This window comes from Paramormyrops kingsleyae, chromosome 21 (assembly GCF_048594095.1).
Source record: "Paramormyrops kingsleyae isolate MSU_618 chromosome 21, PKINGS_0.4, whole genome shotgun sequence".
NCBI lineage: Eukaryota > Metazoa > Chordata > Actinopteri > Osteoglossiformes > Mormyridae > Paramormyrops > Paramormyrops kingsleyae.
This window is the reverse complement of record NC_132817.1, coordinates 1925952-2070130: the sequence shown is the minus strand read 5'-3', so window position 1 is coordinate 2070130 and position 144179 is coordinate 1925952. Positions and strand designations below refer to the sequence as shown.

The 144179-nt window shown below is 51.1% G+C and overlaps 1 protein-coding gene across 5 annotated transcripts; it reads left to right on the top strand.

Moving 5' to 3' along the window:
* Positions 1-42727: 42727 nt before the first annotated feature.
* Positions 42728-136750, top strand: rnf220a (ring finger protein 220a). 5 transcript variants are annotated; one of them, XM_023815956.2, is made up of 16 exons: positions 42728-43131; positions 50557-51410; positions 114505-114634; positions 120030-120078; positions 122163-122258; positions 123852-123894; positions 124565-124669; positions 125387-125508; positions 126172-126304; positions 128062-128158; positions 128234-128320; positions 128402-128457; positions 128594-128690; positions 132736-132844; positions 133739-133813; positions 135016-136750. In XM_023815956.2, the coding sequence occupies exons 2-16, from the start codon at positions 50762-50764 to the stop codon at positions 135085-135087; spliced, it is 1920 nt and encodes a 639-aa protein (XP_023671724.1). In that variant the 5' UTR covers positions 42728-43131; positions 50557-50761; the 3' UTR covers positions 135088-136750. The 5 variants fall into 5 exon arrangements, with proteins under 5 accessions (XP_023671724.1, XP_023671721.2, XP_023671720.2 ...); XM_023815953.2 differs by lacking the exon at positions 42728-43131 and adding an exon at positions 44433-44568 and having other exon boundaries at positions 125387-125430; XM_023815952.2 differs by lacking the exon at positions 42728-43131 and adding an exon at positions 44433-44568.
* The last annotated feature ends 7429 nt before the right edge of the window (positions 136751-144179 follow it).

The following is a 144179-nucleotide window of genomic DNA, read 5'->3' as shown; positions in this document are numbered from 1 at the left end:
GTAACACCTCGACCCATCCTCCATTCAGCATTTCATGGTTTCTATTTGGTTGAATAATTTCTTTTTCCCACTCGGCCTTACAAATACAGCTAATGGTTGGTTATCAATTGGCTAATAGTTTGCTAACAGTTTGGTAACAGCAGCTAACAATTGGTTAACAGTTTTCTAACAGCTTCTAACACTCAGCTAATGATCGGCTCACAATTGGCTAACAGTCCCAGGGGGAAATGCAGTCCAGTCCCACCCTCCAGAAGCGACATTGACCTGCCACAGTCAAGTGTTACGTGGACATCCCCTTAGCTTGCTCCAGCTGCTTGGGACCTTAGCAATGAGGATTAAGCTGGATCTGGATCACCCTTAGGAAAACGTGCCAAATAGTGATACTGTGGTTCTCACTCCCTTACAGTTCAGGTAATGTGCCTCAGGCCTCCCTGAGCAACTGCTTCTTTTACACAAAGTGAAACCAGGGGTACCAAAGGAGACACAGTCCCAAAGGAAGTCCAGTTTTTGGCTCAGGTCACTAGATAGTGTCCATGTCTTGCAGCCATATAGTAAGACAGGAAGCACCAGGACTCTAATGATTTGGACCTTTATCCTCTTACACAGATATCAGGAGCATCACACACCCCTTCCCAGAAACCTCATGACCCCCCATGCTCTCCCAAACCATCTACTGCCATCATAGGAAGAGTCACCAGAGGCTTGATCAATTGATGCCACACTACAAAAATCGACAAAGGCTTCAAAGAATTCCTACCGAAATTCATATTTGTACTTGAGGAGTAATTCACAGCTAATCGTAAGATCAGCCCTAGGAACCGTGGACCCAGAGATGTCCAACATCTTAGCTTAACTTTAGGCCAATTTCTAATCTTCCTTTTATGAGTGAAATTTCAGATTACTGAATCCCTGCATAATAATTATTGCATAATAATTATATTTTTCAAAATTTTCAGTCAGGTCTTAGAGCTCGCCAAAGAGCAGAGATTGCATTATTAAAGTTAGACAATTCTATTGGATCTTGGTGCTACATTTCACACTGCTGATCATCAAATTTTACTACATTGCCTAGAAGCATTGGGGTTTTCTGGTTTAAAACATACATGATAGGCAGAAGTTTTTGGGACAAATTATGTAATTACAGATTATGCCCTGTTAGGATTTACTATGGCATATAGCGAGGCCGCATCCTTAGCCCATTGCTAACTCTATAGGAGAAGCAGGCATTGTGGAGCAATGTTTGATAGCTGTAAACAAAGGGATGTGCAAGAACGTCTTAAAATTTAATGAAGAAAAAAACAGCAGTAGTTGTTATGGGTCTCTGGGTACTAAGGGATAAAATGAAGCACAATGTGATATCACAGACAAAATCTGAGGTTTCAAATCTTGGTGTAATTCTTTACTGTGAACTAACTTATAAAAGCCACATTCAGTATTTTACAAATTTATCATCTTGAGGAACATAGCAAAGATCAGATCTTTTAATCACTTAATGATGCTGAAAAATATTGATACGTGCTTTTATTACTTGTTGCCTTGACTACTGGAAAGCCTTATTTACTTACAAATGACCATTAATAAATTACAAATAATTCAGAATGCTGCTCCCAGAATGAAAATCTAAGAAAATGGATTTTGCTTATTTGTTAACATTTCACTAAATTTATTTGATTAGTTTAATTCTTAGGTTCTCATTCCTTCTTTGACCAGTCAGTACCTTAGTTGTGTCTTTTATAGTTTCCCGGTCTTAGTTTCTTTCTTTAATCCCCTATGTGAAGCACGTTCAGAGGGATTTCATGTATAGAAGTGCTATGTAAATAAAGATTATGATCATTATCATTATTATAACAGTTGGCTAGCAGTCAGCTAGCAATCAGCTAATAGGAAGCTAATAGTCAGCTAAACTATCAGAGATGTTTCATTTTCCACAGGCTAATCAGAACAGGATGACTGACTGAAGGATCCAGTTCAGTTAAGGTCTTTTTTCTGTTTAAGTATCTTGGATGCTTTGGGCGTGTTACCATGTTGGGACATGCTGGCAGACAGTCCCTGCCTCCCCACCTCCATCACATAGCAGTTACGATTCTACCTCCTCCTTCATTTAGCCTTGCATGGGATTGGCTGGGTCCCTATTTATCCCATCATGCACTGGGGCTTCCTTTGGCTGTGGCTTACCGATAACTGCCCGCTGAGCTGGATGGCATATGTGTGACCACCATTGCCACAGCAGCCCCTAATGCTGGGCGACATGCTGGACCGGGCCGTCCTTGCCAGATCGCCGAGGTGGCGGCCGTGGGCTGCGGCGTGACACTGACTTAATGTGAGGAAGCAGCTCTTGCTCCTTCTGGTGCTCACTACCCCGCTAATGTTTTTAATTAGGAGGGAAAGGCCTCGCTCAGGGCCCCGTTTGCGCCTCTTAACACTCCTCAGAGGCTGAGAAAGAGCAGCGAGAGGTTCAGGCACCCTCTCAAAGCCCCAGCAGGCTCCCCTGAGCAGTGCGACATGCAGAGCCCTATCTCCTGCCATCAAATAGCCCTCGCTGTCAGCACACAACCTTGCTGGAGTCCTCCAGCCTTAGATGTTTGTTGCTGTAAGGGGGGAGATAAATAAGTCAGATATGTTGAGTAGAGAGCAGCGGATGGGCAGTGGGCTCGTCTCGCTGAAATATTCATGAGTGTTTGAGGAGAGAGCGAAGTTAATTTACCCCCTCCTGGTGTGCTGAGGGTAATTAAAAGAGATGATCAATAGTCTTCACCTCTGCCTGATAACAGTTCCCTCTTTCCAGAGGGGGGTCAGACATGGACCCAAATCTACCTTCAGCAAGTCTCCTTTTATTGTGACCTGAACAACATCAGCCTGACTGCTTTGTTCAACTAGAACGTCTTCTAGTGACATCACATGGCAACTACAGAGTTATTCAGTGCTGACTCAACATTCATCTTCCCAGGCTACTTATCTGTTTGTTTGTTGTTGTGCCATTCATAAATATCAAGTTCATTATGTCTGTGTTTCCCCAGTGCTGTAGTACTGATTACAGATACCACAATCATCTGCATGTTCCTCTACAGCTCCACTAACCTTCTGCACATAATCTAGAGCACCAGTCGTATACTGACCATCGAAGATCAGAACACCAGTTATCGAATGAGAAGGTCAAATCAAAGGACCAGCAGTCTACTGAGAAGGTCAAATCAGGCATCTCACAAATTACTGATCTTGCCCATGAAGAAAAGCAACATGCTGATCCCTCACCTTCAGTAAGCTTTAGTAGGATCTGCTGATTTGTGTTCCCAGACAACTGAAGAAGTGAGCTCTGATCCTACTATAAAACAGAGCTCCATCAATACTGGAGGGGAACCCATTGCTCAGGAATAGCTAACTAATTAGAGTTCGCTTTAAATTATTAATCTCCTTAACTCATATTGATTTGTCAGTTTCTGTGCTATGAGTTGAGCTGTAAAACTAAACACCCTGAAACACACTGTGCAGCTAATCCACACACATAAACAGGCACCCATAAAAGCCTGCACACACACAATCATTAACATGCACAGGAACACATTCAGTGACACAAAAACCCTGTGAGCAGGCAGCGTCTTCCCGCTTGTTCTGTGCTGTAAACTGGACGTCACGGGTCTGTTTGTGTGCGTCGCACTCAGATATGATGGAAGGCACGCAGAGTGCACTGGTGCATTGTGGGACTTGTGGCCTTCAATTCCAGCTGGAATTTGTAAGTAACAGGAAAAATAAGAGCGTGTAATGTGCCACTGACAGAATCGTGAGGCCACAACGTTTGTCAGCATTGCGGGAGCATCGTGTTTCGCTCGGGACGTGACTGCGGCACCAGGACTGATGATGTCCTAGATTGCTCTTCATCTTTTCGCCTGGAAATTGGATTCAGTGACTCTGTGATGGCCATGCTGAGGGACCTGCCCTGTATTGAACCGTCTGTGTCGCTGGTCACCGTCAGCAGACACTGACATGGGCCCGTCTGATCACAGCCACCCTCCTGCTTCCTCCCCTTCTTCCCATACTTTGTCCTTTTTCTTTCTGCCATTTCCCCAGTTTAACGCACTACTTATGACTTAAAAACAATACTTATTCTCAGAAATAAGGTACAGAATTGTAACAGTTACAAATGTAGTTTAACAGTCTGCAGCTGCCGTATACAAATAACCAAATACAGTGGTACCTCGGTTCTCGAACTCACTAGAACTCGAATTTCTTGAAAGTCGAATAAACCAGTTTGACCTAGAACTCGATCTGAATATCAGAAGTCGAACCGTGAACGCTGACCTAATATAAATTGTACGCGCCAGGAAATGTGTCATACTACAATGCAATTCTTACTTGAATGCCTTCTTCACAGACTGGACGATTAACCAAATAAAGCAGCGCAACATTACAGTAACTAACAATAAATAAACCACTAACTTATGTGTACTATTAGAGCATTTATGTCATTTATTTAAACTTTATTTTACCAGGTAAATTAACTGGAAAAGCAGTTCTCACTGCTTTACATGATATTCGGGAGAAATAGCAGATTACGCATCGGAACTGCCTGGGATACAAACGTCATGCGTGTAACTAAACTCTTCAGCCAATAAGGGCAAAGGTGTGTCGTCACGGAGGCAGTTCCAGTTTGTGCAGCCGGGTGAGAGGTCGCAATCCATCTAACCGTAATGCATTGCATCAGGATCAGAATGCGTTGCTTTAAGCCAGCGCTGTAAGCAAGTCGAACGCACCCAATGACCGGACTGGGGAAACAAACTGAAACACGGACTTAATACAGAGGACTAATGACAACAACCAGAAACAGCTGATCACATGGGGATCCCACACGAGGTTAATGAGCGGGCGTGGCACACGGAAAGAGCGGACAATCGGGGCAGGACACGGGTAATGTTGGGATAAGATCTTTATCGTTTTGGAAGCCATTAAGAAAAAAAATGCTCTTCTTATTTTATCCTGTTCATTTTTTGTTTAAATGCTAAAAAAAAAAAAAAAACGTATTTAGGTGTAATTTTGGGGGGCCGGGAACCAATTAATTGGTTTTCCATTATTTCTTATGGGAAAAATTTGATCAGAACTCGAACTTTTTAGGATTCGATCCGGAGTCCTGAACGGATTAAGTTCGAGAACCGAGGTACCACTGTATATGAATACAACCTGCAAAATAATAAGATGTCTCAGATTACTGCAGATATTTAATTTGCATTTTTTTTTAGGAAATGTATCTGAAATAGGAATTTGGTGTTAATACAAAGATGGATTTGATTAATAAATCTGTTTTTTTCAGTACAAGCACAAGATATTTTTTCCACAGTGTTGAAAGGCACCCCATGCCACTGAACATCTGACAAGGCCCAGGCTGGGGGGGCAGGGTTAAGGCCCAGGCTGGGGGGGTAGGGTTAAGGCCCAGGCTGGGGCTCAGTACAGTATGCCCGAATCCGCTATTTGTGTGGTGCAGCATAACTTTCCATATACCCAGTTCGGATTGTTTGGAAAACACTTTAAATTATAGTTCCACTCCATGTATGCATGCCATCCGTCTTATCCTGGGTTGACCAGTGGGGGGCGTGGTGATAAAGGTGACAAATTCCAGTGTGACTTGCAGCCCCAGAAGTCAGTTGAGAGTAGCATGTCAATGAGGGAAACATTTCCATTAAGGAACAGCAAGTGTGTGCGTGTGTGTGTGTGTGTGTGTTCAATACACATGGATTTCCACTAATAGTGAGCAGTACAGCTCTGTGGATGTTGGGCTGGTGGGTGTGGTACAGAATAAAAATGACCCGACCCAGGCCACTCAAGGAAAAATGACCTCACAACAAGTGTTGGAGTATTGAGCGGCTGGCAATGTTTACAGCGCAGGGGTCGGCGTAACGTTTAAACAAGCCGATCACGGGCTGGGGGCTTGGGCCTGATGAGTGGGCTCATTATGACCTCCTCTCTGGGTGTCTTTTACAGAGTTTGAGTTCCCAAACATCTCTATTTGCATCAGGATTCTTGAGACCCAGAAGGACGTCCCATAATGCATTGCCATCCTTTTGTCAAACTCTGTCACGTCAGGTGATCATTCAGTGTCATGTGATTGTGTCTGAGTAAAGTTGCTAGATTAACAACATTCAGTCACTGTCTCCATGTCACTGTCTCTGTGTCTGTACTACTGTCTCTGCATGTGGGAGTCTCTGTCTGTGTGTGTAGGAGTCACTGTGTTGAAGTTACTGTCTCTGCATGTAGGAGTCTCTGTCTGTGTGTGTAGGAGTCACTGTGTTGAAGTTACTGTCTCTGCATGTAGGAGTCTCTGTCTGTGTGTGTAGGAGTCACTGTGTTGAAGTTACTGTCTCTGCATGTAGGAGTCTCTGTCTGTGTGTGTAGGAGTCACTGTGTTGAAGTTACTCTCTGCATGTGTGCCACTGTCTCTGCGTGTGGGAGTCATGTCCCTGTCCCTGTATCACTGTCTCTGCGTGTAGAAGTCGCTATCTCTGTGTCTGTGCCACTGTTTCTGTGTCACTATCTGTGTGTAGGAGTCACTGCCTCTGTGTCAGTGTCTGTGTGTTGGAGTCACTGTCTCTGCATCTGTGTTACTGTCTCTGTGTGGGGGGTCTCTGCCTCTGTCACTGTCTGTGTGTAGGAGACACTGTCTTTGTGTCACTGTCTCTGTGTTGTAATCACTGTCTCTGCATCTGTGCCACTACCTCTGTGTGCGGGAGTCTCTGTGTCTGTGCCACTACCTCTGTGTGTTGGAATCACTGTCTCCGTGCGTTGAAGTCACTGCATCTATGTCACAGTCTCTATGTGTGAGAGTAGGTTTCTTTGTGGGTGGTCACCCTATAATTTTGTTTTTTTTACAGCCCCTTCTTCCAAAAAACACCACAGTAGAATTCCAGGACCCTGTTGGTGTTAGATCCTGGGATAACACAGTGAGCCTCCTGGGACAGCGAACTTCCTGGGACAGGATGGCCTCCTGGGATAGGATAGCGAGCCTCTTGGGACAGGATGGCCTCCTGGGATAGGACAGCGAGCTTCCTAGGACAGCGAACTTCCTGGGACAGGATGGCCTGATGGGATAGGACAGCGAGTGACAGATTACAGAAGGGCCATGTTCTGCTGCTGTGGTGGTGTCTCTCCCTGTTATGCCTGCATGAATAACAGGACACTGAGATGCAGTGATGACAAGCAGCTGGAGCCTGATGCTCTGCTCAGAAACACTGCTGCATGCTGTCATGCCCTGTTAGAGCCCCTCTCTGTGACACCACGGTCCCTCCCCTCCACCCCTACACATGGACAGTGATTGGCTGGCCATAACACCAAGATGCAGTTGGGTCAGTGCATGATTTGCTTTCTCATATCAGCACTATACCAGCTATTTTACCAAAACAAGGTGACCAGAGATGGCAGCTTTGTAGTGTATTAATGAACCTGCTCAATTATCAAATTTTATATCAAATTTCTTTGTGTAATTTCTGTGTAAGTTCTCAATACTATATATTTTAATATCCTGGAAGAAATCAACCATTGTTCATCATGAAGATCAAATCTTGTCTGGTGTACTTTATTTATGACAGTAAGTCTAAGGAGAGAACTAAAGGGACTCCCTGACACTTGGAATGCTGTGATGATGGGTCTATGGAGAGACATACGGGGACTCCCTGATACTGGAAATGCTGTGATGATGGGTCTATGGAGAGACATACGGGGGCTCCCTGATACTGGAAATGCTGTGATGATGGGTCTATGGAGAGACATACGGGGACTCCCTTATACTAGGCATGCTTTGATGATGGGTCTATGGAGAGACATACGGGGACTCCCTGATACTGGAAATGCCGTGATGATGGGTTTGTGGAGAGATAGACGGGGATTCCCTGATACTGGAAATGCCGTGATGATGGGTCTTTGGAGAGACTTGTGAGGTCTCCCTGATACTGGGAATGCTGTGATTACAGGTCCATGGAGAGATCTACAAGGACTCCCTGATGCCAGTAATGCTGTGATGAAGGCTCTATGGTGAGACCTACGGGGACTCCCTGATACTGGAAATGCCGTGATGATGGGTCTTTGGAGAGACATACGAGGACTCCTTGATACTGGAAATGCCGTGATGATGGGTTTGTGGAGAGATAGACGGGGATTCCCTGATACTGGGCATGCTGTGATGATGGGTCTATGGAGAGACTTGTGAGGTCTCCCTGATACTGGGAATACTGTGATTACAGGTCCATGGAGAGATCTACAGGGACTCCCTGATGCCAGTAATGCTGCGATGAAGGCTCTATGGTGAGACCTACGGGGACTCCCTGATACTGGGAATGCTGTGATTACAGGTCCATGGAGAGATCTACAAGGACTCCCTGATGACAGTAATGCTGTGATGAAGGCTCTATGGTGAGACCTACGGGGACTCCCTGATACTGGAAATGCCGTGATGATGGGTCTTTGGAGAGACATACGAGGACTCCTTGATACTGGAAATGCCGTGATGATGGGTTTGTGGAGAGATAGACGGGGATTCCCTGATACTGGGCATGCTGTGATGATGGGTCTATGGAGAGACTTGTGAGGTCTCCCTGATACTGGGAATGCTGTGATTACAGGTCCATGGAGAGATCAACAGGGACTCCCTGATGCCAGTAATGCTGTGATGAAGGCTCTATGGTGAGACCTACGGGGACTCCCTGATACTGGGAATGTTGTAATGGTGGGTCTATGGAGAGACATACGGGGACTCCCTGATACTGGGAATGTTGTGATGATAGGTCCATGGAGAGATCTACAGGGACTCCCTGATGCCAGTAATGCTGTGATGAAGGCTCTATGGTGAGACCTACGGGGACTCCCTGATACTGGGAATGTTGTGATGATAGGTCCATGGAGAAACCTATGGGGATTCCCTGAGATCAGAAATGCTGTGAAGGTGGGTCTGTGGAGAGACCTATGGGGATGTCCTGACATCAGGAATGCTGTGAAGGTGAGTCTATGGAGAGACCTACAGGGACTCCCTAATGCCAGGAATGCTGTGACCTATGGGGGCTCCTTGATATCAGGAATGCTGTGAAGGTATGTCTACAGAGTGACCTATGTGGGCTCCCTGGCATCCTGGAAATACCATGATGGTGCTCAGAACTATTTCACAGTTGATATTTTACAACCAAAACAGACACATTCCGTAAATAATGTGTGAAAAGGATATGAAGATTACTGGATTTCCTTTGAAGATGGCGGGAGCACACCATCAAGTGGCAGGGAGCCGTGTGTGTTATGCATCCTGCTTTGCTCTCCACGCACCACATGGTGATTTTATATTGTGTTGCAGTGAGAATTTGTGCCCCAAAATGACCACTCGGAATATGATCATAACGGTGATACATCTCCTTCTTTCCTGCATTGGCAGCATGACCACCAGGCATTCGTTCACTCAGAAATAATGTGATCGTCTGTCCACTTCAATTAAAGCCTGCAGCTGAAAGGTTCTCGAGTGTCATGTTTTGAATGCTGTGCACATCCCAGACAGGGGACACGAGTGGACATGTGTGTTACACGTCGGATAACACGTGTGACATGGGGCTCTGAGAGGAAGAGGCAGAGCAGAGGCATTGCTTAGCCTACTCACGCGATGAAGGTCAAGGAGAGCGACTTGCATATTCATGGCGGGGGTTGGCGATGGATCGATGGCTTTTAATTGTTTTTCCTGAGCTGGGGAAGGAAGTGCCGGTGGCCATCGATCTGTGGGACACTGGGGGGGTGGGGGGGTGGGGGTTGTCTCAAAGCAGCCCGGACCATCCATGTGACGCTCAGAAGCATCACGCCTGCCCGACCTCGACACACTCTCCCTGGGGGGACGAGGGGCATGCAGGTGCTGTATTTGACACGGGGGCACTGGCATGGAAACAGCTGTACCCTAACTGGAGAACGCAGTAGGAGACTGGATTTCACAGGGTCAGAAAATCGGACAGAAAAAGTGACTTGGACTGGATTCATCCGCGATCAGTGTCCCTGTGTCACCCACAACAGAATGAGAGGAAGATGAGGGATCAGCAGCTGGAACATCTGGTGCACCTGGAAACCCCATGCTGTGTCCTGGAATTTCCTGTGCCCAGTCTCCTGTGAGACGGCAATAAGAAATGTGCCTAACAGAGTGAAGGAAGCTGGGATGCCCCTTCTTCAGGTGGCGGGGATGATGCTGCTACTGTAAAAAGCTGAGTCACAGGGGCCTGCAGATTCTGTGAAAGACTTTCCGTTTCCATGTCACTGAGGTCAGCACCCACACTTCCTGCCTCCCAGCCACCTGCTCGGTCACAGGGCGAGGTACCGGCTTCCGGGACTCAGTCAGTGGCCCCATACCGGCAACAGACTGGATCCCGGTGGAGCCAAAGAGACACTTCCCAAATGATTCCCACTCGGATCCCGAAGTTAAACATCAGGAGAGAGGAGGCGTATGTGTCTTGTTCATTAACATAAACCAGCAACACTGATCCCAATATGCAGGCAAACATCTTTAAGGAATACAAGACATTTTTGGCCGGTCACGTCCGTACCACCTTCCATATCACTGTCTATACCCATCACATTTCTGCTTGCTGTAGGTATCCATAAAATTTGAGCTTTAAATTTGGTGGTTCCTCACCCCCTTTCAGAATGATCCACTGCTTCATCCATTACGTTACATCCTATAATACTCTGCTGCGTGGAACATTGCCCCTGGGCTAAAACAGATGTAAATCTTACAGCTCTGTAATCCAATCAATGGGCCAATGGCTTTTTCTGTCATGTTTAAGGTAGCAGATCTTCCCTGGATGCTCCTCCAGGTCCTTGTGGGCCCACATTTGATACTGCGTCCTCTCCTCTCTCGGCTCTGCACTCGTCCTTTGCCCGTTCTTCTGTCGCCCAAGCCCTCCTGCTAAAGGAGGGATAATCAGTGTTTACTCAAGCACGGCAGAGGAACATTTAAGTGGAGTGTGGAGAGGAGATTGCAGGAACTGCTGGAGAATAACACACGGTGCTGCCTTGCCGCTGTCAAATCACACCAGATTTTCGGTAATAGATTCTCCTTCAGACACTCAATTCCATTCTGAGGCGATCCTCCTTTATCCCAGCGCATCAAATATTTAAACACTCGTATTAGTGGTGGTGTCATCTGCTCAGCCGTGAGCTTAAGGCTCCAATCTCTTCTCCGCTCATTCCCCCCCGTTCTTCCTCCTAGGGCTGTTGTAATATCCACAATGTTATCTTCACAAGCCCTGCATTCTCTACGCTTATCATTCCATTTTCAATGCTTAAAACTGCATTCGTTTTTTTGTACTCTGCCTCTTTTTTTCTTTTCATTCTTTCTGTCACCGGCTGGGCCTTTCAATTTGAAGAGGCAGGGCTTAAAGATTGCAAAGGACAGGGAAAGCGGGGCAGAGGGAGGGAGGGATGGATGGAGGAACGAGAGGAAAGCACTTGACGGATGCCTTTCAGTGGGGTCAGTCTAGCTTGTCAAATCGGCGGCCGCAGGATGGATCGCTGTGTATCTCTAGTCGCTGTGAGATGTCCTGCATTTTCATATCCCTCAGCGAGGCAGCATCAGTGGACAGAGTGGCTCCACCTCATGGGCGGAGGTTGGCTGTGTGGCATGGGGGGGGGCCTGCATGGGCTCGTTACGACGTTAAGTTCTAGATGTTGCGCCGGAGCGCAGGAGGGGTGGATACACCAAATCCCCGAAAAGATATCCTGTTGGCCAGTGGTGGTGGGGGGGGTACAGCAGGTACCCCAAAGGTTAAAGGCTAATGGAGCAAATGGAACCTGCCACAGTTTACCTGTGATCCCCTGCATCACCTGCCCACGTCTCTGGGTCAAGTTTCGCTACTGAGCAGTTTTTACTGGAAGGAGTCCAAAACGACAAGAAGCAGAGAGATACAAGTAAACAGAGACAGTGAGGAGGGCAAAGGTGATGCAGGCTCAGTGTGCAGCTGGAAGCTGCCATCTTTGTAGCTTTGAGTCGGCCCTCTGGTCATATCAGGATAGGGACGTGCTGAAAACTGAACGGAATCCGTTTGAGAGGAACCCCAGCAACAAGAAATCCTGATGGCAGTGGTGTTTCGCTGGGGACAGACTGCATGGCCCTGTGCTCCCATACTGACAGAGCTGCAATGGGCCGGCACAGACCTGCCATCTTATTTGGCGACATGCCACGGTGGTGAGGCGGGCAGCGAGAGGGGCGGGGCGGGCGCAGTACGCTGGCTGCCACCGGCTGCATGTGTCAGACGCTGCGCTGACGCGGCCCTGGGGCTTACAGCCCGGGGGGACAGCTTGTTGTGCGAGCTGAGATCTGGGAGCCGGTGGCAGGCGGGGGCGGGGGGGGGGTCGCGCAGACGGCTTGTTTACAGTTGCGCGGGCGGTGGCTGACACTGCTGCCGATCCCCGTCGCCTTCTCTCCGGCCCGGATAATGAGCTCTCGCACTGCTCTTCCTCTTCCTCTCCCCATTGTTTCCCCCCTTCTCCAGTGAAAGTGGCTGTGGCTCCATCACCAACACGGATCCGCTCTCCGGCATCTGCTGGCCCCTTCTATCGCTGCTTCCTCTGCACACCAGTGTTCCGTCCTGTGATTGGCTGCCGGTGCCCCCCTTGCTTTTCAGTCCTGCTTCTTTATTCTGCCCCCCCTGCCCTCGTGCTGCATCAGAGTGAGTCCCATTAGTCTGGAGACTCGGCGGACTGTGACAGGCTCCAGCCACGCTGCTGCCATGCTGGGGGGGTGGGGGGGTGGGGGAGGCTTCCATTAAGGCTTCTAATATTGCGATGCCCGGCTCATACTGCCATTACGCTCCTTCGCGGGCGAGCGACACCGCACAGAGGAGGGAGTGCGTTCGGAGTCCGCCTGCGCTGTCAATCCCATCACAGACTCACCCGCAAACTGTGTGTTTGTGTGTGTGTGTGTGTGTGTGTGTGTGTGTGTAACAGGACACTTCATGTCAGTGAGCTTTCATGTTTGTGAGTGCAGATTGTGTATAGAGTATGTGTGTATGAGTGTGACAGGACAGAGTATGTGTGTAACAAGAGAGAGTATGTGTGTATGAGTGTGACAGGACAGAGTATGTGTGTAACAAGAGAGAGTATGTGTGTATGAGTGTGACAGGACAGAGTATGTGTGTAACAAGAGAGAGTATGTGTGTATGAGTGTAACAGGACAGAGTATGTGTGTAACAAGAGAGAGTATGTGTGTATGAGTAGAACAGGACAGAGTATGTGTGTAAAAGGAGAGACTGTGTATGAGTGTAACAGGACAGAGTATGAGTGTAACAGGACAGAGTATGTGTGCTTGAGTGTAACATGACACTGAATGTGTGTGTGAGTGTAATAGGAGAGTGTATGCATGTAAGGTTCTGATTGGACCATTTTCTCTCACAGGGTGTGATCATGTGATATACCCCCCCCCTCCCCCATGCACACACATCTCACAGGGAGTGTTTAAAGGTTTGTTGGAGGAAGATAAGATTCGGGGGGGAGTGCCAAGTGAATTTCATCAAAGATCAGTCAAGCTGCTTCTTACTGCTGGTGACAGGACCAAAGAAGCGCTTGTTTGGTGTGATCACAGACTACGAGCTCAACAGCTCTGCTACCGCCTGTGCATAGACGCAGCTTTAATTTGACACTGAAAAGCTTGTTAGGAGACATCACAACAGTCTATCTCAGGAGAGTCAATACTGTTCAAAGGTGGGGCATGAGAATTGTGTCAGGAAGCAGAACATGTCTTTATGGTCAAGAAGATGAATATTCAGCCAATAGTAACTTTTAGGCTGGACCGTAGCTTTGCTGCATCATGGTCAGACACGTCCACAGAGGAGGTGGACACCTCTGGTGGAGAGCTGGGCAAACACAGTTACAGCTCAGCTCTGTGAAGCAGGGTCTTGGGGACTGGGCTATAGTAAATATCTCTGGGCCTGGACAGAATACTGAGGAAGAGCAATGAGAATAATCATAGAAACAGCCAGAGCTGTACTGAAAGCTTTGAGAGGCAGTGTCAGAAGGTAAAATATCACATCCCACTGCAGCTTCAGAGCAGACAGATTGATAACAGCCAGACTCCGTAGACGAGAGAGGGGGCAAATGAGAGATGGCAATAAGCAGGACTGCACGCGGTGCGGAGGGACCAGCCGCTAACCGGCTAGCAGGAATCGCTCCCAGCACTGCGATGAACATTCCCTGGAGGCCGCCGTTCAGTCGCCCTGACGCCTTAAACAGAACATTTTCCAAATTAATTGAGAACATTTTTTCTGAGACAAAATGGGTCATGTTTCAAGTGAAGTGCCCTTGGAATGATGTTGGGGAAAAATGTCCCCAAAGAGGATTTCTGACAGCCTGGAGAAGGCCCACATCTCCGCATGCTCTGTTCACTGCGGTAACTAACCTACAGCATGGCCACCATGTGGCCTGCTTCCTGTCACCTAAATATAACCAGAAACAGAGAAAGTGCATGTTACACTCCACTGCAGGAAGGAAGACGGGTGTAGGGTAGGGTGAGGAGCAGGCCGACTGGGGGTGGAGTTGGAGAGACAGCAGAACAGGTGGAGAGATGGGGAAGTGCGAAGAGGCCCAACACAGAGAGAGATTGCAGATCCCACAGGCCTTAGTGCTCGCGGGGTGATTATCATCCCCTGAGATGGCCGTTTGGACTGAAATACGGCGCTCAGCACTAATAAGTGGATTTCAATTATATCTGTCATGGGCAAATAAAGTAATGATGTATTGTGGGATATTAAGCCTATGCTAATCATGTTGCCTTATTATTGTTTTGGGAGGGGGGTTATGAGAGAGGGAGAGGGCTTTCAAAGGCCTTATAGGGTATGGACACTTTTGCTTACAGTTTTGATTCTGAATTGGAATGTTAATGGGGAATTAAAGGTGCTAATTAGACAGGTCTGCTAAAACTACCCTATGATTGTCAGTTACAGCGCAGAGCTTTATTAGCAATTAGAGGTGGACAAACAATTCCACTCCCGTACATTCTATCTTTTCAGTTTCCTGGTAAACAGCAGATGTGCACAGCTGTTGTGAGTCAGTGCTGGATGTGTATCTGTACAGTCAGCACAAGGCCTGACAAGAGGTGATTCTGTCACTTTGACTTTAGGCTCCGTGCAAGAAGATGCTGTTTAGGAACAGGGGTACGCAACGGAAAAGTTTCTTTTACTGTAAATTTGTCAAATAGATGAGCACCAAGCACAGCATAACGGGTGTTTGATAACTTACAAAAACAGGCTGTCAAAGGGACCCCGGTAAATAATAGATAGTGGCTTTGCTGCTCTGCCTCTCTGTCAGCTGGTGCGTTTAAAAGCTGTCGCCCTTTTATCCGGCGCCTTATTGCCAGCTCCTTTGTTTATGATACTCAGAAGGATACTCACTGTGTACTGCGTATCCTATTTTTACTGTATAGTAAACGGATGGAAATGCTGTACTGTACAGTTTGTTCACCACAACTCCTACACCCTCTAACATCCCACACACAGTCTCACACACTCCTACACCTTCTAACATCCCACACACGTTCTCACACACTCCTACACCCTCTAACATCCCACACACGTTCTCACACACTCCTACACCTTCTAACATCACGCACACATTCTCACACACTCCTACACCCTCTAACATCCCGCACACATTCTCACACACTCCTACACCCTCTAACATCCCGCACACATTCTCACACACTCCTACACCCTCTAACATCCCGCACACATTCTCACACACTCCTACACCCTCTAACATCCCACAAACATTATAACACACTCCTACACCCTCTAACATCCCACAAACATTCTCACACACTCCTACACCCTCTAACATCCCACAAACATTCTCACACACTCCTACACCCTCTAACATCCCGCACACATTCTCACACACTCCTGCACCCTCTAACATCCCACAAACATTCTCACACACTCCTACACCCTCTAACATCCCACAAACATTATAACACACTCCTACACCCTCTAACATCCCACAAACATTCTCACACACTCCTGCACCCTCTAAACACCCCACACACATTCTCACACACTGCTACACCTTCTTATATTCCCTCACACACTCTACTAGCATGATAGAACACACAATAGCACAGTCCTGTAAGTCACACCACATTATTCTCTGTTCATAGATATGTGAATCACCCTGAGTCACCCTGGTCAAAGGTGGAGGAGCATCGCAAGTTAACTGTGGGGGAGTGAACAATGTGGGGGTGGGGGATGTATCCTCCTTGTACCCTTGTGCCAGTGGTGAGGCAGGTGGGGGGTGGCTAACCCCACTGCACGGCCTGGTGCTTCTCCAGCACCTACACCTACTCCAGCCGGCCCCCATTCATCACCTGTGCACAGAGCGGCGGCCATGCACATCCGCCTATCATTACAGCCCCCGCAATGCGATCCGTGCGGCTGACCCTGCCTCGGCGCTCCGGATTAACAATATCTCTTTCAACCTTCACACTGTGATAAATAGGCGTGAGGGGAACAAAGGCAGAGGTGGAGGGGGAGGGAGCGAGAGCCGGGACGCCTTTTTGGAACGACAGCTCGGGAAAGGAGCCGCGGCGGCTGTGCTGCGATTTCATCAGCTCCGCGCGTCCGTGGTATTTTTAACGAAAATAACGATGTGGCTTAGAGAAACATGCACTCACAAACACAAGCCTGATGTCGAGTGCAGCACAGAAACAGAAAGAACATATGAACATATTTCACAGTCTACAGGGCAGCAAAGCCAGAGGAGCAGTATCACACTGTACCAGAGCGTATGACAGCTCTCATCTTAATATTCACTGACCTGTGGGGGCTTCACAAAAAGTGACGAGATGGTTCAAATGGACACAGCAATTAACACATGTTGACAGCATAACAGACACTGGACGTATGATTTCAGAGCTGTCATTAAGGAATATCAGGCTGTCCTTAGCCATGCCATTATTTGAATGAGAAATAGCGATTCAAGCATGGTGATTAAGATTACAATGCAAGTCCAATGACAGCAAACAACCCCCAAAAACAGAGAGAAACACAGACACAACCTCAAATGATCATTTGCTAACAGAGAAGACAGACACAATGACCCCCGAAATATGCCGACACAGGCCATCTGTGTCCCCCACTCAGGGTGTTCCGTCTGCTGTCCGGGACCCTGAACAGGATAAGTGGTTAGAAGATGGATGGATTGACTGACTGACATACACAACAACCTGAAATGATCCACACAAAACCTGAAATGACTGTCTGTTAACGCCAAGAGAAAGACAGACAAAATGACCCCAAATGGAACTTAATAATGGGCTAAAACACAGACACAACATCCCTCTATTAACACAGAGTGAAACACAGACACAACAACTAAAAACCACAGACAATAACACAAACACAGCCACCTCAAATCACCCTCCACTTATTATAAGTGGGTGATGGGAGGTGTGGAAAGGATGGAGGGAGGCTGTGATGGAAGTGTGGAGAGAATGGAGGCTGGCTGTGATAGAGGTGTGGAGAGGATAGAGGGAGGCTGTGATAGAGGTGTGGAGAGGATGGAGGGAGGCTGTGATGGAGATGTGGAAAGGATGGAGGGAGGCTGTGATGGAAGTGTGGAGAGAATGGAGGGAGGCTGTGATAGAGGTGTGGAGAGGAAAGAGGGAGGCTGTGATAGAGGTGTGGAGAGGATGGAGGGAGGCTGTGATAGAGGTGTGGAGAGGATGGAGGGAGGCTGTGATAAAGATGTGGAGAAGATGGAGGGAGCTATGCCTCAATGGTGTCAGCAGCCGGCGCCTTGGGGCTGCCATACACGCTTCTTCCCGCTCTCTCCTCCTGTGTGATTTAAGAGTCACTCGCCCAGCTTTGACAGTAAGGCATTTCTATTGCAGCGATTATAACTCACTGCCTGTGATTATTCAGCTCCGATGGCCGCGGCCCCAACTGCATTTAGGCCAGGCGTAATATCCCTCATGCATACATTATCCGTCTTCCTTATTATCCAGATTCATTTCGGAATTAAATTCCAGCCTTCCAATATTGGCATGGAGAAGAAGCTGCTTTATAAGGTAGTCAAAGGTTAAAATACCAATCAAAATAACCCCGACAATGTAGCCAGACACTTTAATATTCGCAAAGCTGATAATTGTGAAAGGACATCATATTTTTTCTCCTTTCCGATGATTTTGCCAAAGGCAACATATACTTGGCCAGTGAAGAGAGCAACAGCAAGGGCAAATGGATGCCAGTGGGGCTGGATGGGTGCTAGCGAGTCCAGGTGGGAGTGGGCAGGTGAAGATGGGTGCCAGCAGGAGCCTTTGTGTGCAGGGGGGAATGCCAGTGAGTGCAGGTATGTGCAGGTGGGTGTCGGCGGGTAAGGATAAGTGCCAGTGAGTGCAGGTATGTGCAGGTAGGTGTGGGCAGGTGAGGCCAAATACCAGTGAGTGCAGGTATGTGCAGATGGGTGTGGGCAGGTGAGGATGAGTGCCAGTGAGTGCAGGTGGGTGTGGGCGGGTGAGGATGAGTGCCAGTGAGTGCAGGTATGTGCAGGTGGGTGTGGGCGGGTGAGGATAAGTGCCAGTGAGTGCAGGTATGTGCAGGTGGGTGTCGGCGGGTGAGGATGAGTGCCAGTGAGTGCAGGTATGTGCAGGTGGGTGTGGGCAGATGATGACCAGTGCCAGCGAGTGCAGGTGGGTGTCGGCGGGTGAAGACGAGTGCAGGTGGGTGTGGACGGGTGAGGACTAGTGAAGAAAGTGGGTATAGGAAGGTGCAAGAATGTTGATGCCTGGGATCTCACGGCTGAATGGGGCCATAAGTGTTAGGTGGAGGCTGGCACTGAAAACCTGGGGCCACCATTCCTTCCCCAGAGGTGCAGCTTTTTAGAGAAATGCTGAAACAAGAGGGATTCGAGCAACATCTCTGTGCTGAAGCTTCAGGCTACTTCCATAACTATCAAAGCTCCACAGCCGGACTGGGAAAGATGACCCCCCCCCCCCCCCCCCCCGCCTTAGTCCTCTTAAGACATCAGTCAGAAGCTAAAACAGTAACAGTTAAAAGTGTAAGAATCTCCTGTTCCTTTATTTATGCATGGGCATGTTCTCGGTTTAGCAAATATCCGATTCCTAACTCAGACTTCATGGTGGTACATACTGTCTGCAGAATCTTGCATAATCTATGTCCCAATTTAATTAAATGCAACTGGTAATTTTCACATTTCTTAAACATCTCATTGATCATTCAAATATGAATTACTCAAGCCATAATCCTTCCCAGTAGGATAATTTAATATTTTCTATTGCTTTTAAATTACACTTTCTTTTCAGATAGAAGCAGTGAAATAATCAAATTAAATGTTTTTCTTCTGCAAAGACACCAAATATTTGGAAGCACATGAATACATGCAGATGATGCCACAATGACCAGGGACAGACTGTAGGGGTGCTGAGGAAGGTGGGCTTTCACCAGTGCTGAAGGGTTTGACATTGCGAGCTGCAGCTCTGCCATGCGTTTAATTACAGCCTTGGTTAATTACTCACACCATTAGTTTATTGCTTTTATGTATTTGTTGGCTATTAGCTCTCAAGTCAAAGTAAAAATCCATGCAGAAGGTGCTTAATTACTGCAATCAGCCAGGGCCTTGATGGGACTGAGGGCTGATGGTAGGTGTGGGTAGATATGGCAGCCGGAACCTTCTGCAGCAACCGTGTGTCAGAGAGCTAAGATTGCCAGCGTCCCCGGACATCTCCCCCTGATGCTGAGGATTAGTGTGAGAAGGTGCTGACATGCCACATGGCCAGTCCTGACAAAGTCACTACCACTTAAAGGATAACTGTGCATAATAAAACTCTGGTGATGGTCATATGTCTGGAATGCTGTTATATCTCTATATATCTCTATATATACATTACTATTATAATCATAGCCATTAAATATACACTGCTTCTACACTTTAGGGTATGTATATTTGTGAGTGATATGGAGGACTGCTTCCTGCGCCTGCTTCCTGCGCCTGCACCCTGTGCCTACTTCCGGTGCTTGCACCCTGCGCCTGCTTCCTGCACCCTGCGCCTGCTTCCTGCACCCTGCGCATGCTTCCTGCACCCTGTGCCTGCTTCCTGCACCCTGTGCCTACTTCCTGTGCTTGCACCCTGCGCCTGCTTCCTGCACCCTGCGCCTGCTTCCTGCACCCTGCGCATGCTTCCCGCACCCTGTGCCTGCTTCCTGCACCCTGCGCATGCTTCCCGCACCCTGTGCCTGCTTCCTGTGGCTGCACCCCGCGCCTTCTTCCTGCGCCTGCACCCCGCGCCTGCTTCCTGCACCTGCTCCCTGTGACTGCCCCCCCCGACATTCTGACTGGTTGCAGAGGTGAGTTATCAGCCTTTCCTAATGGAGGCAGCAGCTCCAGCCCAGCCTACGACCCTCCTTATCAGCCAGTGCTGCTATCTACCAGAACACAAAGGCTACTTGCACCGAAAGCGGTAATAAAATGGCAGATTTGCGGGAAAACAAAGAGATCGCAATGCAAATCACACTGAGCTTCTACCGTGTGGCATGAAGACAGTAAGCATCTTCTTTAGTTGTGCTGTGCTTCTGAAATGAACCTGTTGCGGGATGTGAGCAGCCAGGATCGGTCTGTGTGCACCCAGGAACAGCGGACAAATAAAACAGGCTGACGGTTTTATCAAGTGACCAGAGGCCACTTTTTTTATGAGACAGCTTTTATTATCGGGGAGGTGGGCCAGCTTCAGGGGAGGTGTCTGCCAGCACTTCTCAGGACTCCCCTCACGTGGACCTGAAGCTGAGGCCTCCAGAGCTCACACACATTGTGCTCCACCTTGCTTCAGTGATGTAGCTTTCTCTGCCCATGTCTGGCCCACATGTTTGTGAAACACCTTCTGGATCTTTCTGGGGTGTTCTTCCAAGGCCGCAGACAGAACCAAAATGGTTTTCTGCGGCAGCAAATGATGTGCAGTTCAGTGAATTGCTAGTTCTAAACTTCTCACAGCCTGTGTTCCGGTAGATGTGTGTGTCTGTGAGCATCCTGTCAGAGGCTAGTGTTCCATGGTTCCCAGTCACCAGGGTATAGCATTCTGCGGTGCTGCATCACTTGGGTACAGTATTGCATGGGTCCCTATCACCTGGGTAGAGTATTCTATGGTGCCCCCTCACCAGGGTATAGCATTCTGCGGTGCTGCATCACTTGGGTACAGTATTGCATGGGTCCCTATCACCTGGGTAGAGTATTCTGTGGGTCCCCTTCACCTAACTTGAGTATTCTATGAGCCCCATCACTTGAGTAGAATATTCCATGGATCGCCATCACCTGAGTACAGCTTGTCATCTACTGCCATTAAAATACCTCCATAAAGAAGGATTCATAAAAAAAATGTTGAAATTCTTCTACTACAAAAAACTTTCTAAGCATACTAAGCAAGGATGTTTGCAGGCACCTGGTGCTGCTGCTTAATTCTCATTCTGTCTTCTCACTCAGCCCTAGTGTTTGCTCTCATTTGGATGCATCTTAGTGGACTTGCTATCATTAAAAGGGGATAGAAATGAATTGTACTGAAGATACCTTTTCATCAAACAGATCTTTATCTTACACTGTGGCTGCCACTAAACTGTGCTGTTTTGCAAACCGATGAAAACACCGTGTCCTCTGCTGCACCCTTAGCTCCACCCACCAGCATTGTGTAGAGGTGTAGTACAGTGGTTGGGTTCGAAGGCTGCTGTTTGATCTGCTATACCTTCAGCTTTTCCTGTCAGCATGGTGTGGATACATTCTGTCTCATATATTCCATTGCATGTCTGGAGTCTCTGCTTTGAGATTATTCAGACAGGCTTGCTTAATTTTTTTCATTCTGGTTCTTCATAAGATTTCTACATTTTAGGTCATATAGTAAGAAAATCATATAGTAAGAAATATGACTTAAATATGAGTTGAAGGCAAAATAAATTCTCAAAATACAATGCTTGAAGACTTTGCAGACCTTTACACCACAACACTCTAAATCCATACATGAACACTCTAAATATCTCTAATCTCAATGCAAACATAGAACGCCTATACTTTCTATACATTAACACAAAATACATGTACAATCCATACATAAAACACTTGCTTGAATACACGAAAAAGCTGAATACATGCACTGTCCACATACAAACATATTGAATACCTGCACTATCTACATGAACACACTAAATACCTCCACTGTCCACATATAAACACACCGAATACCTGAACTGCCCACATGCAAACATGCTGAATACCTGTACTAGCCTCATAAACACACTGAATACCTGCACCATGCATATCTAAACACAATGAATACCTGCACTGTTCACATAAACACGCTGAATACATGCACTGTGCACATACAAGCACACTGAATACGTGCACCAGCCACCTAAACAAAATGTATACCTGCACTGTTCACATACATTTTGGCTACCTGCACTGTCCACGTAAACACACTGAATACCTGTACTATCCAAACATAATCACTCTGGTATCTATCTCTGGAGTTAGATACTGTGGTGTACGTGATACATGATGCACTTATTTGTTCAACTCTGTGGCCTCCAGCTGTCAGACGCTTCTGAGAAAGTGCGGGTGGGGTTTGGGGGGGCTACACCAATCCCCATGAAAATGTAAGTGTGTTCCAGTTAATTGGCCGACCCCTGGGGTCAAGCGAGTGATTCTCCACTCCTGCATAAATATTGCATGAACCCATCAAAGTCGTATGGCCACCCTGTCACCCCCCCCCCCGGCTCAGTGTGTAGTAAGGGAACACGCTCACTCTCATGAACATGTACATGATATGCACATAAATACAAGGCCAAGAAAACTGAATCCTGAAAAAGTGATACAACTTAATAAGAAGAGGTTAGATCTTAATGATAATTGGAAGGCTTTGACTCAAGGAGATGCTCCTGTAGGTCTCCCCAATATCTATTTTTCATGACTTATCTGTATGTTGACATTACAGAAGAACATGCATACAAATACAGACAGGGAAAAGCAAACACAAATTACACTTGAATTATTTTGTTGACAGTCTAAATTTGTCATGCCATTAATATGTTTTTATTGTGTTTCACTGTGTTTCATGTCAATTTGTGACTCCTGAAGTCAGAAGATACTTGCCTACAGAAGCATCCTTTTCTTACCCCTTGAGAGTTTCATTGTTGATCATCAGTGATTTATTTCCAAATAAACTACAACAAAATGTACTGTCCATTCCAACACCTAGTTGTTTTTGTGGGATTCACAGTCTGTTAAGAAGAGTTATGTACCAATGAGATTTTATACCCCATATCCTGGAAACAAGACATTTTTCTTCACTGACATGTCAGAGACTTTTATAGAGGGTTTCAAACGTACATCCGTATCATAGTTTCAGCTTTACCATGGGCGTCTTTGACCAGAAAGGATGATGTTTTATTTTATTGACTGCTGGTTATTGTACCTGAATCAGCTAAGCAATTAGAGAGGGAGCCCTGTACCAGACACAACCACATTGACCAGAACTGGGGTGACCAGTAGTCTGTGTCACAATCAGAAATACACAAAGACATGCACACACACACACATGCACACACAGTGACCAGCAGCCTGTGCCAGGCCCACGCACAGTGACCAGCCATCTGTGCCAGACACATAGATACACACATATGCACAGTGTCCAACAGTCTGTGCCACGCATACAAACACACATGCACATAGTGACCAGTAGTCTGTGCTAGACATGCACACACAGTGACTAGCAGCCTGTGCCACAGACACACACATACAGTGACCAGCAGCCTGCGCCTGGCACACGCAAGTAACTAGCAACCTCTGCCATATACAAAGATACACACACACACACACACACACACACACAAGGTGACCAGCAGTCTCTGCCAGACACACACACACAGTGACCTGCAGTCTATGCCACACACAGATATAGACATACACAAACATACACAATGACTAGCAGCCTGTGCCAAACAACACATACAGTGACCAGCAGCCAGTGCCACATGCATGGATAGACACACACACACACACAGTCACCAGCAGCCTGTGCCAAGCACACGCACAATCACCAGCAGCCTGTGCCACACATGCAGATACACAAATGCGCAGTGACTAGTAGAACGTGCTGGACACACACATGCACAGTCTGTGCCACACACAGAGATACACACCCAGACACACATTCATAGTGACCAGTAGCCTGTGCCAGGCACACACACAGTGACCAGCAGCCTGTGCCACACACAGACACACACACATACACAGTGACCAGCAGCCTATGCTAGACACACACACAGTGAGTAGCAGCCTGTGCCAGACACAGACACACACACATACACAGTGAGTAGCAGCCTGTGCCAGACACACACATAATGACTAGCAGCCTGTGCCAGTCTAGACCAAGGTTTCTGGGCTGTACTCCAGTTATGTGCTGGTCAGAACACTGGGGAGACACGCTGGTGATCACTTCCTCCCATCCAGATACTTTAACATACCATCATCAGAACCCCCCACCCCTCACACACACCTCCAGCCAAGCCCAGCCAACCCCATTCTAATCAGGCCTGACAGATCATGGGGGGGTCAGGCTGTTTGCAGCCAGCACTGTTTTTGTTTCATAATTATTTTAAGAGTGTCACACCAGTGTCAACCCCCCTGGCTCGCTGGCGACAGGCTGCCTGGGGGGGGGGGGGTCTCGGGCTGTCACCACGCTTCAGCGTTAGCCACTTTGCTCAGCTGCTCCCCCTTTGTGCTGAATGATAGTGGGGGGCAAGCTTTACAAGGCTTTCTGAGCCCCCACCCGCCTGTAAACACAGGTGAGTCTCGATCGTCAGTCACACGTGCCTCGACCTGACAGCCTGAACAGTAAAGCAGCGAATAACAAGGACCCAAGCCTTATATTATTAAAATGTGAGTCCACATCTCAGTGGCCCTCGCCCACCTAAAAACAAAAGGGCATCAGTCAGTAGCCACCCGTCTTACATGACTACTCTTATCCATCCCAGGGGGCAGAATAGGGTACGCCCTGGACAGGACACTGGTCTATCACAGGGGACAGGGGAGGGGGCACCACAGATAGGACACCGGTCCATCACAGGGGACAGGGGAGGGGGCACCACAGATAGGACACCGGTCCATCACAGGGGACAGGGGAGGGGGCACCACAGATAGGACACCGGCCCATCACAGGGGACAGGGGAGGGGGCACCACAGATAGGACACTGGTCCATCACAGGGGACAGGGGAAGGGGCACCACAGATAGGACACCGGTCCATCAGAGGGGACAGGGGAGGGGGCACCACAGATAGGACACCGGCCCATCACAGGGGACAGGGGAGGGGGCACCACAGATAGGACACCGGCCCATCACAGGGGACAGGGGAGGGGGCACCACAGATAGGACACCGGCCCATCACAGGGGAGGGGACAAAGGCCACCCTGAACGGAAGGCTGGTCAATTAAAACAGGTGAGGAGAGGGGACACCCTGGACAAGATTCCTGTCAGTCTATCAAAGAGCACAGCACAGTGGACGCAGGTATGTTTTCTCTGGGTGTTGAAGCATCACAAGCTGAGCAGGACCGTTCAAGAATTTCTAGATGACAAGAGGATTGATGTCAGCGTGTTGTTTTTAGTCAATGTGATGTTTTATCTACAGAATTCTGACTCATCAGATGTGTAACACAGAATCTGCAGACAGAGGAACAGGAAGAGGTCATGTGACCAAATAGATTGATGCATATATACTCTCCTGCACCCCCAACCCCCTGGAGCTTCTTAATGCCCCCCAACATACACACACTCCCAAGGAGCACATGCTTTTGGAGTCAGTACCCTAAACAGCACATTAACACTATATAAAAATAAATACCATGTTGAAAATTGTACCATACGTGCTGGGACGCGTTGGGGTGGGGGGAGTTAGCCCTCAGTGGACCTCTGACAGGCCCCCCAGCCCCGTCTGCCGAGACGTGCTCCTGAACGGCAGCAGCATGGCTATGAGCAACCCGGCGGTGTGTAAGGTCACACATGCAACATGCTGCTCTGCTGATTATCTGTGTTTTCCTCACTTTGGGGGGGGGGGGGGAGCTTAACTGTGTTTCTCATGTTTACACCTGATGGGTGCCGTGAAACCCTCAGCACGCTCACTTAATGACAGCCGCGTGAAAAAGGCTAGGTTAAGCCAACGAGAGAACAGGGGCGTGGGGTCATGCGATAGGAAGATGTCGGCTGGGACGCCCTCCCCAGGACGTGGTCATCACCCTCGCATTTACATCCTTCTCCAGGGTCACATTTTTTCAGTTAAATTTCAAAGCAAAGTCTTGATATTTCAGTGCCTGAACATCAGCCATCCACATTCCCCACCTAAAACTTAATTGCCCCCTGAAACGGTTAATGTTTCACACTTGTCTGGAGCCGTTATGGATGCCCGAGTGTGGTGGGGGTGTGGGGCTACATGCTACTCCATGAAAGCTAAAGAGGAGCGCGACAGCTCCGAGCATTGCCACGGAGACAGCAGGGCGGTACAAGCACCAGAGCCTGTTGTCATTCTCAGCGGTGTCTGTGCCGGGGAGGGGGGGCAGGGAAGCAATCAATGATTTAGACAATAATGTGCCTCTCTGTATTCGGCGTCACACTCCTGCCTGTGCCACTCCGGAGAGTGTCACGCACTGTCACCACAGCTGGCTCCCCACCACCGTGCACACCACTGCTCCACCTTGCCGCTGCTGGATGGGGCCCCCGCAGGGTCGCCCCATGTCGGTACCTGCCCTCCTGCTCCACCTTGCGCTGCTGGATGGGGCCCCCGCAGGGTCGCCCCATGTCGGTACCTGCCCTCCCGCTCCACCTTGCCGCTGTTGGAGGAAGGCCCCCCCAAGGTCGCCCCATGTCGGTTCCTATGATCCTGGCGCTCCTGCTCCATCTTGCTCTGCTGCCTGCTCAGGGCTGAGGCATGCAAACCTGTGCAGGTTTGAGAGTGAGGTTGTCTTGGAGTACCTCCACCTGGCCTCCACCCAGCTGCTTCTTTCTACTCCACACTTGGGCCCCGAAATGTGGTTCCTGTCCCAGGACCACCCAGCACGCTCCTCTGGCAGGGCAGGTTTTACTGGGGTCGCCCCCGTAAACGCCGTTCCTCCTGGGTACAGTAGCAGGGCCTGTCTAGCCTGCCAGGGTGCCAATAAAACAGACTGTGATTCTCAGAAGCCATAAAGCACAGTGAGGGCATTATTGAGTCATGTTACACTGTAAATTACATGCAGCCACAGACGAGGGGGGGAGCTCACATTTGTTAAATATGACACGAGGAAGAAAGGAAGCAATGGACACATAACATCACCCACACTCCCCCGCTGGCTGCCCCATGACGAAGTCCCTCTCTGCATTTTCAGGGAAGTGGCCCACTGCTGGTGTCACAAGGCCACAGGGTCAGAGGTGAAAGGTCAGGCCTGCATTGCCAAACAGAGTAGGGCAGACATGTAAACAGCACACCAACTTCATATGTGCTTCTCAAATTATTTAGTAACAGAAAAAATAATTTTATCATTAGAGCAGACTTTTAGTTATGAATACATGAATAATGTCTATCTGCTTGTTAGGACCTAAGCGGGAAGTTAAGCTCTGACACTTCAGGTTTACTGCAGGTGTTTCATGCAGCTACTGTATCACACTGGGAGCAGAAATAGGTCACAGGTGAAAGGTCAAGCTGTGACACATGCTTGAAAGGGTGGCTGCATTCTTACGGATTTTGGGCATTTATAGACAGAACTCAGTCCAGCATCACCCTAACAAGCTTCATTCCTTCTGCCTACTTAGCCCAATGGTGTGTGCTGCATGATACCCACTCTCAAAGACATTAAAGTCAGCAATTAAACTCCAATTACATGTAATGACTATCTGGAACTTCATGCACTAATTAAGTTTTCTGTTTGTGCTGAAAATGAGTCAGCTTCCCATTGAAATCAGTTGATGTACCTGTTGGGCAAAAAATTAACATTTCAGAGAGTTAATATATTGCAGGGTGAGGGCAGTATTTACTTTTTTATTTTTTAATTTACCTACTGTAATTAGCAGGCGCGAATGTCAAAGTACTACAGGAATTCTTCCTGAAAGCTAATATTAAAATACTGAACTGTAGCTGAAGGACATTGTGAGACACAGATACTGAGTCAAACAGCTAACCGCTCGCTAAAACGCCTCATACGCAGATACAGAGTCAGACAGATAAACACTTGCTAAAATGTAGGCCTCATGCGCAGATACAGAGTCAGACAGACAAACACTCGCTAAAATGTAGGCCTCATGCGCAGATACGGAGTCAGACAGATAAACACTCGCTAAAATGTAGGCCTCATGCGCAGATACGGAGTCAGACAGATAAACACTCGCTAAAATGTAGGCCTCATGCGCAGATATGGAGTCAGACAGATAAACACTCGCTAAAATGTAGGCCTCATGCGCAGATACGGAGTCAGACAGATAAACACTTGCTAAAACGCAGGCCTCATACGCAGATACATAGTCAGACAGCTAAACATGCTGTAAAATGCAGGCCTCCTGCACTGATACAGAGTCATACAGCTAAACGCTCACTTGGCTGAGCCCCCACGCTCCTCACTATTGGTGTTCACCCCTTCGTTGCCCAGCCTAACAGTGTTTACAGTTTTGAAATGAAACGTGCTCCCGTCATAAATCCTGGGTGGGAAAGGCGCAGGCTCCCCTGGGCCACAGTGGGGCGATGTTTAGCCCACTGGGTAGACACCATTTTGATTGTAGAGCCTGACGTTCACGATGCCCCAGGCCGAGGAGTGAGCAACTGGCCTCCCTGTCCTCTGGTTGCTGGGCTATATTCTGTATCACTAGCGTGCTGTGTGGGCATCTCACACCCATCAGTTTTCACACCACAACACAGGGCACATCCTGTTTTCTTGTTTGAAATGCAGCAGTACGGTAACTGACACTTCCTGCTGTTTCTGACATAGACACTTCAATGGATAGATTCCTGATGACTGGTTGGTGGCCATATCCTGGACCAATGGCGTGTCTGAGTGCCCTCGCCTTTCCTGTCTGTCCTCCTCTGCTCCCCTGCAGTTTGCCGTGATGCCTGTAGGGGGCAGAATTCATTGTGCTGTCAGTAAGTCCATGATTTGAGCCAATGGGATGAAAAGAATGAGCTAGTGAGGAGCGAGCTATGTGCTTAGTAATCCTGCCCTCTCAGGCCTACCAGGAGACCAAGATAAGGCTGGCAAACAGCAATTCTAGTAACAAACAGGAAGTGAGGAACTCATTAGTTACAGACTTATTTTCCATATTGGTGAATCAGGCTGCACGTCCCGGGACACCCCGCATTCCTGCACCCGCCTGTAGGTGCCTGCAGTGCGGCCTCATGTGGGGGGGCGCCTCCCAGCTGGCAGAGCAGGTCCATGGCCTGCTTTCAGCAGCTGAAGCCCAAATCAGCATCATCACAGTTGATTCAGTTTCCCGGATGGGCATGAGGACATGCTGAGAGTGGAGTGGGCTGGGGGATCAGCGGGGGGGGGGGGGGGGGGGGGGGGATGGGGCAGGCGACCGGTGTCTCTCTGTCACATTACATATTAAAAACGAGAAATAAAAATCATTTAGCTGCATCGTTAAACAGATCACCACTCAAGGAGCTTCAGAAACATCTTTGGGGGAAAAGACGTCCATTTGCAAGGACAAACTCCGCTCCCAGACATCAATCTCACCGGATCAATTTTCCACAGAGGGCTTTTTGGAACCAGGAATAATGGTTATGGGAGGTTAATATAAAGGGATTCTTTCATCATTAATTATAATTTTTCTAAAACCCAACACCTGTTAAAGACTTACTAAAACGCTAATCAAAACTGATGGCGGTCCAATGTAAAATAATTCATTATGGCATTTCAAAGCATGTTATTCCCATATGTTGGAGATTTAAAGACAGATTATGTCTCATATGTGAGATATTAGTGAAAACAGTGCAGAGCGTAATCTGGATGCCAGTACAGGGAGGGATGCATTCTGTAGGAGAAATCCAGTTTTTCTGATGCCTTAATAGCCATTTAAAACTGCGGTTAATTTCTTTAAGTAAGTGAGACCGATGTTCATTGATATTTCCTGCAGAATTTCACTGTAAATCATTATTGCACATTTGTGCTTAAAACTTCTTATTACAAGTAGCAATATCCAGTGTAATGTGACATTGTGCTAATGTCGCTGTGAATTGTACGTGTCAATAATAATCAGCACAGCTGACATCTCTCAGAATGGACGTCCCAGGGGTGGGGGGGTTGGGGACAGTTGTGAGGGGCCTCTGCAGACTAGGGGTGTAAATCAGAGCTTTCCACGCGATACGATACAGTATCGATTCCTTAAGCCAACAGTTCGATTTTTTTTGATACCTCAGAAATTCCCACGATACGATGCGATACGATTCGATTCAGTTCGATACTGGGGATAGTAAACGAAATTACGAAATTTCACACAATCCTTTACATTTCAATGGATTAAAAAAGGCAAATATAATTAGCATTTTATCATATTTTATTGGGAACTGTAAACAAAATCTAGTGTAGTCAAGTATGTCCCATAAAACAAGCAAAATAAAGTGCAATAAGGTAAAAATAAAAACTTTGGATGTAGATTAACATGGTGAATAATTTTTATTTTGAATCGTCTTCTCCAGACAAATACAAAAGTGTAACAAAAAGCATGTCCATAACTGTCATGACCTGCTCGTATGACCCTCTCGTGTGCTAGAGGCTTCTTACTTGGTCCAGCTCCCCCATTCATTTTTATATCCTTTCTTAAGTTTAGTAGAAATAAATTGGAGGCTAACTAGGCGACTCGGTAGCTTGCAGCAGCTGGTGCGGTTGAACGCGTCATCCGTCCTCTATTTTAATGCTATACGATCTGCCCACACTACCTTTGCGATCGACCAGTAGATAGCGATCGACGTATTGGGCACCCCTGGTGTAGACCATGTATATGTCGGAGTGGATCATGAAAACAATACTGGAACAGGCCAGAAAATAAAAATACATGTATCGATATTTATGCGGTCACATCGATGCATCGGATCGTTTGCCGTTGAATCGATATATCGATACAAATCGATGTATTGTTACACCCCTACTGCAGACAGTCACACTCTTTTCCTGATGACACGGCAGATCACGCTTCATCTTTCTCACTAGAAATTCACGTCATTAAAAAAAATACCAGAGGAGCCATTAAAAACAGACATTAGAGATGTCAAATCTGACCACAGTGTATTAAAGCTGATCAGTGTTAAATATATGTGTGAAAATGCTGGCCTTTAATGCAGCAAAAGGATATGAAATCCTGGACTTTAAAAACAGAGAAAGGATGTGAAAATCATGGGCTTTAATACAATAAAATGATGAGAAAATGCTGGACTTAATGCAGCAAAAGGATGTGGAAATACTGGGCTTTACCAGAGAGAAAGGATGTGAAAATTCTGGACTTTAAAACAGAAAGGATGAGAAAATGCTGGACTTCAATACAGCAACTTGATGTGAAAATGTTGGGCTTTAAAACACAGAAACTATATGAAAATGCTGGGCATTAAAACAGAGAAAGGAGTAGTAAATGTTGGACTTTAATGCAGCAAAAGGATATGAAAATGCTGGGCTTTAAAACAGAAAGGATGTGAAAAAATGGGCTTTAAAATGGAGAAGGGATGTGAAAATGCTGGGCTTTAAAAACAGAGAAAAGATGTGAAAACGCTGGGCTTTAAACAGAAAGGATGTGAAAATTCTGGGCTTTAAAATAGAGAAAGGATGTGAAAATGCTGGACTTTAAAATGCCAGAAGAACACACAAGCCTGTGGTAGTGGGGGGGGGGGGGGATGGGCAGCCCACACGTGTCACTTTCTGGGAGCCATAAGGAGATGACAGCCACCATCGCGTCCGATTGGATCATCCTCATGCTCATAGCAGACTTGTGACTGTGTACTTGACCTGACTCTCTAGCTTGGAGGGGGATCATTTACTCTGAACAAGAAGGGACCCCCACCTGGTCAATCACACACACACATACATACACACACACACACACACACACACATACATGCTGCCTGTGAAAATCCCAGAATACGCAGGAAGAATAGAACCAAACCTGACCTATGTGCAGCTTGAGCATCAAACACTGGCTTATTGCAGTATTCCCAGTCCAGTTCTGCCAGTATTCAGTGCCTTCTGGTTTATCCAAGTACACCAAGCCCGAGTGCTTTTGCCAAGGTTCCCATGGCCATGTAGCGTCAAGCAGAAGCTCTTTGGTTGCCTCAAACAGACATTTAGCAGGAAAGTAACAGGAAAATAGATAGCAGAAATATCCGAAAATGGTGTGATCCAAGATCACTCCTCAGACAAGCGACAGTGATTTTGATTTAAACCTGGGGTCACTGTATAATTTATAGGTGGATGAATTTATGGCTGTGCTGAGAAGCACTGCAAGATCTGAATGGCCAAATAATTAGATTTTAGTGCAAAGCTTATGAATTATCTCCTGGTTCCTGAGGCCTGTTTGTTAGCCGCCTTGTGCTTCAGGTCATCGGTGGCATTTTCCTGCTTGCCTTTTAATTGTCGAGTTACATTTAGACAGATGAGCTTTGATGCCCAGTATGTGTCTGTGTGCATTTATGCGTGTGCATGTGTGCGTCTGTGTGTGCATGTGTATGTGTCTGTGTATGTGCATGTGTGTGCGTGTGCATCTGTGCATGTGTGTGTGTGTGTGTGTCTGTGCGTGTGCATGTGTGTGTGCGTCTGTGTCTGTGCGTGTGCATGTCTTTTATGTGTGCGTGTGTATGTGTTTGTATGTGCATCTGTGCGTGTGCATGTGTGCATCTGTGTGTGTGTTCCTCAAGAAGACCATGTTTACATCAGCTTAATCACAGGCAGTATGGTAGGAGACTTGCAGTCACATGACTCGCTCTGCTTACACAAAGCTTGGTGCCTTTGCCTTGGGTCACAAAGCAGCTGCTGTTTACCAAATGAAGATGCTGGTTTGTTACATCTGCTGGCTATGCAGACCTTCTTAACAAGGAGATCAGCCCTGGTGGACAGGCATCCAACCCAAAGGAATGCACACACATCCTGTGTATTACTGCAGTGTCCTTTGGACTGCTGCAGCACCTTGTACATAAAGCATCATTCAAACGGCACCCCCTGCCTGTCCTTTTACATAAAGCATCATTCAAACGGCCCCCCTGACCATCCTTTCACTTGCCTTGCAGTGTGATGCCATTCTGTCAGGTTAAATCCGCGATGATGTGAAAGGCCCGCAGTCTCTAGCTTTGAACCCGGGCCTGGGCAGGCAGTGTAGCTGTCTGGCTGTCTGTAGACAGGCGGGATGAGCTGTACACCGGGCTATGCTTACATGCTCTGACTGGAACACGCCGATCCGCGCGTGTGTTCATGGTAAAAGCAGGCGGACAGCTCAGGTCAGCCACCTATTTTTAGCTGGAGAAGATGCCTGTGTGTGTGGGCTTTGAAGGAGAGCTGAACACGACCACAGGCAGCTGGATCCCTAAGGCCCAAGGCCAAGCCCACTCTGTAAAGCACCATTTATCCTATACAGGTAGGGGCAGCCAGGAGAAGGGCCGTGAATGACCTTGAAGGACCATAAGGGACCGTGAAGGACTATGCGGGACTGTGAAGGACCCTGAGGGACCCTGATGGACTGTGCAGGACCCTGAGGGACCCTGATGGACTGTGAATGACTGTAAAGGTCTGTGAGGGACCACATGGGACTGCTATAAGGACCATGTGGTCAGGCATCAGCAAGGCTTAGCATGTTCCACACACACATTTCATTTTAAACCTGTCAAATTACCATGAATGACTTGCAAATAGTTGCAGACACGGTTGGTTTCAGCAGGATCCGCGCAGCCTGCTGGCATCGCCTAGCGCATTGTCCCTCACGCACTGCTTCTGCAGGATCTGCACGGTCTGCTCGCATCGCCTAGCGCATTGTCCCTCACGCTCTGCTTCTGCAGGATCTGCACGGTCTGCTCGCATCGCTTAGTGCAGTGTCCCTCACGCTCTGCTTCTGCCGGATCTGCACAGTCCGTTTGCATCGCCTAGAGCAGTGTCCCACATGCTCTGCTTCTGCAGGATCTGCACGGTCTGCTCGCATCGCTTAGTGCAGTGTCCCTCACGCACTGCTTCTGCAGGATCTGCATGGTCTGCTCGCATCGCTTAGTGCAGTGTCCCTCACGCTCTGCTTCTGCCGGATCTGCACAGTCCGTTTGCATCGCCTAGAGCAGTGTCCCACATGCTCTGCTTCTGCAGGATCTGCACGGTCTGCTCGCATCGCTTAGTGCAGTGTCCCTCACGCACTGCTTCTGCAGGATCTGCATGGTCTGCTCGCATCGCTTAGTGCAGTGTCCCTCACGCTCTGCTTCTGCCGGATCTGCACAGTCCGTTTGCATCGCCTAGAGCACTGTCCCACATGCTCTGCTTCTGCAGGATCTGCACAACCTGCTTGCATCGTCTACCGCTGTGTCCCTCACACTCTGCTTTTGCAGGATCTGCAAGGCCTGCTTGCATCACCTAGTGCAGTGTCCCTCACAGTCTCTTTTGGATAGCACTCACATCACCTGCATCTCAGCAGCCACCCCAAATGATCCCCAGCTACAGCATGACTGCTCTGCACGGCCAGGGCTGGGTTTCAGGTTCTCGCACCTTCTCAGACTCATGATGGAAAGGTTATGAAGATGTTACACATGCCACAAGATTCATGGCTGAACCTACTGACTGTAGAGGCCCCTGGGGGCTGTTTCACACCCCTCACAATGGGTTCCTGTCCAGACTCAAAATTGCAGAAAGGCATGTCAACCTGGACCCTGCTTCTGTGACATTCACAAGCTCGTCTGTGAATGACCTGATTCATGTAATTAATAGCTGATTGAATTTGTAATTGTCCTGGGCGACATCCTGACCTGAGCTAAGCTGAGCAGTGTGTTGTTTTGCCGTCTCATTGTGTTTATTTATAGATGTTTTCACCGTACATGTGAAGTCTTGTTAACCGAAACCACAGCAGTAACTGAGCTGCCAATTTAGCTGAGCTCACATAAATCTCCGACACGTTAGACACGGTGAGGGGTGCTCCGGCCTCTCACTGTGGGAGGGGGTTGGGGGGTCAGGTGGGCTTTTTCATTACATGTTAGCCCCCCCCCCACCCCACTCCCCCCCCCCCCACTGTCCTGGGAGCAGTTAAGAGCTAGAAGAGGCAGACCGTTTGATGTGGGCACCTGTGGAGGCGCCCGTGAATCCGCACTGTGCCTGTGCATGATGACTGCACTCACGTGGGCTTTATGTTGCCACGTATGTAATGAAACACCTTTGCCAGGCTTCCCGTGGCCAGCACGTCCCCAGCAGCCGCCTGCACAAGTACCCAGGTAGCGGCACCTAACCGGGGCACCTCACTAATGAGCGCTGCCCCCAATTCCTGCAGGAATACCATACATGTGGACCGGATTAACGGCGCTTTAAACGCCACGCCGACGAGCCAATGCCAGCACTGAGCTCACTGGGAATCCGTTTGCGAGTCTTTCTTGAGAACTGAGATTCCCACTTCCCTGTCGGGGGCGCTCTCCCCCAGGCTGCCATGGGCTCCAGGTCCTCGTCATAGATGTAATGATGTGTCCCGATACTGAAAGCTGGTGACAGAGTGACTGGGGCAGGCCGAGCGGCATCCACACTCACTCCGGCCAGCGGCCTCGCCAAGCGCCATCCGCTGTCCGCGGCTCCTTGCCGCCGTGTCGCAGAATGAATACTGATCACAGCCTCTTCCGCCTCTGCTGTCCCGCCTGGGCTTTTTTTTTGTCATTTTTCTCGCTGGTCCATCTCTCTGTTTTGCTTTCCAGACGCATATGCCTGCATTTTACAAACTCACTTTATACTTGTATGTAGCAAAAAGCTCATAGTGACACACCAGTAACTGACATGGGAATACCAGATCTATCACCTGTGATTATTGTGCAGAGTATCTCCTATCGATGAGCAGACCCCCCCCCCCACCCCCCACCCCGCACACAGCTTCCCTTCTCACTGGTGACTGTAATGACGTGTCCATTAATATTTCCCAAAGCTGCCTGCGGATGTGAAGGTGATTAAAAGTCAGACACCGTGTCATGGGCTGTCTTCTGGCATGTTCCGTCGCGCTGTTCTCGGTAGTACACTTCCAAAGATAAATGACGCCAGGGGGTGTCACTTTAAACACAGGCCTGCCGGTGTCATTCACGGCATTAAACAGGGCCTGTGAATATATTGTCTGTTACGCTGCTGTTGTGCACAGTCCCCTAGTGTGCGTTTAACTGTGTCAATATCTAAAACGCTGTGAAAAGTAATTATTCAGCTGCAGTGACATCAGTAAATTGCGTATTCACTGTCATATTAGCTGGGGTACTTGGCAGGAGAGTAAGGACATGAAGAGATGGATAAAACCTGGGTGGAGAGGTGGAAGAAACGCAGGTGCGGGAATGGATAAAAAGAGGGTGGAAAGATGGACAAAAGGCAGGTGGAGAGATGAAGAAAATGCGGGTGGAGAAATGAATAAAGGGGTAGAGATGGATATAATTCAGGTTGAAAGATAAAATGTAGGCAGAGAATTGGATAAAGAACAGGTGGGTGGGGAGATTGATAAAATGCAGGTGGGGCAATGGATAAAATGTGGACTAAGAGGTGGCTAGAAGGCAAGTGAACAGAAGGATAAGAGGTGGGTGGAGAGATGGATAAAAACCAGGTGGAGGGCTTTGACTCCTTGGTCAGGAATTCTCCTACAGTGTAAATGACATAATTGAGGCCAGCTTGGAGTCAGATCAATAAAGGCGTGGACGGAAAACAAAAAACATCAAAGAGGCAAAAACAAGCAGAGAGGGCAAATTTCAGTTCATCCTCAGATGGCCAGCTCTGACGCAGCGCCTCCAGTGGCCCGTGTTGGCATTGCAGGTCTGCACTAACTGTTCCGTGACAATAACACCATCCTTCACCTTTCACACCATATCTGATCAGCAAGTATTCTGCTGATTTATGTGAGTTTTGGCCCAGTGAGTAGATGAACAAACACATCTCTTCAGAGGAAAGTAAATGATTTTATCCTATTCTGCATCCGCGCAGCTTTCTTTTCCATACATTTTTATTGATTCTACAGTTGACACAAACTGTTGCCCAGAGTTCTGTGTAATGCAATGTTTTCACTGGCTTTGAAATGAAAAAGCTGAAATTTAATGTAGAATAATAAAAAGCAAGAGTAGAGCATCTCCAAATGGTGGGTAGAAACAGCACCGCAGGCTGTAGTAGCTTAGGTGGGGGTCATAGTGAGGTGCCACACCTGGTCGGGCCTAAGCCTGCATGTCCGGGAGGGACAGATGTGTGCAGGAAGCCTGCCTGTCTCCTCGCCTCACACACAGACCCTAGGAGACCTTGTGTCTCTCCCCAGCTCTGCCTGAACAGTGTTTGTGTGAACTGATCCTAGACTTTGTCCTGGACTCTGAATGAACAATGGATGCAGCGTGTCAATGCTGAGGGTGGGGGCCCGGATGGACTGTGGATGTGATGTGTTGGTGCTAAGGCTGTGTCTTTCGATGTATCTTGGCCTGTCAGTGCTGGGGGGGGGGGGGACCGTGGACGTGGCGTCTCAGGGCTGGGGGGGGGGCATTTGGATGGACTGTGTATAATGTCCAAATGCCCCCCCCCCGCATTGTCACATTAGCTACTGTGGAAATCCGGATATATTTGCACTTGCCATTGTTGTTATTATTTACACCAATCAGCATAATTTAATTCTGCAACCTCTGACCTGATGCACAGAGTGACCTTTCCCTGTTGTGGGGCCCCATTGATGTCCCTGTCATGTCAGAGTACTTCTGTACAGAGTAATTAGCAACTGGTCCGGTTATCTTCGTGTGATTCGATCAGGTGGTCAATTACAGGACATCACAACAACAGAGGGGGTACCTAGGCAACAGTGCCATGGACTGTCCCTCCTGCGCACGGCAGGCAGACACAAAGCCGACCGTATCCACGGTGACATGGTCTCAGCATCTTATCAACAGTAAAAAAGGGCTGCAGGCAGCTCTAATGGCAGGTGACCCTTCCTTATTAGCTATACGTGCGCTTTCCTCTGTGCTCTCCTCGCTCTTTGGGTATCACATCAATCTGGGGAATCACGTCTGACCGTAACCTACATAAAGCTGTGTGCCGTTCGTTCAAAACCCCCAGCTTCCATCCTGGAGTCTTTATAGGCATGACGATAGTGTGAAGTGGTGCTGGGAGGATGATTAGCCGAGATTAGCAGCACAGGCAATAACGGGAGCAGCGTCAGAAACACGAGCTGAGTGTCCCTCTTTTGTTTAACACCGGAAAAGGCTTCACCTCTGCGTTTCCAGGCGTGAGATTGTAATGAGCTCGAGCCGTCGATTCGGCCTCCCAAACATGCTCATTTTCCTATTTATGGTGAAAATTGTATTTAATGTTTTTGTGTGTAACATGGACACTGTTAAATATGCCCTAACTGGTATTAATTGGCTGGGAACATATGTTTCTTTGTTCTTTAACAGGCTGGCAGTGTGGATGAAGGCTTCAGAGTGTGGTCATCATCTGTGCAATGGAAATTGCACGTCACATTAGATTATTGCTGAGGAGCCTTCAGACTAGCTGGGGGGAGAGAGAAATTACATTAATGAAAAATTGGAAGTTTTACAAAGAACTTTAATAAAAATAAATGATTTGATCCATATATCTGAATCATTCAATGTGTGCTACATGGCAGGAAATTTGCTTAGCAAAACAAATGTTTTTCTTCTGCTTAAAATACCACTAGTAGCTTTCACACAATTTTACTGGAAAATAACAGCAACATTTTTCTTGCAGGTTAGCTAAAGCAGAGGGTGTTGTCATATAAGTGTATAATGAGTCACATGCCAAAGATGATCATCTTAGGGTAGTCAGGGAACATTTCAGTCCCTGTGAGGTGGAAGAAATGTTGACTATCCTGTGATGTGCGAGAAATATTTACTTCATGTGATGTGCAAGCAATGCTTAACTTCCTATGATGTGTAATTAATTCTTAACTTCCTGGGATGTGAGAGTGGGGGACATGGTGATGCAGTGGTTAGTGCTGTTACCTCGCACCTCTGGGAGCAGGGTTCGAGTCTCCACAAGGGTTCCATGTGTGTGGAGTTTGCATGCTTTCTCTGTGTTATCATGGGTTCCTTATGGGTACTCCAGTTTCACCCCCCCCCCCCCCACACAGTCCAAAACCAAATGGCATGTGAGTGTCTCCTGTGATGTTGGTGCCCCATCCTGGGTTGTTCTGTGCCTTGTTCCTATAGTTTCCAGGATGGGCTCTGGACCCCCTGCAACCCAGAATAGGACAAGTGGTTACTGAGAATGGGTGGATGATGTGTAAGAAACATTTAACTTCCTCTGATGTGCAAGAAGCATCATGTTTGCCACTACTGGTCATGAGCCATTGGGCTTTCAGTACCATTCCGGCTGTACCTGAGTGCGATAGATATGCGGCCTTCTGTTCCACACCAACCTAATGAAGTTATAATGTAATTGAATTTGTAATTGTCCTGGGCGACATCCTGACCTGAGCTAAGCTGAGCAGTGTGTTGTTTTGCCGTCTCATTGTGTTTATTTATAGATGTTTTCACCGTACATGTGAAGGCTTGGTAACCAAAACCACAGCTGTAACTGGGTCGCCACTTTAGCGGAGCTCTCATAAATCTCCGACACGTTGGACCCGGTGGGGGAGTGATGGCCTGGGTCGAGCCTGGCCGGGCTGGGCCAGGGGGTTCGCTGCCACAATGAAAGAGAAAGGGACCACCGATGGTCCTTTTCCATTTGATTGAGATACAAACAAGCAAATTAGCAAGACAAGGGGTGATAATGGCTTTGTCATCATGCTGAGATCCACCAGTAGTGCCCCTGACCCCCAACAACCGGAAGTGGCAGATATCAAAGGCACACACCCTCCATGGTTCTGGTTCTGCTGGCCTGGCACTGCCCTAGCACTGACCTGGCACTACCCGCCACGTTTTTGCTGCATTCCTGTTTGCCCTGTTTGGGCTTGATTCTCAATATGAAATGACAGCTGCTCTCTTGTTCTCATAACTATCACCTGTGTTTCTGTACATTTCTGCATTAGCCAGAAGGTGGTGAGATTCAGCGGCCAATCACAGCTTTTTTTATGGCCCTACATAGCCGAGCAATAAGAATGGTGGGAACTTCTGGCGGGAAGAGTAGCCTTCCTCAGAAAGAGGCCTTGCCTGCTGCTCTCTGCTGCTCATGCGTCATAATCACACGTATCGTTACTCATGCGATCAGTCACTGGCAGACGGATTCTCACTGTGTGCGACTGAACCTGTTTCCCACAACAGTGTTTAAGTGAATCTCTGTGCAGAGACTGAATTCAGCAACAACAGCCAAAATCACTCAGACAAGCATAAACATATACAACGTGATTAATTAATGACAAACTAGGATCAGGTCACCCTGGACAAATATGATTATTTATAGGAGAAGCCCAGAGCATTTAGTTATATTGTTTAAAACAGTAACAGGCCTTTTGGATTCCAGGTGCTCCAGGAGCAGGATGACCACACAAACATTTCGCTTTAAGGATGTCACACTCCTGTTACTAGTGATGTTGTTCAGATCCATAATGAAAGTGAGATCTAGACATTCATGAATGACACTCTAGACCTTGTTGGAGACCAACTGTGATGCTGGCTGCATCCAGACCACCTGTCATTTCACAAGAACAGAGCACTTGCTTTTTCACAAAAACAGACCACCTGCAATTTCACAAGCACTGTGGTGACCCCTGATTGTAACACAGTTGTGCTGCATCTGTCTGGTGTGAGTAAAGGCCACCTGTTATTTTAGAAATATAGACCGCCTGTTATTTCACAACCACAGGCCACCTGTTATTTCACAAACACATACCACCCATTATTTCACAAACCCAGACCGCCTGTTATTTCAGAAACACAGACTACCTGTCATTTCACAAAAATAGATCACCTGTTATTTCAGAAACACACACCACCCATTATTTCACAAACACAGTCATGCCCCCAGTTTCTGTAACATGTTTTGGATATAGACCACCGCTTATTTCCCCAAACACAGATATCATAAAGTATGAATGGACATTGGTCTTTCCATCCGTAACCCGTTTCTGTGTTTCCCCCACATTGACTGTGTTATGCATAATAAACAAATGAGTACACAGGGAAACCTCGATCCAACGCATGGCCCTGCACTGTTCTATAGTAAGAAAATAACTATTGATTGGCCCCAGGTCCAGTGGGAAGAACACTGAACAGACGTGGGATCTGGTGCATTTGGGCTGCCTTGGAGAACAAAGACCTTGGGCCACTGGCCTGACACATTGGCAATAGCTGAGGCAGGCCCACCCTGTGAACACCCTGCAGATATGATCTACATCAAAGGAATGTTTCCGTGTTACAGTTTATATTTTCTCTAAAGAAATAACCTTTGCATTAAATGTGTCTGTGCTGTATTATACCTTGAAAACTGGCAAGGAAAAATATAAGATACTAAAATCCAAATTTAGGAAACAAACTACTTGTACTTTAAATTATTTTGGAAAATACCTTTATTTTTAAATTATAATATGTATATATGAGCGTCTATTATTATTATTATTATTATTATTATTATTGATGATAATAATAATGATTATGATGACGATGATGTTGATGATGTGGAGCAGCAGCGGCGCGTGGCCGTTTAAGAGATGACGTCTCATGCAGCTCCGTCTTTCCTCGCGGGCGGCCGTCAGCTCTAAGCGGAGGTGGCAGAGCCGGAGCTGTGGGCTGGGCTGTAATTTGACTGGCCCTCAAACACTCCTTGTTGCTCTTTGGTAAACATTAATTGCTGTCAACCCCTATGGACTCTACCGAGCTGAAGAGATGTTATCATCAAAGGGACTAAATCCCATTTGCTCCATCTTCTTAAGCTGAGACAACACAATAAAGACATACTTGGGCCATAGGCCGAGCGATAGACGGCTATACTAAGTGTTATTGTTTACTACAGTGGCTGAGTGACCAAACTCAGGATGTTAATTCGGACAAAACTTCCTTCAAAAGATATGAACAACCTAGCCATTAAATTTCGCCGGAATGAGCCCCGCGCTGCGATTCAACAGCTGTCCAATAGGGGGTGTAGCACGGACCTGCCCGGACCAGTGGCAGCTTAAACATCACCGCTGGGGCACAGCCGTCAGTGTGCTTTATAACGGGAGGGCACCGCAGCATAGGTGCATATTTACTCACCCTAAATCACTTTCAGTTTTAGTTTCGGCCAGCTCGCAGGACGTGAGTGTTTTGGGGGTAAAAACGGATTTATGTTGGTGTTTTTGGGAAGTGCCTTGCGGGACTAAAGCTAAATAAACTTGTTTGAGACAAACATCGCTTGCAATCTGCTTTAAAAAGTTGTTTTCCCCCTTATCCGTCAGTGTTTCCACCTAAAGCGCTACAAACAGCGCTACTTGTTTATATATGCTTATTAGCATCCGTACGTCGTAATATTAACGACGCTTCGCTAAAGGTTTCTTCGGTACAAGGTAACTCCCCAGGTCAAGTATAACATTATGCACCGGTCAGGGGTTTATAAATGTAAAATGTTTTTAAGGTGAGATGTTTTGCGTTATTTTGCCGACACATTATTTTCCCTGAGAGCATTGGCTGGGTTTTCACAAAGCGACAGAAAGCCCCGAAGGGGAAGCCAAAGGTGGGAAGGCGCAGACGACGGGGGGAGCGTGTCAGTCAATGAGCGGATCCGGCGCTGAGCGGCAGCACTGCGCCTCACACGCACCTCCGAGCTCAACATCCCATCTCTCTCCTTTTCTTCGCTTTTCTGCTTCTCGACAAAAATTCCTCCTCATCGGTGAATGCCGCTGATAGCGGGTCCGGCACACAGGCAAGGCACAGCCTGATCTAGCGCACAGTCAGGGCACAGCCTGATCCGGCACGGCGGCGTCCAGAGCCGGGCTCTCACTCTGCTCCGTGTGCGCCAGGATCAGGGGCATCCGGGGACGTCCGGAGGGACTGCTTTTTAACACAGTAAGTGCTCCAGAAAGGCTTCACATGGGCTACATTTTCAACTGTTACCGCTTAACTTCTATGGTGATTTTAATGTGCAAGCCGCAGTTTTACTCAACCCCGTTACACAAATAAACGCGCTTTGCGTGTTTCTGCATTAAGTTTAATTTAAACTGGCAGTTGAACTATATCTTTAATTAGCGTTTTCATTTTCGTATGGATAGGTTGTCGATAGTTGTTACTTTTGATCATTGATCCGTATTGATACATTTAGATGTTCGCTCGCCGCACAAAGCTTTGTGACACATCTGGAATATTTAAATCCTCGAGAAGTACTTTAAGTATTTGGCATTTAAAAGCTTTCGTCCACTTTCCTCGCCTCTGCCTGTGTGTGTGTTGAGTATTTCGGTTGCTATGGATGTGTCTTCGGAAACTTTGGCAGAGTTTTCAACTCTGCGTTTCCCCCAAACTTTCATCACGCGCGTCTGACAGTCGAGCTTAGGCGCTTAGTCTTTTAGGCAAATGTAACTTTCACACGTGTTTCAATCTACATTCACGGGGATTCTTTTGTGCTGTCATAGTGCACCGCAAAATTAAACTAGTAAATGACAACAAACATCGATGAAAAACATACCGTAAATTTTAAACATTGAAATCACTATTATTTTTTGTGTACGATTAAACAGTAACAATAATATGTCATGATTTATGGCTAATTTGCTTACTTTCTGTAGGCTAACTATAATTATGATGTAATTTATAAATCCACACATTTAAATAAATCCACGCGTTTAAATAAACCCAGCCACATATTATGAGTCACAGTATAAAATTGGAATCGGTGTTTTGTTTTAATGGCACTAAACCTTTGCAAGCGGTTTAACTTATATTTCACTGTAATTCAAAGGGTCTGTACATTTGGGAGAGATTTTCTTGATGAATGATGTCTAAACCCTTATACATTTTCAATATATTTAATATATAATATTCTATACATATGGAATTTGTAGCATATATGGATCATGTATAATACAAATTGAACGAATAATTAATTATCTCCTCTGAAATTTTCTTTGATTGATTCACATGTTTGTTCTATTTTTCACCGATTGTTCGTGTGTGTTATCTAAGTGCCTCACATCTCCATACTCAAAGGACCTTGATATTTCTAAATGTAAGGTGCAGGTGTCAATGTGCAGTTTTGATTTCCTCGGGTGACTGTTGTCCTGCAGTGGCGGAAACACCTGTTTAGTGCGGCTGAGTACAGTTTACATCCGGCCTGCAGTCACTGGACATGATTTAGCCGTTTTCCGCTGAAGTGAAGTTAAGGAAGCGGATCCCAGACGCAGGCTGTTCGGCAAAAGCGGGCAAATATTACGCCGGGAACAATGAGCAAGTTGCTTAAACGAAGATATTAACCGCACACGAGTTGTTCTGCTGCTCGATGTTGTCGGCAAAGTAAGAACATTATTTAGAATTGTACTGTAACAGATTAATTATTATAACTGATATTTTTGTTCAAGAAACGTAATTAAACGGCCGTGTTTGAAATTGCCATCATATCCGATTTTGCTCATTATATGGAAAGTGACTTTTTAGACTGGATCGTTTTAAAGTTCAAACATTTCTTTGCACGCAGATTGAAGCTCTTGTGAACTTGTGCTCGCATTTAATCTTTTTTTATCGCACGTCGCTGCTTCCCGTCCTCAAGTTTTTATCGCGCACGTTGTTTCCGTAAAGCTCATGAGCTTAATTCCCCTTTGTCACACGCGTAGTTGGTACAGGATGTTATCTTGTTGCATGTCTAATTTTAATTTGTGTAAATGAATGAACAATATTGCTTCTTACATGTTCAGAATTTCCTATGGAAATTACGAGCGCTTGTAAGGGTAGAGAAACATTATATAGGCTACTCTAGATTATTCGAAATTATTTAGATTTGAATAGCAAAACGCGTGTAAGATCATTAAATATTTGAAAGGCTGATATCTGAGTATTAGTAATTATATATATAATATATAATATATATATACACACACGCACATATAGTCTGGTCTATTCAATTATGAATAAATAGTTATGATACAAACGAATCTGCTCTTGGATGGTTTAATATATCTCTAAAATCCCTAAATAAAAATATTATAACCGCTAAAATATTAATATATTTGATCAGATACCTGTAGGGCTTTCCAAAATATCATTTGACTCCGGTTTCGTAGAAACTGTGGGGAGTCAGTCTAGGTGTCGATTTTTGATTAAATATTCTTATGAACAATGTTTTGTTTCCCATCATTATATTTTTACTGTTTGAGATGCGTTATTTTTATATGGAACCGCACAGAAATATTATTGCATTCTGTCGCCTTATTTTTATTAAGGAAGTACGTTTTATTTGTAGCTCCGAACCATTAATTTAAGCTTTACATTCTGTGGCTGTAGCAACTACCGAATAGTATTTTTTATACACGACACATATTGTTCATTGAAATATCCCCCCTTTGCTGTGGTATATAGCGTTTAATCACAGGCCAGCGAAACCACTGAATTATTGCCTGTCAAACGTTTGGTAAGAGTTAAGCACATGTGTTAATTGAGAATTATTATTTGAAGGATCAAGCCAACGTGAATTATAACATAATTATGGGAAGATGAACGACAATAGTGGACTTGAGGTATTACAAAATTATTAGTCAATAGAACCGTTTTTATTTGTAACAAACTGCATTTATCAACTGATGATCCGTGGCGCAAAGTGTTTTATGAGGCCTGTCATGGAAGGAATTTCAAGTTATTTTTTACTCGTAGAAAAAAAGAAAAAAACCTTGCAGCTGATTACTTAATTGAAGTAAGATGCATGTGATTTATTCGAGGAGAGATTTCTGAATCCTCCCTTTCTACGCGTTGCAGAGCGGCGGTCGCGCCTGTTTGCTGTGTCTGTTTTTCCCCTCAGCTCCGGATCATGGCCACCGAGGTCTGTTTGTACACATCCTCCAGCACCTGATCACACAAAGTCTGCTCTTCAATTTGTTTCCTCCTGATAGATTTCCCCACTGATGGCCTTATAGCAGGAAGAGACTGCTCGTCTTTTGGTTTCGGGTTCCCGGTTTCTGGCTGCGAAAAGAGCGGACCAACATGAAACTGGAGGGCGAAAGAAAAGTAACATGATTTATTTGGCGGCGTTTCGATTTCCACGCCGGTCTTTCCGTTCTGCTCTTTTCAGTAGCGATGTCGGCTGTTATTGGTCCCCATTGATCCCCGCGCGAAGTGAGAAGTGAACTAAAATTAATGTCGATTCCAGTCTCTGGATCAATTGCCAGAGTTATTTTAATCTGGATTTGTGCAGAATTAAAAATCGGAGAGCGAGGACTGGGACCTGAACGTTTTCTTTTCTGCAGAACAATTAGAAAGGCTGTGGATGGTGTTCAAATGTGAGCAAAGGACGCGTGCGGTGTAAATTAAAACTGCATTGGCGTACTAGCTTTAACTTACATGTGCCCCGGCTTTATGCCAGCACACAAACCCAACAGGCACTTTGACGCCCACAGTAAATGAAGTGTACATGTCCACGCGGATATTCCCGTGCGCTTGTGCGCTGCCGATGCGCCAGCGAACACTTCACTTAAAGCGCATTTGTCATGCAGATGAAGCGGAATAACAATTCAAACGCTAATAAGAAAGTCATGTTTAACTTTACATATTTTACATGTGCAGAAAAAATGCGTAAGGTTATTTATGTATGATTTCGCCCTGAATTTTTTTATCGACGTAAACCGGCAGTCGGGTGTTTGCGTCCGGTGAGGGGCTTGGGGCGCCTGATGTGCGGCCGCTGCCCACACCTGTCACCCGACGCCCCGGCTTTTAATCGAGCTGACTGTGCGATACTCGTCGGCACCCGACCCCTGGCTACCCCCTGCTCACCCGACAGGACTCTGTAGTTTTTTTTACTATTTTTAATCCAATATTTTAAAATGCAGTGCATCGCATTTGTATTGTGTTTAAAGATTCATATTTGAATACGACATACATAAGACTAGGCATTATTTTAAAACTACATTTAAAAAGTACATTTTATTTTAATCTTCTGTTTTCTGAAAAACATTAAAGGGTGCAGGTAGAAAATAAAGATGAGAATAAACATTTTTTACTAGACAATGTGTCCGATATAAGCTTGATCGTATTGCTTATAATCGAGTAAGTTAATGCATCCTGTATTTAACAATGGCCTTTCAATGTGTAAAATGATTTAGGCAATGTAATAAAACAATTAACAATATTTTATCAAACAAATATAAAATATTTGATTTATCAAACAAATATGAAAAATTCATATTTGTTTGGTATAATATATATTATTTTGCCGTTACTGTTTTCACGGCCGTTAGACGGGCCGCGTTAGAGCAGAAGACACGGCACGGCAGCTGTGCTAGCCCTTATTTTACTGTAAAAACTTTTTTTAAAAAACAAACAAATTAAAATTCATTTCATGTTTAAGGAAATAATATTTTTAAGCACGAGGAGATCAAGGAGGCTGTGTAGTTTTGATTTATTGTAAATTGCATTAAATACTTCTCCAACAGGCATATTTCTTACTATACGTGTGTGTGTGTATATATATATATATATATATATATATATATATATATATATATATATATATATAATTTATTAGGGCAATAATTTCATCAGTATACATCGTAATTTATAGTAAATTTTAAGGTGTAATTGTATAATTTAAGGAATCTGAAATATATTGGACCGGCACGAAGACTCAATGAAGAGACTTTTTTCTGCCATTCTTTTCGGTCAATAAATCGTGTATTTGTAAAGTGTAAAATGGACTGGTTTCATTTTCAGTGTTTCCGGGCGGCGCAACCAGCGCGTTGGCAGCTAATTCCGCGTTACTAGGGGAATGTGCGACTAGTGCGGCATTTCCCAACTTTTCCCGCGGCTTCACGTGAATTCGGCATTTTATCATTTGAGGAAAACAAACTCCAAAGGATTTGTTTGTCCTGTTACAGTATCTTTTCTTATATCTTTACACACGGTATGAGTTTGCCGTTAGCTGTTTGTGTTGAATGTCTTGTATTTCGTGAATCGTTTAGCATAAAGGAGCAGCTTGAGTAACGAACCCCCCTCTCCATTTACATAGGCAAACAGAGTGAAAGCTGCTCGCTCCTAACTTTCTTCCCGCACATGAATATTAAACGGAAGCGCTGTGATTCGCGCTGTCCGGACCGCAGCGCTCCTGAACCGGTCCCTGTGCTCCGGGCCAGCAGGTCGTCGCTAAAGATCCAGTGGTTTGCCAAACGGTTCAGTCTGGGAGCTCGGAGGAGGACGGGAGATATCTCGCTTTCCCCCCCGTTTCGCAGAGTGATGATCCTCTATGGGGCCGAGAGGTGGGGGTGGGGGCTTCTGTAGTGTCTGCTGCATTTGAGCTCCAGAAGCCAGACACCTTACAAATAATCTGTGCTTAGCCTGGAATTAGGCTGGCTCAGGTGCGCCGCTGCGCAGCGCCTGAAATGCGGAACCGGAGCAGGTTAGCAAACTGATAATGATTTAGTCTGCAATGAATCAATTTGCTCGCCCGCTTTGCCTGTTTCTGCATCGTTCGATTTCGTTACCATTGGCTGCTGAAGCTGACAGTCTCGGCGTGGCGCTGTGAAGGAAGGTGGACCGGTTTCTGGCCGTAATATACCGGTACTGGCGTCATATCATTGGCTGCTGCGTGGTCAGCGATTTGGGGTATTTGCTGGGTGATGACCGCACCGTCCCTGTCCTGTAAGTGGCCACGCCCTTTACACAAGTGTCAGCGATGGGGGGTCTTTGCTGGGTGATGACCGCACCCCCGTCCCCGTCCTGTAAGTGGCCACGCCCTTTACACAAGTGTCAGCGATTCGGGGTCTTTGCTAGGTGATGACCGCACCCCTGTCCCCGTCCTGTAAGTGGCCACGCCCTTTACACAAGTGTCAGCGATTCGGGGTCTTTGCTGGGTGATGACTGCACCCCCGTCCCCGTCCTGTAAGTGGCCACGCCCTTTACACAAGTGTCAGCGATTCGGGGTCTTTGCTGGGTGATGACCGCACCCCCGTCCCCGTCCTGCAAGTGGCCACGCCCTTTACAAGAGCGTCAGCTATCTGGGGTCTTTGCGTGTGGGGCTAGGAGGTGTTTAAACCACATCGACGCCTGTCAGGAATCAGTAAGAACCTGACAAGCGGCAAAAAGCCCTGTGACAGTCACACACTGGCGTGTGATGCCCGGGTCACGTGACAGGCTGTCAGGCAGCTCTGACAGAGTCCATTTGTTCTCCAGCTGACACTGGTCCTTCAGAATAGGAATATTTGGCTTACATCATGCAGGGGGCACATAACGCCTCAGGAATTACAGATGTCACAGCAGTCATGCTCGGCAAAAATGTACGCTGTGAAAATGCATGTGCACATTCCTGTAACATCTCAGACGGGAATGCATGTAAAACTGCCAGGACAGTGTGGAGCCCGCGGGCCTGTGGGCGAAGGGTCTGCTCTGGGGCGCCCCCTGGAGACTGGATTGCCAATAAGCACGTCCTGCTCGCTCCTGCCTCCCCGCAAGGGGAGATCCGGTAGCCTTTTATTGGATTGTCAGTTTCATGTGGACTCAGTGTCCCGATGGCAACTGTAATAGCAATGAAATATCTGGGCACTTATTACTGTGTTTGCTGTCTGTCAGCAGCTGCCCAGCTCGTATCTGATTGGCTATCTGCTTGTCACATGGTCGTGATGAGTATGGCCAATGCCTTTTATTATTCGCGGTGATTTTCCAGCTTCTAGTTCTGGGGCCGCGATGAGGGCCGGGGGGCCGTCCAGTGATGCAGTGGTTCTACCGGGTCACGCAGCACTGTGACAGTTTGTTTTGGACAGATGGGGCAGCATGTATTCACACTTAAGAACATAAGATCATAAGAACATAAGACATTTACAAACGAGAGGAGGCCATTCGGCCCATCAAGCTCGTTTGGATTTATTCCAAGATGATATTCCCAGGTATTAGGATGCTGGACCAGGATTTTCAGGTAATTAGGGAGTTTTCTTTTATTCTGAGCATGTGACTTGAAGGCCTGGCGGGACAGCACACCCTCACAATGGCCCTCAGATGTGTGCAAGGCCTGCCTGCTCTGGCAGGGTTTGGATGCAGGCCTTTCACAAACCGGCTCCCTCCAGCTGTTTCAGGCCACGAGTGGTCAAAGGTTACTCATCCAATCAGATTTGCTGTGCAGATGTGGGTTGGGTAAGCCATCATGCTGTATTCGGGGATGAGGGTAGGATGCAGAAACACTCACATGAGTTGTCCCAGGCTCTTTTCTGATGTGAGATGGTGCCATTCTTCTGTGGTCCTGGCCTCAGCTTTCAGCTGAGGGACAGCAGTGGCTTTGCACTCCTTGCTTAATTGTGCCCCTTGTCCCTGCAGAGTACGCCCTCCTGAGGATGAGCCAGCGGTGAGCTGTGAATCTCTCCAAGCTGTGTGGACGATTCCCAGGATCGGCAAGGCCGCCTCACCAGAGCTGCCTCACTGCCTTGCCACCTTGCCGGAGCTGCCTCGCTGCCTCACTGCCTCACCGGAGCTGCCCCGCTCCCATCTTCTCTCTGTTGCAGGAGGCTTCCCTCAGCAGCTCATGGACCTGCACCGCGCCGCCTTTAAGATGGAGAGCTCCTCCTACCTGCCCAACCCACTGGCATCGCCTGCCCTCATGGTGCTGGCCTCCACGGCTGAGGCCAGCCGCGACGCCTCCATCCCATGCCAGCAGCCGCGCCCCTTTGGTGTGCCTGTGTCCGTGGAGAAGGAGGTGCACCTCCCCTTCACCAACGGCTCCTACACGTTCGCCTCCATGTACCACCGGCAGGGTGCCGTGCCGGGTGGATTTCCCAGCCGGGACTTTCCGCCCTCCCTACTCCACCTGCACCACCAGTTTGCCCCACCCAACCTGGACTGCACCCCCATCAGCATGCTGAACCACAGCGGTGTGGGTGCCTTCCGGCCCTTTGCGTCGCCCCCAGAGGAGCGTGACGGTGCCGCCGCCGGCTACCAGTCAGCTTTCACGCCCGCCAAGCGCCTGAAGGGCTGCCTGGAGGCAGAGGCCTCCCCCCACCTGCGTTATTCGGATGCTGAGGGGAAGGAGTATGACTACGGGGGGACGCAGATCCCATCTAGCTCGCCGGGAGCCCTGAAAGCCGTGGAGGACGCCGGAAAGAAGATCTTCGCAGTGTCGGGTCTGCTGTCTGACCGCGAGGCCTCGTCCAGCCCAGAGGACCGCATCGAGCGCTGTAAGTAGCCCATATCCTGGCCGCCCACAGCAAGGGCCACACATAAGCCCTGTGTCAGGTGTTTCCGATGGCCTGGAGTGATCTCTGATGCCACCTAATTGTGTACGGAGAATGAAAGCCTAAGGGGCCACAAATGCTCAGCCTGTCCTGCTCACAGCACGCTTACGCCGAGACTGCATTCTCTGTGGTCGTGCCATGCTGCTGTGAGGGAGGTCACATGACCTTATCCCTCGTTCTGATTGGGAACTGGTGTGTGGGAAGACTGGAGGGACTTCTGGGGGGTGTCACATGACAGCAGGGTGACAGGCCCACGCTACCGCTCTGCCCCCACTGCCCCGCCCCCCACCTACCACTCTGCCCCCACTGCTCCGCCCCTCAACTTCCACTCTACACCCACTGCTCCGTTCTGCCACCGACTGCTCCGCCCATCGCCCACTGCTGTGCCCGCACTGCTCCGCCCCTCACTTACCACTCTACCCCCACTGCTCCGCCCCTCGCCCACCGCTCTGCCCCCACCGCTCTGCCCCCACTGCTCCGCCCCTCACCTACCACTCTGCCCCCCACTGCTCCGTTCTGCCCCCCACTGCTCCGCCCCTCACCTACCACTCTGCCCCCATTGCTCTGCCCCCACTGCTCCGCCCCTCACCTACCACTCTGCCCCCATTGCTCTGCCCCCACTGCTCCGCCCCTCACCTACCACTCTGCCCCCCACTGCTCCGTTCTGCCCCCCACTGCTGCGCCCCTCGCCCACCGCTCTGCCCCCACTGCTCCGCCCCTCTGAAGGCTGCAGGTATCTGCATGAGGTGCCAGGCTGAGCTGTCAGGCCAGACCATCGGAGCTGCAGATGGAGTCTCTTTGCTAATGGAATGTTAGGACAGGTCACCCCTAAAGTCACACATGGCAGTGTCACGGTCACTTGCAGCCCATGTCCTGTCCCCACGGCTCCCCGGCACACCTGGGGGGGGGGTTAAGGTGTGGGCCCGGTGGGTTTTTGGCCTCCTGTACACTCTCACTGGCCAGGATCTAGGGAAGGAGCTGCTTTCTCCCTTTCAGAGCGGGATCTAATTAGATTAAAGCCCAGCCCACAGAGCCTTTAATGCAATTGAATTTCACCACTTCTGTGTAAGAGACTTAACGGGTTCCTCTCCACTGGCTCCGGCTGAGTAACAGCGTCTCTCCCGTCCTGCCTGGCCCACGCCAGGCGTTTCTGGCCTCCAGCCGCCCTAAGCCGCCTCCCCAAGGCCCGTCGTCATGACGAAATATTATATGTGTGTATCTGTGTGTGTGTGTTAATACAGAGACTAAGAGCATCCAGTCTGTGGGGGCAAGTAAGGGGCGGCAGGGAGAGATAAAAGCAATAATGAAAGCAGGGATGAGTGCGCCGCTGCTTTGAGTTGAAATGCAGAGACCCACTGCCTTCCTGAGCAGCCGGAATAAAACAGAAAAACCCTCACGACAACAGATTGCGTCCACGCGTGCTTCCTTCCTCCATAAATCCCCACTGATTTACGCCACCCCCCCCCCCCTTAACCCCCATGGCCCTGTGAGGCCCAGCTGCTGGCATGCTGGGTGGGGGGCGGGGGGGGGCGCTGCCCATCGGTGAGACTTGGAGCTGTCGTCGTAATGACCTTTCAGGGACATGGGGGGCTGCGGGCTGCTTGCTCTCTGGACAAGACAAGGGGCTCTACAGCAAGTTCTCTTATGTCACTTCTGGCTGTATACCGGGGGAACAGCAGGGTCTGTGTGCAGCTCTACGAGATTATGCTCTCTCTGTCTGTCTCTCTGTCTGTCTGTCTTTCAAGGTGTCTATCCATCCATTTATTTGCACCCCTAATTATCTGCTGGCATTGTACAGGGCGTCAGTGTGAGTAACTCGGTATGCCGTGTTTTCAGTGGCGTCTCACAGATGTGTCAGAGCCAGGCTGCCTCATTGCGCTGTTCCTTGTGTCTGCTGCTGCAAGGCGCAGTGCGATCTGACAGCTGTTTAAACATGTCGTCTTTTTCAAAGAGCAGATGTCTTCAGCTGAGGCCACACCGTGCTTGTTTTTCTTTGGGGAGATACTGGAAACTTCGGGGAGCAGTTATGGAGAAGAGAAACAATCGCAATGCTGGGCGGTGAACCCTGATCCTTAAGGTCTGCAGACAGACTGTGGGGGAGGGGAGGAGGAGAGGAGAGGAGGAACAGAGAGGGGAAGAGGAAGAGAGAGAGGGGGAGAGAGAGGGGGAAAGAGGGAGAGAGGAAGGGGAAAGAGAGAGGGGAAGAGAAAAACAGACCAAGTCAGAGACACAGACAGAGTAATAGACATATAGAGTGACAGAGAGACAGATGGCAAGTGAGACAGGCAGAGAGATGAAGAGTGAGACAGGCAGAGAGATGGCAAGTGAGACAGGCAGAGAGATGAAGAGTGAGACAGGCAGAGAGAAGGAAAGACAGAGATGGAGAGAGACACAGAGAGATGGAGACAGGCAGAGAGATGGAGAGTGAGACAGGCAGAGAGAAGGAAAGACAGAAATGGAGAGACACAGAGAGATGGAGACAGGCAGAGAGATGGAGAGTGAGACAGGCAGAGAGAAGGAAAGACAGAAATGGAGAGACACAGAGAGATGGAGACAGGCAGAGAGATGGAGAGTGAGACAGGCAGAGAGAAGGAAAGACAGAAATGGAGAGACACAGAGAGATGGAGACAGGCAGGGAGATGGAGAGTTAGACAGGCAGAGAGATGGACAGTGATGATATTTTTTTAATTACTGTTAACATTTCCAAACAAAACTAAAATTATCTTGAAACGAACTGAGGGAATGAGAAATGTCTAAAAATGTCTGTACAAGTCTAGAGCTTTGGGATGAGTGCTGACCATCAAGTGCAGCAGAGTCAGTGACATTGCGGACTATCCCTCACAGTGAAACAAGTCAAGTGAAATTTTTCACTACGTTATCAACGGCAAAATGCTGCTGTAACATTTATCCTGCACTGGAAGGCAAGGAGTTAAACAGACTGCGCCTCCAAGGAGACAGACATCGTCATCCTCAAACCCCCCTCCCCCCCCCCCCCCCAAAGCCCCCGTTACGGTCTGGTGGCGAGGTTAAGTTAAGTGAGAGTGTTCTAATGATTACGCAGCCTCTGTGGAGCAAGGCTGTGCACCCCCAGATGTTAAAAGGCTTGCCCCCTGGCCCCCCAGCCGCTTGTCCCAGCATGGCTGCCTCTGTCTGCCTCCCTGCCTCTCAGTCACCCTCATCTGCGACCTTGCGAGCCTCGGAGACTGATCCTCTATTTAAGCAGATCTTACTTTCTCCCTGTGGTCTTTTCTTACAGCCACAGATACCACCCTTTTCTGGAAGCTTCCTGTTTTTCACTTGGACTGTTTCGAGTTTGTTTCCTGAAACTTGTCCACCATGTTCAGCACGGTTGGCGTGGCAGCAGGTGGCTATGAAACGGTTAAGGGCTAGCGGGCTGCCCCATTGTGGCCGATTAACGCTTCCTGTCTGCCCTTTGTTGCCTGGGCCCCTTGCCCTGGATGCCGAGTGGTGGGCGACCCTGATGACTGAAATGCACCACGGGATCCACTGTTAGGCTAATGAGTGGCGAGTCACATGAGCACCACAGCATGCAGAATGACGGGGATGCAGACGGCCCATGTCTGCGAGGGGAGAGGGTCACCCGGAGACGTAGGGACTACCCGCAATGCCAACCTGTCTGGAGCACTGTTAGAACACCAGTGAAACAAAGGCGTGTTCAGACAAACTACTAGTCCTGGGCACAGAGCCTCACAGTGGCCCCTCACTCCATCCAGCGGCGGCGGCGGGGGCCGTGGGTCACAGCTGCCCCTGTGGTCTGCGTGTTCTGGCTGGCATGGGCCCGGACTGTTGGGGGCCCAAGCTGACTGGGGACTCACACACAGATACACATGCATATAGGCAGAAAGAAACACACTCACAGAGACAGACAGACACTTTCAGCAGTGTTTGGGGCACTGAAGAGCGTAATTACAGTTTAATCACTAACCTTATGGTTTCCAGACAGCCGTTCTGCACATACTCAGTGAGGCTGCGTTCCCTGCGTGGTCTGGGTGGGGGATGGGGACTCTGACACACGTTTTAAAGTGTTGCTACTTCCCCTGCCTGCATGTCACTGGCTGCCCAAATCCTCGCAGTCCAATTAATAATTTAGCAGCTTGTATCATCTGTTTACCTTAGTAATCTATCTGTCAGCTCGTCCATCGATCCAGGCCTGCTTCCTAATCAGCCACCCTCACCCCCCCCGCCCCCGGCTCATATTTAAATTCAATATCTGTCACTCCCTCTCTGCACATTAAGGCACGTTTGTGCCATTCTGCAGTCCCTGGACCCTGCCAGACCCCCGGGGAGGAGGGGGGGTAGTGTTGTTGGCTACGTCATAAGATCTATCTATCTATCTATCTATCTAGGTTGTATATAAAGGCATTAGTTCTGTTGCAGTAGATTCTCACCTTTTGAGGGGAAACAGGGTCCTGGGGGGTTGGGATGTTTTTAATGTGGGCCTGGAGGCTTCCGTATGTGTCTGAGACAATGTGGCTGTGGCGGTATTATCATCTTAACTATTATAAGCTAGTTTATTGTCTAAGGGTGCTGCTAATGGCCCTCGTGGGATTAATACTGAACTTTGAGGTAGCATGCAGTCAAATACTGTATGTGTGTGTGTGTTTGTGTGTGTGTGTGTGAGTGGGTATTCCTTACCTTATGGGAACACAATGTCCCCACAACGTGATGGAGAAGCCGTTTTTTTCCCTTATGGGGACCAGTTTCCTGGGAAAACTCAATTTAATAAAAATCTGTGACTGCAATGAAAAAACTAAAAATGCAAAAACTCTTGTATTTTGCTTGGTTACTTATGGTTATGTTTAGGGCTGGGTAGGGGTTAAGGTTGTCATAGTTAGCGTTAGCATTTTCCCCATAGAAATGAATGAGTGTTCCCCATAAAGATATGTTTACCTGACATGTGTGTGTAGGTGGGTGGGTGTGTGGGTGTGTGGGTGTGTGTCTGTTGCTGCTGCAGATGTTCAGCGATCTATTGGCACTGCTGGAGAAATGGGTTGGGGCTGCGATCAGTAAACACTCAGCGAGTTAATGACATCAATCAATGGCCTCTTAAAGCAGCAATTTGATAATTAGAGTGATGAGGGTGTAGTATGGCGACGCTGACTGGGCCCCATCCGCCTCACACCCTGACTGACTCGCACCCCAGCTGCCTCACACTTTGCCTTGCCTTGTACCCCCACTGCCTCAAGCCTTGCCCCACCCCGCACCCTGCCCTGCCTTGTACCCCACACCCCACCTGCCCTGCACCCCACCCTGCCTCGCACCCAACTCCTCTCTCGCTTCTTACCCCACCTCACACTCTGCCCCGCCTGCCTCATACCCCAATTGCCTCTCATCTTGACCTGCCTCACAACCTGCTCAACCTCGCACCGCACACCCCACCCTCCTCTTACCCCACCCTCCTCTTACCCCACCCCGCCTTGTACCCCAACTGCCTTATACCCCGACCTCATCTCGTACCTTACCCCACCTCACACTCAGCCCTCCTTACACTTTGACTGCCTAGGACCCTAACCTCCTGGCACCCTGGCCTGCCTTACACCCCACATTGCCTCGCACCCTGCCCTGCCTTACACCCAACATTGCCTCGCACCCTGGCCTGCCTTACACCCCACATTGCCTCGCACCCAGGCCTGCCTTACACCCCACATTGCCTCGCACCCTGGCCTGCCTTACACCCCACATTGCCTCGCACCCTGGCCTGCCTTACACCCCACATTGCCTCGCACCCAGGCCTGCCTTACACCCCATATTGCCTCGCACCCAGGCCTGCCTTACACCCCACATTGCCTCGCACCCAGGCCTGCCTTACACCCCACATTGCCTCGCACCCAGCCCTGCCTTACACCCCACATTGCCTCGCACCCTGCCCTGCCTTACACCCCACATTGCCTCGCACCCTGGCCTGCCTTACACCCCACATTGCCTCGCACCCAGGCCTGCCTTACACCCCACATTGCCTCGCACCCTGGCCTGCCTTACACCCCACATTGCCTCGCACCCAGGCCTGCCTTACACCCCACATTGCCTCGCACCCAGGCCTGCCTTACACCCCACATTGCCTCGCACCCAGGCCTGCCTTACACCCCACATTGCCTCGCACCCAGGCCTGCCTTACACCCCACATTGCCTCGCACCCTGGCCTGCCTTACACCCCACATTGCCTCGCACCCTGCCCTGCCTTACACCCCACATTGCCTCGCACCCTGCCCTGCCTTACACCCCACATTGCCTCGCACCCTGGCCTGCCTTACACCCCACATTGCCTCGCACCCTGGCCTGCCTTACACCCCACATTGCCTCGCACCCTGGCCTGCCTTACACCCCACATTGCCTCGCACCCTGGCCTGCCTTACACCCCACATTGCCTCGCACCCTGCCTGTGTGCCTGTGCTCCTTTTTCTACCCCTCGTCGCGGGATCCTTATGAAACATTGCCAGTCTGTAGCTGTCTGCTCAGAAACAACCCCTCAGGCTCACAGAGACTGCTGCCCATGGCTGGTGTCCCACGCACGGGGCGGGGTTCACTTCCATGTGAGTTGTCTAATATCGCATCCTGGTGGCAAAATGCATGGAATTCACCTCAGCAGGGGGGAGGGGCGCTTAGAGAGGAAATCTGTCACTTCTCCCCAAGCTGGCGCCCTTGTGACCTCCATTCAGAGAGACATTGATTTCAGGCGCCCTTTTTAAAGTGTGTGGGGGGGCAGCTTTACTTAAACACATATCCCAGTGTCCTGTGGGGCGAATCAAACACAGTAACAATCTGAGAAATGCACCGTGATGTCAGCAGAAGGCCGTGTGTGCCGGCTCCTTCCCTCAGGGCACCTTTTGCTTTCCTGTGCTGCTTCTGCTTCTGCTTCTGCTACTGCTTCTCGGCCGTAGTGCACTGGGTCCATGGGAGTGTACTGGGTCCATGGGTCACCCAGCTCTGGTGTGGAGTTAAGCAGACACCCAGGAGTCTATGCCCTGAAGATGTGTACAGTCTGCCTTTCATAGCCACCGTGGTGGGGGCTCTCTCTCTCCCTCTCTTTCTCTTTCTCCCTCTCTCTCCACCTCTTTCTGTTTTTCTCTCTCTCTCCCTCCCTCTCACTCTCCCCCTCTCCCTTTCCCTCTCTCTCCTTCTTTCTCCCATTGTCCCTCTTTCTTCCTCCCTCTCACTTTCTCCCTCTCCCTCTCTTTTTTCCTCTCTCTCTCTCTCTCTCTCTCTCACTATTTATTTCTCTCTCCCTCACTCTCTCCCCCTCTCTCCCTCATTCTCCCCCCCTCTCCCTCGCTCTCCCCCTTATTCAGCCTGTCCATCAGGACCTTTATAAATAATTCATTGCCCTTTCCCTAGTGCCTTGTCACCTTGCCCTCTCATTCGCCACCTAGTCTTCTTCCTGCCCCCCATCCCCCCTATCACCATCCTCGATGTGGTGGACCCCTGCAGGAGTCTCTGCCCCACCAGGACCACACAGTGGCAGCCTCTCAGCAAACCCCCCACCCCACCTGGGCTTCCCCTGTCTGCCACATTTGGCCTGTAAATCTTCTGAAGTCATTAAACCCTTTTTACGTTGAGTCTGCTCTCCTTGCGAGGCGCTCTCCCCTTCTCCGGGTGGAAGCGTGCGTCAGGCCTCATTCCATGCCTGCTGCCTACTGCCTGCCTTCACGGCTGTCCGTCTCCGTATTTTGTCCTCTGGCTTCTTCAGCATAGTAAAGTTTATTTGATGCTGCATAGAGAATGTAATCCATTAAACAAATGAGGGTAAACTGATTGTTATTGGTCTCGGGAGGGCCTGCCTCTCGACACAGACGTGTTTCGCAACAAACCCAGACTTACGGGCTCTTCCCCCCACCCTCGCCGCTGAGCCAGCAGGGCCTTATGGGTAATCCACTTCAGAGCCACAGAGAGCTTCCTGCAGTGGAGCTCAAATGCTCACAGGGCGACACTTTTGGCTGTCGTCAAGCGGGAGGTTTCTTAATATTCAGTCGATTTTATTCAGTTGTGTCACTTCGCGGTGACTCAGTAAGGAGTGAATTGTGGGTCAGTGATGAATATTATTAGAGAACAAGGTCACAACAAACAGGCAGACTGGGTCCTGAAGACACCGCGCTGTCCCCAGCCCTCCTGGCCCTTGGCGCTCCCTCTGCGCGATTGATAGATTTTAGAGATGCCCCCCCCCCCTATCTGCCTGGCTTGTGGCACAGCTGAAATCAGCAGCAGTCTTGGAGAAATAAGAAGAAGATCAATCAGGGAGGAGTGTGATGAATTAAGAGCTTCAGCAGAGGGGAGGGCGCTGGACCAGGAGTGCCTCAGGCACGCTGGGCACGTCCACTCACATGGGACACCCTTGTCCCGCCCTCCACGGGACATCCGTGCCCCGCCCTCCTTCTGTGAACACCTGCACCCCGCCCTCCCTCTGCGGACACTCGCGGCCTGCCCTCGATCTCACCCTGGCTTCCCTCCGTGGTCAGCAGCTCCCCGCCTTTTGCGGGACACCCATGCTCCCCCTCCTCACCCTGCCCTCTTCCCCCCACTTTTCTCTTCCCCCTTCTATGGGACACCCACACCCCAGCTGGGCTAATCATCCGTCTGGGATTTTCGTCCTTTGGTAACAAAGATGCAGATGGTGGGCAGTGCACCTGCACATCAGGGCAGCATGCTGACTGCTTATACTGCTCCCCCCCCCCCCCGTCTTACAGTTTGCACAGCTGGACAAGTTCGCTGACATAACCCCTCCAGCTTAACATCCCTTGTTAATGAATGCTGCACACAAGTGGAGCAGTTTGGGCATCTAGCCAGTCCCTTAACCACTGCGCCATCTACTGCCACATGTAAAGCACACCAGGCTGTCTGCAGGCTGAAGTGCAGCTTGCCCGGGCACTGCTTGGCTGGCCTCTCCCGCAGACTCCCTCTTGACACAGTGGGCTCCACTGGCTGGCTGACATTAATTCAAGGCGCTCCTCGTTCACCAGCTCCTGTGATAAATTAATCGTAACGATGACGGCCTCGTTATGGGCCGGCCGCCTTGTTTGCTTGTAATCTGTGCGACAGTTTTAGGGCCTGTATTATTTAAGGCATCCGGTAATTACGTGGGTGTTAGCATATGTAGGAGGAGAGATATGATTCATTCACCAAGTGGGAACCGAGAAGGAAAAGAAAGCGATGGAGAGAGAGAGGGAGAGAGAGAGAGAGGGAGGGAGAGACAGATAGTGAGAAAGCGGCAGCAGATAAAATAGGAGCAGCGGGTAGCTACAAAATAGCGCCCTTATTAGAGCTCATTAAGGCGGCGGTGAGATAAGGCAGCGTCGCCGTGAAGAAGATCTACGGCCCACGTTCGGCTGCAGCCACCCGCTGCTACTGTGAGAACTTGTTAGGTGCTTTTTGTAACCCTGAGAAAAATAATGTCTCCTTCTCCATGGTGACCCCCCGGCACCGGTGGCGGTGCGCCTGAACGATAGCAGATAGTGACGAGCCCCCCCTACGCTAATTAGGGGACCTTTTAACAAGAACAAAAAGAGAGCTGCAGAGTGGGAAAGTGACAACCCTTGTTAATCTCTGTCCATTGTTTGAGCAGCAGGGCGGCGCTGTTGGACAGTCACTCGGGGGGCTGCAGTAAATCTCCCGGCGGGGGCTGATTCCGGGTTCCCCCCCCCCAGCTAGGCCTGGGGGTGCGCATTTTTACTCTGCATATGAGAATCACGCATCATGTCATCGTTCCCTTTGGGTTAGGGGGTCCACAGGTTCCTCAGACCCTCCTGGGTGACACTGGATTCCGGCCCGACGCAGCAGGTACACAGGCCTGTTTGCAGAGGAAAACCTCCCGCCAGCGGGGGCAGATTAGCTGGGCAGGACACAGTCTGGCATCTTTGTACTCAGATAAATGACTTAGTGTCCACATGATTCACTGGGGTGGCCTCCTGACAATCGGTAATTTGCTGAAATTAAAACTTAATCAAGCATACGGTGCTCCTGGTAGGGAGCAGCTTTGTGTAGATGGTTGTGGACGGGGACAGCAGGACGGGGACAGCAGGACGGGGACAGGGACATCAGCAAAGGGAGCAGCTCAGTGAGGATGGCAGGACGGGGACGGGGACAGCAGCAAAGGGAACAGCTCAGTGCGGATGGCAGGATGGGACAGGGACAGCAGCAAAGGGAACAGCTCAGTGAGGATGGCAGGACGGGACAGGGACAGCAGCAAAGGGAACAGCTCAGTGAGGATGGCAGGATGGGGATGGGAAGGGTCTTTGTGTGTGTTACACTGTGTCTGCATGCATATCTGTGGGTTTGTATTTACCAAAACCAAATGTCCCCAGAATGCAGTATCATCTTATGTTATGTTTTAGCTTTTGGGGACATTTTTCAGGTCCCCACAAAATATACCTGAATTTTATAATAATGTGCGAATGCAACCAAAAAACTAAAAATGCTAAAATTATTTTGTTTGGTTACTTATGGGTAAGGTTAGGGCTGGATAGGGGTTACGGTCGTCATGTTGGGATTAGGGTTATGCCCTTAGAAATGAATGGACAGTCCCCACAAAGATACCTAACCTGCATGTGTATGTGTGTTATAGTGTGTGTGTGTGTGTATATATTTGTTCATAGGCAATGAATACATGCTCAGGTTACAGGGTGACTAGTTCTGGCATTAAATAATTTTAACTTTAATTAAAATTTTATAATGAAGACAAACAAGGTGGAGGATGTGGCTGAACAGCATGCTTGCCCACCGCAGCATCTCCAGCTCTGCACTGTGGTTGAGAGTCGTCCTGGTCACTCCGCTATCTGCACTTTGTGGACACAGCTGTAAGCCGGCCTTGTCCCGGACGGCCCACTCTCCCGGCCCTAGGCATCCCTGCTCTCCCAGCCCCTGGCCCCCCGGCTCGGTGCAGCCGTGCCTGTCCGGCAGTTCCTGTGAAAGCTGGGTCCTCTCTCATGCTAATGAGAACGGCTGACGCGGAGCACTCCTTTGTGGGGGCCGCAGACTCACATTTTATTAAGTACTCCTTAGAGAGGGAGTGAAAAGTCACCACACTGCATATTAACGAAGGTGCGGGGGGTGGGGGGGCCGTGAGAGAGGGGAACATGTCCAGCCTTTCTCAGGATGCCGTGTTCATGCTGTGTTCGGACGTCACACCAGAGCCACGTATTCCTTGCCCTCAGGGATTGTGGGATTGGTGGCATGAGTGGTTCTGTAGACAGTTCCGAGATGAGCTAACCATGGTGGGGACCTGCAAGTTGGGCCACATTCTGGTCAATTCAATTCAATTAAATTTCTTTTTATATAGCACCTTTCACAACACAGTCATCCCAAGGTGCTTTACATGCATGTGTTGTGATACATTACAACATCATTAGAGAGAAAAATACAGAAGGTCATACTGTAGCTGGAACTGCCTGCCGTGATTCAGCTATGAATTTGCTATAACTCTGCCATGACTTGGCTGTGACTCCACCTCCACCGTGATTCAGCCATAACTCCACCAGAACTCGGTTATGACTTCTCGGTGACTCGGCAATAACTCTGCCTTGACTCAGCTATAACTCCACCTTGACTAGGCTGTAACTCTGCTGTGACTTGGCCATAACTCATTAGTGACTCTACTCTGACTCGGCAGTGACTCCTCAGTGACGCCCAGTGATGCTCACACTCTCTACATCTGCAGGACTAGCACAGTGATGCAGTGCTCAGGTGCACATGAATGGACGGCACTGCATGGTACATGTAGAACATTGATGTGGAAACAGAGGGAGATTTATGATAGGAAGAGCACGGGCTCTGGGGGGGCCTCTAGCCACCCGCCCAACGGTCTCCATTCTGCTACCGCGCTTCCTGGGCTGTGAGGTGCAGTTGTGTAATCCCTGTTCGTTTAACGGTATCCTCCTGATCCAACGCAAAGAAGCGAGTCTCCATCATGTGGTGAGATGTGGCGTCTCGGCCTGGGCCGGTCCGGACTGTGGTGCCGGCCACTTCGTTTTCCCGGTGCCGTGGAGCTGCAGGGAAGTGGACTGTCAGCAGCCTTTACACTTAAATAACATTTTTTCTTTTTTGCCCGTTCTGGGAAAAAGCCATTGCAGAGCGACATAAAGGTTAGGAAATTTAGTTTGACTCGGGGATCGTTAAGAAGGCTGCCATCACTCAGGCCTGCCGTCAGAGGGCCAATTACGCCCCCTGGATGGATTTCAGGACTTTGTCTTAATCGGAACAGTCTTAGGCGGAAGGTGACTCTGGCATGAAGTCACCGGGGAAGCTAACGGGGAGGCAGCCTGTGGACGCTCCTCGGTGGTGGGGGTGGGGGGCACTGACATGTGTGTGTTAGTGTGTGTCTGTGTGTGTGGGAGGGAAAGCAGGGGTAGGGGGGGCATTGGGGGACCTTGGGAAAGAATGCCGGGGGCGGGCAGCTCAGCTGAAGGGGCGGGCAGCTCAACAGTGCCACCCAGTCTGCCGTGAAATCGCAGATGCCATACCGACAAGGGCCCTCCCCCAGCCACCAAAGCTGGCCAAGGCATTCCCAGAAGGCGCGGCCTAGGCACTCCCAGAACGTGTAGAAGATGTGGCCTAGGCACTCCCAGAACGTGTAGAAGATGTGGCCTAGGCATTCCCAGAAGGCGCGGCCTAGGCACTCCCAGAACGTGTAGAAGATGTGGCCTAGGCACTCCCTGAAGGTGTATAAGACGTGGCCTAGGCACTCCCAGAACGTGTATAAGACGTGGCCTAGGCACTCCCAGAAGGCGCGGCCTAGGCACTCCCAGAACGTGTAGAAGATGTGGCCTAGGCACTCCCAAACCGTGTAGAAGATGTGGCCTAGGCACTCCCAGAAGGCGCAGCCTAGGCACTCCCAGAACGTGTAGAAGATGTGGCCTAGGCACTCCCTGAAGGCGCGGCCTAGGCACTACCTGAAGGTGTAGAAGACGTGGCCTAGGCACTCCCTGAAGGTGTATAAGACGTGGCCTAGGCACTCCCAGAACGTGTAGAAGACGTGGCCTAGGCACTCCCTGAAGGCGCGGCCTAGGCACTACATGAAGGTGTAGAAGACGTGGCCTAGGCACTCTCACAAGTTGTGGCCTAAGCACTCCCAGAACATGTAGAAGACATGGCCTAGGCACTCCCAGAACATATAGAAGATGTGGCCTAAGCACTCCCAGAGGGTGTAGAAGACGTGGCCTAAGCACTCTCACAAGGTGTGGCCTAAGCACTCCCAGAACATGTAGAAGACAGGGCCTAAGCACTCCCAGAAGGTGTGGCCTTGGTGTCCCTCAGGTATCACTCAGAATACAGGCAGTAGTGTGAGGGCAATGGCAGCCATGTTGCTCTGTGGGGTGCCCTCTTTGGCAGGGGGGGCAGTCCACAGACCGTGTGACATCCCTTGACAGGGTGGACTCCGTTAGCCCACCTTTCTGCCAGCAGTGGAGTGATTGAGAGAGTGTTTGACTGTGTGTATGAGTGTGTGAGAGAGACACAGAGAGAGAGAGAAATGTGGGGGGAGGTCCAGTCAGTTTGTATTACAGCAGGGTGGGTCTGAGCCCGGGGAGGTCAAGTGACTTGGCCCCCGCTTGGGTGACACCCCGCCTATGGCCGGGATACCCCCCACTCCTCCTTATACTTCCCTTTTCATGCATTCTGCACATTGTTCCTGTAAAGAATTTAGTGTTCGGCAAACGGATTGGCTGCATAATGCCCCTGGGCTTTCTGCTTAGTGCACCTCGCCAGCAGTCGCTTCCCGCAGCCTCTGCACGGCCGCAGCACCAGCGTGTACAAGCCGCTATCACGCCTTTTCAAATACCGCCGCTTTTTTCTTTCTTTGTGAAAATTCTCGCTATTTGGCTGAGTAAAATGTAGGCTTTTGCAGGGACATATTTCAAATTTGCACATAGCAACAACTGCCATGTAACACAATGTAGCAAAATCCATCCATCCATCAATCTTCCATCCACTTAGCCTCTCTAGCAATTGGTCGCCAGACACAAGTGAAATTTAGACATTTTAATGAAGTTTAACTTTGCCTGCTACAAACATTTCAATGTTAATCTTAATTGGGAGGTCCCGGTAATTGTACAAACACGGTTTAATCGTGTGTAACACACGTGTGGAATGTAATAGAGGATTTAAATTTTAAAAATCGCATAATTGCTGGCGCCGAGGACAAGCGGAGACATGACATTTACGGTCCTTCAGGTGGTCCGCGTTTTCGGTGAAACTATTATAACCTAATAGCTTTTTGCTATTAATCTTTATGAAATTGTGAAGAAACTTTTTTAAAAGAGCAATATCAGTTCAATTTTGTAAACTTGGGGAGCTGGTGAAACATAAGTATGCATGTTAATTATAGTGAAGTATATCTGAAGCAAAGATAAATCGTTTGGAAAGTAGAAGCGTAAAACATGCAGTGTCATAATAAACGGCCATGGTGTGGTGCGGAGCGGAACAGGGCCGGTGCCTCGCGCGGGGATCCGGCAAGCCGCTCATGCGGCAGCTCCACGCCACACAATAAAACATTCGCTCTTTAATTAAAAACCATTGGCTTCTCTTTTAGTCGTTGACCTTGGTAATATTTTTTGGAATTACACCATAAGGCGGAGTTTTTAATGGCTAAAAATCGAACATATGCCTTGATTTAATTAAATTAAACTAATATAAATGTTCCGGCATTGGTCCAAATTTTAAGAACGGTAATACCAATGTAAGTTGATAGAAATATGCTAAACTGCGCATTATTTAACGTTATGTTTTTAAATTGATGCATGGCTCTCTCGTTATGCCAATATTATTCCTTAATGAATTCATTAAGTTCCGTAAAGGACGGATAATAAACTAACGGAATCAGATATGATCGGTATAAATGAATTTTAAAAGATGGCAGTCGAATCGGCACTTTCTTGCAGACTAATAATTAGGTTAATACGGTTTGCATCCGTTATTGCATTTCATGCTTTCGCTTTGAGATTTTATTCTGACTGTCCGTAATACGCGAATGATGCTCGTTGAGGGGCCTGATAAGGGCAGTATCAGTATTATAACGACAATGTGGTATTTTATTTATGCCGACGACCGCTGGTAATCCCGGCGCTGCAAGCGGCCCCCACTTCAAGATTTATGGGCCTATTATTATTATTATTATTATGTTGATAATAATAATAATAATAATAATAATAATAATAATGATGATAATAATAATAATATGTTGTTGCAGCAGTAAAGATTAGCGCGGTACCCCCTCGTTTGTTACGGATACGGTGCCTTTTGAACGCGCATCCTCAAAGCGCCACATAAAGGTACCTCATTAACACTCAATTAAATTACACTGGATGCAAATTAACGCTGTTAACGACGAAGCATGTTAAATAGAATATGGCGAATTGTGAAACAAGACTACTAATGCATATTTATCTCATGCTAATTGGTTTGTGTGAATAAAGGAAGAAGTTTAATTAATTGACAAGGATGGTATGTAAATGAAAGCTGCACTCGATGTGAAGTGGGAACAGGCGAGGGCCGCATAGTCGCGGATAAACCGCGAAGCAGGCAGTAGGAGGCTTCAAAGTACGAGTCAGAAACTTGGCATTTTCACCGTCGGTTTTATTAAGAAATCAGAGCGCCGAGTTCCCGTGTGTATAAAAGCATGGTAGGTGATGATGCACGTTAGCTATGGATGCATCATATATCACCGTATATCACCAAGTGATTCATACGCCACCCGAAACACACGGAACTTCTTCCAGTGCCACGTCTTCCGGGCATAACAGCAGTTTAAACAAATACTTGATTTCTACCTGAAATGCATTCAAATGATCGTGTCCCCTGCAGTGTAAATGGATGTCACTTGGAAAATAATGCATTTTTAATGGCTCGCTCCAGTGCTGAAGTGGGCGTGTTCCTAGTACAAGAAGAATTTCTCTAGGCGATCAATATGAAGGGAATTTGCTACCCCGGACACGATGACCCTGAGTAAATGCCAGCCAGAGTCCGCGGCCACCCTAACATTGTTTCAGATCGACAGAATCGAGACGGTTTCGCTGTAATGTCGCTTCCTGAGTAAGGACAAATTTTACCTGGAAAGTCCAAATTAAATATGGGCTTTAAAAATCTTTTAAGTGACTTTTCCTTTGCATATTTTTATTTATAAGATTGTTGTTGGTCTGTCCTTCACTCATTTTATATTATTCCCAAAATTAACACAATTAGCGTAACCGCAAATGAATAAAAATGGTTTAAAATAGACACCCTCTGCAATCATATAACAAGATTTACAGAGCTAGTGTATATTTTAACCTATATACATTTTAATATGATAAATTTAATGTATTAAACTGGTTATATATTTGAATGCTTTTAAAAATATATTAATCCAAACAAAAGGGAATCGAGAGGTTTCCGTTTATGTGCCGAAACGTGCGCACTATGGTATGTTATCCAGTAATTCATTTTTATGGTGTGTATTTTTTTAAATAATTATTGTTACTATTATTTCGTGTTGGGGCTTTAATGACGCACTAATGGCTAAAAAGTTCGTTTTAATTTTCTCGGCGGCTAATTCCATTTCTTTTTAAAATGTTTTGTTACTCAAATTTCTATGTCATGCCTGTTTAGCCCGTGTAATTTGTCTTATGTGCGGCCGATTGAGAAAGTGTAGGATCTTTTCACGTTTATTTGTTTATAGCCTTTATAAATTACTGTTAGGTTTATACCCATTCAGCGCGACTACCGTTTTGTGAAAAATGTAGGAGCAACAAACCCCTCATCTATTTAAAGCACAGATGGCGTTTTCAATGAGCAGGGGCTGCGCCTCGCGGGGGTGAGCGCGCTACTTTTCCCTCTTTGTGTCTGCACTTTCTTTGTGATGAACTTTCTTTTGGCTCCTCTGACGGGGGCCGAGTCCGCTCCCCTCGGCTGTATTTTCCGCCTGCCGCCTCTCAGAGATAGAGTCCGATAAAGACCTCAGATGCCGATGTGTTTAGCAGGTAAAGGGTGGATGCTGCCTCCACCGAATCAAATAAAGGAATAAATCCGGCCTGGGAATACACGTTTGTTAGAGCGTGCCTTTAAGGATGTCTATCCAACATACAACAACGATAATTATTATTATTTAAAAATTACCTATCCATATCACTAGTATGTTGCAATATAATTTATTATTATTATTATTATTATTCATAATAATTATAACAAATTGCTATTTATTATTTGCCCTAACGGTAGTTTTACGCTGGCTGGTCCAGCTGTGGATTTGATGCTCGTAGTCATAATTTGTCTTAATTTACAAGCTGTAAAATTAGAATGTGTTGCTAAAAAATCACGATGTAGCGCACAATCCCGGAGCACGATGCTGGGTTACTTAACATGGGGCGTTTTCAAAGCGAATGGATAAAACAAACATCAATCAAAATAAGGCGTTTTGGCCGTATTGACGAGTTAAGATTACATTTAAGTTATTAGGATGCGGAGCAGGAACTGCACATATGCGCAGGCACCAGATGGGAGGCCAGCATTGTGCTCTGCTAAACAAAAGTTTAGTTTATCTGCTTGTACGCCTTGTAATGACACTTCTCTTCAATGACCTTTAGTGAACTGTATCCTGGAGAGAAATTATACGCAGAGAGCTTTTAAACTAAAGCAGGAAACGCGGATCGCAGCGACAGGCTGCAGTTTAACTGCTGTCTGCCTGCAGCACGAAGCTGCAAATTATAAAATGCCGCGTATTTCTTTCTTTCCGAAAAAATAAAATAAAATACTTTTATTGTTAATATATCATCACAAACATAACTTCTTTGAATTTTTTTCTTTTAAATTCCCGAAATGAGTTACAGATGAAATCGTGCAACAAGCCGTATTTTGGATTTTGTTTTTTTTTTACAAAAAAAAATTCTTTCATTTTTGCCTTGCGTTAAGAAAAATAATATTTTTGGAGTTCTGGGAAATTGTGGCAAATTATATGACTTAGTACTAACAATTTAAGAGACTTTTTATGGTTGGGGGTTTATTACAGCTACCCATTTGAAACGCTTCTTTTGTTTCTACTACCCTGTGTGGTCTAATTTGTGTCTGGCGGTTGGTGTGGGTTACGCTGTGCCCAGGACGGTAACTGCATCATTAGACGTGAGGCCGGCAGCTCGCCTAAGCCGCCCCTGTCCTGCCGCTGGGGGCCTGAGCGTCGGGGCAGGGCTGCTGGGGGCCCCAAATGGCCGCTGGCCCTTTACAGCTTTTTCAGCTTGTCCGCCATTGCTGCCCAGTGTAGCCGTGTTAATGTCTTGTAGCGTAAAAATCGCTGCCGCTATGGCTATTAGGTGCGGTGCTGAGGGCCGGCGCTCTGTCAGGGTGCAGGGGCTGCTTGTCGGGCCACGGCACCGCTGCTGGCGGCTGCCATCAAACGCCGCCGTAATTGCTTGGCTGTGAAGGGCTGGCCTCCTCTCTTTGCTGGGCTCTCCCTGTTTTGTGTGCGTGATTTGTCCCTTAAGCCGGCGTGACGCTGTGGAGAGGCTGCAGAATGTGAGGAGCAAATTGGAGGCAGAGCGTGAACAATGCAACACGAGGAGTGCGGGGGGATCCCACAGGAGGGGGACGGGGGTTCTACTGCACTCTGCCCGCCATCATCTCCTACCTACTGCACCCCGCCCGCCACCGCCCCCTACCTACTGCACCCCGCCCGCCACCGCCCCCTACCTACTGCACCACGCCCGCCACTGCCCCCTACCTACTGCACCCCGCCCGCCACCGCCCCCTACCTACTGCACCCCGCCCGCCACTGCCCCCTACCTACTGCACCCCGCCCGCCACCGCCCCCTACCTACTGCACCCTGCCCGCCACCGCCCCCTACCTACTGCACCCCGCCTGCCGCCGCCCACTACCTACTGCACCCCGCCCGCCGCCATCCCTTACCAACTGCACCCTGCCCGCCGCCATCCCTTACCAACTGCACCCCGCTCGCCACTGCCCCCAACTACTGCACCCTGCCCGCTGCCATCCCCTGCCCGCTGCACCCTGCCCACTGTTGCTCCCTAATCACTGCACTCTGCCTGCCACCGCCGCTCCCTACCCACTGCACCCTGCCCGCAGTCACTCCCTACCCACTGCACCCTGCCCGCCGCACCCTGCCCACTGCACCCTGCTAGCCGTCGCTCCCCGCCCACTGCAGCCTGCCCACTGATGCTCCTTACCCACTGCACCCTGCCCGCCGCACCCTGCCCACTGACACTCCTTACCCACTGTACTCTGCCCACCGCACCCTGCCCACTTCACCCTGCCCGCCGTTGCTCCCTGCCCACTGCACCCTGCCCACTGACGCTCCCAACCCACTGCACTCTGCCCACTGCACCCTGCCCGCCGTCGCTCCCTGCCCACTGCACCCTGCCCACTGACGCTCCCTACCCACCGCACCCTGCCCACTGCACCCTGCTCGCCATCATCCCAACCCACTGCACCCTGCCTGCCGTTGCTCCCTACCCACTGCACCCTGCCCACGGACGCTCCCTACCCACTGCACCTACTCCTACTTGCTGCTTCACCCTGCCTCTGAAAGGGGACATCCTGAAAGTCGTGTCCAAAAGTTGTCTGGTTGTCTGGGAGGCAGAGGACGCACGGCTTCCCCCAAAACAGCACGCAGACACGGCCTGGCGGGCGGCCTACACTGCTTGGCGTATCACTTACAGAAAGGCAGCGGCTTAGGAGGGACAAGGCTCGGCTTCTTTTTGATGTTTAGGGGGCTAATTTGATTTTTCACCTCCCATTGTTTCAGTGTTTTGCCCCCTAATCCACTTTAAAGTGGATGCAGCTTTCATCTTGGCAGGGGGGGCTAGTGGCAATCGCTGCTGTTTCCCCCTCCCCAGCTCAGAGGGAAAGTGTGAGTAAAGGTAGCTGTACTCCTGGGCCCCCCTTCCCCCAGCCCCCCTGGCCCCCACTTCTCCCTTCCCATTTTGTAGTTAAGTACTCAGGGGTCTCAATAATAGCTGGGGTGCCTTAGAGCCTCTTGCGAAGACCTGTTAGACCCTGGTGGCACATTAAAAGGAAAGAAAGGCAGGAGGAAGAGAGAAAGAGAAGCTGGAAATCACCAGCAGAGTCTGCAGCAGAATGAGCAGCTTGGTGTGCGGCTTAATGTGCCCTCGCCTGTGACCCCAGAAAGGGCCACACAAAACCGGGGGCTGCTGTTATCTGGGCGTCTTCAAAAGAGCCACGCAGAAATGAGCCTTTTGTGTTAATTCCTTCTCCAAACCATTGACTGCGTCTGTTTTCACCCCTTAAATCTGCTCGAGACCCTGGAGAAAGAAAGAACGTGTGAGAGAGAGGAGCTCAGAGGGGCAGAGCAGTGATGTCCTGGGTGTGGTGTTTCGGGGCCATCTGTGGCGGAGCTGGGGCAAGACGGGGCAGTTGGAGGGGGAGAGAGAAACAGAGATAGAAGGAGAGTGAGACAGAAGGAAGGAGAAAAACATAGGAGAGAGAAAACAGAGGTAGAAAAACAGATGGAAAATAAAGAGATGAGAGACAAAATGGAGAGAGGAGAGAGAGAAAGATGGAAAAACAGCAATATGAGGAGGGAGAAAATAGATAGAAAAACAGAAAGAAGGAGAGAAAAAACACAAATAGAGATACAAGAGAATACAGACAGAAAAAACAAAGAGATAGGAGAGAGACCAGCAAAAGGAGAGAAAAATAGAAGGGGAGAAAAACAGAGATTGAAAAACAGATGGAAAAAACAAAAAGGAGAGAAAAACAAAGAGAAGCGGACAGAAACAGAGACAGAAAAACAGAAAGGAGAAAGAAAACCAGAGCGATAGAATGACAGAAAAACAGAGATACGAGAGAGACAGAAGGAGAGAAAAACAGGAGAGAGAATAATGGAGAGATAAAGTAGATAGGAGACACAAAACAAAGATGGAAGGAGAGAGAAAAAGAGGAGAGAAACAGAGAGAGAAGGAGATGGAAAACAGAAGTGAGATTGAAAAATGAGAGAAGGAGAGAGAAAAGCAGATGGTGAGAGAAAAATAGAGATTGGAGAGAAAATCAGACAGACAGAAAATCAGAGAGAAGGAGAGAAAAACCGAGACAGTGAGACAGAAAATCAGAGAGGAGAGAGAAAGACAGTGAGAGACAAACAGACAGAAGAGAGAAAAATGGAGAGATAGGAGAGAGAGAAAAACAGAGAGAGAAAACAGAGACAGGAGCGAGAAAAATAAACATAACTAGATGAAGGCAGACAAACGGAGACATTGAGACAAGTGTCTTTTCACAATGGTATAAATAAATGAGGCTGCTTTATCTCCCTGTTCGTCTGTACTTATTTTCTTTTTATCTTGTACTATTACTGGATATGAGGTATTATCTGTTTAACATGTAATTGAGTGATAACTTTAAAAGAAGGGGTTAATTTAAAATGACACCTGCTGGATCTTGCTTTCCGAACGTAACCTTCTGTTTAGGTTCTCGCAGCAGCAGTGTATCTGTGAGAGCTGCACTTGTAAAGTCCTCTCTTCCACCCTCATTTTCTCGTTCTCATTTCATTTCCACACTACAGGATCCTCCCTCGATTTCATCACTTTGAAAAGTTTCTCTCTCCCTTCTCTGCTCTACCTGACATTAGGATTAGTTGTACCTGAAAATGCAGATGCCTGCCGGTTTGGTCTGATGCTGATTTACTGTGGTAAAACACAGGCATATTCCGCTAACACCACCTGCTGCTCGTAATAAATACATCCATCCATCCATCCATCTACCTTGTAAGTGCTCATCCTGGTCAGGACTGTTGCTGACCGTAAAGCTTATTTCACTCTGATGGTCATCATGGTGGGCAGTGGCTGTGTAATGTCTGAGACCTGCCAGCACCGGGCACGCCGGGGCCACCTTCAGACGGGCTGATGGCATAGCAGCCATGTTAGCGATGGCATGAAACCACCTCCATCAGCCCGTGGGTTCTGATTTCCCATCAGCCCCTGGGCTCTCATTTCCCATCAGCCCTGGCTGTGCCTGGTCACCCAGCCCTCTGATCCCTGTGGACACCTTGGGGACAGGATTGGGGACGGCTCTCCCTTGCTGGCTTTGTGATGCACTGCCGCCAGGCCCCCGCCTCCTATGACATGCGTGGGTCCCTGTACTGCCCCCCGCCCCCAGGGCCGGAGCCCTTGCTGGTGGCACCAGAGGAGCCTCTCGTAACAAAGGCTGCACTCTGTTGCTCCCTGCCTCCCCTGTCCCGGCCCTCCTAGGCTCTCTGGGGATTTGCTTCTCATGGATTGGGGAACGTCATCGTTCCTGCTCACGCATCCCTCACACTGTCTCTTCCAGTGGATTGGGGAACGTCGTCTTTCCCGCTCACGCATCCCTCACACTGTCTCTTCCAGTGGATTGGGGAACGTCGTCTTTCCCGCTCACGCATCCCTCACACTGTCTCTTCCAGTGGATTGGGGAACGTCGTCTTTCCCGCTCACGCATCCCTCACACTGTCTCTTCCAGTGGATTGGGGAACGTCATCTTTCCCGCTCACGCATCCCTCACACTGTCTCTTCTGGTGGATCGCGGAATGTCGTCTTTCCCGCTCACGCATCCATCACACTGTCTCTTCTGGTGGATTGGGGAACGTCGTTGTTCCCGCTCACGCATCCCTCACACTGTCTCTTCCGGTAGATTGGGGAATGTCGGCGTTCCTGCTCACCCATCCCTCACACAGTCTTCTGGCTACATCTTGCTTGAAGTCCTTTGTTTCAGGATGGGGGGAGCTGGGTGGGCCTGGCTATGAATGGCAAGCTTTATGCCGACCTGGCAGGGGGGTACAAGGGGGAAGGAGCATGACATCACTCAAGGAGGCGTGTCTTGCCCTGTGGTAGGTCTCATGCATGCGCACCCACCTCTCTCTCTCTCTCTCTCACACACATACACACATGTAGACCTGTACTCATATCTTTATGGGGATCCCAAATCCCAAAATTAACAACCTTAACTCCCACCCAGCCCTAATCTTAACCATAAGTAACCAAACAATATACATGAATTTTGGCAATTTTGTTTTTTTTCATTGCAGTCACAGATTTAAAAAATCACAGACTTAAAAATGGTTCTCACAATGTCAAAATAAAAGGTTATTGCATTGTGGGGGTCCCCACAGTGTAATATATCACACACAGACAGACACACACCCACTGATGTTCTCGTGGTCCCCGCTCTTGTGAGGTCGGTGAGCTGCCTGGTTTGTTGACCCCCCCCCCCCATCCACTCTGAGTGCCTGTCATTGCCTTGGGGTCTGGGGTGTATCGGGCGGGGGTGTTGACTTTGCAGTCATTCCACGTCTGATGGGCAAAAAGGGAGCAGATTTAACAATTTGCCCGCTTCTCCTGGCCTGATGGAGCAAAAGTGACGGCAGATTATAGGTCCTGGCGGGGGGCGTGTCCGCGCATGTCGAGCCCTGACATGATGGAAGCCTAATGGCCGTAATTGGACCCGCTTTGACAGGCCCTGTACGGTATCTCGCAATAAACAGCCGCTGTTTTTAAAACCAAATTTACACAAAATTACACAGCACCTTTTGAAACCGTCGGCCTTGGCCCGCTTCAGCACCTGCCTGCTCAGGCCCCTCCCACTTCAGCCCCGCCTGCTCTGGCCCCCACCCACTTCAGCCCCTCCCGGTTTGGCCCTTTCCATTCCGGCCCCGCCCGCTCCAGCCTCCCCCCCCCCACCTAACAGCTCGGGGGCCTGTTTAACTGCCTTGTGCTGTTCCCGTGTTGCACTCACCTTCTCTCTGTGTCCTGAAGGCCTTGGAGATGTGCTTATGGCCTGGTGGGATAGGGTCCCCTGCAGGGACACCTGGAAAGAGACACTCTGTCCACATCTGTTCATTTGGTTTTTTGTTTTAGATCACTGAGTATTTCATTCTGGGGCCTTAATTGGGTCATTTTTCAATTCATTGATTTTTGATTGCATCATTTCCTGATGGCTAAGCCGGGTGCTTCTTTGAACCGGAATAAAAAGTGGAAGCACAGGTCATTCCTGTTTCTCAGGTGGGCCGGGCATCATCTCCCGCCCCCCACAGCTGGGTCCCAGAGGGCCGCACTCTGTCCAGCTGGGTGGGGGAACAGAGAAGCCCAGAGGGGCCCCCGTGATGGTTTTAGAAGGAAGCAGCCTGCGAGACTGGGGGGCGGAAAAGGCCGTCTAGAATTGGGGGAGTGGGGAACATTATTAAAAGAGCAGATAGAGAGCTTCCCTGCACCTGATCGACCGGCGCCATGTGTGCCAAACGCGCTCCTCTGATCTCAGTTCAAAGACAGCAGGGAAGGGACTCAAAGCATTCGGGGGAGCAGGGGCTTCGTTGGCTTTCCACAAAACGACACATCCCCTGTCTCCGGGGCCTACAAATCATTCAAGCAAATACGAGGCAGGGAGGGGCGGCAGGCTGCGGGGGTGGGGGGGCGTGGGGTAGGGGGGGGGGGCGTGGGGCAGCTCTGGCCACTTTTTGAAGAGCGGTGCTGCTACAGACCCTTTCAATCCCTCGCAGCCATCTACTGCTGACCAGCTTTGTGTGTGTGTGTGTCGGGTGCACTGTGTGTCCTTGGCCTGCATTTTAAAGTCCTCACTGAGCCTTTGGAGGCTGATTGCCTTAACAGTAAAGCTAATGGTGGAAAAGGGATATAGCGAATCCCCCCCAGCCCCTCGCTGTAAGCAGAGCAGCCTGGTGTGGTGGTGGAGCTGCGGGGGCTTGGCCAGTAGCATGGGGGTCGGCAAATAAATATGGCGGCGGTGATTTGGGAAATGCCACGAGCAGCTCCTGTTCCTGCTTGCGGGTGGAAAGAAACCCCACAGAGAATGGCAGCAATGGGGGACAATGTGGAGTACAGGTAAAGGATACAGAGTGTTCAAAGAACGGTCACAGAGTGGTTAGACAGCAGGCACACAACTCTCACACAGCAGTCAGTCAGCAGTCAGACAGCGGTCAGACGTACCATTCACAAAGCAGTCACACAGTGGTCACACAGTACTCACACAGTGGTCAGACACAGCACTCACATAGTGGTCACACAGTACTCACACAGTGGTCAAACACAGCAGACACATAGCGGTCACACAGTGGTCACACAGTACTCACACTGTGGTCAGACACAGCACTCACATAGTGGTCACACAGTACTCACACAGTGGTTAGACACAGTACTCACATAGTGGTCACATAGTGGTCACACAGTACTCACACAGTGGTCAAACACAGCACTCACATAGCGGTCACACAGTGGTCACACAGTACTCACACTGTGGTCAGACACAGCACTCACATAGTGGTCACACAGTACTCACACAGTGGTCAAACACAGCACTCACATAGTGGTCACACAGTACTCACACAGTGGTTAGACACAGTACTCACATAGTGGTCACACAGTACTCACACAGTGGTCAGACACAGCTCTCACACAGTGTTCAGACACAGCACTCACATAGCGGTCACACAGCACTCACACAGTGGTCAGACACAGCACTCACATAGCGGTCACACAGTACTTACACAGTACTCACACAGCACTCACACAGTGGTCACACAGTACTCACACAGTGGTCAGACACAGCACTCACATAGTGGTCACATAGCACTCACACAGTGTGTCAGACACAGCACTCACATAGCGGTCACACAGTACTCACACAGTACTCACATGGTGGTCAGACACAGCACTCACATAGCAGTCACACAGTGGTCAGACAGAGAGGCTATACAGCGGTCGGAAAGGAGTCAGACATATCACTCACACATTAGTCAGACACTGGTCAGACAATGATAAGAGACAGTGGTCATGCAGCGATCACACAGCAGTCAGACACAGCAATCACACAGTGCCCACACAGCGGTCAGACACAGCACTCACGCAGAGGTTATACACAGTGGTCATACAGCATGCAGACACGGCAGCTAGATGCAGTACTCACACATCAGACACAGTTCACACAATACTCACACAACATTCACACAGCGCATGCACATAATGGTCCACAGTGGTCACACACAGCTCACACAATACTTGGAGAACATTGGCACAAGGTTAGCCATTTGCTCCTCCCTGACATATGGCAGGAGTATGAGCTCTGAGTAATATTTCTGGAACATTCCACTTATAATATAAGATCAGAGTGTGCACTGTATTAAAGTTACTCATCCTCAAGTGCTGGTGTTCCAGGTGAATCCAGTCCGATAATGGGCCTTGGGACACTCGTGGTTATTAGCAGACCACGGGACCAAGTCTGGTAGACTTGTCCTCCTCGCAGTCATTAACAATCCTTGGGACCAGGGGTACAGTGGACATGTGCTCCTCACAGTCATTACCACTCCTCAGGACCAGATCTTGTGGAAATGTGCTCCTCACATTCATTAACAGAACTGGTGTCCGGAGGTCCAGTGGAGAGGTGGTCCTCACGGTCATTAATGGACCTTGGGTTTTGTGGGTTCTTGTTATTAGCAGTTATAATGGACCTCGGGACTGGGTCCAGTGGACATGTGCTCCACGCAGTTATAATGGACCTTGGGACTGGGTCCAGTGGACATGTGCTCCACGCAATTATAATGGACCTCGGGACTGGGTCCAGTGGACATGTGCTCCTTGCAGTTATAATGGACCTCGGGACTGGGTCCGGTGGACATGTGCTTCTCGCAGTTATAATGGACCTCGGGACTGGGTCCGGTGGACATGTGCTCCTCGCAGTTATAATGGACCTCGGGACTGGGTCCGGTGGACACATGCTCCCATGGTCATAACAGTGGATATTTGCCCTTAGATGTATTGTTGGACTGCTTGTGTGGTGCAGGCAGAGGCTTCATATTTGTCTGGTGGTCTATCTCCTTGGTTTTAAGCACTCCACACCTGGATAAAGGCTGGTGTTTCGGGGGGGGGGGGTCTTCTCACAATAGGCCTTTCTCTAGGTCTTCTCTGAATGGGGGGGGGGTCACATCTGGGCAAGTCGTTTGGCTAAGCATCCCCCTGACATCTGCCACTCCAGTGACTCGTAGCACCGCAAGCTGGGTGTCCTAATTGTCATTCCATCCTCTGGCCAAGCGGAACACCCCCCCCCCCCCCTCAGGGTGCTGCTTCTGAAGTCCGGATTTATTGGCCCAGGTGGATTGTGCTGATGGAGCTGTTCGAAAGGACACCTCTGGCTAGCTCAGGTAGCACTCAGCCTTCTGAGCAGGTGGGTCCAGTCAGGGTGACCTCATGCCCAGGAGATTGTCCTGGAGGAAGCTGGAGGTCCCTTTCCTAGCTGGAGGGCTTGGCCCGGGACCCGGGGCAACTTCTGGCTGCCTGTGGCTCCATTTCTGCCAGCCAGTGGTGAGGTGACCCTCTTACATAAGCTCACTGTCAGCCATCTTAAGCAACAGATGGGAGCATGTCTGTGTATGAGTGTCCCCCCCCCAGCCCAGGATCACCCCCCTCCTTCTTGCCCCGTCCCAGGCTTCCATCGCTCTGGGAGCTCACAGCTGTTTAAGCTGCTGATGTCTGAGTACTATAAACCAGGGAACCTGAAGAGAACAGCACACACACATAAAACACCCACAACACCACCCACTGCCGACCCAGCTCCTGCAGGAATTTGTTGGGTGAGGGTGGGTGCTTTCCTGCAGCAGACAGCCCTACAGGATAGCTGCATCATCCTGCATTGGTGTCCAGGTGCACCAGACTACCAGAGAGCTTAAAGAACATCTCCCATCATTCACAATGTTGTTGTTCCTCATCGAGGCCAGGGCCACCTCAGTTATGACCCCACAGATGCACTAGGTTTATGCAGTGGTTTTTTGGTGTAGGGGGGTGGGGCAGCTGCTGTTGACAACTCAGAATGCGCCCCCCCCCCCAAGCTGAATGTTAACAGCAGAGCCTGAGATCTGATCTGACGGACAGGTGTCTGGGCTTGTTATTCACTCTCAGGCCCAGTAATTAGTGGACCCCTTTGAGCAGTAAAGCCCACTTCCCATCCGGAAGGCCAGGCGTTTATGGGGGACAGGGGGTAGTGGGGTGCCCCCACCCTGCCCTGGAGCAGGTCTAGCCTTTGAGGGCTTGGATTCTTAAAGTAGTTTGCGCAGGGACTTCAAGAGCTGCTTTTCATTTGGGTGCAGATGTATCCCCCAACACTGCACATGTTGATTTATCCCAGGCAGTCTCTGTGGGTCATTTCCCTCATGCTTTGCCATTCCCTCTTCCGGTGTGTGGGCCCTTCTTCCTCTGTTTGGGCCCCTCTTCCTCTGTGTGGGTCCCTCTTCCTATGTGTGTGTTCTTCTTCCTGTGTGTGGGCCCCTATTTCTCTTCCTGTCTGCAGGCCCCTCATTCTGTGTTGGGTCCCTCTTCCTGTCTGCAGGCCCCTCTTCCTGTATGTAGGACTTTGTAGGTCCTTCTTCCTGTCTGCAGACCCCTCTTCCTCTTCCTGTGTGAGACTTTCTCTTCCTGTTTGTAGGCCCCTCTTCCATTTCCTGTGTGTGGGTTCCTCTTCCTGTATGCTGGCTCTTCTTTCTATGTACGGGTCAATCTTCCTGTGTGCTGGCTCCTCTTCCTGTGTGCAGGTTATTCTACCTGTGTGCAGGTTCCTCTTCCTGTGTGCTGGCCTCTCTTCCACTTTCTATGTGCGGGCCCCTCTTCCACTTCCCTCTGGGTCCCTCTTTCTGTGTGTGGGCTCCTCTTTCATTTTCTAGGTGTGGGTCCCATTTCCTGTGTGCGAGCCCCTTTTCCACTTCTTTTGTGTGGGTCCCTCTTCCGCTTCCTATGTGTGGGTCCCTCTTCCACTTCCTATGTGTGGGCCCCTCTTCCGCTTCCTATGTGTGGGTCCCTCTTCCGCTTCCTATGTGTGGGACCCTCTTCCGCTTCCTATGTGTGGGCTCCTCTTCTGCTTCATGTGTGTGAGCCCCTCTTCCTCTTCCTGTCCAAGAGGCCTTTGTTGCCATGATGCTTCCGCAAAAGTTTCAAACTGTCTCTATGTCATTTGTAAAAGTGCAAATTGACTCACTTGGCTTGACGTGTGAAGTGACCCCCCCCAGTCACATCTCTTTCTCCCCTCCATCTCTCCCCTCCATCAGCTTCTTTCCCTCTCTCCCTCCCTGTCTTTTCTTTGTTTACTCGGCCTTACTAAATGCTTTGGCCTGCTTGACATTTCAAAGACAGCGTGTCAGCAGCACCAATCTGGCCGTCGTTAGCAGCCTGTAACGGCCTCGTGCTGCATGGGTCTCACTGGGTCAGGCTCTGGCTGGGTTGGTTCTGGGAGACGGGCTGATTGGTTCTCGCATTAAGCCATGTCGTGTCCCCTTCAACCGGCCTTTCACACCTCAGATGAATGTCCCACATGTCAGGGAGAGATGGGGGGGGCGGGGGGCGCTAACCTCATGTAGCTCTGCAGGCGTAGCGGCATGGAAAATTGGCTCTGATTTGATGCCGTCCCATAACGACCACAGGGTTGGGGGGGCTGTCAGGGAAGGGGGCACGTCTGCAGGCGAAGTGGGGTGCACCTCTGATTCAGGAGACACGGCAGCTGGGCTGAAGACGGCCGCGCACGCTTGCACACGCCTGTACAGACATGTGAGGCTGCTGTAATGGCCTCTAATGGCCTGCAATTAAGGTCACTCTTAGATGTGTTTTCACACAATTGGAGATGAATCCATCACACTGTGTAGGTAGGTGGGGGGGAAGGGCACGGCCTGACAGGTTGGGGGGGGGGTGCCCAAACTGTATGCTAGGCTCCAGTGTCACCTGGCCTGCCTGCCGAGAGGCTGCAGTAAGGTGGGTGGTTTGTATGTGGGAGGGGGCTGCCCTGAGCTGAACGGCCATGGGGGGGTTGTGGTGCCGCGCGGCCGGTGTGCGTGCGTGCGTGAGCCCCCCTTGATATCACACCCCTCATTACAGAGGAGTGCTCGCTGCCCCCTGCTGATCCACACACACATCACAGCACATCTATAAAGGTAACCCCTGGCGCTACAGAGACAGAGGCGATTCCGTCATCGCTGTGCCTGCCTGACACCCCCCCCCCCACACACACACACTTTCAGAGCCCGGATAATTGTAGTAAATGATGTGCCTGTTATGCCCCCCCCCCCCCATTATTTGGGCTTTGCTGAGGCCAACCTCCCCCCCCCCCCCCATATGACACGGTCTACTGTGACACTCCTCTGTAAACCGCACTCCCCCCAAAGAAACTAATCCCCCCCCCCCACAGGCCCTTGGAGAATTCCAGGCCACCTTGGTGATAAATCAGCGCCCTGTTAATTGGTGGAAAAACAACACTTGTGCAGTATATAATGTTTAATGTGTCTTTCATGTCGCGCATTATAATAGTGACGGACAGACTGTATATCAGCCGCTCAGCACGGCTCATAAGCTCCTAGGAGGCACCGGCGCCATCGCCAGGCCATTTCAGCTGCAGCACAATCAGCACTGCGCTCATTTGCAATCTGTAATTAGTATGCTAATTAGCCCAGGGGACCACACAAGTACCAGTGTATTACAAGGGGCTGATTATGACTCTTCAGGGCCTGGGACATGGGAGTGAAGCGCAGGGAGGCTGACAGGCCACCATCCATCCGTCCCCCATGCTGGGGGCCCACGCCAGCATTCTGCTGCCGATTTCTGTGAGCCTTTGCCGCCGCCCGTTTGGAGACGTGCGCCTTTAAATCGCTATGGCCTGTCAGACTCACATTGCATTATGGGTCGCCTCCTGCACTCCCCACCCCAGCTCACGCCGCTCCCAGCCCATGAGGCCTGCATGCGAATGAGGGCCTGCTTCTCAAAGGGGCTGCTTGTTTTCACTCGGCTCGCTCTGTCCAGCTCCATCCTCGATTTGTCTCTGGCTGCGGAACGACAAATGATGGCTGGAGCAGCAGGGCCTGGAACCTGGGGCTGGACGCACATGCAGCCTTGGACTGACATGCAGCACTGTGTACATTGAGCACTCAGCTGCACTGAGTGACTAGGAGCATGCAGAACGCTGTGTATGGATTCAGGAGGGTCCAGGTCTCAGGCAGACCTATGAACCCTCACGCTGGGAAAGTCGCACCACTTTCACCTTTACTCTGAACAAGTCGCTTCATGAGAATGTCTTCTTGTACAAACAGGCAAACTTGTGGTTTGGCAAACTGCTGGGTAAGGAGAATGCCAGGGGTGGAGGGGGGGGGGGCACCGAGAGCCTGGCAGGAGCACAGAATGCTAATGACGCAGAAGTCCCCCCTTGCCAGGTGTATCTCACAGCCTCTTGTCCTCAGAGTGGGGGGCAATTGAATTTAATGCCAAGTAACCCTGTTCCTGATTTGCTTTGTGACCTGATTTAACAAGAACAGAGCCACCAGGATCTATAGCAGCCGGCCCAGGTCATGCCTTTGTTCCTGAGCACAGTCAGCTTGGACGGTTTGACCATGAAGATTACGGGCATATTGAAGGGCTCTGATTAGCCCAGCAAGGTGATGCTCTCACCACAACTACCCGCTGTGCAGAGCGTGGCTCCGGCCCGGGCCTGGTTAACCCAGGAGTCTGCTGGTCGTCACCCATCACTGGAAACACCTTTCGGGCTGGCTGCTTGGCTTCTGAATGCCTCTGTATTTGTGTGATGTAGAGAGGGAGCGGCTTGCTGTGAAGGCCCTTCTGTGTTTGTGTGATGTAGAGAGTGAGCGGCTTGCTGTGAAGGCCCTTCCTTATGTTTGTGTGATGTAGAGAGTATTTTGCATATGTGAAACTCTTTAATCAGAGGAAGCTATTTTTAAAGTACTATATAAATAAAGTTTACTTACTTAATTTCTTATTTACTTACTTACGGTTTCCTGTGAAGGCTCTTTCATGTGTCTCCAGTTTCTCCTGCTGGGTTCTTCCTCCCTCCAGTAAACTGCCTGGTGTCTGGGGTCAGAAAAAGTTGACATGTGAATGCATCCACACAGACACCACTTTCTGTGTCTCCACCACTGTTTCTGTGTCTGGGAGAATAGCACAAAATATTGGGTGGATGCACACAGCACAGGGGGAGTGGAGGGTGGAGGCACAGCGTCCCTCGGAATGCAGGGAAGGCAGAAAATGGCACTGAGTGACAGAGTACAGTTTGACAGCCATAATTGGTTAGCAAATTAAAATAAAAGCAGGAAGAGATTGTGGAGCACCCCTTCCATCCTTGAAAGGACAGCGTGTCAGAAACGTGGCGTTTGTCCCCATCAAGCACGGCAGCTACGACGGCCATCGTGATGCCGATGTGCAGTTTGTACGTGCTGATTATAGTGGGCTGGGTCTCTGGGTGGGACATGTTGGCAGCAGATGGCTTTATCTGTAAATATGGGAACATGGCCATGCACAAGGGCCAGGGCACGAGGCCGGGGTCACGCCTCAGGTCACATGATAGCACCAGGAGCAAAGAGATGGACCAGACAAGGCGCAGCCTGGCTACTCTCACAGCCTGTGTTGATGCTCCTTTAAGGTGGCTGGCTCCCGGGGGGTCAGTGCCAGGAGAGAGATGGACACCCACAGTCCAGCCCCCACCCCTTCCCCCTTCGGCCGGGGGTCACATTGTCTCCTTGGGCAAACATTCCCACAGAAAGGAGAAGCCAGAAGTCCCCACTAGCGGCTGGTGGGGGGGCCCCCCAGGCAGCAGCTGGACATGACGTGACAAATTGGAGGATTTGTCTTCTGAGAGGGGGCGGGGGGGGGGGGGCAGCACCATTGAAGGATCGGCCCGCTATAGAAACCATTGTGGCCCCCCACACACAATGCAAATTGCTCCGTTTAAAGAAATGTAAAATACTCAACCTTATCTGGACAAAAGTGGAGCTGTGCTTTTTCTTCCCCCCCATGGCGTCCCTGAGAGCGGCTGGGGGGGCGGGGGCTCGCCGGCACACGTTCGGCACAGAAATGGCGGCTCCATGCGTGGCATTCGCGGCAGAGTGGAGAGCGGGACCGGGCGGCGGAGAGCGGCGGGGGGCAGCCACGCAGTGGGGCAGAGGCGGCAGGGGGCGGGGCGGCTGTGCAGCGGGGAGGGGGCGGGGAGGGGGACTTCCCCTGCAGCTGTTCAAACCAGCCTCAGAAACGTGGGGGAGAGACATCGGCACCCCTCCCCGGCGACCCCGGGGTGAAAAAGGGCCACGTTTGACAGAGTCCGCCTCTTAACTTGTTAACTTGCTAATTGGCCGGCGGTCACTTGAGGAGGAGGACAATGGGCCGCAAGCTGAGCAATGAGCTTCCTGTGGGGGGGGGCAGGGGGCCTGATTGTTGTGTGTGAGGTCCTGCCTGGTCACCAAGGAAACGAGATGCTGATATATTAACTGTAGAAGTACCAGACTGTCCTGGGCTTACGGCATGGATGCCTGCCATGCTCCCTTGCCTGGACCGGCCTGTCTTAGGCAGTGAGTACAGAGTCGGATCACACAGGCTGGAGGAGCAGAGTGCAGCATGCCTGCAAGTGTGGGGGGCGGGCACCGCGGGGCGCGGGGGAAAAAACACAAAACAAACGTCTAAAAAACAAAGTTTTACAAGAGGCGGCGGGCTGGCCATGTCCTCAGCATGTGGCTCCTAGCAGGAGGCAGCATGCTGAAGAGACGCGGAGGGGAGTGGCCCATGTGCTCACCATGTTACAATAACAAGGCCGTTACCCGTTTCCCCAGCAAGCTGTGGCCCAGCAGCCTGCACTCGCTGTGGGCCCGCTCCCCAGGCGAGGCCCAGACACCTTGCTGGGCCTTGTATATTTTCCTGTCCCTGTTTATACACCATCTGGACCAGCAATGCTTTTCATGCTGCTGGGGTGTGTTCTCTAATTCCTCTTTTCGGCAGAGGGCCTATCCACGCTGCCTCTGTCTCATGTCTTGTTTACGCTGTGCGGCCTTGGGGGGGGGGGGGCACGTTTATTCATGTTTTCTTTTTCTCAGCTCATTTGCATGATTGACGTGTCCGTTCCATGCCAGCACACATGTGGCGGGCCGTGACCCCATGTGTCCTGCGGACCCATGGACTCCACGATTGGTGTCGGGCCGAAATGAGGTGTATGCATCTGTACCCCAGAAACATCCCAAATGTCCTGTTTTGTCTGCAGAGAGAGCAGGTGCAGGCAGCCTGTTACAGATGCCTGCCTTAATCATGGTCCCCCTGAAGGCCCCTCCTTCTGCGTGGCACATTCTTGTGTTTACCTGCTGACCTCTGACCCCTTCTCACTGTTCAGAGGAATGAGTGATTACCAGGCCAAGGGAAAACAGGTTGAGCCAAATGGTAACTTGGTAATGGATCCTTCCATGAGCCAAGCATTTCATTACCTCAGACACAGGCACACATACAGATGCCTGTATATATGAAAACACACAGGTACATGTACGGATGCCCGTATAAGTGAAAACACACAGGCACATGCATGAACGCCCGTATATGTGAAAACACACAGGCACATGTACAGACGCCCGTATAAGTGAAAACACACAGGCACATGTACAGACGCCCGTATAAGTGAAAACACACAGGCACATGTACGAACGCCCGTATAAGTGAAAACACACAGGCACTTGTACGAACGCCCGTATAAGTGAAAACACACAGGCACATGTACAGACGCCCGTATAAGTGAAAACACACAGGCACATGTACAGACGCCCGTATAAGTGAAAACACACAGGCACATGTACAGACGCCCGTATAAGTGAAAACACACAGGCACATGTACGAACGCCCGTATAAGTGAAAACACACAGGCACATGTACGGGCACCCATACAGGTGAACAGACGCAGGCACCTATATAGACACCTGTACCAGAGAAACAAAACATAAAGTACCATGGGATCCTCCCCCCCTCCCCACACCGGTTGTCGGCAAAAGTCCACCCATGCTCATTGCCCTATGTGCCCCCCAGTCTGCCACCCTTCTGATGGTGTATTCACTACACTTGAGCATATTGGTGGGGTGGTGGAATGACTGTTCTATCAGGCCACCCGTGTCAGACAGTACAAATATGATCTCTATATTTGGAAAGGCACCGTGCCACAGGGACGGCCCAGGAAACGCGGCCAGTGGCGCTTAAAGCTCCTGACCTGAAATAATAAATAAGACCGTTAGCGCTCGGCTCTGGCGTCGATGATAGCTCCGTGCTCGCCGGAGTTCCCCCCCCTCGGCATCTGTTAAGCCGCTGAAGAGAAAGTTGTGTGCTTAAAGCGGCCCGTCCTGCTGGGTGGATTTGAACAAGCACACGCCTGTTCTACCTCGGTGACCTATGAAATGAGAAAATCAGCCAGTGTGATGCCGACGGGAGAAGGCCGCACGTGATAAATCTGACTGGTGTGTTTAAAGTGCGTCGCTGTGTGTGTGTGCGTGAGCACACTCATCTGAGCGTGAGTGTATGTCCGTGAACGCAGTGACAAGATTCCAGGATTTGATTTCACGGCACCAAAGATCTGCTTCAAAAACCCATCACTGTCACTTCATTAAATTAACAAATTAAAAATGTGTTTGCATTAATTCTTAAGCTCCAGTGATGTGCATTTTTAAACCTTTGTGTATTTTTCCCTGAGATTTCATTTCCTTCGCAGATAGAGGAGCTTTTTTTCAAGCACAGGACCCCTCAAAAATATACGATTAGTGGTTGTTCAAAGTGCTAATTAAATATTAATCCTGAGCCTCGCTTCAGTGTTGGACTCGGTGCTGTTTGTGTCTGTCGACTGGCTGTTTATGTAGGTGGTTCTTTGGGGCTCACGTCAAACAGAATTTGCTGAGAATCTAAGAATGAGGGCAGCCAGACCCCCCTACGGTGAAAGAAACTAACGACACCATCTGAGGTCCACAGCTGAGGAGGCCTTCCGGCCTGACATGTAATGGGACATAACAGATCTGGGGGGGGGGGCTGACGTTGGCATGGATGGCCCGCAGCGGAGAAGGTGGCATCCTTTTATCTCTTAGAAAGGGCGTGAAGAGATAGGTAGCACTGTGATTGGAACGTGGTCCTGCAGCAGGCTGGACCAGGAGAGCTGGGCTGTAGCACCCACAGATCCCACCGCTACAGGAGACATCAGCGTCCCCAGAAATCTGCTGCTCTCTGTAGGACTTTCTGAGGGACGTCTCAGTGTAATGTTGAATTTACGGTTCTCCATGACATGACTAGATTCAGCGCTTTAAGGGGGTTGCCGGTCCTGTCTGTTTCCTACTGTATTGAGTGTTTAGCTTGTAAGAGAAGGCTTGTAGTTCCTCCAAGTGTCTGTGTCCAGCTCCCAGTAGGCCACTCTGCATCCCCGGCCTTGCCTGGCCGGCCCACACCTGCCACCTCCCCAGCGCCAGCCAGTCTTCTCACTTCACCCCCTTAATCCATCCGAGCGTTAGCTTGTATTGTGACTCCTGACAAGCCTTCCAATTTGCCGAGCCGTGTGAAGATTTGTGCAGCCATTGATAGCTTCTCTTTTTTGAATTATTGAACCTTGTGCTCAAGTGTCAGACCCACTAGGCTCCGAGCTGCCACCATCCACCCCCCAGCCCCCGCTCACACCCCCCTCACACTTGCTCCCGCCATCGTGGCTACCAGCCCAAGACAGCGTCACCAAAGTCACCACTTACATTGATCTCCAACAGGCTCATGTATACCGACGCTCCATCAGAGTGGAGACAGGCACGTACAGGAAGGGGCTGTCATTAATGAGGCATCCCTGTAGCCCCCCCCCCCCCCCCCCATCTTCCTCAGCGTCCATCTAGCAACAGCATATTAGTGCTCTGCCCTGTTAAAACTCTAAATTAATAAAATATCAGCCAAGGCTAACACAACCTTGCTAATGGCCGTGGTGCAAGCCTGAGCCCTGTGCTAAGGCAGCCACACGCAGTGGACCCTAGATAACTGGGTCAAACTCGTAACATCAGTTAGGAACTCCAGCTGTGAAGAAACAGGAAGCTGCTCTTTGATTGCTCTTGGTCTTGCCACTATGGCGGATTCCTTAAAACCTGATCCTGTCTGATTTTCAGGCTGGCCTCATCGATTTTCACGGCTGAAAATAAGAGGAAGAGAGAGCGTGTTGGATTCTGTGGAATCAGATCCAATCCATTAGGGGGATCAATATCCAGCCAGCGAAAGGGAGATAGGAGTGATCTGAGTGTTGACAAAACCGAATAAATATAGATGCACAAGAGGGCAGGAATGAGATTACTGTCAAAGAATCAAAGCACAACACTTTTAACCTGTAACCTTACAATCTGTGTTTACACCACAGCACAGGGGCGGCCGTGAGGTGGGGGGGGGGGGGGCAGGCTGATGTTGCAGCTCCTGCGGGGCTTCAGCACCCAGATGCACGTCACTCTTACGACCATCAGTGATCATATGTGGACACAACGTTGTCTGCATGTAGCCATGACAGACTCTCACTGTCTGCTGACCTCGCATCTTTTCTCTTTTTCATGTTGGATGCCGCACTCCCTCTATCCCTCTTCTCCACTGAAGGTAAGTTCACTTCCTTTCTTGTTCCTCAGGCCTCTGTAGCTGTATCCTGGCACTTGTTAGCGTGCTGGAGTGGGCAGGGGGGTTACTGGCAGATGATGGACAGACACCCGCACGGTGCCAAAGAAGGAGGCTCCAGAGCTCAGCCGGGCCCTGAACTGGCGTACACTGGGACGGGACGGGATGCCAGTCCATCCCATGGTGTTACCAGTCTGTACAGGCCCGCTGTGGTTAAGCGCTGATCTCAGAGCAGCTGAACAGCACATCCTGAGACAGCCAGCAGCCAGGTGATTCCCATCGATCCTGGCAGCACTGGCGTGTCGTCTCCGGGTGTAAACATGCCGGGTCGCATGGAAGGCCCTGGAGTGATCTGGGGTATCGGGTAGCGGGTCAGCTCAATATGCCTCCTTCTGGAATGGGCCGCGCTGCTGGGAGGGGCTGAGCTCACAGTGAAAATGGCTATTCGTTTTCCTGCTGGGTAATTGCATTTCCCCAATCTCTGCCTTTTAATGCCTGTAGATATTGGCTTGTTGTGCTTTAATTGTGTAATGTCCTCTTTCCCATCGGGTATCTCAGTGGTTTTTAGACTGCAGAGTTATATTTCCTGGATGGTGCCGATTTATAGGTGCTGAGTGGTAATCCATAACTCAAAACTGTAAGCTGAGCTCTTGTTTGAAAATTCAGATGCTGCGTTTAAATACTTCCCCCTGTCCTCCGTGGCCCCTGGCCTCCTCCCAGATTAATGACGGCTCCCATTAGCTCCTGGGGGGTTATGGGCCAGCTCTCTCCTGGGGGGTTATGGGCCAGCTCTCTCTCGCTCTCTATTTTCTACGCTCATCCCTGGGTTCAATATGGAGCCAAAACATCCACCTACTCACCAGGAAGTAAAAAGCAGCACTGCCCCGCAGAGGCTCGAGACCTGGCTCCACTTTGCGCCGGGCTTTGTGGGTCTCCCTGCTCTCCAGATTCCCGGATCCCTGGATCCCTGGATGCGCTTCACCTGCTCCCAGTCTGCCGGGGGGGCCAAGCCCTGGCTTTCTTGCTGTCGTGCCATCAAATGCAGTCCAGGGGGCTTTTATTCACAGCCCCCCAGCCACTAATTGGCACCCGGCCGGCGAGAGTGTTGGGGGGGTGGCAAGAAGCTATTAATGTTCGGTAATCATTGGGCCAAGTAATAGTTATCAGTGTTTTAGGGGCAATCTTATTACTATGTAACGAAGGGCCTGATGACTCTATTAGGGCCTCACAGTGGCTGCCATGACACTCAGCCCCCTACCCCCCCGCCCTGGCAAGGCCCGTGCAGAAATCAAATTATAACAGGGAGCGGACGCTTAAATCACGGAGTCCCCACCCCATCTGACATCTAAAAAATTGCCAAGGGGGGGTCATCTGGAGTTCAGGCTCCATAATGAAACTGGCACAGAGGTAATAGCGGGGGGAGGAGTGTTATGAGAGAATGGAGAAGGAGTTAAAAAGGGGGGGGCACGTCTGTGCGGAGCAGGGCCCCCGCCCTCCGCGCCTCGTTAGCCCGTGTCTCTTAGCGGTGATCGACGGCAGCCTGACGTCGATCCACCATGACGACACTCGCGTGTAGCGTGTGGCCCGTGTCCTCCAGCTGCTTCCGCATGCACCCATGCCGCTGAGCGCAGACCTCACTGCTGCCCTTTTGCCATAGCCGTCGTCCTCCAGCTCCTGCCCGTTAGATGCCCGTTTAGACCCACAAAGGCACTTTTTGGCCTCACACCGGATTGCTGGAAAAGCCTGAACAACGAAAACCACTGCAAGCGCATCACAGTGATCAGGACCTGTTGCTTTTTCGGAAAGTTAAGCTCCCAGTGGTGCAGCTGGGGGTATCTGAGAGCACATCCTCCCAGTGGTTTTTGAGCAATTGACCTTATTAGTTCCGCGGCGTGTTGCCTGCCTGCAGTGGCAGAGGTTGGATGTGCCTGCTGTTTGGATGCTTTCCACATTTCTGAGTTCAGTGTTGCTGTATCAGGGGACGTCTCTGTGAGTGACAAGCCACTGCAGTCCGGCGCTGGTGCCCGAGTGACAGTGTGCCGGGGTGGCTGACGGGGCCAAACAGTGGCACACCCCCCCACCCCCTACCCCCGTGACCTTGGTCCTTGTGTCCTCGACACTTCGCGGGCCTTTCGTTTGACTACCGCAGACTGAATGAAATAAAAAGCCTTTGGGGGTGGGGGGCAGCCCTGCAGCGGCTGTTGACTGGCTTTTATTGGCAGGGGGATGAAGCTGATGTGTTCATCTGCAGCCGCAGGCGGCAGCGCTAACAGGGGCGCTAACCGCCGCCGTGCCCGTTAAAGAGCGCGAGTCACGCCAGCCAGGTGATTAGTAGTAAAATTTTAACAGGGATCTATACGTGCTCACTCTGTCACCTTTACTAGGCGATTTACGGCTTGGGGCCCGGGGCCAGGGGCCCCTTAAAGGCTATGGGAGCCCTGAAAGGAGGAGTGCCAGAGTGGCTGTCGAGCGTAGCCAAGGTCCGTCCCCGCCCGGAGTTGTGGGTCCGTCTGAGGGAGCTCGACAGGAACGTAAATATATTATTACTTGATTATTACATATGAATAGCATGTATAATGACGTCTTATCAGTGTAATGTTCTGCAGCACGAGTGCGTAAACAGCGCATGCTGACACTTAGGGGCGTGACCGCAGCCAGGAAGCCAATCCCCCCCAGCGTGCCGGGCCAGGCGGTGTGCTTATCAGCCTGTTGGACTTCGGCATACTTCCAGATTTGTCATCGCGTGGCTGAACGGCTGCTGCCCTTACATGGCTTATCCATGCCGTTATCAGGTGAGGCAGGGTTCCTGGCGCGGGTTCGAGGGAGGGGAGTCGGGGTCAGAAAGGCAAAGGCCCTGTGGAGGTGAAGGCAGGATCAATATTCAGGGTGGTAACAGCGTTACGCGTGTCACACCTGCACCACACCGCGTCACCGAGCTGCGCTAACCAGATTAGCAGCGGCTAACGGCCACGAGGAGCTCTTCGGTGCTGCCCATTCGAGCTGGGGTGGCGCGCAGCCCAGCGGGGGGTGAGTCCACAAACGGCTGGGCCTAACGCGATTACCGGCACCAAGCGGGAGGTTAAGCTGAGGTTGCAGCCAGCTGGACGGGCCCCGGAGCAGAAAGGCGGCTCAGATTGAATCAGGGCAGAGTGGCTGCGGGGGGGGGGTTGGGGGGAGGTTCCTTCGAGGAATAGCCACCCCATCAGAATTTAAGCTAAGGGTGCCTCAGCTACTGGGTGGGGGGCATCAGGCAGGACATGATGGTGGCCCCCGTCATTGTGGGTTTTTAATGTGCTCATTACTGCCAGCCTCACCTGTTGGCAGACCTGGCCGGCAGGGTGAGGCCGTAATGGCTGCTTGGTTACCGGTGCCGTACAGACTGACAGGAAGACCCATTATGCCACCCCGCTGCTTCAGGATCCTGCAAGTACTCTTAAGTTTTTCTTAAGCAATATCACCAGTGGCTCCAGCAGTCTTTAAGGTTGATACCCGTTATTTAATTTGCCAGAAAGCCACCAAACATGATGGGTGACCTGAAAGGAGGTGGCCCTCGTGCTGTACCCAGAATCCCCTTGGTGGTCCCCTTAATGACGGTTTGGCCGTGTGCATTCTCTGCTGCCTATTGATCTGACAGAGTGCGGCACGTTCCGGAAGCCGGCCCCATTAGCTGGCCCATTCTTGTTTGTTTTCGATAATAATAAAACTGCGATTGGTTCATTTTTATCTTATTGTCGGTAACTGTAGCCCCCTGTGGCCAGGGTAAAAACCAATCCTAATTTGGTTAGGGAGCCACCATCAGCTTTCTTAATGTTTCTGAGGCGGGAGAGGACCACACGGCCCACAGGCCACACATGGCCCTCCCAGCGAAACGCTAAACCCCAGCTCCCCCCATCCGCCTCAGCTCCAGCAGCGACATTAGAAAGGACTGTGATTGGCTAGAATTTATGGCCGATGTAAGTGTATTTGACGAATATGACTGTTAAGAGCAAGCAGGCCTGCGATTTATCTCTGCTTAAAGATGGGCTGTGGGTGGATCACCCTCATTGTCCCCAGCCCTTACCCCCCCCCCCCCGCGCATGGCTCCAACCCCGCTGCCGTGGATCCTGCTGCATGTGCGGCAGTGAAGCCCATTCGTGGTGCTGGCTAATGTGGTTTCTTTTTGGCCACTGCCCCCCTGTTGTAGGTGCTGTTGTGATCATGGCGCTGGATAACACAGTTTCTGTCCGGCTGCTGTGGATCCTGGGGCGCGTACGGGTGTGCAGGCCGATCTCGGTCCTGGCTAACACAGTTCCCTCCAGCCTGCCGGCTTGTGACCGTGGATCCTGCGGTGCGTATGGGCGCGTTGGCTAACCCCACCGGCTGACAGTTCACTGCTTTATCTGCTAACCAATTACCCTCATTTTGGAGCCCTGCTGATGAATCGCTAGCGCTATTGTCAGGCTCCGCAGGCTCTGCCCATAATACCCTTTTGATTATTCAATAAATAACCCATAATTCGACATTGATTAGGTGGCGGGGGAGGGGCTGGCCGTATTGACCCCGTGGCCAGCGGGGTCACTCCTCCACGCCACCATGACCTGATTAGTGGCTGCCGCTCCTTGCCTAATGGGACCCGCTTAACAACTTTTGAAATGATTCCACCGCTTGTGGAAAAAGGTCCATATCGGCTTGTCTAATGTGAACAAGATGGAGCTCCACTGCTGTTTTGCCCCCTGCCCACCCTCTCCTCCTGCCGCAGGAGGCTCTGGTTCCTCTGCGTTTTGCCCCATACCCACCCTCTCCTCCTGGCCCAGGGGGCTGTGGTACCTCAGAGTTTTGCCCCCCGCCCATCCTTTCCTCCTGCCCCAGGGGGTTCTGATGCCTCTACGTTTTGATTCCTACCCACCCTCTCCTCCTGCCCCAGGGGGCTCTGGTATCTCTGCGTTTGCCCCCTGCCCACCCTCTCCTCCTGCCCCAGGGGGCTCTGGTGCCTTTGCGTTTTGCCCTCTTATTGTGCTGCATGTTATACACCATCGCTCTCTCGTTAGCATCTTTAGCCTTACAGATGTTTATTAATCTCCTTTTCCTGAAAGCGCCGTGCTGATCTGGCCGAGGTGCACAGCTGTTAATGGGTGGTGCTGACTGCGCCGCGTCGGCGGGTTCCCGCTGTAATCACGGACCTGTTCCCCAACCTTCCGGCGTGTCACTTTGGTAACGCTCCTTTGAAGCTGTCACCCAACGTGCTGTCGATTTCACAACGGGCCGCCGTCCATCAGCCGTAACAAGCTCTCAGCTAACGAAAGCAGCCGCTATCGCTAATACGTCTCCTGGAATGACAACTTGTCAGTGCTGAGGCGGGCGGCATATGGGGGGGACAGGGATGCGAGGGTGGGGGAGTGGGGGGGGGGGGTGCTTTGAGAGGCGAGCCGCTGCCTGCCTGCAGGTCGTTACTGCGTCTCCCTGCCTATTAAATACCTCCCCTCAATGGCCCATTATTTCCTCCAGTAAAACAACCGCGGGCTGCATTTTTTTCGCCATTTTGTTTCGGAAAACATGTTTCAAATACAACACAAAGGCCCCTAATGAAATTAAATGTTTGATGTTTTAAATAAAAAGCAGAGCTACTTTGGGTGGCATGGGGTGGACCATAGGTGTGGAAAGTGCTTTCCCAAAAAAAAGCTTTTTGTCAGAAATCCTGCCAAAAAACATTTAGTAAAAAGGAAAAAAGTCTAAGATGTCGCCTATTATTTTATTGAAAGGGAAGGTTTACAGGCGAGGGAGTGGGGGGTGCGGCACACATGTACTGTTTGCCATGGTTAAACAGCAGCAGGTAGGGTTAGGCTGTATCTCTGGCAAGCTGAAGCCCACCCAGGCTTCGGGAACGACGGCACGGCACTGCAAGGCCTGAGCCACCAAGCCACCACCAAGCAGCCAGCAGAAAGAGTGGAAATAGGGTGATTAAGAATTATTGCCATTAGGCTTCTCTGCCTCACAGAAGGAGAAAATCATTCCATTTATAATTTACATCCTCAATTACTATTAATAAAGAGATCTATCTGCTGGGAAACACGAGCAGGGGTATTAAAGCTGCTGTTTGAACGTCTCCAGCCACAATTTCTCACCGAGTTAATAAGAGGGATGATGCCTCCTGACTTTTTTATGAAATTATTATATGGATATGATATTCTAATCTATCAGCCGCGCGTAATGTATTTGTCTGCTTAATTGGGCCCTCTATGTGAGGCAGAATCTGATGTGAGGTCCTGCTGGAAGGGTAAAAGCGGGGGGTGTGGGTGGCCATTAATCTGTGTCTGCAGATCTGTTCCTCACCTTAGGAAGGCCGTGTCCAGGGTCAGCTTGCTTCAGGAGGAGACTGGCTTGTCTTACCTCTGTGCCATTGGCCCAAGATGATGTCATTTAAACAGTAGTGCTGCCACCTCCTGTCCCCAGATACTGGCACGGCAGTCAGACCCGCCTCTTCCTTTCCCCAGAGCCGAGTGAGGCAGTCAGACCAGCCTCTTCCTGTCTTTCTGCCAGGGAACATTCTCTCAGGTTCTCCCTCACCCAACTCTAGGAAGCCCTGCGGCCTCTATATCTGCCCATTACACACCTGCCCTCTACACACCTGTCCCTCATGCACCCTTCCCTTACACATCTGTCTGTTACACACTCATCCCTTACACTCCCCTCCCTTCCACACCTATCCGTTACATGCCTGTCCCTTACACATCTGTCCATTATGCACCTGTCCCTTACATATCTATCTCTTACATACCTGTCCCTTACACACCTGTCTGTTACACATCTGTCCCTTAAATACTTGTCTGTTACAGATCTGTTACACATCTGTCCCTTACATACCTGTCCCTTATGCACTTGCCCATTACATACTTGTGCCTTACACATCTGTCCCTTATACACCAATCCCATTCCGGACTAGGCCCTTACACATTTATCCTTTATGCACATGTCCATTTCACATCTGTCTTTTACACATCTTTCTCTTACACCTGTCCCTTACGCACCTGTCTGCTATACATCAGTCCATTACGGCACCATCCCTTTCACATCTGTCCATTTTGTGCCTGTCCCATACGCATCTGTCCATCACACACCTGTCCCTTACACATCTGTCCATCACACACCTGTCCCTTACACATCTGTCCGTCACGCACCCATCCCTTACACATCTGTCCATCACACACCCGTCCCTTACACATCTGTCCGTCACGCACCCATCCCTTATACATCTGTCCATCACACACCTGTACCTTACACATCTGTCCATCACACACACCTGTCCCTTACACATCTGTCCATCACACACCCGTCCCTTACACATCTGTCCGTCACGCACCCATCCCTTATACATCTGTCCATCACACACCTGTACCTTACACATCTGTCCATCACACACCCGTCCCTTGCACATCTGTCCATCGCACACCTGTCCCTTACACATCTGTCCATCACACACCCGTCCCTTATACATCTGCCCATCACACACCTGTCCCTTACACATCTGTCCCTTTCACACCCATTGACATAGTCCTGGCAGTGCTGTGATCCATCTTCTGTCAAACAGGATGTGGTGTCAGTGTGGGCCAGGGGGGAGCCCCAAATACCCCCCCACCCTCCCCAGCCAGCGTGCACCCCCACTTACGCATGTCTGAGCTCCTCCGTTTTGGATGCAGACGGGGCTGTTAATCCCCGCTTTCCTCTCAAAGAAGCGGCACAGTGATGTCACTCCAGCTGAATTTCGATGAGGGCTCCATTATTCCCACAGAGTGCCGGCCCGTCTGCCTCTAATCCCGCACGCATTCCGCACTTTTTTCCTGTGGGGCTGCCTCACACCCGCCACGCGGTGGGGTACCAGACTTCAATGGACTTGCACCCGCCCACGGATCTGGCTTCATTTTGAATAAATTACCAAATTCCTGCGTTTTGGAAAACACACTCAAACACGCGCTCCACAAACCCCTGCGGGCTAGGGAGGAGGCCTGTTTTGAGTGGGGGGGAGCTAGATCCAGCAGGGCAGTTTGTAGGACTGGGCTAAGCACCAGGTACTGATCCTAAAAACAGATGATGGCCATGGAGACTAGCATAGCCTCCCACCACTAGGAGGTGCTGTTCCAGAGGCTGACTAGGTTCCTGATTCTCTGCTGGGTTTCAAGGGCAGAACACCATGTATTAGTGTCCTTTTGTTGGTGAAATTATTGCAGTTATTTCACAGATTTGGCAGGTGCTTTGCTCCTGCACTCATTTTCAGAGGTACCCTACTCTGCCTTCTGTGGCTGACGGAGTGTGTGTGTTTAAGTGGCTTCAGTGTGTGTGTTTAAAGGTGTCGTCCTGGGTGGTGTTAGCGCTCTCCTCACACAGCACATCTCAGACACATCAGCAGAAATCCCTACCCCCCCCCCCCCTCATTTCCAGCAGCTGCATCTGCAGTCTTTATAGACACCCAAAAAAGTGCAGCCACATCGCAAGCTGTTTCCAATGAGCCCCAATTACAAAGACCCATAAGACGGGAGTGCGTGGCGCGGACATTAAAGGCGGCTGCCTTAGGCTGCTTACGCACAGCCGGGTCTCTCTGCATCAGCACTACTCCTGTGCAGCCCGTAAGGTTCCTTTTTATAAGGGAGACAAAAACTCAGCAGCAGCTCTTAATAAACAGTGTAAAACAGTGAACTTTCACGAAAATGTAAAGGCCTATGAGAGTTGTGTAAGTGGGGGGGGGAAGCTGTTCATTACAGCTTCCTGATGGGCCGCAACTCACGGAGCTTACCGTCGTTAGAGATCCGCTTGCTCTCTGTCCTAAACGACTGCAAAAGAAAGTATTTATTTGCAACCTGGAAAAGCAGAGCAACATTAATCAGCCTGATTTACCAGACACACCGTCACACAGGCTTCCATGTCTACTGGCTTTCCTGATGCATATTAACACACAGGACAGGTGTAGGTCCGTGCGGTGCTGGGGGAGATTTATGACCCCACTGTGGCCCCCAGCTAGCTCTGCATGCTGCTGGCTGTACTCAGACACAGAAACATGATGCCTGTCACACCAGAACGAGCCTGTTACCCCTACTGCTACTGCTGCTGTTACTCTTACTGTTACTCCTACTGCTACTGTTACCCCTACTGCTACTGCTGCTGTTACTCTTACTGTTACTCCTACTGCTACTGTTACCCAAACTGCTACTGCCACTATTACTCTTACTGTTACTCCTACTGCTACTGTTTCCCCCACTGCTACTGCTGCTGTTACTCTTATTGTTACTCCTACTGCTACTGTTACCCCTACTGCTACTGCTGCTGTTACTCTTACTGTTACTCCTACTGCTACTGTTTCCCCCACTGCTACTGCTGCTGTTACTCTTATTGTTACTCCTACTTCTACTGATACATTTAGTCATTCTGCTACCGTTACCTCTACTACTACTATTGCTGTTACTCCTACTGCTACTATTACATTTAGTCCCATTGCTATTGTTCTCCTACTGCTACTGTTATCCCTGCTCCCACTGATACGTCTAATACTGCTCTTCCTGATACTGGAATTTGAAGCGATATCTCAACACATAATATTCAGTCAGACACCGTCTCTGAAGAGAGATGAACATCTGGAGTCTGTGTGTTAAGACTGAAGTGGCGCTTTGCCATTGGAAGTACTTAGGGAGGGAGATCTGGGTGTTTTATCTGCTGGGAGATGGATAGAGACAGGCATCACTGATCCAGGCTGGCGAGTATAAAATGTCCTCTGACAGACAGATGTGCTTCTCAGGGATGGTGCTGGATCAGCACACGAGCGGCACAAGCACACCCACGGCAGTCATGAATTTGCCATCTCCGTTTGGCCCTGAATAATAACATCTTAATTATTATTTTTGTTCCGTACAACATAATTGTATGGTATAATGATTTTTTATGCCCCTGACATATTGTCAGAGTGTAACGTAAAACCCTGCTGACATGTGACATTTCGGAAAGGTCAGTTAGCCCATCCCGGCCGCGTCTGTCTTCATAAGGCTGGCACATGTCACGTTGGCGCTGGCACGGCTAATCTCAGCCTGCTGCTGCACTCCTTTCTCTGCACTCTTTCTCCACGTTGCATCAGGGATTTTTTTTTTTCTTTTTCGCTTGGAAGTAAAAGAAGAGAATCGTTACTGCAGGGAAAGTATGGCTGACACGTTCCTTTCTGGCCCCCCAGGACCAAAGCGGGGGCTCGGCCACCCACTCTGCTAGGTGTGACAGGAGAAGGGGCCCTGCAAATGTGATAAATATGTAGGAAGCACCTGGGGGGGGGGGGGAGCAAAGGGCTTGGGGGCAGGTCCGTCCTGTACGCCCCCAGAGCGGGACCGTGGCAGGCTGGTCTCTTGCTTTGGGATGGGCTCCTTTCCCTTCCCTCTGCCTGTCACTGTCAGTCAGCCTCCTGAGCAACGGCTGGTGCCCCCCCGTATGACATCACAGGTACGTCCTGTCTTGTCCACTTTCCTCTTCTATTTGTGGATAAAGAATATGATCTGCTGCTTTGCCCTCCGCCATTCACGCCTCTGTTGAAGCAGGCCCCGTCCCCCGCGGTCTCCAGGAGCTATCCCACAAGGCGGTGCGGCAACCCTGGGCCGGCGGGGCAGGCGCGGCACGCGTGAGCTGTAACACTCGACACTTACACCCTGACAGCTTTAATGCTGATGGCCATATTATAGAGAGAGGGCAGCCAGTACCGGGGGGGCTTTATAAGCGTCGTCCTGACACCCCCGCTAACGAGGACACTTGGCGCTGGCCGCAGACGCCGCTGCAGATGAGGTCTGCCTAATTAGGATCAGTGGCTGACTAATGAATCCCGATGAGAAGGATGATCACGCGTTACGCGGCTGCGGACTAGGGAGGCTTGTACACGCCAAAGGGGGCTCCTTCCTGCTCCCTCCCACATTCCTGTGTTCTGGCTGATCTCAGTGAATGGTGTCCTCTGCCAGGAACGCTCAGCAGGCACCTGCCTGGCCGTTGCGCTGAGGAAAACGGGGGAGGGGTGTAGTCTCTGGCTGTGGTTAGCGACCGGCTAACGAACGCATTTCAGCACAGGTACAGCACTTCCTTTTCCGGCACCAGGCTGCCACCACCACCCTTTCCTGTAGGGACCCCCCGCGTTCACCTGCTAAGGTGCCCAGGCTGGAGGCTGGAGCCTCAGCTACCTGAGCTACTTAGTAGCACCTTCACCAGGGGCAAATGGGTCAGCCAGTTAGTAAGGTCTTCCTCTTTGTTGGAGGCCTCTCCTCCATCCAGTGACGCTCCCTCAGCTGTACTCCTCATGATGCATGGCATCCTTCAGATCTGGGAAGTCGACGCCTCGAGTCGCGGGTGAGATGTGAGTGGCGTCAGTCACAACAAGATATTCTCATATTTCAAAGGCATCAAGCAAAGGCGCGCCTTTCCACAATAGCGTCTGATTCGCGCAGGCATCAATGACCACTGAGTGGCGCTGGTGCTCACTCCCACCTCAAGAATTGTGGAGCCCATAATCCCAACTCCACAAACAGCAGTGGGCTGGACCTCGGTCCTGATGGCTACCTCATTAGTTTTTTATTCAATGCATAAATACATACAGATGTCTGCTTTTTTCCTTTCTTTGCTTTATTTAGCTGTTACATGTTTTCTTCACACACACACACACACACACACACACACACAGGCGTTTGTGCGCAGGCATTTCAGGTGGTCTGCCTACTGCTGGGGGCTTTGCTCCCGATAAGCGCGGCTCCGTGCTGATTGATTTTGTGATTCGCCACTGACGCCCGAAGCCTCGCCGCCCTCCTTTTAATCTCAGATAAAGACCCACAGCTGTCTCTTGTTTGCTGTTGTCAGGCAGGCCTGTCCCGCCTTATTTGCCAATTTAATATGACAGACTCTAGTCGGCTTCCTGCGTCTCTTTCGGCAGCGGTGCTCGTGAAACTCCCGTGTGCTCCTTCTAATGGATACCAGTGACTTTATGGTGTTATTGGGATTTAAACAAAGCCTGTTATACTTTTAATTTAATTAATGTCCCTGTTCACCCCCTTACTACAGGCTCTGCTGCTGAGCTCTTCATTTCTGACTTTTCACAATTTACACCCCATAGGGAAAATGCAGGAGAAAGAGCCCATCTTTGTCTGCAATGTTTTTATTATTTGTCTTGAAAGCAACAGGGATTTATTCTTGCCTTTACACTGCCATTTCATGCTTTTTTACATTGTTCCCACACTGCTGTAACATAGTGTAAAACACATTTTTTACACTATTGTCACACTGCCGTAACATTGCGCTTACACAGTTTTTTACACTGTTGTCACACTGCTGTAACATTGCCCTTACACAGTTTTTACACTATTGTCACATTGCTGTAACATTGCCCTTACACATTTTTTACACTATTGTCACACTGCTGTAACATTGCGCTTACACAGTTTTTTTACACTGTTGTCACACTGCTGTAACATTGCCCTTACACATTTTTTACACTATTGTCACATTGCTGTAACATTGCGCTTACAGTTTTTTACACTGTTGTCACACTGCTGTAACATTGCCCTTACACAGTTTTTTACACTGTTGTCACACTGCTGTAACATCGCCCTTACACATTTTTTACACTTTTGCCACACTGCTGTAACATTGCCCTTACACATTTTTTACACTTTTGCCACACTGCTGTAACATTGCCCTTACACATTTTTTTATACTGTTGTCACACTGCTGTAACATTGCGCTTACACAGTTTTTTATACTGTTGTCACACTGCTGTAATCACTAACAGTCAAAACCAAAGACAAGAGGGGATCCAAAAGGAATGGACAAGGGCTAATCTGAAGAAATGGGAAATATAGGGTAAACAGCAACAATAAACTTCAGGGCTCACACAGAAAGCCTATAGAACAACAGTAATGACCGAGCTGAGGAGCATGGCAAGGGAAGGCACATATATTCACAGAAAGAAAGTCATTAACAAGAGACAGGTGTGAGTAATTGACACATTAGGGAGAAAAGGGATGGCTAGCGACATCTGCTGGCCAGAAAGGAACATGACAGAGACAGATCCTGACACTGCTGTTTTTTACACTCCCAGTGTTTTACACTGTTGCTATTTTTACACCACTGTTACAGAAATTTTACACTGCTCTAATAGTGTAATTTTGCACTGCAACTACAGTGTTTTTTACACTGCCATTATAGTGTTTTTTACACCACTACTCCTGTCAGAAGAGCCAAGCTTCTCAGTTCTGACCCAAGCTTTAAGATTTTCTGGTGTGACATATGAGATGGACAGAGAGGTAAAACTCCCCTGGTGGTCTTCAGGGATGATGCGGCACGGTTTTGCACCCTAACCCCTATGGCTGGGCTCCTGTTCCTGAAGCAGCCTCTGCCGTGCTCTAATCTTGTTTGTTGGAACTAAAGGGCTGCTTCTGCTAGGTGTGTTAGCACCTAATGAATTTATGACCTGATAACGGGCCCAGGAATTGACAGGGGTCATAAAAAAGGCAGAAAAAAAACACAAATGTACGTTTATTGGCTGTAGTGTCATCTGCAGCGGGTTGGGTTAGACTATGGATAATACTGCAGGAATCAATTAATTTTTAATAATCTCTGGAGAGATAATGGTGGCTCCCAATGAACTCCAGACTGGCTGGAGTCGGTCAATAAACAGGGTGGGTCATGGCGGAGACTCCGGCTTATCGCAGACCTCTGCCCACGGCTGGTGCCACCGGCCTGGCTCGACCCAGCCCTGAACACGTCAGCGGCCCAACTCACAAGGATCTCTGCTAAGTTGCTTTCTTAAGCAGAGGCTTTAATAGCTCTGGGGTTTGAAATAAGATGTTTGCTGTCAAATAACAGTTGAGATAAAAATGTAATCACAGGAGCATTATTCAGCACGGTGCTCTAGCCATATTTTTAACAATGTTGACGCGTGAGGGCGATTAAACACTTTGTGCATACGGGCAGCCTCAGTGCCATACAGTTACTTTCATGTCTATCCCCACCTACTGGTGGGAATTCAAACTGCAGCTATTCTTCATGCTTGGCTATGGGGTGCTTGAGGGGGTTGGGAGAACTGTATGGTGCTCTGGAGCTCTCATATCTGTGGGGGCACTTTCTGTTTCTGGGAGGTCATTCAGATACACTCCCTGCATTGGCGTAGAACATCTTCAAGTCATGAGGACTGCCTATCCAAGTTGCTTCAGTGTTTCATAGTTCAGTGAACACTGATCATTGTATGTACTGCATCATTCTTCCATCACCAACAGAAACCATGGAAGAATTACATATCAACAAAGCATCATTGTGCATTCTTCTGTGTTTAAACACAAGCTAGCTGAACCCTATCTCTGGGCTCTCCTTTCCTGTCTTCCACAATAGAATTAAAGGCCAGGTCATTCTCAAAGCAAATTTTAATTTGTTTTCCACAAAAATATATTTACACAAGCTATGGTGACAGAAACGTTCACATGGATTGTGATGACAGAAAACGTGTTCACATGGACTGTGGTGAGAGTAAGCCTGTTCACATGGACTGTGATCGGAGTGGGTATGTTTATATGGACTGTGGTGAGAGTAACCGTGTTCACATGGACTGTGATCGGAGTGGGTATGTTTATATGGACTGTGGTGAGAGTAACCGTGTTCACATGGACTGTGATCGGAGTGGGTATGTTTATATGGACTGTGGTGAGAGTAACCGTGTTCACATGGACTGTGATCGGAGTGGGTATGTTTATATGGACTGTGGTGAGAGTAACCGTGTTCACATGGACTGTGATGGCAGTGAGTATGTTTATAGGCCACTGGCATCACACCTTATAGGCTGCTTACTCCCTCCGTCTCCTTGTTGCGAGAGCCCATGTGAATGAGCCCAGCCCTGTAGGGGGCAGTGGTGTTACCTCCTCAAGGACACCTCTAAAATTGAGGTTGTTAGAGAGGCTACACCGTCACAGTCACCTCAGGCGGGTCAGGAGGGGACCCTGATACAGACCTGGCTTGTCACAAGCACACTGCCCTGGCATCAGACTGGTGGGAGTGTCTTTCAGGGCGGTGCGTGCCCAGCATGTGTTGGCGGTGCCAGCTAGACGATACCCAGAGCTGCCTTGTTTTCACAGCTGCAGGTTCTGTCCGTACCACATCTCAGCCGGTGTCACAATTGGTCCATTGAGCCCAGGGCACAAAGGCGCCGCCCCGTGCCACGCCACAGTGGCACCGCCAGTCAGCCCCGCGTCCCATCGGTGACGTAATTTCTGTGAGGTTAGGGTTGGTGAACATGAGGAGGACCAATCCGTGTGTTGCTCTGAATGGGAAGCGGACGGCCTGCCAGGGTGTTAACATGTCACGGCATGCTGTAATTCAGGCTCTCTGCTCCGTGTCCTGCTCCTCCCCTGCTCCTCTCCCCCCGGACATGTCTCTGGGCTCTCTTCGTCACCCTGAGGTAGGAGTGATAAATGTCTCTTATCGCCATTGTCATTGTAATGGGCCACAGCAGGCAGGAGTGGCGAGCGGTTTGGACTTATCGCCCGGTCTGGAGGGAGAGGAAACACAGCAATCTGCCAATCAGACCCCTTGGAAATTGCTCTGAGATTTCGGTCTCCAGACAGGCAGCAGACATGCGAAGCCCCCCACCCCCCCGCTGCTATTACACCCCCATATTTCTTTATTTTCCCTCTCTCTAATGCGAAAACTGCTAAACACCACCATTGCCTGCCAATCACATGCAACTTTCCCCCTCCCTGCGTCCACAGCTGGTGAAACAGCATCCCAGATGGGAAGGGGGTTTGTGATGCCCGTGACTGTCTGAGTGGCTTTTCCGGGAAAGTGCATGTGCGTGTGGCCCGGGCTGGGGGCTCCAATCTGGCCAGCAACGTTACAGATGAGCAATCACTTTAGCTTCTTTTAATCCTCTATTGATTGGAGCAGCCACTCAGAACAGCCCCATGGCCCACAAAGACAGCCACGTTGCCCAGAGCTGCTCGCAGAAGCATGCACTGTGCTCACAGCGAGCGGGGGAGGGGCGGGGGCATGCACACCCAGGCGAGGTTACCGGAGCAGCTCCGATCCGCTGCGAGACAGGTCCACAGGTGCTGCTGACAGACAGCACAGCATCAGCAGGATGAATATGGATAATGGTGTGCGGGGTCTCCCCGGGGGTGGCGGCATATGTGGTGCAATAGCCAATGTTGACCAGCAGGGGCCTCAGAGAAGCAGAGGTGCCAGCTGCAGTGTTATGATTTCTTCAGTTGCCAAATCCAAACAGGGAAATGAAGTACATACATAAATAAATACATGAAATGCTTATGGAAAGTATATGGGAAGCAAAGGCAGCAGCTGAGCCTGAAAGTGGGAGGGTGTCAGATGACGTCGGCACACGGCATTGGCTCTGAGTGATTACATCATCAGTACCTGCTGACAGGGGGATAAATCACTTCCTGTTGTGCGAGAGATGGCTGACTAAGTAGCAGTGGTGTTGTTATTTCCCTGCTTTATTGTCCCCCCTCCCGCAGGCCATAATTCTGGAGCTCAGTGGTGCTGACAGAGATCCTCTGGACCACTGTGGCAGTGGGAGGCTGGGCCAGCACGGGGTGGGGGGGGGGATTTGTCCTGTTCGCAGCCCCCCCACCCATGCCTTTGATTCCTGACAGGTGCCGTGTTAACAGCCCGGTGAGCCAGAATCATTCCGGGGGGGGGGGGGGGGGGCTTAGGGTTTAAGTGGTTTGGGCGATTGAGGTGTTAGCCGGTGCCAGAGCGGCGAAGGGCTGACGGATGGGGGGGACTCGCAATAGGAAATGCCGGGACCTCTGGGCAGAGATGGGGGGGCCTCCGGGGGGGTTACATGAGGCGGCTACCTGCTCGCTGGGGCGTTCCTGTAATTTTACACCCAGCGGGAAAGCAGATTGTTGAGAAGCTGCAAGGAGGAACATGTGGAAGGGAGGCTTCATTGCAGCTTGCTCATAAAGCCAAGCCCACTCTTCATTAAACCCCCTGAGGCTCTCAAGCACCATGGAAATCACAGTCCTGCACCCCCCTCCCCCTGCAGCAGCATGAGAAGATCATCCCCATCATGGAAAATGCCCCATTAAATCAAACGTCCCAATCAAGAAGTCGAAGTCCAGAGAGAGCAGAAACTCACCGGCTCTGTCCTCTGGGGGGGCTTTGTCTCGGGTAAAGTAGGACCTGTAGGCAGGAGCTTGTAGGGAAAGGATTAAAGTCCTGCTCCGCCATGGAGCTCTTCTCTTTCCTGCAGGAAAAGCCCAGAGCACTTGGCAAGAGCCATGGTGCCAGAGGAGCTCCATCAGACAGCTCTGTGAGCTTTGACCCTCCCCACCCTGAAATCATTAAGCCTCTGTGCTATTATCGCTTTTTATACGCAGGAGCCTGTTCGCTGGGTCGGGATTACCTTCTCGAGAAGTTCTCTTACCTTTTAATAGAGCAGAAAAGTGCAATCCTGACCTCCCTGTTATACGCAGGAGATTCCCGGGCCTGGGTACAATTACCCCATTGTGGCTAAAACACTTTGGTTCTGATTAAAATTCCCATTTCTGCAGATTATTTTTCATGCTGACAGAGTCATTGTTACTTGACCTTTTAGAAAAATCTTTGATCTGCGTCATGATGGTGTAAATGACCAAAGCAGCGTCTGGCTTACAGTAATTATGGACTGAGAGGAGCTCCTGAAAGGCATCCAAGCTCGTCTTTGGCTGCTCCTCATCCTGTGTCCCCCCGCGTCAATGTATCTGCACATGTTCCCCCCCAGTATGATGTGTGTATCTGTACATGTCCCCCCCCTCCTCCTATATCTGCACATGTTCCCCTCCCACCTGAGTGAAACTGCACATGCCCCTTTGTCTGCCATGGCAGCAACAAGAGGGCTAGGCGGGAGCCCAGTGCCAACACAGACAGATCTGGGCAGACCCTCCCCCCCTCCCCAGAGTGCCACCCACAGCCCCTCACTCTCTATTCAATTAACTCCATTAGCTGCTGTTGTGTCACCATTAGTGGTAATTAGTTAAAACATCCGAGTCTAAACAGTAAATTGGCTCTGGTAATGAATTCCCCCACGTGGGCTTGAGAGCCAGGGAGAGGGCGGGAGTGCAGATGAAGGCAGCTGGGGGGCTATCTGGAGCTTTTCCCATCAGAGTGCCACTGTCAGGACAGCCTGACTCGGCATCACACAACCCCCCACTCCTGACAGGCGATGGTCTTAAAGCTGCCGTGTCTCTACGCTGGGTCAGGCTGTCAGGCAGAAGCTGTCCGTGGGTTGTCCTGCTTACTCTGGGGCCCAGCAACCCCCAACTCTGGGTTACCTGCCTGGGCCACTGTATCACTTCCACTGAGTCTCAAAGAGTCTGCGTCGTATCACTCCAGCAATATCTTAAAGAGGGTACACATATCACTCCTACAGAGTCTGACAGAGTCTACACCATATCAGTCTGACAAAGGCTCGCAGAAGGTACACTATTTCACTCTCACAGAGTCTGTGAGACTCTGTGATGATATCACTCCCAGGGTTTCACAGATGGTACACTATATCACTCTCACAGAGTCTTACAGAGGGTACACCGAATCACTCTCACAGAGTCTCACAGAGGGTACGCCATATCAGTCTGACAAAGTTTCACGGAGTCTACACCATATCACTCCCATAGATTCTCACAGAGGGTACACCATATCACTTCCACAGAGTGTCATAGAGGGTACACCGTATAACTCCCACAGGGTCTTACAGCAACTACACCATATCACTCTCACAGAATCTCACAGAGGGTATGCTGTCTCACTCTCACAGTCTGATAGAGTCTATACCATATCAGTCGGACAAAGACTCGTAGAGGGTACACCATATCACTCTCACAGAGTCTCACAGAGCCTACACCATATCACTCTCACAGAATCTCACAGAGCCTACACCATATCACTCTCACAGAGTCTCACAGGGCCTACACCATATCACTCTCACAGAGTCTCACAGGGCCTACACCATATCACTCTCACAGAGTCTCACAGGGCCTACACCATATCACTCTCGCAGAGTCTCACAGGGCCTACACCATATCACTCTCGCAGAGTCTCACAGAGCCTACACCACATCACTCTCGCAGAATCTCACAGAGCCTACACCATATCACTCTCGCAGAGTCTCACATAGGGTATGCCATATCGCTCCCAGAGTTTCACAGATGGTAAACTGCATCACTTACACAGAGTCTGACAGAGTCTACACCATATCACTCCCACAGATTCTCACAGAGGGTACACCATATCACTTCTACAGAGTGTCATAGAGGGTGCACCGTATGGCTCCCACAGGGCCTTACAGCAACTACACCATATCACTCCCACAGATTGTCTGAGCTTTATCACTCTCACATAGATGCAGAGTGTAAGCTTAGCAAACAGGTTGCACCAATCCATATGGACTCATAATGGATAGATGTAGAAGCAGGCAGGCAGGGACCCCCCCCCTCCCCCAATGTGAGGTTTGTGGCTATGGGGGTCTGGGGCCCCTAATCCCGCGGCTGGGGATGGCAGGCAGATAGGCAGAGCTCACCCACTGCCTCACCCTCATTTCCCGGGTCAGTGCCTGGGTAATGGTCTATTAATTTGCTCCATTCTCCCATGTGAGGCAAACTCAATTTCCAGTCCCAGCTCACAGCAAAACTGACGACAAGGTGATTGATTGAACAAACAGCTGTCAGTATGGGAATCACTGCCCGCCCTTCCACACAAACACAGACACAGACACACACACACACACACAGACACACACCCACACACGATGCGAACTTAGACATAGAGTAAGGTGCTTCTGGCCCAATCTCTGTCTTCTCAGCAGCATCCACGGGGGCTGCCCTGCACACTCACCATGAGGACCCTGCTCCTCTTAGTGTGACGTGTGAGTCCAGCCTCCAACATCAGATGTAGCATCCAAGCATCACTGTGAGGTGAATTGCATAAGTAGGAGGGTCAAGAGCGTGTGGGGGAGGGTCAGGGTGTGTTGGAGGAGGGTCAGGGGTGTGTGTGGGGGAGGGTCAGGGGTGTGTGTGGGGGAGGGTCAGGGGTATATGGGGGGATGATCAGGGTGTGTGTGGGGGAGGGTCAGGGTGTGTGTGGGGGAGGGTCAGGAGTGTGTGGGGGGTGGGGGATGGTCAGGGCGTGTTGGGGAGGGTAAGGTTGTGTTGGGTTGGGTCAGGGGCGTGTGTGGGGGAGGGTCAGGGGTGTCTGTGGAGGAGGGTCAGGGCGTGTTGGGGGATGGTCAGGTCGTGTTGGGGAGGGTAAGGTTGTGTTGGGTTGGGTCAGGGCGTGTTGGGGGAGGGTCAGGGCGTGTTGGGGGATGGTCAGGTCGTGTTGGGTAGGGTAAGGTTGTGTTGGGTTGGGTCAGGGCGTGTTGGGGGAGGGTCAGGGCGTGTTGGGGGATGGTCAGGTCGTGTTGGGGAGGGTAAGGTTGTGTTGGGTTGGGTCAGGGCGTGTTGGGGGTGAGTCAAGGGTGTGTGGGGGAGGGTCAGGGCATGTGGGGGAGGTGAGGTCCTCGGGAGACCCCCAAATTTAATCAAACACTCGTCATCTAGTTGTGTTGGAGGATAAAATCTGTTAGTGGGAAAGGCTTCGTCGTTTACCAGCGGTGACATGTTGGGGGGGGCACATCTGATGTATGTTGGGAAATTCATTCATGACCCCAAAGTAGATAAGAAATAGGTGAGGAAGGCGCAGGCAGGCAGACAGGGGATGCCAAGGATGGCAGAAGGATCTGTTCTGAAGCATGGTACTGTTTGTACATACCTGTCTGTATCTGTCCATACCTGTCTGTATGTATCCATACCTGTCTGCATCTGTCCGTATTTGTCCTTACCTGTCCATACCTGGCTGTACCAATCTGTGTCTGTCCGTACCTGCCTCCAGGTGGCCCTAAGCTTCTTCCAGGTTTTGAGCCTTAGGCTCTCCTTTTCCAGGAAAGCTGGGAGGAGAGCGTGAACTGCATTGAATGCAGGTGGGGGCCTCCCTGGGCTCCCAGATGGGGTGTAGTGGCAAAGCACTGTCATGCTGGGGAAGAACGCGGCACAAGGGTGTGTTAAAATCCATCAGACCTTTATAGTACTGGGACTCATTGCATCTACATGGTGTCTGACTCAAATGGCCATGTAGCTCAGTGGGTTGTGTTGCTCAAATCTGGTACCCAGCTTACATCCTTCAGAGCAGCGATGAGGAGGATCCTGTGAACCTGAGGATCCCATGTCTCCCTCCCTCGCTCCTCACCCCTCATCACTGCACGTCGTCTACAGCAGTAAAACACTGATTTGTTCACAGTAATTAGCGCAGTTAAAACAAACGAACGCACTCCAACACGCAGGCGGCACGGCCTCTCGTTTGTTAGTGAAACAGATGGCGAGCTGATAATTAAGGGGCCTCATGGAGGTGGCGGGTGGGGGGGGGGGTGGTACTTTCAGTGTGGCTCTCCAATGAAACAATCCATCATAGGGCATTAGGAGACACGGTGCGTCCTCAATCAGCCCTGTCAGGCCCAGAAAGCTGGCATTTTGGTGAGCAATCGGAGCACTAAAAAGTTTTGTCAGTGTGGCCTCCTCGTTATCACCCGCCGCCCCCGCAGATTAAAGAGCTCCCTACCGGCTGCCCACACGCACACGTGCTGAGGGGTGCGGGCTCGGGGGCTCCGCACATTAATCATCTTTAACGCGCTGACAAGCATCGCTGCGCCTCCTCCCAGCACTAGCCTGGGATTTATCTCCTCGTCTCGGGATCCTCATCACTCACCGTCTTGGGAGATCAAGTGAGAGACGGAGAGGAAAATGGTGGCGGGAGTGTGAGGGGGTCAGAGGGTGTCACCCAGACTGCGGCCTGCAATCGAGAGGGAGAGCGAGGGAGCGAGAACCAAAGATGACAGAAAATGCAGGTAAAGAGACCAACTCCCCCCAAGGCTCCACTGGGGGGCCCTGAGGCCAAGACAGCCAGAGAGGCGAGAGACACTTAACTTCGAGGAGCACATTTCAGGACGAGTCCAAGGAACAGGATTCTGACGTAGGAGGAAGAGTGGGTGTGTGAGTGGGCGAGCAGGCGGGCGAGCAGGCAGGCGGGCGAGCAGGCGGGCGAGCAGGCAGGCGGGCGAGCAGGCAGGTGGGCGAGCAGGCAGGCGAGCAGGCAAGCTGCGCGAGGCCCATCAGGCAGCGGGAGATGGACAGGCAGCGTGTCGGCACGGCTCTGAGAGGAAGGGAGGTACTGGCAGCGTACGGTGTGTGAAATCACCGTGACTGCGGCCCTTGTGGGGCTCCGCCCCCACTTATCACGCTCCAGCTGCGCGCCAAGCGGAGGATGCTGTGGGGGGGGGGGGTGGGGGGTGGTGGTCCCACGATCCTGCCACCACTGTGCTGCTGATGCCTGTCACTGGCCTGACAGCCCCCCCCCCACCCCCACTCTTCATTAGTGCCCCGGCATCACTGCCACCCTGCCTGCCTGCTTGCGATGATGTCGGGGGGGGGGGGGGGGGGGGCGTGCCAGGAGTCACATGCAGTGGGATGAGTGGTACAGTGTGCTCCCCACCTACCTAGACAGCATCATCTGCATGTGATAAGGGTTGGGCCAAATGCAGATAACCTGGCGTTTTAATTAGGGGTCTGGGTGCACTGGCACCCCCCCCCCCCCCCCCCCCCGCGTGTTTACCATGGTATGGAGGTGTCAGCTCTGAGGTGCTTGACTCCAATTACATGCAGCTAAAGTTGTCTCTTCTCCAGCTAACAGGTAACTAAATGCAGGTAGTCAGAGGTGAGGCGGCGCTACCTGACAGGAAGCGAGCGGGGTGATTTGGAGTGAGCCGGGGGCTCTTTCAGGCTGCTCTACTGTCTGTGGTGGGATCTGCCAGGAAATGACATCTCAGGAGCATAGAGGAGACCCAGGGGGTGCAGCTGCTGCAAATCAGTGTTGGGGTCCACATGGCCAGTGGGGGTAACATAGCTCTGTGAGCTCTGACTCCGGATTATACACCATTAGAGTTCTGACTCCTGATTACACACCAAATGAGCGGAGCTCTGACTCCTGATTATATATAATGGGAGTTCTGACTCCTGAATTCACACCACGGAAACTATGACTCCGGATTATACACCATGAAAGCTCTGACTCCTGATTACACACCACAGGAGCTCTGACTCCTGATTATATATAATGGGAGTTCTGACTCCTGAATTCACACCACGGAAACTCTGACTCCGGATTATACACCATGAAAGCTCTGACTCCTGATTACACACCACAGGAGCTCTGACTCCTGATTATATATAATGGGAGTTCTGACTCCTGAATTCACAACACGGAAACTCTGACTCCGGATTATACACCATGAAAGCTCTGACTCCTGATTACACAACACAGGAGCTCTGACTCCTGATTATATATAATGGGAGCTCTATTCCTGATTATACACCATGAGAGCTCTGATCCTGATTATACACCATGAGAGCTCTGATCCTGATTATACACCATGAGAGCTCTCATTCCTGATTATACACCATGAGAGCTCTGATCCTGATTATACACCATGAGAGCTCTCATTCCTGATTATACACCATGGGAGCTCTCATTCCTGATTATACACCATGAGAGCTCTCATTCCTGATTATACACCATGAGAGCTCTCATTCCTGATTATACACCATGAGAGCTCTCATTCCTGATTATACACCATGAGAGCTCTGATCCTGATTATACACCATGAGAGCTCTCATTCCTGATTATACACCATGAGAGCTCTCATTCCTGATTACACACCACGGGAGATCTGACTCAGGATTACACACCACGGGAGATCTGACTCAGGATTACACACCAGGGGCACTGACTCCTGATTATACACCATGAGAGCTCTCATTCCTTATTATACACCATGAGAGCTCTCATTCCTGATTATACACCATGAGAGCTCTCATTCCTGATTATACACCATGAGAGCTCTCATTCCTGATTATACACCATGGGAGCTCTCATTCCTGATTATACACCATGGGAGCTCTCATTCCTGATTATACACCATGAGCGCTCTCAGTCCTGATTATACACCATGAGAGATCTGACTCCGGATTACACACCATGGGGCACTGACTCCTGATTATACACAACAGGAGCTCTGACTCCTGACTAAGCAGTCATAAGGGTACAGGGATGAGAATATGTGTTAGATAAACAGCTGCACAAGGACACAGGCAGAAGCTGATGAGCACTCTGTTCACAGTATTTGCAGGAGGTGCGGTCTGTCCATCAGGGTAACACCAAATACCCATTCGGTAACACCCTGTCGGCAACACCCTTGCACTTCTGATGTTGGTTTGCTCAAAATGCATATGATATTAAGAGCATTAAGCAGCCGTGTCTCTGAAGTAAATATAATTCAGCATGTATTCCTCAGATGTGGGGGTGGGCTTTGCGGTGCAGAGCAACGTGGTGGAGACGGCCAGGGAACTCTGCTCCTGCTGAGCCACGCAGACGGCGATTGCTCTGGCAGGACTCAAATGATCTTGTCAGGGCAATAAAGCTGCCCAGCGCACACAGGAAAGAGAGGCAGAGGAAAGGCAGGACACAGAAAAATGGGACAAATGAGGGAGAGATGAGAGAAGAAGACAGAAATGAAATGAAGGATTGGGATGGAGAAAAGAGCAATGGGAAGACACGAAGAAAAGACAGACAGAGCGAGCAAGCAGGAGGGAGGAGGGAGGGAGCGGGGGGGCCGGGAGAGGACGCGTGGAATTGTAATCGATTACCCATTTCTCAAAGTCACTTAAAGTGTCGAGCGCGTGTGGCTGTTAAGTGGCAGAGCTGGGAATCGCATCCACGTATGTATCCGCACGCCCGCCGGCTGGGGGGGGGGCTCGCATTGACCCCGCAGCTCCACACTGATGAATCAGAACTCCTGCAGGAAGCGGTTGTGGCAGGACAATATGTGTGTGTGTGGGGGGGGGGGGGATACGGCCCCCCCGGGGCCAGCTCGGCATGCCCGCCTCTCTGTTTATGTCTGCTTGCTGCCCCTGATCCATCACCCTCTGGAATTACGGGCTCATCAGTGCAAACAGAGCACGGCCCGTCCTGAGTCAAGGACACAGCTGAGCCCCCGGACAGACATGCCAGGGTGCGGCTCGGCCGAGAGGGCCCGACCTGTCACCATGGCGATGGCCAGTCCATCCAGGACATCCTGCCGCTCGGCCGGCCCATTGTTTCAGGGGATATAAATAGGGCTTCCAACTGGGGGATGGGAGCCAAACACGGCAGAGCCGCTGGAACAGGTCAGGAAGCCGGCTGGGAATTTATTTTTACTGAGGGGTGTTCCTGCTCTGGAGCCCCAGGCCCTTTCTTAGGGCCCTCAGTGATGTCAGCACACTCTATTTTGGGCGTGACCCAGAAGCCAGGGAGGGGATGAGCTGTGAGGCTCCTCGTCATGGTGGCTGCAGTAGCCTGAGAGCTGTGTGTGTGTGTCCCTCTTCTGGCTGTGTAAGGATATGAGGGGTAAATGTGATACAGTATGGGGCTTTGCTCAGTGGCTCCAGCGCTAACCATGTGTTAATGAGGGAAAGTGAGATGTGGGGGAGAGACTGCTTCTGAGAAGGAGAAAGCCAAGCTGCTCGGCACAGAGGCCAGGGGCAGCGGCTGGGCGCACACTCTCATCTCACTCACACCATCTCTCTCCCTGCAGGTAAAAAGAAAGCCTCACTCTATGACACACAGGCCCCCGTCTGCCCCATCTGCCAGGTCCTGCTGCGCCCGGGGGAGCTGCAGGAGCACATGGAGCAGGAGATGGAGCGGCTCACTCACATGCATTTAAGGTACACAACCCTGGGTGGGGCGAAGTCCCAGGATGGGGCCAGTCTCTGGGCGGGGCTAAGTCTCAGGATGGTGCCAGCCTCTGGGCGGGGCTAAGTCTCAGGATGGTGCCAGCCTCTGGGCGGGGCCAAGTCTCAGGATGGTGCCAGTCTCTGGGCGGGGCTAAGTCTCAGGATGGTGCCAGCCTCTGGGTGGGGTCCATGTCTCAGGATGGTGCCAAGTCTCTGGGCGGGGCTAAGTCTCAGGATGGTGCCAGCCTCTGGGCGGGGTCAAGTCTCAGGATGGTGCCAGCCTCTGGGTGGGGTCCATGTCTCAGGATGGTGCCAAGTCTCAGGATGGTGCCAGCCTCTGGGTGGGACTAAGTCTCAGGATGGTGCCAGCCTCTGGGCGGGGTCAAGTCTCAGGATGGTGCCAGCCTCTGGGTGGGGTCCATGTCTCAGGATGGTGCCAAGTCTCTGGGCGGGGCCAAGTCTTAGGTTGGTGCCAGCCTCTGGGCAGGGCTAAGTCTCAGGATGGTGCCAGCCTCTGGGTGGGGCTAAGTCTCAGGATGGTGCCAGCCTCTGGGTGGGGCTAAGTCTCAGGATGGTGCCAGCCTCTGGGCAGGGCTAAGTCTCAAGATGGTGCCAGCCTCTGGGCAGGGCTAAGTTTCAGGATGGTGCCAGCCTCTGGGTGGGGTCAAGTCTCAGGATGGTGCCAGCCTCTGGGCGGGGTCAAGTCTCAGGATGGTGCCAGCCTCTGGGTGGGGTCCATGTCTCAGGATGGTGCCAAGTCTCTGGGCGGGGCCAAGTCTTAGGTTGGTGCCAGCCTCTGGGCAGTGCTAAGTCTCAGGTTGGTGCCAGCCTCTGGGCAGTGCTAAGTCTCAGGATGGTGCCAGCCTCTGGGCAGGGCTAAGTCTCAGGATGGTGCCAGCCTCTGGGCAGGGCTAAGTCTCAGGATGGTGCCAGCCTCTGGGCGGGGCTAAGTCTCAGGATGGTGCCAGCCTCTGGGTGGGGCTAAGTCTCAGGATGGTGCCAGCTTCTGGGCAGGGCTAAGTCTCAGGATGGTGCCAGCCTCTGGGCAGTGCTAAGTCTCAGGATGGTGCCAGCCTCTGGGCAGGGCTAAGTCTCAGGATGGTGCCAGCCTCTGGGTGGGGTCCATGTCTCAGGATGGTGCCAAGTCTCTGGGCGGGGCCAAGTCTCAGGTTGGTGCCAGCCTCTGGGCAGTGCTAAGTCTCAGGTTGGTGCCAGCCTCTGGGCAGGGCCAAGTCTCCGGGCGGGGTCAGTTTCTGGGCAGTGGCCAAGTCTGAGATGAGGCCATGTCTCAGGGCGGGGTCAGCCTTGAGTGTTTTGGGACAAGGCCATTTCTCAGAGCCACGTCTCATAGATGCGATTGGAAAGCCACATGCTGCAGGAGGCGGGATGCTGTTGAGCTCAGGCCATTTCTAAAGGACAAGCTCATTTGTAAGACTAGCAGACATTTGAGGTATTATCAGGGGGCTTGGTTCAGACAGGAGCAGACGTTACAGAGGGGGCTGTTTATAAATCAAGCTGCGCTGCCCCCCGGTGACGCGTGATGGTGGGGCACATCACGGAGATGAGAGTACACAGGTGTCCTGACACTAAGACAGATGCTGCAGCCCACTCACTGTGCTTGATCACTGACTGCCTGGGGGGGGGGGCACTGCATTGTTGCTTTGAGGTGCTGATGTGGTGTCTCACTCTGGGGGGGGGGGGGGGTGGCATGCCCCAGAGGAAGCCCCGCGGCAGACCGTTTGGCTGAGGTGGAGGGATATCTATCACACCGTGGTGAGAGTCATCATTTAATAATTAATAAGGGCCGCTGGGTGCCCCTGCTCCAAGCAGAGGCTGTGAGCAGTTTGCCACCTTGCCTGACGGCGGCGCTCATTTAAAGGGACAGTATCAGCTTCCTCGCTGCTCCCTGAGGGGTGCCATCGAGAGCCTCTCCTGCCTTTCGCCATTCAGAGCTAGGGAGAAGCAGGAAGGTGGAGCACCTTAGGTCACCTCGGGCCAAGCAACGCCTCCATCAGACCTGCCACGGGGAGGGGGGGCCGCCTGGGGGGCCAGATGAATGTCTTTCCATGTGGATATCACTAGAAAGACATGGAACATCAGGAAGCCCATCTCAGTGCCACTGCCTGCTTCACATTCTCCATACCGAGGGGGGGGGGATTATGGGAAATTGACCCTGGATGTGGAAATGCAGAAAGCGCATATGGGGGCACCTCCACTTGCCCTTGGCCCCCCCTCCCCTGGTCCAATCAGGCCCCCGCCTCCCTGCCCGCATTACTTATGCATGAGCGTCATTGGATGTGACGTGCAGAATCCGTGCCAATTTGTGGTAAATCTCCCTGTAATAAACCAGTTTCATTTTGCCCAAATGAGAGCTGAACGCATGTAAAACAGAGGATATTTAAGATGGAGCATTACGCTTTGGGGGGGGGATTCAGGAGCCTGCGATTTGCGCTGGCCCACCTGCAGGCTTCACTCCTCATCTTGGGAAATTGAAATCTATCATGCCCTTTTCACATCAGCCTGGGGGGCTCCGCACAGGCCACACAATCTACATACGCTGCGTAATCAATTTGCTTCTGTTGGAGCCCAGCAGGGGGGGGGGGGGGGGGGTGAGGCACAGAAAGCAATTTTTATCTGCAGCCTTCTGGTGAGGGGTGGCCATCCAGGGTGATGATGCACTCAGGCGTAGGGGGTACGTGTTACGTCTCTTACCTGCACCCGAGTGACGAGTCAGGGCCTGATTTAAACACCGTTATCCGCCAGGAAGCCTTGCTAGAATCTCGTTCTGAGGGGCCCAAAGGCAGCTGGGGATGCTGGAAGCTGTCAGGCCGGGCGGCGCCTCCTCCCCACTCCCCCGGCTGCAACCCCGGCAGTGTCGCTCATTTTAAAGCAGCCTCATTGGCTGACAGACAGGCAGGCATCACTATGACAGGCCCCCTGGAGCTGCCAGCCGCCACCCTGTGCGCCTCCCGCTCTGTCCCACAGAACCTCGCCCGTGTCATCTGATGGCTTCTTACAAAGTTAGTGGCTCCCTGTGCATTTGTCACAAATGCAGGAATACCTGATGAGCGTCCACACAGGAAGACAGGACCTGCACATGCAGAGGTAACCTGCACTTGGGGAGGGAATCTGCACATGCGGAGGGAATCTGCACATGCGGAGGGGACCTGTACACAGGGGAAGGGAATGGCATGTGAGGAGGGAACCTGCATAGGGGTAGGGAACCTGCACACAAGAAAGGGACCAGCACACGGGGAAGGGACCTGCACAGGGGGAGGGGACATACACACGGTGAGGGGACATACACATAGGGAGGGGACCTGCACAGGGGGAGGGAACATACACACGGGGAAGGGACCTGCACAGGGGGAGGGGACCTGCACAGGGGGAGGGGACATACACACGGGGAAGGGACCTGCACAGGGGGAGGGGACATACACACGGTGAGGGGACATACACATAGGGAGGGGACCTGCACAGGGGGAGGGAACATACACACGGGGAAGGGACCTGCACAGAGGGAGGGGACCTGCACAGGGGGAGGGGACATACACACGGGGAAGGGACCTGCACAGGGGGAGGGGACATACACACGGTGAGGGGACCTGCACAGGGGGAGGGTACCTGCACAAGCAAATAGGTCTGGCATGCAATGAGGGCACGGCACACAGTAAGGGGACCTGCACACTGAGAGGGGACCTGTCTCAGGTGGTAGGAGGCTGCTTGTCCTGCTGGCCAGGTGAGGCAGAGGGAGGAGAAGTCACCTGGTTACGGTGTGATTTTTGGCAAACAATCAGACTGATTAAAGGTCCCCTAACTTGCCAGCCCACTGCACTATTTGCCTGGCGTCTGCTGGGGGGCGGGGGGTACACACGGCCTGAATCCCATCACAAACCCCCTAGGCAGGCTGCTGCTGGTGCTACTGGTCCAGATTGATGGCCAAGAACTGGGGAAGCAGAGGCGCAGTGTGGACAGCGCCGATTACACCGGCGGCAGGGGGATTTACGGCGGAGGGGAGTGTGTTTATTATCTCACAAACGGCCGGCGGCCCATGCTGGGGATTTATCTCCTTCTCAGGGCCTGTTCCTGATTTGTTCAGGCCCTCTCCTCCACATCAGATCAATCACAGTGCCTGGGGGGGAGCGCTGGCCCTCTGTAACTTATTACCCCCCGAGGAAGCCCCTCGGCATGGAACAGGTTTCACCTGCCCACCCCCCCACCCCGCCCCCCATGACGACTCCCCTGAGACTCCTGGACGATCTGAGAGACAAACCCAAAGCTCACAGACACGGAAGGTCGCAGGATCGGCGATGGAACACACAGACAGGGAGAACTTTACAGAAATGTGTTTCTCCTGTCAGCTAGAGCTTCCCACAGTTGTTCAGGAAGGTCCCCGACTCGTCCTCATCCCGGTGCCTCTGGTCCTTGTCACCTCACATGCAAAACTCCATCCTCCCCTCTTGCGATCTTCACCAAGCCTCCCTGCCCTCACCTCCCGGCTCCCAGCTCCCATTCATGTGCCCTATCACAGCAGATGGTACTGAGAGGAGGCTGGAGCGTGACAGAAGATGGGGAGTATCTGACACACCCTGCGGCTCATTGACATTCAGGCACATAAATGCATATCGGTGTCCCTGGCCAGCAAAAAGGGGCCGGGATGCAGTGGCCCAGAGCCTGGCTCGGCATTCCTGAGGTGCAAAAGAAGCTGTGGAACGTCCACGAGCAGCAACACTGAGCGCGGAACACTGGGAGGAAGGCAGGGAGTATCCACTCACTGTCATGGGACCACTGGGCACAGGCGTGTGAAACAGAGGTGGAGCAGAAGGAAAGCAGAGTGAAGGAGAGAAATAGACAGAGAGCAAGAGAAGCCGGCAGGCACATCTACAGGAGACACGGGATGGTGGGGGGGGGGAAGGGGGGGGCTCCTGATCAGTCACCCCCGGAAGCGGCACGTCCGGGCCTCTGATTTGATGTGGTTAGAGAGCCGGGCTCCTCTAGGGGGCCCTCCTGGGGGGGCCACGCTGCCATGTTTACAAGCCACCGCATTGCTCTTAACATATTTCATGGACCTAAATGCCCAGGGCACCTCACTGACAAATCAAATCAGAGGCAAATCATTTATTTCCTCCAGACGCTCGCTCCGAGAGGGACGGGGAAATCCAGAGAATGATTACTTCAATAAAAAAATTATATTCCAAATCTGCTTAGTTGTCGTACTTTGGACAGTAATTGTTTCAAATTCTCTGTGGCCCCTGGGGGTGGGGGGTGTTAAATCTGAAGGCGATTAAATCAGCCGCTGCTCCCATGGCCCGGCACTGAGGTGCGGGTCCCCACAGGACAGCACCCCCCTGGAGAATACTCACCATTGCCCTTCTCTCCATTACAGTAAGAACCCTGCACACAAGGATGTGAGCACAGCACCCGGCACGCCCAAGGTAAGGACCCACACTCAACGCAGGTGCTCAACACGGACACTTAATGCATGTGCTCAACACAGACGCTCAACGCGGGTGCCCAATACACGGACACTTAATGCATGTGCTCAACACAGATACTTAGCGCAGGTGCTCAACACGGACACTTATTGCATTTGCTCAACACAGATGCTCACTTAACACTGCAAGCCGTGTCACTCATCTCAGTAAAGCTGCCTGCGAGGCACTTTAAGGTGATAAAAACCGTAATTATCATCATCGTACAGGCAGAGTCTGGACAGGTTATAGGTGTGTCATTAGGACAATCCATTCAACGGCACTGACCTGGCTGAGATTGAGCCAATCATAGCACAGGTTAGGGGGTGGGAATCTCAGCAAGGATGAGCAGGATTGGAGGCAGTGACCACCCATCCACTAGAGGGCCCTCTCTTAGATGTCACCTTGCCATTGAACTACACTCCTTCAGATGGCTGGTCTGGAGATCTTAACCATCCTGGTTTGAAGTGGCAAACAGGCACTATGCAGAAGAGAGAGGTTTGGGTTTGGGGGGCATTTCCAAGGGAAGACCAATGTTTTCCCTGAGAGCAAAGGGAGGGGACAGAGTGACGATTGATGGGCCTAGTGCCATTAAGAGCTGCCCGGCTGCCTATGGCGACTCTCCTCTCAGAGGGCAAACAAGCCATGAATTATTTTCTTAAAGATCTGTCTCCCCTGATGATTATTGCACCTTGTAAAGGCCATTTTTTATGAGCTAAACCACTCAAAAGTCACCCTTGAATATGACTATTAGCTGTTCCTCCCTGTTGCATTGAACTGTGGAACAGGGTCATGTGTCTGAGACCCCCCCCCCCCAGGGCTGGATTCTCAGGCTTAAACATGGCCCAGCTTGCTCCAGGTGTCTGAGCTACGCAGTGGCACAGAAAAGGGAAGCATCAGAACCCAGCATGGCATCCAAAGGTGTGGAGGTGCAGTGGCTCTCCAGGCTCTTCCACTTGGGTGCCAAGGCAGGGGGGGCACTGCCATACGACCCTGCACGTGCTGCAGACGTGCCGACAGGCGGAGAGCCGCGCGATGCCGGCCCTGGGGGGGATTAACCTCACCCACTGCCGCGTGAGCCCCCCCAGCACCTCCTCCCAATCGCCATGGTGATTCCACGGCTGCCGTCGCCCCGGGTAATCCTGGGGCACCCGGAATGCGAGCGTGCGTGCCTCCAGGCACTCTCAGCGTGAACCAGGGCCCTTGCATGCCGTTCAGACATGCTGACATTTCATGTGGCACACGTGTGCTGTGACCTGCTCACACCGTGCCGACAGCAGAAGGCGCCGAAGTTTATGTAGGAACTAGAGAAGGGGAGCCGAAGGCATTGGGCCATGGGACAGACACAGGGTACAGGCACCGGGAAGGAGCAGGGCAGCCCTATGGCACTCAGCAGCCCGCAGGACAGCCCCAAACACACACAGATAAATTACCAGCTGACCTTGTGGTACAAAAGCATAAACGGCCGTGAATAACACTTAATTTACTGTCCCCACAAAGGAAGCTGACCATTTCTCACGTATTAATATTAGATTAAGCCTCGGTGCCTGTGAAGCGCTGCTCTCCGCTCTCGCTTTGATTAATTGAGCTGTATTGTAAATACAAATATTTTACACCGGAACCATAAAAAGCGGCCCATAGATCAGGGCTTCCTTAGACAAGGCAATATGTCTCCACTCTGCTTCTGCCCACAATAAAACTCATGTGAAGAATGGAGGCACAGAGGCTGTCGGGCAGCAGGGCCGTACGGCACGCAGGGCTGAGTGACATGCGTGTAGGGCACCCTCACAGTGGAGGCTGTCGGGCGGCAGGGCCGTACGGCGCGCAGGGCTGAGTGACATGCGTGTAGGGCACCCTCACAGCGGAGGCTGTCTGGCAGCAGGGCCGTACGGCGCGCAGGGCTGAGTGACATGCGTGTAGGGCACCCTCACAGCGGAGGCTGTCGGGCGGCAGGGCCGTACGGCGCGCAGGGCTGAGTGACATGCGTGTAGGGCACCCTCACAGGCAGCTTAACACTGGCTCCATCTGACTGCCTCTGTCCCCCCCAGTCCCTGCTGCTGTCTGTGCACATCAAGCGTGAGGGGGAGTCACCCGTGCTCTCGCCCCTGTCCTCGGAGGACCTGCATCACTCGGACAGGTACCAGGTGAGCACGGGATCAGGGTGCTCGGTGGCCCTACGGGGATGGGACACGCTACACACACATACACAACGTTACAGGGTGCCTTCTCTACAAAGGCTCAAAGATTAACGTGTCCAGCATCACGGCTGAGCAAACACGGCTAGAGGCTGCCACCTCAGGGGAGAGCTGAAACGTTACTATTCTGTCACGTTAATATTCTGTCCAGGGATGTCATACCTTTAAATAGCCCTTTGCTTAATTCCTGCTTCTCATTCATGGAGCTCCTGTTTCTCTACCTGTGGCCCCCATGTACTCGCAGTATAAATGAATCCATCAAGTCTGCCCCCAGGCTAATTTGTAATGCTGCGAAGCCAGCGTTATCAGCCCTGCTGTTCACAGTGTCCTTGACTGCTGAGATGTTTTCATGACCAGCTCTGGCTGAGCCGAACCGGCTCCGTCATCCCCGCCTTAACTGATGGACTGTGCTTCGTTTCAAATCCAATCTATTACTAAATGCTTATGCTATCGATGTAGACAGACAATCCCAAATCACATGCTGTTTTCCCGTAATAAAGATTCCGCCTTACCTACAGTTGCGATTCTTGTATTCGATAAATAAAACTGATAGTGAAAAATTTCATTTTACAACTGCCCTTCCTTCTTTTAAAGCGCGACGGAGACTGACATTAAGATTGATCAGTGTAGCCTACAGGGAGAAGTTTCATTTTAGAAGTGGCCTTATTTTTCTATTAGGAGCCATGGAAAATATCATTATACAAGCAGCCGGAACCTTTCGGTAAAAGTGAAAATGTCAATTAAGCTTTTTAGTTTAATCCGTAATCAGGCTTTTTGTTACACTATCCATCATCTACGGCAGATGAGCACGACTACGGGTACCCGGTGCGCATTTTATACCAAGACTCACCCAGATTAATGCTCTAATATCTAATATCATGTTACCGGGGACAAAACTGGCTGCAGTGTCACCCTTATGTTTCAAATCATGTGGTATTGAGGTTAAACCGCATCTTAAACAGATTAAACTAGAAGGCTGCGGTCCCCTGCAGTTGCCTGCCGATGGACCCTTGAGAAAGCCGCGGACTCTGAATTTAGCCAGTAAAAAATCCAGCTGTTTAAATGGATACAAAGCTGTAAATCGTGTTGGATTAAAAAAAATCCTCAGATCTGCAACAAAAAGTGAAAGTAATACGTAAACGTTAGTTATGCACTCGCGGTGCTGTTCGCGCTCTTGGCGCCCCCTCGCGGCCGCTTACCGAATCACGCTACCACGCTGGCCTCATTTTCAACTTCCGGTTTGAGACCGCGCGCGTCACGTGATGCGGAAGCGCAAGATGGCGACTGTGGAATGAGCGGTTATCGCGCGGAGGGGCCAACTCTCAATCTCACTGCATCCTCCTGAAAACCGAGAAGGCGGACTCCCGAACTACGGTGGCCTCAGCGTTGGCGGCCCGCGCCGCTCTGTACCGCAGTGAGTTTGGGGAGCTGCGGGAGCGCGCAGGAGAAGCGGGTACGCGCGTGTAGCGGAGGGGACGGGCCTGCGGGGGGAGGGGGCGGCCCGTTTACTAACGTGTGCCGTGTGCTTCCTTGTGTCCCCAGACTTTCCTGCGAGTGAGGGCAAACAGGCAGACCCGGCTGAATGGTACGTACACCTACGGCTTTCTGAGCCCACTAGCGCAGAGAGCTGCCACGTCACAGCGCACTTAGAGCTCGCTGTAAGCTCGCAGGGGCTCCCGGCGGGGGCTCCAGCAGCCGGCGGGCCACCCGGGCGCCCCCTCCGGCAGAGACCCGTGCCATCACCCTGCACATAGAGCTGGCTGTAACCTGTGTGTTTTGTGGACGGGTGATTAGAGCAGGTACATGTGAAGCATGTGGTTTGACAAGCAGTTGAGTGTCATTTAAATACTCAACCATAACAAAGATAATTACTAAAGAGAGGCATCTAGATCCGGGAGATAATCAGCTGTGATTGTGCACTGAGGGAAGGGTTATGCCTAGGTTACAGTGTTTGCTAAGGGTTAGGTTAATCCTAACCATCCAGGCCCCAACTATGGGGGCTTGAGCAGCCCTGCCTGCTCACTGAGGACCCCCCCCCCCTTATTGATGAGTGGGATCGGAGTCACCATTCTTGTGGGATCACACACACCCCCCTCCTCCCAAGATGCTGTCTTTCCCGTGTGGCTGGTTTTAGCTGGGGGGTGTTCTCTGGTATAGGCGCAGGGTGTCCGCATGTGTGGTGCCCCCCCCCCCCCGGCCTAGCGCTTTCACGAGCAGAGGATCCGTTAACCCTTGCCTTCTTGGTATGTTAACAGTCGATGCCCTCTGCTGGTGCAGGCGCTACGCCAAGGAAAGTGTCAAAACTGCCCCCCCTCAACCGCACAACGGAGCCCCCCTTGCCCCCTGCTGCAGTCGCCACGGTAAGAGCATACCCCATCCATCCGCAGCCCCACACTGATGTCAGAGCGCCCCCTGGGGGTGTTTGGAGGTTAGCAGCCAGTTCACTGTGGCACGGATAGCCAGTGTTAACGTCAGGTCCAGTCCGATATGACATCTCCCCCCCCCACCACACACACACAGGTCTGTCGGTCTGTCTGTCTGTGGCTCTGCCTTCGTTCTCCGCTCCGATAAGCGCCTTTCTGCCTTCAGCTTTGTTTGTACGGCGGGGGCTGTCCAAAGCCCCACCCGTTCATCTTTATTACCTCACATCAGGAGTTGGGCTGATTTAAAAGGATGGAATAAAAATCTTTTTGTGCCTAATTAATCTGGCTTTTCTTTCTCAATTTAACGGCACCTTCACCGTTACCATGGCGCCACCGTGCAGGGGTTATGATCCACTGTCATTATGGCCCCGCCCCCCCATCCCAGCCCCTAAAACTTAATGTCCCCGTGGCCCATTTGCAGTTAAGAGAGAGGCACGGAGAGTTACGGCCCCTGGCTCTGTCCCGCTCTGTTAAATTCCTAATTATGTCCCTGCAGTTGAGTTGGGGTGGGGTGTGGGGGGCACTCCCTCTCACAGGTGCTACACCCCACACACCATGAGAGGACTGTGTGGGGTGGGGGCAGTTCCTCTTTGCCTGAATAGTGCATGCTGGGATGGCAGCTAACGCAGTGCCTGCATCCTGTGTGTCCTGCAGCTCGCATCGGGAAGATGAAGCGACGGAAGGCGGACGATGGGCAGGTATGTCCGCTGTGCAGCCGCCCACTGGCCGGAACCGAGGAGCACATGAGTAGGCATGTGGAGGAGTGTCTGCTCCAGGTAGCCTGGGAGCGCCGCAGCCGGCCGGCCACCCCACTCTCCTCCCTCCCTCCCTCCCTCTCTGTCTGCATCTCCGCCTTTGGGGCTGCACCCCCCCAGCACCTCTTCTTCTTCACTGCCATGGAGCAGCTTCTGACTCTTTTTGAGGCCCATGGCTGATCCTGATGTTCTCTGGCCCTCAGGAGTGCCTGTGTAGGGGGGAGGCATTCCAGGCCCTGGGGGTAGGACAGCTTTTGCACTTCTTTCAGCCCAGTCCTGCTCTTCATGGCCATCGTGTTCAATCAGGGAACCTCGGCACTTAAAGCTGAGTCTTCTTAAGTTAATTAAGGTTGTTTAGCGAGATGAGGTTGTTCCCGCTGTAGAGTGCCAGAAAGCACTGGTACTGAACACGGTCCGGCTGACTTGTGCCGTCCTTTAGGGCTGTGAGGTGGGCTTGACGGATACCATTGAGCCACACGTCTACCCAGGTGGCGCCCCCTAGCTTCTGCCCGAGGGCTTGCTTCTGTATCGCTCCTCCATCCTGAATGTCTCTTTCCTCATCCCCTGTTATTGCTTCTCCTGCTTTATTTAGTCTCGGGCGATTCGTTCCAGTTTCTGAAGATGCCTGTTTCTGTCATTCTCTGCACTGCCTGTGCAAGGCGCTAACGCCGTTTTGTCCTGCAGCGGGAAGGGGCATGCCATCCCGACGACGACGCCGCCGACCTGGACGGCGAGAACGGCACGCGCTTCGAGGAGTATGAGTGGTGTGGCCAGAAGCGGGTGCGAGCCAGTGCCCTGCTAGAGGGGGGCTACAGAGGTACGCTGCCGCCTGCTTGGGCTTCTGGGTCCTAGGCTCCGGGGTTCTGGGTCAGCTGTAGCCAGGTCGGTCCGGTACCGCTTTGCTGTCGTGTGGGCCTTCCCGCTACAGTCCTGCCGGCCGCGGCCGTCTCCGGCCTTCTCAGCTCAGATGCCAAATCCCCTTCTGTGTTTGATCTGGTAACCTTCCAAACGTGTGATTTGCACCAAGATCAGGCCAATCACCATCTCAGAAGTTCACTTGGTGACCCGCGGCAGGCTCCTGTTGGATGTGGAGCTATAAGTTCAAAGTGCTCTTTTCTTCCTGAAACACGCTTTAAAAGCATCGATTTTCCTCCCTGAAGCCTCACGGTTCAATTCCGCCAGAAGCAGAATCACAAAGCCGGAATCTGCAGGCCTTCTGTCGCTGTGAAGCCTGGCCCGACTCGAGGTGTCACAGATCAATTTTTCATCTAGATTGAACTGTTTGCAGAAACGATCCGTCCATCCATTCATCTAATGAGCAAAGGAGGCTTCTTCCCAGCCTGACGGGGGCCGTCTGATAGGATCCAGATAAGGGAGGCCCTCCTCTGTAGAGGCACGCGCACACTTAAAAGGCCCCCCCCCCAAGAAAAGGAGGATTTGCCTTGAAAGACGGGGAGCCCTCCTGGGACCAGCTGCCCCCCCACCTCCTTTGAGGCCATGGCTGGGCGGGCTTGGAGAGCGCCCCCTACCTGCTGCTTTTTAAAGATGCCGTCCGGCATCTTGATATTTGCCGTTGTGCCCCCTCTGGATGGGTCCCTTGCCACCTGTGCAGCCCAGGGTTATGCTGTGCTGTCCTGCTCGTTTGTGAGGCAGTCTGGGGCATCGTGGGAAGGCGCATGCATAATGTGACTGAAAGGCGGTGAAAGTGGCCCTGACCTTTCTGGCAGAGCTCGGATTGCCTGCCAGGGCTGGTTAGATGGAGCGATGGCCGCTGATCGGGGGGAGACCCTGTCCGTCGCCTCTGTCAGCCTTGGGGGGGGGGGGGGGGCGCCCTCAGCTCCCTGGATGCCGCTTAATTACCGCTGCAGTGCCCTCTGCTGTCCAATTAAGGTGGGAATTTGTTGACTCTGCCTGGGTTTGTTTGTCGGCGCCCCCCCCCCCCCCGCCCCAGAACACGTCCTCTTTGCTGGCGTCACCTCCACGTCTATCTCTGTCCCCGTCCCCATCATCCTAAGCGAGCGTGACACGCGCTGACTCCTGTCTCCGCACGGGGTAATTGTGTGTCCGTGGGCCGGCAGCTGCTGTCTCATTGGCTGCCTGAGTGACGGCTTGTTTGGGGCAGTGTGCCGAGCTGCCCGCCTGACAGCCGTGTCCCATCGACATGTGCTCCGGCCATGGTGATCGCGCCTGTGTTCCCGCCTGCTTGCCTCTGGGGGGCGCTCTTGGGGCCTTTCCCAATCACCTAATTAAAGAAGCCCATTTAGCTCAGGTCGTGGCGGCGTGTGGCCCCTGTGGGGGGGCTCATTCCCGTCCCGGCTGTGCGGCATGCCGGCGGGCTGCTGCTCACACGTGTTGGGGGAAGCTCTGGTCTGCTCAGCTGCTGGCACCAAATAAAACTTAAAAGGCCGCTTTTATTTGATGGCTGAGAACGCGGTGCCGTTTGTGTGCAGCTGCCGTGTCTGTGACGTGTTCTACGTGCGACGCCGGTGGGTGAGGCAGGATCACGCACGTGCAGTATTGCCGCTGCCCCCTCCCCCAGTAAGACCCTGTCTCTCCGCTGCCCCCCTCCCCCAGGCACTGGCTTCGCCACCTGCAGCACCAAGGAGAGCCACGACAGTGACGCCGACCTCGATGTTGACGGTGACGACACGCTGGAGTATGGCAAGGCACAGTATCCTTACAGTCCCTGATGCTGGCCCTAGCCCTCCTCTGCCTCTGTGCTCTGCCTCCTTAGCGCCCCCTACAGGTACACAGAGGCAGACATCATTCCATGCTCTGGAGAGGACCAGGGAGAGGCCAAGGAGCGTGAGGCCTTGCGGGGTGCTGTGTTAAAGTAAGCCAGCGCCCTTTGGCCCCATCCTGTACCCATCGCCCCCCCCATCCATATAACCCTCTGCTTTCTTTCATCTCTCAGCGGTGGGACACCGACCCACAGAATAACCCCTGAGTTCTCCAAATGGGCCAGTGACGGTAAGGCCTCCTTCCATGTATGGGGTCTGAGTGCGGAGTCTGTGTGCTGGTTCCATGTACGAGCTGTTCTCGCTTGTTCGCCGGCCCCTGCGCCCTGACCTCTGTTGCTGTCTCCCCCCCCCCCCCCCCCCCACAGAAATGCCCTCCACGAGTAATGGAGATGGAGCCAAGCAGGACGGCAGTGGGCCCACTGGCGCCACCCCCAGGACTTGTAAAAACAGCGACATTGAGAAGTACGGCCTCGCTGAGCACACTGTCGGGGGCTGTGTGTGGATCTCAGTGTTGCTGGGCTGATGGGGTCTTACTGGGGGAGGGGGGCAGCGGAGAGACAGGCTCTTACTGGGGGAGGGGGGCAGCGGAGAGACAGGCTCTTACTGGGGGAGGGGGGCAGCGGAGAGACAGGCTCTTACTGGGGGAGGGGGGCAGCGGAGAGACAGGCTCTTACTGGGGGAGGGGGGCAGCGGAGAGACAGGCTCTTACTGGGGGAGGGGGGCAGCGGAGAGACAGGCTCTTACTGGGGGAGGGGGGCAGCGGAGAGACAGGCTCTTACTGGGGGAGGGGGGCAGCGGAGAGACAGGCTCTTACTGGGGGAGGGGGGCAGCGGAGAGACAGGCTCTTACTGGGGGAGGGGGGCAGCGGAGAGACAGGCTCTTACTGGGGGAGGGGGACAGCGGAGAGACAGGCTCTTACTGGGGGAGGGGGACAGCGGAGAGACAGGCTCTTACTGGGGGAGGGGGGCAGCGGAGAGACAGGCTCTTACTGGGGGAGGGGGGCAGCGGAGAGACAGGCTCTTACTGGGGGAGGGGGGCAGCGGAGAGACAGGCTCTTACTGGGGGAGGGGGGCAGCGGAGAGGGAGGCTCTTGCTGGGGGAGGGGGGCAGCGGAGAGACAGGCTCTTACTGGGGGAGGGGGGCAGCGGAGAGGGAGGCTCTTGCTGGGGGAGGGGGGCAGCAGGGAGATGCGGTCTTATTGGGGCGGGCAGGCGCAGCTGCAGCCCCATCAACTGTTACTTCTCATTGGTGTGTTTCTGCCCCACAGCATGCTGGGTAATATCCCACAGGGCAGCAGGTGCCTAACCGATTACAGCCCCACCTTCTGTTATTTCACATTGGCCCGTTTCTACCCCAGAGCATGCTGGGCAATTTCCCACAGGGCAACGGGCCAGTCAGGTTAAATTGGAGTGCCTCAGTCTGTGTTCATACGTCAGGGTTTTCCCTGGTCATTAGTGGGACTGGCTGCACCCCCCCCCCCCCCCCCACACACACACACACACACACACGCGGAGCCTGTGCCCCCTCAGACCTGCTTCCTGTCCTCATCCATATTCCGCCACAGGCCTGCGAACAAACCTATTTCCTGAATGTGCGGGATCCCGCCCCTCAGACTGGTGTGCCAGGCCGCCCCTGCAGTTGCTGATTGGGGTCAGAGCGCAGTGATGGGGGGGCAGTGTGGGGAGCAGGCCCCAACTGCTTCATTCCCACTGTGGGGGCCCCGGGCCTGGCGGCACACTGACGAGCCTCTTGATCCCAGTGACAGTATGGCCGATGCCGCACATATTAAATATGGGTGCTGATAACTGGCTAGCAGGCGACTTCTCCGTGGGGTATCGATCCCCCCTCCCATCTAGATGCTTCCAGAATAGATAAAAAAAATGTCAGAAGGGGTGTCTGCGTTTTTGTAGTGTGTGTGTGGTCTGTATGCGTATGTCTATGTAGTCTGTGTGTGTGTGTGGTTTGTGTGTGTGTGTGGTCTGTGTATGTACGTGTGTGATCTGTGTGTGTGTGTCTGATCTGTCTGTGTGGTCTGTATGTCTGCGTGTGTGGTCAGTGTGTCTCTGTGGTCTGTGTGATCTGTGTATGTCTATGTGTGTGTCAGATCTGTGTATGAGTGGTCTGTATGTCTGTGTGTGGTCTGTGTTTGTGTGGTCTGCGTATGTGTGGTCTGTGTGTATCTAAGTGTCTGCATCTCTGTATGTGCGTGTGTGCCTGTATCAGCCACAGGAGGCAGCGCTGTGTTTCCAAGTGACCCAACAGCAGTCTGACAGCTGAGATTGATTCATCTGCTCTGGCTGAGTCCCCCCCCCCCTTCCCCCCCCTCTGTGCAGAGAGGGCTCGCTGCATGATGGGGGGGCGTTTAAACACGTTAGTCCACTGGGGCATGAATCACCGCAGCTGTCTGATGTCAGTGGGAGAGTAAACAAGCCGATTGGCTCTGATTTAGCGTTATTAGCTTAGCGTGGCCCAGACTTGACACACCCATATTTATCTAATACCGTCTGTAATGTGGGTTAGGGGCCGGCCTGTTTACCACACCGCTGTCTGTGCCCCACAGTGGGCCTGGGGCCGGCCTGTTTACCACACCGCTGTCTGTGCCCCGCAGTGAACCCAGGGCCAGCCTGTTTACCACACCTCTGTCTGTGCCACGCAGTGGTTCCGGGGCTGGCCTGTTTACCACACCTCTGTCTGTGCCACGCAGTGGTTCCGGGGCTGGCCTGTTTACCACACCTCTGTCTGTGCCACGCAGTGGTTCCAGGGCTGGCCTGTTTACCACACCGCTGTCTGTGCCCCGCAGTGGGCCCGGGACCATCAAAGCTCCCCTTACATCCCCTCTATGCCGTTGGCGTGTGGGTGCTTACCGTATGTGTTTGCGTGTGACCCCCCCCGGCCCCCACCCTGCCAGGGTAACGATCTCACTCTCTCGCTCCTTCCACACAAGATAAATGATGCTGCCCGTATCGCCAGCGTTATTGCTGCTAAATTTCATGCTCAGCTTGAAACGATTGTAGAGATTTCCATGTAACCGACAAATAATTGAATCTGTCCTCAATTTATAAATGATGACTGGTGATGCCGCCGCCCACAGATCGGCTCTCTGTTCCCAGATCGGATTTGCAGGAACGGCACTATGGGAATTCGGAACGTTGTCTGTTGAGCTGCCTGGCAAATTATGCTAGGCACGTTTCAGGAGCAGAAGCGGGACAGGAAATGCCCTCTACCCCCCCCCCCCATTCAGAGGCTCTATCCGTCACATGATGAGCCCTAATAGTTTTCTGTTGGGGGGGAGGGGCTTCCTCCGCAGTGTATGGGACAGTGCGCTGTGTAGAGGGTCGACCCCGTGGGTAGGGGTGGCCAGGTGGAGGTGAGAGGCACTGGTTTGCCTGTCCCCACCCTCTCACTGCAGAGCCCGCTTTTCACTGCATGCCAGGCTCGCAGTGAGCTCTGTAGTAAATCCCCGACAGACACAAGTTAATCAGCAAGCGTGAGTCAGAGAGCGGCCCTGCATTTCTGCTGCCGCCCTGCTGGCCGTCTGGCTGTCAGCGCTGATTTATGGACCTGTAAAGAAAACAAACTTTATGCCGCTTGGCACGCTGTATGCCGAGCTGCACGCCGTTACTGGCAGGCCGCTAATCAAGGCTAAATGTTTCTTTTACAAGGTCCACACTAATAAGGAAAGATATTAAAGGTTTATGGGGATGGGGGGTGGTCATGCTCTGGGCGGCACCACTGATGAAGCTGTTGAAGCAGGCGTGTGTGTTCACAGACGCGCGCACACGCAGACGCGCGCACACGCAGACGCGCGCACACGCTGACGCGCGCACACGCAGACGCGCGCACACGCAGATGCGCGCGCACGCTGCGCCTGTTACCTTTGGTCTTTGTACTACTCCGTTGCACGTGATGCACAGCTAGGGCGGGACCAGCATGCCTAAGTGCTGCCTCCCGGTGGCTTTCAGCCCTCAGCATCCACTACCTAATCCCCCCCCCCCCCCCCCCCGGTCCTGTTTACCGCCTCTAGCAGGCACAGTGCTCCACTTTGGGCCTCCAGACAGACACTGTGTGAGATGCTGGTGCAGCTGATGTTCCTCACCCGGGCCCTGAGCACCTCCACCCCCCTCCCCCAGGCTGACCAGTCGGGTGCACGCAGTGGAAGCACTGGTGTGATGGGAAATCAATCAGGTGTCTTCCAGCCAGAAAATGACCGGCTCAGCTGCGCAGTCGATGCTGGGATCTATTGATTCTGTTATTGCATCTTCATGTGCTGCAGACACTGTTAAAAGCACATTCGCCACACAGGGTGACGATTTACCGCCGGGGTCACGTTGGCACGGTAACAAAGCCCCCTCGTGTCTGCAAGGGCCTGCAATAGTCCCTCCAGGTGTCATAGTAACCACTGTGGCGTTAGGGTATGCAGTCATGCAGGGCCGGTACCCAGACGTCTGTGGGGGTCACAGGGGCAGAGGGAGTACCTGCATAACCACAGCCGCCTCTCCCCCCACAGGATTACGGAGGAGTCCACCGTTACCACTTTCGAGGCCCTGAAGGCTCGCATCCGGGAGCTGGAGAAGCAGGTTCTGCGCGGAGATCGCTACAAGTGTCTCATCTGCATGGTGAGGTGCCCGGCGGGACCAGCTCCAACCCTGTGGGCCGCGCGACTCTCCCTGTCCTGTCCTGTTCTCTTCCCTCCGCTCCTGCTCCCCCCCCCTGCTCTCCTGAGCCTACTCTCCCACCCCTCACCACCACTGCTCCCCCGCCCCCACTCTTTCTCCTGCCTTTGCCCACCTGCCCCCACCCCCCTGAAATCCACTCGGGCCCCAGATCTCTGGCCACGGGCTTCTTCCCGAGAGCATGACCTTTGACTTTCTGAAACGACAGCAATTAGTGCCACGTCCGCTAGCAGAAGGTCAGCAGGAGCCTGCAGTGGTGGTGGCCGCCCGCTGTCCATATTGATCGTGAAGCTTCCCAGCATCTCCTGGGGCGCTGTGGTGGACGACACCGAGTGCATGTAGATCACGCCACCATCTGCGGCGAAACAGCCGCCTGAGCTTCCTCTGTGGCCGTCGGTAATAAGGATCAGGGCCCCTGAAGACGTTTAAACATAGTGCTGTCGTGGAGCCTTGGCAGTCTGCTGTGAAAACGTTACCGTCTTCCTGGGTGCTGTGTCTGGTGGATCTGTACTGCCCCCTTGTGTTCCTCGGAGGTATTCATAGTGGCTGGCTCTCAGGTCTCAGTCTAGCCTTGTGAGCAGAGTGGTCCTTCAGGAGACAACTGTTAGGTGGCCAGCTTCTCGGTGGTTTAAACTCACAGAATTGTCTAGAAACATGGCAGGAACCCACCCCCCCGCATCTTCTAGCATTGTCATGCTCAGTTCCGCTCTTGTAGAACCTGGACTCCAAATGTGAGCGCATGCTGTGGCTGCTAGACTCTCTGTGTATGTGTGTGTGTGTGTGTGTGTGTGTGTGTGGGAGTGAATCCCAGCTCATGCTCGCTGTCTCCCCCTGCAGGACTCCTACACGATGCCCCTGGCCTCCATCCAGTGCTGGCACGTCCACTGTGAAGAGTGCTGGCTGCGGACGCTGGTAAGCCCCCCCAATCAGCCCTCAAGCCCAGAAATAAAACATCAGGCATTTACGGATTTTCAGGACAGTGTAAGTCCTCTTCCTTACCCCCGCCAGGACACACGCTCCGTCTCCAGCCCATGGGACCGCCTCAGATTAGCCGCTAACACATAGCGCCACCACTGCGCGCAGCAGTAATTAATAAGCAGGCTGTGATGTGCTGGCCAGGCCTCTGGGGAGCGCCGTGCCCTGCCCTGCCCGCGGTGGCTGAGGCAGCAGCTCATTACTAATGTGGCCATTAAAACGTTGCCTGAAGACAGCAATAAAAGGCGCAGCGGGCGGCGTGCGCCATCAAAGCCGGCGCTAACCTCGTTAGCTAATGCGGTGGCGGCGGCCTGCCCATGTGAGGGCTCGCCCGCACCCGTGCTGTGCTCATTAAAGCCTGCAAGGGGTGGGGCTTCCACAGTCCTTCTGGTGAAGCAGCTGGGAAGCCCCGCTTTCCACCAGGGTAGGGGGTTGGAGCGCCCCCCCCAGTGATCCTGTGATTAGACTCGCTCACTCGGGGTTGCTTTGGCTACTCAGGTCCTTCTTGGACCCGGAACTATACACCAGGCCGTCTGGGTTACCGGTCCAGCCGCCAGTCCTACGATCCCTCGGCCAGTGTTGTACACGCTCCTGCTCACTTGTCTGGCTGTTTGGGCTTAAAAGCTCAAGCTAGAGGTGTGGGCACCACCCCCCCCCCCCCCCCCACTGGATGCACAGGGGTACCTCACCCCAGCTGTGACCCCCCAATAGAAAAATGCTTTAGGACCCAGTGGAAGTCAGCTGCCGTGTGATTGGAAGCTGTTGCCTCCTGGTTGGAGGCCCCTGTGACTCATCGCTGCCCCCTCACCCCCTCATTCACCCATATCCCTGCTCCTCACCCCCCATTCCCTGTGTCTCACCCTGTCCCTTGTCCCTTTCCCTCCCCTGCCTCTCCCTGTCCCTCCCCCCAAACCTTGTCTCTCATCCCCTGTCCTCACCCCCTGCCCCCCCCCTTCCCTAACCCCATCCCTGTCCACTGTCCCTCCCCCACCCTGTCCACTGTCCCCTGTCCCTCCCCCATCACTGTCCCCCGTCCCCCAACCCTGTCCCCTGTCTGTCATTCCCTTTCACTCACCCCTGTCCCTCCCATGCCTCAGGCCACTGTTTCAGTTTGCCCTCTGTCTCTCTTTCTCCTGCAGGGGAACAAGAAGCTCTGTCCACAGTGCAACACCATCACATCGCCCGGGGATCTGCGACGTGTTTACTTGTGATCATCTGTCCACGGCTCCATAATCCCCCCCACGCCCCACGTCTTTGTCAGTGTGTTTTTGTGAGGATGGGGGTGGTTGTCAGCATGGATTTTATAGAAAGTCCCTCCTGTTTTAATGAGACAGGACTCGTGTTTGAGGGACTCTCAGAAGAGGGAGAGCGAGAATTCCGGCTGGAAAGGCAACCAAAACAGACTGCTGACATAGCAGCCCTCTCCCAGCACCTCTGCAGCCCCGCTCTACGCACCCCTACCCCCCAACACCGCCCCCCCCCCCCCCGCCAACCACCACCACCGACCACGTCCGCTGCTGCCACCTAGTGGTGGTGTGATTTGAAGTATCAGGTACTATTGTGAGTCCGGTCCCTTGCTCTGCCAAACCAGTGGTGGTCCCGCACCCAGCACCTGCGTAACCCCACACCGCCCCCCACCCCCCATTACTGTCTTTGTGGAGTTCTTCACCCTGGTCGGACATGATGACTGCGCTAAGGGCCAGCGTGGGGCCCCACGTGGGAGAAGGCGGGCCCCGCCCTTAGGTCCTTTGCCCCCCCCCCCCCCCCCCGGCCACATGTTCACCTCTCTGTTTCCTTTTCGTGGTGTTATAGTGCTGTCGTTAAGCGACCGGGTTCAGGAGAAAAGCCCCCCCACTGAAACAGCAGAGCAGGCACATGTAATATAGTCTATGTATGTTTACAGTGTTGTGTATAAATGACATGGAAGCTGGACACGCCCACTCACCTCACGCGCACACATATATATACGCGCCGGCCTGACCGCCAGCACTTCTGCCCGGGAGCGCCCACTTTTCTCAGGCGTTCGGCCTCTCAAGGCAGAAGCTGCGTTTAATTGTACAGGAAAAGACTGAGGTAATGAAGCTGGGAATAGGAGTTAGATTGTACATTTTGGTTTGGATATACAGTAATTGTAGTTGCGTTCCTCCTCCTCGATGCCGCTCTTGAGAGAGGCTTTCAGACGCTGTTCCTTCCCTGAGCTCTGGAGGGCGCCCATGGGGCTCTGCGGATGCTGGTAGAATGAACTACGCTGGACACCTTCTCACTTAAGTTATATAATATTGTGCTAATAATGGTAGTCGCTTGTGGTTTTAAAATGTCTCATCTTTGTCATTTGCTGTTGTCACTTCAGCCCTTTTCTAAAAAAAAAAAAAAAAACCCAACAATTTTAGTCTGAATGTATAACAATAAAATAGTTACAGAACAGTTATTTTTATCGTCATTTGAAATGGTGAACAGAGCCTTTCCAAATGTAGTTCATTCTGTCAGGTTGCAGCACGCTCACAGCGCAGGCCGTGCTGCCGGACACTCGCCCCTTCTCTGCTCCTGCTCCGAGGAGCAGGGCGCCTCCCTGTGGCCGCCCCCGGACCTGTGCCCTGCTGCCGCTTAGCGGGATGCTGTGCGTTGTGTTTGTAAAAACTATGTATCCTGTGATGTTTGGTTCAGTGTAAGCAAAAACTAAAAAAAATTAAAGGCTGGCGTCCACACGCACGGAGGGCCCCTCTTCCTGTGTGATGGAGTGTGCGTGTGGCCCTTGTGATTAACGCTGTATACTAGGGGGCACTTTTTTGCGGCTTGCCCCCTTGTGTTTCGCGGAAGAACGCCTTCACGGTTTGTGTGTGACAACATTGGCCAATAAACTCTGCCGCTAAACTGTCCCCTGATTGTGACCTGCGTGCAAACACCCTTTGCTGTCAGGGGGAATGCTTCAGCCAGGTAAGGCCTCCTCAGGAAAGTGGCTGAGGAGTAAACCAAGCTTTTGCTGTATTACTGATCACATGATCACTTTACCATGCCTTACTGCTCAGAACCGTGTCCTGATTGGCAAGGCTATAGGTTTGGTTTTGACCTTGGTTGGGTCCCCAAAACACACAGTACTCCTGCAACATCAGTAGTAACTTCCGCATTGTCCATACGCAGATCTCCGCCTTGCTGATCGCTGCCTACTTTCTAAACCATTCTTGGCTGTTGGTGAGCCACCTGACATCTACTGACCATCTCAGTCTCCCTAAGCAGAACCCCCCCCCCCCCCCCATTCTCAGGCCCAGCCTGCAGTGCACTATGGGTATAAAACAAGTCGGAGTCAGGGGGCAGAGCACCAGAGCAAATGGGTGTCTCTCTGCTGAGATGAAACGTCCAAAGGTGGTCCCCCTTCAGCCTCCCTGACCGGGGGCTTTGGGCAGGTCACAGCTGATCCGTGGAGGGTGCATTACGAACTGTGGGGGGGCTGGGATCTAGGGGTGCGGCCCTAAGGACCCGCGCTTCCCAGGCGCAGCCGATCTATAAAAATTGCTTTTGGAGGTCAAAGCTGCATCTGGTGGGGAGGCCATTATTGTCAGTTTACAAACATCTCCCCAGGCCGATCAATAGGACAGGCCTTGCCTCCGTGTTGGCTAATTCCCCGATTGTGCTGCCTGTCTGTTCCGACAGTAATTTACACCTCAGTGTGGGAGGGGGCACCGCGCCACTGCTATCGCAGTCTTCGTCTTCAGCTCTCAGTGTATCGTCCGCGTACAACTCGCCCAATTAGCAGCTGCCGTCCTTCATGGCCGCTTATGGGATTGATCCAGTCAGGGCAGAAGGATCCGAGAGGAGCTCCTGGAGTGGCCACCGGACAGCGGACGTGTGACACCTGAGCTGACAGCCCAGTGTCCCTCGAGGGAGTTGGGTAACGGGAGGGGGGGGGGGGGGGGGTCACACACTCGGCAGACACATACACACAACTCAGGGTGGGGGTGGGACTCTGAAACTAGTGCTGAGGTTATTCAAGGAATGCAAATGCACAACAGACTGTCAAGGGGCCCATTTATCATAGAAATTGTTGTCATTTACAAATCCATATCCAATTAAAGTGCCCAAATGGAGAGAATGGGGGCTGGTGACTGGCGCCCCCACAAGGCGAATCGGTGCCTGGCCTGGGCAGGCTGTGCGGAAGAACTTGGCAGCTTGTAATGACCCAAGAGCTCAAGGATGCATCACATGACCACAACCTAGGAGCTCAAGGATGCATCACATGACCACAGTCTGGGAGGCGGAACTTGGCCACGTGTCACATGACCACAGCCCGGGAGCCAGAGCTCAGGCATACATCACATGACCACAGCCTGGGAGCCAGAGCTCAAGCATGCATCACATGACCACAGCCTGGTAGCCAGAGCTCAAGCATGCATCACATGACCACAGCCTGGTAGCCAGAACTCGGCCACGTGTCACATGACCACAGCCCGGGAGCCAGAACTTGGCCATGTGTCACATGACCACAGCCTGGGAGCCAGAACTCGGCAATGTGTCACATGACCACAGCCTGGAGCCAGAGCTCAGCAACGCGTCACATGACCACAGACTGGAGCCAAAGCCATCCAAAATGGCCACATAATTCCACATTTTCAGGTACTATGTACCACAAAACAGGTAAAATCAGCGGAGATTTGCGATGCAGTCAGTATATGGTCAAGTTAATGGTTAATGTGTGCTATGGATACTGTCATGATTTATTTGTGGTTCATACCAAGAGTCGCTGACTGTAGATCTAAAATATTACATACTGTGAAAATTCAAGATTACAAAAGTCTAAACAAGCTTTGATATGACAGGCCAGAGAAAAGCCAGTGCCATAGCCAGTATGGTGATTGCGATAAGCACATGCGCTGGGAGCAGTACGAGACACAGAGGGTTTTTGCCATGCGGTAATTACATTGAAGTAAGAAGTGCAGATGAAACTACATTTAATATCTCAGGCATTTGTCAATATCACGAGAGTGCCTTTGTCTGCTAATCCTGTAATTACACTCTTACCAGATTGCTTTCCTGTCTCTGGCTGCCTAAGACACTGGAGAATACCACTGTGGATTTACAGCATGTTTCTTACAAACGAGACCAAAGCCCATGTATGTATTCATGAGCAGGATTACAGCTACTCCATGGTTAAGCGGGGAGGTGGGGGCTCACCCATGGCACTGTTTAAGAGGGCACACTGTACTCTCTGAGGATGTCTGGTTCCTCTCTTAAAGGTCCACACTGTACTGTCTGAGCATGTCTGGTTCCTCTCTTAAAGGTCCACACTGTACTGACTGAGCATGTCTGGTTCCTCTCTTAAAGGTCCACGCTGTACTGTCTGTGCATGTCTGGTTCCTCTCTTAAAGGTCCACGCTGTACTCTCAGAGCATGTTTGATTCCTCTCTTAAAGGTCCACACTGTACTCTCAGAGCATGTCTGGTTCATCTCTTAAAGGTCCACACTGTACTCTCTGAGCATGTCTGGTTCATCTCTTAAAGGTCCACACTGTACTGTCTGAGCATGTCTGGTTCATCTCTTAAAGGTCCACACTGTACTGTCTGAGCATGTCCGATTCCTCTCTTAAAGGTCCAAACTGTATCTTTGAGCATGTCCGGATCCTCTTTTAAAGGTCCACACTGTACTGTCTGAGGATGTATGGTTCCTCTCTTAAAGGTCCACACTGTACTGTCTGAGCATGTCCGGTTCCACTTTTAAAGGTACACACTATTCTCTGAGCATGTCCGATTCATCTCTTAAAGGTCCACACTGTACTGTCTGAGCATGTCCGGTTCATCTCTTAAAGGTCCACACTGTACTGTCTGAGCATGTCCGGTTCATCTCTTAAAGGTCCACGCTGTACTCTCTGAGCATGTCCGGTTCATCTCTTAAAGGTACACGCTGTACTCTCTGAGCATGTCCGGTTCATCTCTTAAAGGTACACGCTGTACTCTCTGAGCATGTCCGGTTCATCTCTTAAAGGTCCACGCTGTACTCTCTGAGCATGTCCGGTTCATCTCTTAAAGGTACACGCTGTACTCTCTGAGCATGTCCGGTTCATCTCTTAAAGGTACACGCTGTACTCTCTGAGCATGTCCGGTTCATCTCTTAAAGGTCCACGCTGTACTGTCTGAGCATGTCCGGTTCATCTCTTAAAGGTCCACGCTGTACTGTCTGAGCATGTCCGGTTCAGCTCTTAAAGGTCCACACTGTACTGTCTGAGCATGTCCTGTTCCTCTCTTAAAGGTCCACACTGTATTGTCTGAGCATATCCGGTTCAGCTATTAAAGGTCCACGCTGTACTGTCTGAGCATGTCCGGTTCATCTCTTAAAGGTCCACACTGTACTGTCTGAGCATGTCCGGTTCCACTTTTAAAGGTACACACTATTCTCTGAGCATGTCCGATTCATCTCTTAAAGGTCCACGCTGTACTGTCTGAGCATGTCCGGTTCATCTCTTAAAGGTCCACACTGTACTGTCTGAGCATGTCCGGTTCATCTCTTAAAGGTCCACGCTGTACTCTCTGAGCATGTCCGGTTCATCTCTTAAAGGTACACGCTGTACTCTCTGAGCATGTCCGGTTCATCTCTTAAAGGTACACGCTGTACTCTCTGAGCATGTCCGGTTCATCTCTTAAAGGTCCACGCTGTACTCTCTGAGCATGTCCGGTTCATCTCTTAAAGGTCCACACTGTACTGTCTGAGCATGTCCGGTTCCTCTCTTAAAGGTCCAAACTGTGTCTCTGAGCATGTCCGGTTCCTCTCTTAAAGGTCCAAACTGTATCTCTGAGCATGTCCGGATCCTCTTTTAAAGGTACACACTGTACTCTCAGAGCATGTCTGGTTCATCTCTTAAAGGTCCACACTGTACTGAGGATGTATGGTTCCTCTCTTAAAGGTCCACACTGTACTGTCTGAGCATGTCCGGTTCCACTTTTAAAGGTACACACTTTTCTCTGAGCATGTCTGGTTCATCTCTTAAAGGTACACACTGTATTGTCTGAGCATGTCTGGTTCCTCTCTTAAAGGTCCACACTATACTCTCTGAGCATGTCCGGTTCATCTCTTAAAGGTACACACTGTACTGTCTGAAGATGTCTGGTTCATCTCTTAAAGGTCCACACTGTACTTTCTGAGCATGTCTGGTTCCTCTCTTAAAGGTCCACACTGTACTCTCTGAGCATGTCTGGTTCCTCTCTTATAGGTCCACACTGTAATCTCTGAGCATGTCAGGTTCAGCTCTTAAAGGTCCACACTGTACTGTCTGAGCATGTCTGGTTCAGCTCTTAAAGGTCCACACTGTACTGTCTGAGCATGTCCTGTTCCTCTCTTAAAGGTCCACACTGTATTGTCTGAGCATATCCGGTTCAGCTCTTAAAGGTCCACACTGTAATGTCTGAGCATGTCCGGTTCAGCTCTTAAAGGTCCACGCTGTACTGTCTGAGCATGTCCGGATCATCTCTTAAAGGTCCACACTGTACTGTCTGAGCATGTCCGGTTCCTCTCTTAAAGGTCCAAACTGTGTCTCTGAGCATGTCCGGTTCCTCTCTTAAAGGTCCAAACTGTATCTCTGAGCATGTCCGGATCCTCTTTTAAAGGTACACACTGTACTCTCAGAGCATGTCTGGTTCATCTCTTAAAGGTCCACACTGTACTGAGGATGTATGGTTCCTCTCTTAAAGGTCCACACTGTACTGTCTGAGCATGTCCGGTTCCACTTTTAAAGGTACACACTTTTCTCTGAGCATGTCTGGTTCATCTCTTAAAGGTACACACTGTACTGTCTGAGCATGTCTGGTTCCTCTCTTAAAGGTCCACACTATACTCTCTGAGCATGTCCGGTTCATCTCTTAAAGGTACACACTGTACTGTCTGAAGATGTCTGGTTCATCTCTTAAAGGTCCACACTGTACTCTCTGAGCATGTCTGGTTCCTCTCTTATAGGTCCACACTGTAATCTCTGAACATGTCAGGTTCAGCTCTTAAAGGTCCATACCCTACTGTCTGAGCATGTCTGGTTCCTCTCAAAGGTCCAAACTGCATCTCTGAGCATGTCTGGTTCCTCTCTTAAAGGTCCACACTGTACTGTCCGAGCATGCCCAGATAATCTCTGAAAGGTACACAATGTACTATGAGCATGCCCAGTTCTTTTCTCAAAGGGACACAATGTACTCTCTGAGCATGTCCAGTTCATTTATTAAAGGTAGACACTATACTTGAGCATTCATGGTTCAGTTATTCAGGGTACATGCTGTACTCCCTGACTGAGGAATATTCCCTATACCGTGAGCCTTGCAGAATGTGGTACTATTATGATGTGGTTTACTACTTCCTGTGACGTTCATCACATAATAAATGAAGATTCACTTTAAAATGCATTTGCATTTTCATCATGATCCTAAGTATCAAGTTTATAGCACAATGGAGTGCTCTATGTCAGTGATCAGGGTGTTTATATGCAAGCACTTTTATTTATACTCTCATAATAACCTGCATAAATATACTTAAAGGAACTGAATACAACAAATGCTACAACTGGAGCCAATGTTTATCATGTAACTATTCAAATATTATTTTTGAAGGACTGTGGCTTGTATCTTCACAATACTAATTTCATTCTGGGGGGATGAATTTGGAAACAGCGTCCCCCTGTTAGCGACACCGATCTCAGTTACGCACAGATGATTTTATGACTCACGGTGATTAATCTGTGAGTATCCAGAGACAACAGCTATTGCTGTCTAGGTTGAACAGGGCAGTCACCAGCCTGAGTAAATATGAAGACAAAACCTGGAAAGGATTTACGTAAGACGCATAAAGCAGACGTGATCACTGCAATTGCCCGAACAGTGCGCCGGACGTAAATGATTTCCTTTCATTTATAAAGGACACAGTGCCACCCAGTGGAGACATCGTTGGATGCTTTGATGCTAACTGGAGCAGGCACGTGCAGAGGGGGGGGGGGCGGAGGGTGTTTGAGCACCCGCCCCTTTCCTCCAGGATGCCTCAAGTGCACTTTTCTTGGGTTTTTTTTGTTGTTGTTGTTTTTTTTTTTTTTTAATGTGTATGTGCGTATGGAGCCCTGTCTTTGCCCCTCAACAATAAAATGTAACTATTAATCTCAATTTTGCTAAATAAAAGGATCTGGCTTGCATCAGTCACATGACTACCATTAACCAATGCTCGCCCTTGAGGGCAGAGCGCGCTCGTTACGCGCCGGGTACGAGCTTGCAAAGTGCACGCGCATTTTCTGCAGGCTGGGTGGTGCAAATTAATTGGAAGGTGCAGACTGCAACAAAATAGTAAATAGGGTGTACAGCGCACGCTATAGTCTATAACAACAAATGAATTGAAATAAATGAGCGTGCTACAAGGGGGTCTGTAGCTCTGTCCACCGTTTTAGGGAACATGTTTTGTTTTAAAGTAAGTTACAGGACTTTTCCCTTCTTTTCTGGAGGGCTTTTATTTCACTAAAAACGATCTAATATGGATATAAACATAATTCCATATTAGATTCGTCATGAATGTGAGTTGTTGTTATTCAGCCTGTTCTATCTTTTTTAACTTTGAGCACCCGCCCCTTTAAACGTCTCTGCACGGCCCTGAACTGGAGCTTCCTGCACATAAATGGAGCTCATTTCACAACACCTGTACTGTGTGAGAGGAGTGGGGCGGCTCCTCTGTTAGCGATGGGGTTTGCCTTTCCATCGGGATGATTAGCACCTGGCCGGGCTGACAGGGTGAGCTCTGGCAGTCTTAAAATCCCAAGCCACTCACCCTCATTACATAAAGATAAACGGGCATCTGAGGATGCCGCCAGCCTGGTATCCCGTGCGCGAGGCTGTGCTGTGAAGGGCTAACAGTGGCTGGAGCCATCATCAGCTGATCTTATGTGTTTTGTGTCAATATGCTTTTGGTTTATACTGTGGGCCGTCTGCTGCTAGAAAGTTTGATCTTTAGGTGTTTGCAGGGTTGTCGACTCTCATGCATCTGGTGTGATACTCATGCTTTCTGACTCTCACACTCACGCAAGAAATCTTAAGGCAAATTTATATTACTCCATTATAAACCTAGAATGAGGTACATCAAAAGCGTTGGGGTAGTTTGCAAACCCTACAGACTATTTTCAAGGTAATGAAGCTGTTACATGTAAATGAGCGTACAGACTTGCCTCAAATTGACCATCTCACGCCAGCCAGCTGGCAGCCTTGTTTTTAAGTGGAGTTTCTGAAAGGACATCGGTCGGTCATTATATTAGAACAACAACCAAGCAAACAAGCATGCAAACAAGCTGCCCTAACCTGCAAATGTC

Bases quoted from the DNA above. Each gene is read 5' to 3' on its own strand.
- rnf220a (XM_023815952.2), top strand. The intron at 114,635-120,029 runs GTACACAACCCT...TCTCCATTACAG, and splicing joins CTCACTCACATGCATTTAAG to TAAGAACCCTGCACACAAGG. The intron at 120,079-122,162 runs GTAAGGACCCAC...TGTCCCCCCCAG, and splicing joins CAGCACCCGGCACGCCCAAG to TCCCTGCTGCTGTCTGTGCA.